The sequence below is a fragment of the Lagenorhynchus albirostris genome, chromosome 4, assembly GCF_949774975.1.
Source record: "Lagenorhynchus albirostris chromosome 4, mLagAlb1.1, whole genome shotgun sequence".
Lineage (NCBI taxonomy): Eukaryota > Metazoa > Chordata > Mammalia > Artiodactyla > Delphinidae > Lagenorhynchus > Lagenorhynchus albirostris.
In genome coordinates, this window is record NC_083098.1 from 62227489 (window position 1) to 62371667 (window position 144179).

General features: G+C 36.0%; 2 protein-coding genes and 2 pseudogenes across 5 annotated transcripts; 3 read left to right on the plus strand and 1 right to left on the minus strand.

Annotated features, from left to right (window-relative positions):
- Positions 1-12321: 12321 nt before the first annotated feature.
- LOC132519315 (UDP-glucuronosyltransferase 2C1-like) lies at positions 12322-49040 on the plus strand (annotated as a pseudogene).
- Positions 49041-53346: 4306 nt separating this feature from the next.
- LOC132519316 (UDP-glucuronosyltransferase 2B31-like) lies at positions 53347-70090 on the plus strand (annotated as a pseudogene).
- Positions 70091-79386: 9296 nt separating this feature from the next.
- Positions 79387-83239, plus strand: LOC132519078 (UDP-glucuronosyltransferase 2B4-like). The gene is given in 3 exon segments (XM_060147037.1): positions 79387-80116; positions 80739-80887; positions 83207-83239. Coding segments are annotated over 3 exon segments (912 nt in total).
- Positions 83240-98331: 15092 nt separating this feature from the next.
- On the minus strand, positions 98332-132991 carry YTHDC1 (YTH N6-methyladenosine RNA binding protein C1). Of its 4 annotated transcripts, none has more exons than XM_060148067.1 (17): positions 132615-132991; positions 122713-122814; positions 122017-122345; positions 121468-121897; positions 116849-116938; positions 116335-116388; positions 115671-115765; positions 114058-114166; positions 113859-113976; positions 107815-107899; positions 106662-106828; positions 104066-104148; positions 102784-102820; positions 102648-102687; positions 102482-102544; positions 100851-100985; positions 98332-99326 (listed from the first exon to the last, which is right to left on the minus strand). In XM_060148067.1, the coding sequence occupies exons 1-17, from the start codon at positions 132640-132642 to the stop codon at positions 99102-99104; spliced, it is 2190 nt and encodes a 729-aa protein (XP_060004050.1). In that variant the 5' UTR covers positions 132643-132991; the 3' UTR covers positions 98332-99101. The 4 variants fall into 4 exon arrangements, with proteins under 4 accessions (XP_060004050.1, XP_060004049.1, XP_060004052.1 ...); XM_060148066.1 differs by having other exon boundaries at positions 102648-102711; XM_060148069.1 differs by lacking the exon at positions 116335-116388.
- Positions 132992-144179: the final 11188 nt, after the last annotated feature.

Here is a 144179-nt window from a genome sequence, read left to right on the forward strand (position 1 = left end):
GGAAAATCTACCACATGATTGTTTACTGAAGTTATAAATTGTTCAGTGTGGCCATATTCTGAGGGCCAGGTGGTTGGCAGTAACAAAACTGAGCTCAATGATGTTAATTGTAATCAAATCCAAAAATAAGAGAGACTAGGTGATGGTACTCAATCATCAGAAGTCAGACAGTCACAATGATCCCAGTGAACAGTGAGGTTAGAGTGGCAGCCAAGCAGTCTTAACCCATGAAAAGCTATCAATATGGTGATAGAGATAAACAGGCCACCAAAAAGGGCATTGTCCTGTCTATACTACCAGAAGACTTTGAGGATCAGTATCAGAAGGATGAGGACCATCGCTTCACTCAAATCATAATCACTTATCAAGCTTTTAGACCTGAGAGTTTTTAGACCTGATCCATTGACTAATGAAGAGACTAAGTCCTTTAGAGGAAGAACGCTGTAGCATCACAGTAAGTGTACATGCTAATAATTTCCTCAATTCTTTCCCAAGAGGATGACAGCATCCTGGGACAGCTAATGATTTTTTCAGTCCCTCAAATATATAATTGGATAGAAATATTTTGTCAGTGGCACAAATGCAAACTGTATCCTTGACATGTGGGATAAAAGTTATAATAGTGGGAAAGGTCGGGTAGAAGCACTCTGTATTAGATTCCTAGGGCTGCTATAACAAATTACCACAAACTTGGTAGTTTATAACAACTGAAATTTATTCTTTCACAGTTATGGAAGCCAGAAGTCTGAAATCAAGGTGTTGTTATGCTCCATTACTTTTTGAGATTTCTTGAAAAATCCATTCCATGGCTCGCTACAAGATTCTGTTGGCTTCTGACAATGCATGTTGTTCCTTGGCTGTGGTTTCTCTCCAATTGCTGTCTCTCTCTTCACATCACCTTTTCCTTTGTGTGTCTATAAACCCTTTCCATCCTTCTTGCCATAAGAATATCTGTCATTGGATTTAGAGCCCATCCTAAATCCAGTATGAACTTATCTCGATATCTTTAACTTAATTACAGGCATACATCAGAGGTATAGCAGGTTGGATTCCAGACCACCACAGCAAAGCAAAGGTCACAGTGAAGTGAGTCACAAATTTATTTGTTTCTCAGTAGATGTAAAAGTTATGTCTGCACTGTAATGTAACCTATTAAGTGTGTAAAAAAATGTACCTTCCTTAATTAAAAAAGATTTTATTGCTAATCAATGTTAATCATCATCTGAACCTTCAATGTGTCATAATCTTTTTGCTGGTGGAGGTCTTACCTTTTTGATGACGGTTAATGAATCAGGCTGGTGGTTGCTTAAGACAAGGGTGGCTGTGGCACATCAATTGACTCTTTCTTTTGTTTCTCTGTAACATACAATGCTATTTGAAAACATTTTGTGCTCAATAGAACTTCATTTGAAATTGGAGTCAATCCTCTCAAACCTCGCTGCCCCTTTATCAACTAAGTTTATGCAATATTCTAAATCATTTGTTTTCATTTCAACAATCTTCATAGCATCTGCACCAGCACTACTTTCCATCTCAAGAAGTCACTTTCTTTACTAATCCATAAGAAGCAACTCCTCGCCCATTAGTTCTATCATGAGATTGCAGCAATTCAGTCACATCTTAAGTCTCCACTTCTTTTTTTTTTGGCTGCTTCGGGTCTTAGTGGTAGCACGTGGGCTTCTCTCTAGTTATGGAGGGTGGGTTTTCTTTTCTCTAGTTGTGGTGTGGGCTCCAGAGTGCATGGGCTCTGTAGTTTACAGCACACAGCTTCTCTCATTGAGGTGCACAAGCTCAGTAGTTGTGGCACGCAGACTTAATTGCCCCGTGCCATGTGGGATCTTTGTTCCCTGACCAGGAATTGAACCCATGTCCCCTGCATTGGAAGGCGGATTCTTTACCACTGGACCACCAGGGAAATCCCTAGGCTCCACTTCTTTCTTTTTTTTAAACATTAAAATAAATTATTTTATTTATTTATTATTTATTTCTAAATCTTAGGTTCTATTACTTTTTATTTATTTATTTTCACACACACACACACACACACACACACACTGTATTTTATTTTTACAAAAGATAGACTGACACCAAGCACTGTAAATGGATGACCACAACAAAAGCAACAATGATTGCAATTACCAAACACGAAACATACTCATACTATGTCATAATATTGATATTCAGTCCAGTAATCCTCCACTGTAACAGTTCCTTTACTTTGCAGTAAAAATTGATTTGTATATTTTTTGCCTAGGCTCCACTTCTGAGTCCTCTTGCTATTTTCACACGTGCAGTTCCTTCCTCCACTGAAGTCTTGAACTCCTTAAAAATCATCCATTAGAGCTGGAATCAATTTCTTTGAAACTTCTGTTAATGTTGATATTTTGATCTTTTCCCATAAATCACAAATGTTCTTAATGGTATCTAAAATGATGAGTGTTTTTCAGAAGGTTTTCAATTCACTTTGACCAGATCCATCAGAGAAATCACTATCCATGACAGCTATAGCCTAACAAAATGTATTTCTTAAATAATAAGACTTGAAAGTTTTAGTTAGTCCTTGATCCATGCGATGCATGATGGACATTGTGTTAGAAGGTATGAAAACAATATTAGTCTCCTTGTACATCTCCATGAGAGCTCTTGGATGATCAGGTGCCTTGTCAGTGAGCAGTAATATTTTGAAAGGTTCTTTTCTCTGACAGTAGGTCTCAGAGGTGGGCTGAAAATATTTAGCTGTAAATATACGTTGTAAAGAGATATGCTGTCATCGAGGCCTTGTTGTTCAATTTATAGAGCACAGGCAGAGTAGATTTATCATAATTCTTAAGGGCCTAGAATTTTCAAAATGGCAAATGAACTTTGGTTTCAACTTCAAATCACCAGCTGCTTGGCCCATAACAAGAGAGTCAGCCTGTTCTCTGAAAATTTGAAGCCAGATATTGATTTCTCCTCATTAGCTATGAATGTCCTAAATGACATTTTCTTTCAATATAAGGCTGTCTCATCTACATTGAAAATCTGCTGCCTGTAGCCACCTTCATGAATTATCTTAGCTAGATCTTCTGGATAACTTACTACAGCTTCTACATCAGCACCTGTTGCTTTACCTTGCACTTTTATGTTTTGAAGAGGGCTTCTTTCCTTAAACCTTATGATCCAAACTCTGCTAGTTCCAATTTTTCTTAGGCAGCTTCCTCACCTCTTGCAGCCTTCTTAGAATTGAAAAGAGTTAGGACCTTGCTCTGGTTTAGGCTTTGGTTTAAGGGAATGTTGTGGCTGGTTTAATCTTCTAACTAGACCATGAAATCTTTCTCCATTTCAGCAATAAGGCTGTTTCACTTTATCGTTTGTGTGTTCACCGGAGTAGCATTTTTAATTTCCTTCAAGAACATTTCCTTTGCAAAAAAAAAAAATCTTTGGTGCAAGAAGCCTAGATTTTGGTCTGTCTTAGCTTTCAATATGCCTTTCTCCTTAAGCTTTATTATTTTTACCTTTGATTTAAAGGAGAGATATTCAACTCTTTCAGTTGAAAACGCAGAGACCATTGCAGAGTTTTTAATGGCCTAATTTCAATACTGTTGTGTCTAAGGGAATAGGGAGATCTGAAGAGCAGGAGGGTGACAGGTGAATAGCCAGTTGATGGAGCAGTTAGAACACATGTATTTATTGATTAAGTTCATCATTTTGTATGGGTGAGGTTCTGTGGCACCCCCTAAAATTACAATAGTAATATCAAAGATCACTGATCACAGATCACCACAACAAATATAATAATAATGAAAAAGTTTGAAATATTACAGGAATTACCCAGATGTGACACAGAGGTACGTAGTGAGCAAATGCTGTTGAAAATATGGCATTGATTGACTTGATTGACTCATGGTTGCCACAAACATTCAATTGTTAAAAAGCTGATATTTGTGAAACACAATAAAGCAAAGAACAATAAAATGAGGTATGCCTGTATATTTCAAAGACTGCTTTCTCCATATAAGGTCAATTTTATAGATCCTGGGAGTTACAACTTGGACATACTTTGGGGTGTCCACTAGTCAACCCATTAAAGACTTGAAACAACTTACTCTCACCACCACTTGACCCCAAAAACACAAACAGAAGACAGGATCACACTTCTGTGTATGGTGAAAATTAAAGATATTAAAGAGTTAAAGAATGCAGGATGATGAGCTCCATCCTATCTGGGCCCCTCAAAACCAAAAGATCCTGGAAAATGGTAGTGGATCCTGCAAACTCATACAAGAATTCATTCTACTCTCACACTCTGTGTCTGATGTGATATCTCTGCTAAAGCATACATCTTCAGGTACATGGGATGAGGTCATTGCTCTAGTAACTGTGTTCTCTGCCATCCCTATCTGAAAGGAGATCAGATACAGTTCTCATTCACTTGGAAAAGACAATAGTATTCATGTATATACAATTTTGCCTGAAGACTATATAAAATAAACTTTCTTCTCTTCCCTCATAATATAGGCCAATGAGATATGAATTATCTGGATATCCTTCAGAAAATTGTACTAACCAGCTATGTTGACAACACTATGCAAATCAGAAAGATGAGCAAAAAGTGGTTAGTATGTTGGGCAACTGTGTAAGACACATGAGCTTTAGAAAGTGGGAGAAAAACCCTGTGAATATTCAAGTGTGATCTTCCACATCAGTAAAATTAATTGAGATCCAGTGATCAGGGATATTTAAGGTTATCATTTCCAAAAGAGGATAGATTTTGCATTTTGCCTTTTTTCTGCAAAGAAAAATAATAGATATTGTAGGCCTTTTCAGGAATTAGGGGAAGCATATTTTTCCATTCTTGACTCGTAGGCCAGATAACTCAAAAGACTATCAGTTATGAATGGACCCAGAGCAGGAAAGAATTCTGCAATAGGTCCAGCCTGTAATAGTCTGCAATATTAGGTAAACCTTATAGCATTAAATACATCAGCAGTGAGAGAAGACACTGTATGGAATCTCTGCCAAGCTTAATAGAAGAATCACAACACAGCAATATAAAGTCATCTGGACAGAAGAATTATGTGTTTTTGGAAAAACAACTCCTGACATGTTATGGGACCCTGTTAAATATGGAACACTCAACCATGGGACATCATGTTATTTCTCACCAGAGACCAACCATCATAGAATTGGCATTAAGCAATTAAGTAGGCAAAATTACCCAGCCGGGTCACATCAGACCGCTTTTATCATCATCCACCCCAGTTCTGGCTCCTAGAACAAATTAACAAAGTGACTATGGTGACAGAGAGTAAAGCTATGCATGGGCCCCAGTGTATGGGATCCTATTTACTGAGGCTCATGTAACTACTCCCTGAGTGTCAAAAGGATCATATCTGCTTGGAAGAGAATTAAACATTGAGTTCCTGATAGGGCATCATTGCTAGAGTAAACCAACTGGGCACTGAGGCCAATTTCCTAAATTGGATCCCTTTCACACTGGCTATTTACCCTGACAGAAATAGTTAGATAATACTGGAAATGATTTTATCTTATTATCTACATGGACTCTGCAAAAAGGTCACATTTCATTGACCCAGAATTTTAGCAATTTTATTGGTTCCTAAGACTGAGAGGTATAAAAGTGGTAAAAAAAATCAAGATATTTTAAGGCCACGGGTGAAAATTGACTTCAGCATCAACACAAACTGAGTACCTTAGTTTTTCAGTAGAAAACAGTGTAGAGCATTTTGAATTTCCAATTTATGGCAGTTCCTTTCCCAGATGTCAATTCTCCTCAAGTTCTCATTTCTTTTTCTTCACTCATTGATACCCCCAGTTTCTGCTATTGATTCTATTTTTGGCAATGTAATCTCAAAAGTGGCTATAGTCAGAAAGCTATAGTGATCTTAGGGTTCACCTCATTAGCTTCCCTTCTCTTAGTTGTCAAGTTTCTGTGATGCCTGTTCAATACCTGAAAATAGTTGTTACATATAATTTGTCCAGTTCTCTAGTTGTTTGTGGCAGAGGGTTAGTCTGGTTCCAGTTATACCATCATGGACAAAAATGGAGTCAATACCTTAACTGACTTAATTACTAAGAAATTTAAATGACTTGGAAAAATCTTTGAATAAACAAATTGAAGCAGAACCGGAGGAAGCTTTGCAACAAGAATGGAATTTTTGTAATGTAAAAATTTAGTGACTCACTGAACTCAAATCCAAGAGAAAGCCCACTCTCTTATTTTTCCAGACTTCCTAAGACTAAGAGAACAAAATAAACACTTTTAGTTTTTTCCTACTAAAGTACAAATGGTTAACATCCAAGCCAGGAAACATCTAATAACATTGAGAGAGTAATACTGATAATGGATGAATTCATTGGCTGTGGGTCAAAGTTATTTATCCCTTTTGTGGTTCATTACAAATATAATTCAGCAGAATCATTAATACAAGAAATTTTTAATGATATCCAAACAGTTATTGAGATATAATCAACATACAACATAGTATAAATTTGAGGTAACTTGAAATGCTTTTATATTAGAAATAATTACTGCCTTAGCATTAAATAACATCTTTGAGACACCACATAATTACCATTCTTTGCTTCTTTGCTTTTTTTGTGGTGAAAACATTGAAAATGTTTTCACTTAGCAACTTTCAAGTGTAATACAGTATTATTAACAATAATCACCATGCAGTACATTAGGTCCCCAGAACTCATTCGTCTTATAATTGTATGTTTGTGCACTTTTACCATCATCTCTCCCTTCACTTTAACCCCTACCTTCAAGAAACCACAATTCTATTCTCTGTTTCTATAAGTTTGGCTTCTTTAGATTCCACATATAAGTGATATCATACAGTATGTCTTTCTCTGTCAAACTTATTTCACTTAGCATTATGCCCACAATGTCCATCTATGCTGTGGCAGATGGAAAGATTTCCTTCTTTCTCATAGCTAACTAATCTTCTATTGTATACATATATCACATCAGTTTGCCCATTCATCTATTGATGGACACTTAGATTATTTCTATATCTTGGCTGTAGTTATTAATGCTAAAATGAACATGAGTGCAGATATCGCTGTAAGATCCTGTTTCCATTTCCATTGGATATGTACCCAGAAGGGGAATTGCTAAATATGTGTAGCTCTATTTTTTTTTTTCACAAAACCTCTATACTGTTTTCCATAGTAGCTGTACTAATTTACATTCCCCCAAATAGTACACTAGAGTTCTCTTTTGTCCATATGGTCACAAATACTTCTTGTGTCTTGTACTTGATAATAGCTATTCTAACAGATGTGAGGTGATAGATCATTGTGGCTTTGGTTTGCATTTCTGTGATGGTTAGAAATGTTGAGCACATCTTCACATACCTCTTGGTGATTTATAATATGTATTCTTTGGGAAAATTATTCAATGTGTCTACCCATTTTAAAACAGATTTTTTAAACTATTAAGTATAGAGTTCTTTATGTAGTTTGGATATTAATGCCTTATCAGATATATGATTTGCAAATATTTTCTCCCATTCTGTAGGTTGCCTTTTATTTTGTTTATTTTTATTCTTCCTGTGTAGAACTTATTAGTTTGATATAGTCCCACTTGTTTATTTTTGCTGTGGTTGCTGTGCTTCTGGTGTCAATCAAAAAAAATCAATGCCAAGACCAAAGTCAAAGAGCATTTCTCCTATCTATTCTTCTATGAATGCTTTCAGTTTTTGTTATGTTTAAGTCTCTATCAATTGCATGCTAAATTTTGTGAGTGATGTAGGATAGGGGTCCAGTTTAATTATTTGGCATGTGGTTATCCAGTTTTCTATCCCCATTTATAAAAGAAACTATCATTTCCCCATTTAGTGTTATTGGATCCCATATAAAATATGAGTTAACCTTATAGTCAAAGCTATTTTTGTTTTAAACTCTCAATTCTGTTCCATTGGTCTACATGCATACTTTATGCCAGTGTCATACTGTTTTGATTACTATAGCTTTGTAACATAATTTGAAGTCAGGAAGTGTGAGCCTTCTAGCTTTGTCCTTCTTTCTCAGGATTACTTTGGCAATTATATTGTGGCTCCATATAAATATTAGGATTGTGTTTCTTATTTTTGTGAAGATGCGTTGGAATTTTTACATCAATTGCGTTGAATACAGAAGGCTTTGGATAGTATGGATATTTTAACAATATTAATTCTACTAATCCATGAATATGGGAATCATTCCAACTTTCTGTGTCTTCTTCTGTTTATTTCAAATAAGTCTTATAATTTTTGGTGTACAGAACTTTCACATCCTAGGTAAATTTACTCCTAAACATTTATTCTTTTTGAGCTATTTTGGATGGAGTTGTTTTCTTTGTTCTTTTTTGAGATGTTCTGTTGTTAGTGTATATAAATACAACCCATTTCTGTACATTGACTTGTACTCTGCAAATACACTGAATTCACTGGTCACTTCTAAAAACTTTTTGGTAGTCTTTATAATTTCCTATATAAAAGATAATATCATCTGCAAAGAAATGCAATTTTACTTCTTTCTTTCCAATTTGGGTGCCTTTTATTTCCTTGTCTTGACTTCTAGTATAGTATTGAATAAAGCACTTGTGTTATTCCTGATGAAATCCCAGAGGAAAAGCTGTCACTTTCACTGTTATGTATGATGTTAGCTGTGGGTTTGCATAGATTGCCTTTATCATGTTGAGTCATGTTCTTTTTATTCCTAACTTGTTAAGCATTTTTATCATGAAAAGATGTTATATTTTTTTCAAAATTTTTGTGTCTATAATATGCTCATATGAGTTTTATTTTTCATTCTGTCAATATTGTGTATCATAATACTGATTTATGTATGTTGACCCATCCTTGAATCCCAGAGATAAATCTTATTTGATCACAGTGTATGGTCCCTTTTTTGTGCTGTTGAATTTGGTTTGCTAATGTCTTGTTGAAAAAAATTGACATCTATATTCATCAGAGATATTGGTCTGAGTTTTCTACCACTTCCGCTTTTGTTTGTATGGGAAAGTATCATTCCTTTATTTCTGAAGGACATCATTTTCACATAAAATATTTCAGGATCGTAGGTTTTTTTCTTTTGGAACTTTTAATATACCAACCAAATCTGTCCTGGTCTGCAAAGTTTCTGCTGAGAAATTTAATAATATCTCTATGGGGAGTTCCCTTGTATGAAGTGAGTTGTTTTTTTCTCTCTTGCTGGTTTGGTATTTTTCTCCCTTTGCTCTTTGTTCTTAACTATTGAGAATTTGATTATCATATGTCTTGGTTAAGTCTTCTCTTTGGTGATTCTGTGTGGGAACCTCTGAGTTTCATGTACCTGGAAGTCCATATTCCTCCCCCAGCTTGAGAAGTTTTAGCTATTATTTCTTAAATTAAGCTTTCTGCACCTTGTTCCCTCTCTTCTCCTGCTGAGAATCCAATAATGCAAGTATTGTTTAACTTTAAGGTGTCCCGTTCTTCACATAAGCCTCCAGCACTCTTTTTTAGTCTTTTTTCCTTTTTGTCTTCTGACTAGATAATTTCCAATGACTTGTCTTTGAGCTCACAGATTCTTTTTTCTGCTTCACTGAGTCTGCTCTTGAGGCTCTGTATTCATTTTTCATTCCATTCATTGCATTCTTTAGCTCCAGGATTTCTGGGGTATGTTGTTTGTTTCTTTTCATTGTTGTGTTATTTTTAGAAAAATATGGTCTATAATTTTTCCTGTTTCATTTTTGTTTCTTTTTATGATTTCTGTCTGTGTTGAATGTTTCATTTTGTTCATGTATTGTATTCTTGATTTCACTGAGCTGTATTTCATTGTCTGTGTTCTCTCACAGCTCTCTTAGCTTCCTTTAAAAATTATTTAAAATTCTTCTCAGGGAATTCACAGATCTGTATTTCTTTGTAATTTGTTGCTGGAAAGTTATTGTGTTCCTTTGGTGATGTCATGTTTCCTTAATTTTTTATGTTCCTTAAAGGCTTGTGTTGGTGTTTGCACATAAAGCATCAGTTACCTCACACAATCGTTACTGACTGGCTTTGGGACAGAAATGCTTTCACCTCTCAGTCTGACTAGAAAATCTGAGACTTTCTCAGACCTTTCTTATGGATATGTCTGTTCCACATTGCTTTTTCCCTCTTTAGGGGGATTTCTTCAGGTTGTATGCCTTCTTTTGATTCCACAATGGAAGCTGTGTGTTGAGGGTCTCCAATTTGTTTTCCCTAGTGTAGAGTCCTGAAATGTTCAAGTTTGTGAGTCTTATCCCAGTCCTACAGATATGGTTTCTGCACTTGCTTACTCTTATTCTCCATGGCAGTGTACAGCTGGAGACAGCTCTGTGGGTCAGGGAGAAGGAGAAGCAGAGTTTAGTAAAGGAGCACAAAGCACTGGGGGAGTCTGTGGCCCCACAGAGCAGTCTTCTGATGAGTTGTCCCAAGAAGATGGTGGGCAGGCTTCCTAATGGAGTCCAGAAATTGTTTAGAAGGAAGAACCACAGAGTGGTTACTAGCCTTGCTTTGATAAGTTCTAAGGCCTGGTGATGATCCCAGCCTCTCCTATCTCCTTAGCTTTGCAGATCACCTCAGTAATCTGGGAAAGGTGAGAAAGAAGTGGACATCCCTTATTGCTGGGGAAACGAAGTACTCATAAGATTTCACTTTCCACTGTAGGAAAAATTACAGTTCTCCTAAAGAAGAAGTTCTTACAAGGAACTTTCCTGGAACTGGTCCATAATGCCCTGTGGAAGGAATGACACAGGCAAAGTGAAATTGTTTTCTTACCCTCTTCAATGAATCTGTTCTTGGAATGATTTGCTCCAATGGTGGGATAAAACTTCTCCACCAGACTCCCAGAAACTTACGTTCATCCCTGGATGACTGCCAATATCAATATTCTGTGTGGATGACAGTAGAGATCTCCTTCTACAATCTTGATGCTGTCACTACAGGAAAGAAATTCTTATCATGGAAAGTTTAAAGGAAGCTGATATCAATGAAGGGGGAAAGTGAAACAACATAAGATTAGAAAACTAGGGTCTTGTGGGCCATTTCAAAGAGTATAGATTTTAATGTACATATAAGAGAAAGTTATTAAACCATTTTGCTCAAGTATGATATTTTCTGAAATAGATTTTTTTTGAAAATCAGAAAAGTTTCTCTATGGAGAGTAAGTTGCAGGTGTGCAGAAGTTGAAGAAGTGATATTGGAAGGGTACTTCAGTAAGTCCAGATTAGATATGAAACTGAATAGGGTTAGATTGATGATAGTGAAGACTGCAAATGAAAATAGATTGGCTTATCATTTGGAGGTAGAATTTAAAGTTATAGTAGGAAATTGAATAATTATGCAATTATATTTTTATTATTAGTCAATTATTCTTATGATAATGTTATTATCATCCTATATTCCTATTGATTAATAACTTGAGGAAAATCAACATTTTAAGCAAAAGGACTATAGATGAAGTTATGATCCTAAATATAATTGTTTCCATTTCTACATGGAGTAGTGGCTTCCAGTTGTGAAGATCCAAGCCAAAAAAAAAAAGGGAATTTTACACTATAAGAAGAATCTTAGAACAAGAAAGCAAAGAAAAGAGAAGTGGATACACTAGAAGGAAGCGTAAGATAATCAAGATTTCTTATTCATGATCTACCTTCTCCATTCTAAGTTATCTCTTCACAACATAACATTAATCTCACCTAGAAGCAGAACTTGACTCATATCCACAGTAATAGTAAAAAGATATTTTTCTTAAAGATAGCTGTGATATAGCCAAACTGGCACTTTATTTAGCATCAGAATATTTATATTAAATTCTCCTTGCCTTAACAGCTCTTAAACTCGACATATTTTATTTTTCTGGCAGGAAGTGTTTGTCTCTTTCCTATGTAGAATACCTAGCATAATTATCAGTAAGAGAAATACTAGAGAGACCACTCTTTTCAAACGGACATTCAAAGAAAACCAGAGAAAAATTCCAAAAAAATCTAGTTTTAATTGAGTATGCATCACATGATGATGGATTTTTTTAACATTACCAAGAATTTATTATGGATTTGTCTTTAACTTTAAGCCTCTTTATTTTGATATCATCCAAAAGAAGTTTGGAAATTCTCACTTGTTTTTTTTTTTTCCTTAATATATTATTGACTTCATCGACTTTTTTTTTTCCATCACAGCAGTTGCATTGCATTTTAATCATTTTCTTTTAAATTAATTAATTTATTTTTTAAGTGACATATGGTTGATTTATAAGTACACAATTCAAAGTTCAACCCAGCCTACTATAAAATAAAATAAAATGGATAAGATTTAGTTTGAGCAAGAGTTAATCATGAAGACTGTGAAAGGCTTCTGTGTCCTTTTCAGGCTGCATCTATGTCTCTTTGACTCTGGAAGGACTGGGAAAGTACTTGTATGGCCTGAGGATTTTAGTCACTGGATTAATTTAAAAGTTATTCTGGAAGAACTCCTCCTTCACACACATGAGATAACCATCCTGGTACCTCACAAAGCCTTCTGCTTGATCATACCAAGATTCCCTTCAATGTGGAGATCCTCCAACTTCCAGTAACTAAAGAAGCTTTCATGGAAGAATTTGATACTGGTCTCTATACAATTTCTTTTGAAGTGCCGAAACTTTCATGGTGGGACTTGCAAGAAAAACTAACAAAAATGATCAGCAGTTTATTAACATCAGACAAATGAGTATGTGAGAGTGCTATCACAAACAAGGAGTTACTCAACAGGCTACAGGCAGCTAAGTTTGATATCTGTATTGATGACCCTTTAAGCTTTTGTGGGGAATCAGTGGCTGAACTCCTCAATATCCCATTTATATATTATTTTTGGTTTTCTTATGGGAATGTCATTGAGAGATTGTGTGCTGAGCATCTTATACCTTCTTCATATGTTCCTGGCATCACATCAGTACTGACAGACAACGTGACTTTTATACAGAGGCTGAAGAATTGGTTTTTCTATACAATGAATGAAATGTTATATTCATATGATATATTTCTGGAATGGGATAAGTATTACAGCAAGGTTTTAGGTAAGAGAAATGTGCATGTAATGATTCTTATTTCATATGTAAAATGCAAATATTTATCTGACTGTATGAAAACTTACAAAAAAGTGTTTTTAAGAGAGAACCCAATCTCCTCTTGCTTAACTATATTGAATGAAAAAATAATTTTTTTTTCTTTTCTCTTTTTTTCTCTTTTTTTCCTTTTTTTCTCTTTTTTGTTTTGTTTTATATGATTGAGTACTGACAATATATCAAAGAAGGAATATTCTATATACCTATGCATAAATCCTGACTGATGCCCCTAGGTTTTTTTGAAGTAACTAGAAAACCCAAATCTGACACTGTGCTTAATTTCCATAACCTTGGACTACTCCCTTGTTTACTTCTGGTACACAGTCTGTTTTCTTTCTGATTAACGTACTGTTTCTCAGATTTTCTGTTTGCATTCTATCAGGGCTTGGTTAGTTGGTTGCAGAGCTTGGCATGTGGTGAGCATGAAACTAGAAAATAAATAAAGAAATATAGCTTCGTTTCATCTGCTCTTGTTTTCCAAAGGAGAAAAAAGGAAGATTTTTCCCTAAAGGACCATGTTTTTAAATTTTAACCTATTATTTTCTTGTTGCTGTTGTTCTATTTTAAATTGCATTAGAGGTCAACTAGTGAGCTTTTACTCTGAGCACAAAGTTTTTCTCTGTTTAAGCAAATCTGTTTACCCCCTTTGTTTTTCCTTTTGATTTTTTTTATTTGAAAAGCATTCATTTAATTGTGTCATGGATGATTTTTGCATAAGACATTATTTATCTTTGAGGAAGCCCTACCCTACTTACATTATTTAGATTTTTTGAGATATAATTAACATGTAACATTGCATTCATTTCAGGGATCTACAAAAATTAATCAATAGTCAGTCTACAAAAAACTGGAAAATTGTATTCGAGCCAACGTGAGGATTATAATCCAGGAGACAGTTTTTCATAAAGCTCTGAGGAATGTTCTCCCCTTTAGAAGTCAAAGCACAGTTGTACAAGTTTTTGAGACAAAGTGTTATACATCAAAGTAATATACTGACAGTTTACATAGGTCAAGAAGGTGAGTAGTGGGTCACTGTGATCCCTTAAGGGATTAAGGAAGGAATTTTATCTCCTAAGGAGCTACCTTGCTGGCACCAGGAGGAAATTGGGTTTTTTGTTGTTGTGGTGGTGGTGGTTGAGTAGGCACTCTTGTGTCTTCTAAGGGGACCTAGTTAATGTAGAATGCAGATACACTAAAGGGGGGGGTAGTGGCTCAAATGGAAGAGAAAATTTTATGTTAAATTTTTCTTGTCCTGCCTTAAAATCATTTCCTTTTATCACAGGTATACAACATAATGGTTTTATATTTGTACATATTGAACACCACAAGAACTTGTTAACACTCATCACTGAATGTAGTTTTTTTTATTTTGAGATGAGAACTTTTAAGATCTACTCTCTTAGAACATTTCACATATACAATACAGTATTATTAACTATAGTCACCATGCTGTACATCACAGCCACAGGACTGACTTATTTTATAACTGCAATTTCGTACCCTTTCACCACCTTCACCTACCTATTGTGCCCATCTTCCAGCCCCGGCATCTGGCAACCACCAGTCTGTTCTCTGGTTCTATGAGTTCATTTCCTTTTTTGTTTTGTTTTCTTTTTAGATTCCACATTTAAGTGATATCAAATAGGATTTGTCTTTCTCTGTCTGACCTAATTCACTTACCATGAAGTCCTCAAGTTCCATCTGTCGAGGCAAATGACAGGTTGTCCTTTTTTCTCATGACTTAATAATATTCCATGGTATATATAATCATATTTTCTTTATCCATTCACCCATTGAAAAACATGCAGATTGCTTCCATATTTTGGCTACTGTATAATGCTCCAAACTTGCAGTGAACATGGAGTGCCATAGTAGTTTTATTTTTAATTTTTTGAGGAACCTCCAAACTGTTTTCCATAGTTTTACACAAATTACATTCCCACCAACAGTGCACAAAGGCTCCCCTTTCTCCAGATCCTCCCCAGCATTTGTTATCTCTTGTCTTTTCATGATAGCCATGCTAATAGGTGTGAGGTGATATCTCACCGTGGTTTTAATTTGCATTTCCCTGATGATTAGCAATGGTGAGCACATTTTTATATATTTGCTACCTATTTGAATAGCTTCTTTGGAAAAATGTCTATTCAGGTCCTTTGCTCAATTTTTAATTGAATTATTATTTTTTTGTACTGAATTGTATGAATTCCTTAGAGATTTTGGATGGCAACCCTGTATCCAATATATGGTTTGAGAATAATGTCTCTTATTTCATAGGTCATATTCTCATTTTGTTGATCATTTCTTTTGCTGTGCATAGTCATTTTAGTTTGAAGTAGTCCCACTTATTTATTTTTAATTTTGTTTTTTATGCTTTTGTGTCATATTTTAAAAATCATTGTCAAGACCTCTGTCAAGAAAATTTTCTGTCATGTTTTCTTCTAGAAATTTTTTGGTTTCAGGTCTTACATTGACGTCTTTAATCTATTTCCAGCTAATTTTTGTGGAGTAAGATTGGAGTCTAGTTTCATTCCTTTGCACATGAATATCCATTTTTTTCAGCAAGAATTATTTAAAACTGTCATTTTCCATTGAGTTGTTTTGGTTCCTTTGTGAAATATTAGTTGATCAAATATGCATGGGTTTATTTCTGGGCTCTTGATTCTGTTCCATTGGTCCATGTGTCTGTTTTTATGCCTGTACCAAATTGTTTTGATTACTATTGCTTTATAATCTTGCTTGAAATCAGAAAGTGTGATGCCTGCAGATTGGTCTTTTTTCTCAGGATTTCTTTGGTTATTTGGGGTCTTTTTCAGTTTCATGTGAATTTTAAAATTGTTTTCTTTTTTACTGTTTTTGACAGAAATATCTCTAATAATGCATCATTACTAAAAAATTAGTTTATTCCTGAAAAATTAAAATTTTCCTTTATAGTTGTGATTGTTTTATAACTGCTTCCCTTTTCCTTTTATCGAGTATCTGTTCTAAATGGATACAGGATTTCTTTGGGGATTAATGATTTTCTAAAATTTAATAGTGGTGATTGTTTCACAACATTATAAATATACCAAAAACTATACTGTCATTTATTTAAAAGGAAGAATTGATTGTATTTAAAATATATCTCAACGAAACTTTTATGAAAGGGTATGAGAGTGAAACATTTCACAAAGAGAATAATATTATACTCATGGCTGACACCAATAAGGCAGTGAAATGGGATACACACTGAGTATGAAACTGGATTTTGAATACCTTTGGCATTACCAGAATCAAAACCTAAATTAATGAGATTTTCTTGTGATCTCATGCAGATAGATCTTCCTGGCAGTTCAAAATCGCTTACATTTTCTAATCAAACTTTAACACACTTAGAACATCAAGGAGATTATTCAAAAAGCCATGTGGTGAGAAACCAGATAGCAATGGTTTCCTCCTATTAGTGATATAGAGTACATATTTTGAAAGGACACCAAAATGCTGGGTAAGGTCCCTTACACCACAGTAATTGAATAGAATTCAGAAAGGAGGCTCTGGTTCAAAATTAAGAAAAATAATTTAATCAGAGTCACTAATTTTATTTCTTATTCTGTTAATATTCACTTGGTCACCACTTCATTTGAAAGGTACCCCTTTTGTAGTGTTTGTCAGCTAAATATGTCAAAATAACAACTAATACATCACCAGATTATTATGAAGTGCTATATCTTCACCAAAGAGGACAAGATCTTGTGAAACAGGAACTATAATTATGGATAGCAAAGGAGATAATCACTTTTAAATATTTATTAAAAGATTTCAGTCCTGATAGGATATAGTTAGTTGTGGTGGCAAACTCCCAATCACCAGAAAAAAAAAAAAAGATGGATCAATTACAAAAGCTGATTTTTAAAGATATCAAATTCTTTTGGAGCAATGAGGATGAGATAAATTGGAATTCCAGAAGAGGAGGAGACTCTACCATAGTAGGCTGGGATCACTGGCTGAATTCCTTGCTCATTGCTCAAAGCACGTGCTGATTCTGAGCATGGAGTAGGGCTCAGACTTAGCTCAAGCTGAAAGAGTCTGTTGACAGAGAAAGCAGCAGGCTTTTGACTTTGTTCCATACTTAAATCTGTGTCTGATTCTTCATAATCTCACTATTGTGTACTCTTGCAGGGAAAAGGCAATAGTTACATGGGACCAATACTGGTTCTTTAAAGATTTTTCTTAGAAAATTTGATGGTAAAACATTTCCCATCTCATATATCAGTTTGTTTTCCCTCTATCATTCTTTACTTTTATTCAGGAAAACCTACCACATTATGTGAGATTATGGGGAAAGCTGAAATGTGATTGATTCGAACTGACCGAGATTTTGAATTTCTTCACCCTTACTACCTAATTTTGAATTTGTTGGAGGACTGCACTGCAAGCCTGCAAAGCCCCTGCTAAAGGTAATTAAATGTACTTATTATTGCCTCTTTGAGTGTTTACCTCTTGGAATGATTTCTAGTTTATTATTTTTAGTATTTGATCTTCAATCTGAAAACTTGGACATAGGAATTAATGAGAATTATCCACTTGGAGTATTATAATACCATATTATTAATAACATTAGCATGGTAATCATTAATGATGTTCATCAAATATGCCAGATATTTGACAACAATAAAATCCCTAGCCCCTGAGTTTGGTGCAAATTGTTCAATACTCTCCAGGCAATGAGTATGAGCTGAAGTGTCATGTATCACTTCCAGGTCCAACACTTAACTGTCAGGTGCACTTACTCCAGAGTTCTCTTTTCTGTAATGTCAATGGGGTGTGCTCCAGAGTGGCTACTCTGTCAACCTGAGTCCTAGTTAAAGAATATATGTAACAGTTACAGCTCACTAGATGGACATATGGCATGGGAAAGAAATAAGCTGTTGTTTTAAGCCACTGAGATTTTGGAATTGCATGTTATTTAGCATAATCTTGTCTAAGACATGGACAATAGTGGGGAAATTATAATACTTTGATAAAAGATCTAATAGAAATGAGATGGCCCAGTAAAATTCTGGCAGAAATTCAGTAATGATGACCTGTTTGATTTGATAAGAGGAGAGAAATTAGACTGGAGACATGATCGGAGGATAGGTTATGAAAAAAACAAAGGGACAATGCTAAGTATTTTTCACTTCAAATTTAAGGTCGATGAGGATCAACATATAATTTGTAAGCAGTAATGTGATATAGCATCCCCTTTCATAAATTTTGACTATTGAATTGTTTGGAATGGAGCAAGATTTAAAGCAGGGAAATGGGCTGAGATACAGTTGCAATAGTTCCTGAAAGTCATTATAAAGATCCAAACTTCACTATGATAGCAATTTTGAATATAAATAGAGAGATTTAGGAAGTATTTACAAAGAAAGTCAATAGGATTTTCTGATAGGCTGAGGGTGGAGATTAAAAGAGAGAGTGCCAGAATTAATCCTTGGCTTTTGTTTCTTTGTATATGTCAGTCCTTTACTTATTTATTATTATTTTTTTTGGTATGGGCAATTTAGTAGTGAATATTGTCATTTACAAAGGTGAAGTAAATGGGAGCAGTTGTGAGGGAAAATGATCGTTTCATATATGGGTATGCTGAATAAGATACAATGCAGTGTCTAGCAAGCAGCTATAAAATACATTGTTTCAATCTCAGAGGACAGGTCTATGCAGTACTTGTGGGGTTTATTTTTAAACTAATTGACTATTTTTAGAGGCATTTATATTCACAGCAAAGCTGAGCACAAAATACAGAGGGTCCCCACCTATTTCTAGCCCCCTCCCATACACAGCTTCCCTCACCATCAATATTCCACATTCCTGCAGCACATTTGTTACACTTTATGAACCAACATCCACATGAATATCAACAAATGTCCATGGTTTACAGTAAGGTTTACTCTGTGTGTTGTACATTCCATCTTTTGATAAACGTATAATGACATGTTATCTACCCTTATACTCTCATACAGACTCTCCACTCTCCTAAAAATACTCTGTGCTCCACTTCTTCATCCTTCCCTGCCCCTAAATCTTTAGAAATAACTATTTTTACTTCCTCCATAGTTTTGCCTTTTCCATAAGAAGTGGTTTTAAATTAGGGATGTCAAGGAATAAGAAGACATGACTTTGTATTGGCTGTTTATTGTAAACATTACACCACCCAGAGTTAAAAAGCAGAAATTGGGGTGGAACAGGAGACTATAATCCAAATGTCTAAGGCTTGTGTGAACAGGTGTTGCACCTGTCAGCCTGACAGTTGGCATTAGAGAACATGAGTAGTTGACAGTACAGAGTAAAGACATAAAGATAAGGATATTTTTTAAAAGCAGAGAAAATGAAACAGTTGGAAATGTCAGTCAAAAGAAAGCAGGACACATATTAAGACCCTGTCTGGACCCTGTTTGATGTAGGTAGGGTAGAATGATTGAGCATACTTAAAGGATTATAGGGCAAGACCTGAGTTTCAGGTAAGGTCAGGAAATATATGGAATACTCATTGAAGAGGTTGAGAATTTGGGGGAATTTTTAAATCATGTAACAGAAATTTTTACTTTATCCTGTTATATGAATATATACATTAATATTTTGACAAGTTAAATGATATTGGATATCCATTCTACTTTGTTCTAAGCCATTGTTTCTGCTCAGAAAGTAATCACTTAAATATTCTGAGCCTTTTTTATTTTATTTCATAATTTTTGATAAAAGGTCTATGCCCTGTTGGGATAGTGTGAGACTTACTTATAAGTATATTTGCTATATTTAATAATTCAAAAATATTCAGAATTCTCCTATTGCCTTATTATTGACCCAGTAACACACATACATGTATATATAATGTGTGTTTGTGTGAATTTGTGCATTTATTTATTTTACCAGCTATATGTCACCAAGGATCTAACTGATTTCTTTTGTATGAACTTTAAGGATGTCCAGAAAGTGTAAGAGCTTTGAAGTATTTCCAATGGATCTTATTTCCCCTGTCTCCACCCATCAGAGAACACTAGGGCCCTGGGGACACTACAAAAGCACAATAACATCTCTGCAGTTCAATAATGACATGCTCTCACACTCATGAAAAAAAATGATTCCTAAGTTTATGACAGCTGTAAGGGGGTTCTTTAATATAGCAAGTATTTTCATAACATTTAATTGTTTGAATAATTCACATGATTAATTTTGGTATTAGAATATTTCCAGAAGATTTTCAATGGTATCCCTAACTATAAAAAGCAGATACTAGGGACCTCCCTCGTGGTCCAGTGGTAAAGAATCCGCCTTAATGGTGCAGGGGACGCGGGTTTAATCCTGGTCAGGGAACTAAGATCCCACATGCTGCAGGGCAACTAAACCTGTGCACCACAACTACTGACCTGCGCGCCTCAACTAGAGAGCCTGCCGTGCCGCAAACTACAGAGCCCACGCACTCTGGAGCCCACGTGCCACAACTAGAGAAAGAAAACCCGCACACCATGACTACAGAGAAGTCCGCATGCCCCAACGAAGAGCACGCGCACTGCAAGGAAAGATCCTGCATGCCTCAGTGAAGATCCCACGTGCTGCCACTAAGACCTAATGCAGCCAAAAATAAAATTAAATAAATAAATCTTTTAAAAAAAAAGCAGATACTAAAGTACACTGTATCTACGTTTACATACAAATATGAGTCGATGTGAATGTGCAAATTAACACATAAAGAGAGTGACAAGTAAAGTAATCGTGAGGTTTGAGGCTCTAATAGAAAGGAATATGATGGGAGAAAGTGTAAAGCTTGAACATTTCCACAAACAATAACCACATTTGTGTTCTGTTTCTGAGTTAGAGTATGTACAGTGACAGATGATATATAAGTGCGAGCCCTTTGTTAACTACATTTGTGCCTTAATCCTTATGCAGAGCTCTCTGGTAAATTAGCCTGGATCATTTGGTTAAACTCAAAGTGTACACAGCTGCTTCTACCCTTGAGCCAAAATCTTATCAATGTCAGGCAGCTATGTCAAATTAATCAGATCAATGTAAACATTAAAAGGAAAAAGCAGTATTGAAGACCCATCTTTGGAACAGGGTCTTTTCTTCTTAAATTTTTAGCCCCATCTACTGAAGAAGTAGAGGGAGAGTCACAGTTAATCATGTATGTGTGTTCTTATAACACTCAGCACAACAATCCTCTAAGGAATGTGACCCAACTAGGGATCTGCAGTAAGACTCAGACTTTCATCTTTTCCCTGTAAGGAAGATGTAGGAAAAGGTTGGAGAGAGGAGTGAAAAATTTCCCTCCAAATAAAAGTAATAAACTTATTTACCTCCTTCACACTAGTCACACTATTCATATTAACAATTCCAATTATAATAACATTTACAATTATAAACTCAAGTATTTACAAAAGTAATATATATCCATCCTATGTAAAACAACAATCTCATATGCTTTTATCACCAGCCTAATTCCAACAATAATATTTATCCACACAGGACAAGAACTACTTATCTCAAACTGACATTGAATCACAATCTAAACCTTAAAATTATCACTTCAAAATAGATTATTACTCAATAATGTTTGTGTCAGTAGCACTATTTGTCACATGATCTATTATAGAATTTTCAATATGATACATGTATTCAGATTCCATTACAACATGAAAAAGATGTCAATTTGATTTTGAATGCCAAAATGTAAGTTTGTGGAATTATGGAATTTGGGGTTTTCTTTTTTTAATTTCAGAGCCTCAGAATGTATTAATCATTCTCGCAATTCATTCCATATGATAATCAGCCCATAGCTGACATCTCTTTTGATTTATTTTCTTACATTTTTTTCTTTATCTTCTTTTTTTTCATTACCCCACAACCAGTAGGCACCCAGTCAAATGCATTTAATATTTATCATCTCACTTCAATTTACACAGATACTGTGGATCTTCAAACTATATATAGTATTGATTTGAGTTTTATAATTACATAAATTGTTTTATACTATAATTCACTTTTTCTTATTACTCTATGATTTTTTTCAAATATATCCAAGTTTCTATTTGTAAATCCATTTAATTTATTGTGAGAGTTGCAGAGTTTTGGTTTATGTATTTATCACATTTTATTTATTCCTCACAAAGGATAATTTAGGTGTCCCCATCTCCATCCTACAACGGAGAATATTAGGAGGAAAATTTGCAAAGCTAGGCATATATTTGAGATCTATATCCAATAGTGGGATTAAATTATAGTATCATGGGTTATTGGCATATTTAATTGTGTTGTACATTTAATTTCACTGAATATCTCTACAAATGTGTTGTTTCATCAGGAGTGCATAGGTGATCACTTCTTCCACATTTTATCTACACCTTGATACTATTCTATTTGTCAGTTTCAAAGAGGTAAAGTGATATTACATTGCTGAATTTTATTTGTATTCTCTGTAATAGCAAAGCTGAACATCTTTTCAGAAACTTATTATTCTTATTTTCCCTCTTTGAAAATCATATACTTAGTACATTATTTTGGATATTCTAACATTTTTGCAAGAAATACAAATTCTTTCCATAGCACAGAATATTTAGGTATTAATCCTTGATCTAGCCATTGCAAATATCTTCTCCTATGGCTTCATATATTTGTTAATATTACCTCTAATTTCCTTTTCTAAACGTAAACTGCCAAATTTGATGTAATCAAATCCATCCTTTAATACCTTATGATTTGTACTTTTCAAAGTCTCATTTAAAATATTTTTATCTTTTCTGAGGTTAAAGAGACATTCTCTTATATTTTATTTTTAAATGTATAATATTATAGTTTAACATGATATATTTAATGCATTCAGATTTTTCTATTAATACATGCTAGGAGGTAAACATTCACCTCCCTGTTTTGTCTGAATAATGAATGTATTGTTATACCACTACCTGATAAACAATCCACACAGTATGAATTTTTCTCACTGATTGTCCCAGTGAATTGTGATACCATTTTTAGCATAAACGGGACTATCACCTACTTATGCCTCTCTTTCTGTCCTAACTACATTATTCTATGGTTCACTTAGTCTGTTAGCAATTCAGTAGCCTTCATTTTGTATTCTGCATTATTATCTGATGAAGTAGTCTCCAGTATTTCCTTTGCTTTTTCAAAGTTCATTCATTATTGATGAAAATGTAATTTTTATATAAATTTTAAAATGTGCCAATTTATCAAGAAAAATGCCATAAATGAAAAGAAATTTAAAGAGATTGATAGCTTTACATATTAAGTCAATCCATGTAAAATATAGTGTGATGTTTAATTTTATGTGTCAACTTGCCTGGGCCAGGCACCCAGCTATTTAGCCAAACATCATTCTAGAAGTTTCTGTGAGGGTATTTTTGGATGACATTAACATTTAAATATGTGGACCTTGAGTAAACAAATTGCTCTCTATTATGTGGGTGAGCCTCACCCAATTAGTTGAAGACCTGAATAGAACAAAAGACTGAATGCTCCCAAGCAAAAAAGAATTCTGCCAGTAGACAGACTTCAGACTTGAACTAGAGCAATGGCTCTTCTCTGAGTCTCCAGACTCATGGCCTATTCTGCAGATTAAACTTTCCAAACTCCATAATCATGTGAGTCAATTCCTTAATATAAATCTCTTCCCTGTCTTTCCCTTTCAAGACTCATACATTTTTTTCCTTCTCTTATTTAGTTGACTTAGTTTTAGTTTTGTTAGTAGTTAAACATAGGATGAAAGGATCATTTTTACTTCAGCATGATTAAATATGATATTTTTATTTTTAATGGAAAGTCATATATTTCTATTATATTACTGTCAGCCTCAGAGTATTCATTATAGTTCTTTCTGCATGTCTTATCTAGTCAGGAATTTATGTGGCTACCTCATTTCTAAATGTGGTTATGGAAGCTTATACAAAGAGAAAATGTAACCAAAGTAAAAGAAAACTGAAATTTAGAAAACAGGATAAAGTAAATATACCAAACTTATGTCATTATACTGACTGCGATTCAGCAGAAAAATGAATGATAATCTTATTAGCATCCAAAACTAAATATAAAGTGAAGCACCAGAACTATTTAACTTAAAGCAGGAATCAAATGTTCTTCATTTGGAACATTGTGGAGAGGGTTTTGGAAGGCAATAGAGAGTACTGAATATAGTCATTGGCTTTACAATCAACAAGCTTAACTTAGAAATTTGGCTCTGCCAGCTACTGCTGTGTAGACTTGGACAATTTACTCAACCTTACTGAGACAGCTTTCTCATTTGCAAATGTATACATATCTCTTAGAATTCTCATATATCTATGTTAAAGGATACATGTAAAGAGCTCTGCACATGGCAGGAGATAACATGTAGTCAATAATTTGTAAACACACACACACACACACACACACACACCCCGCTCTATCATGTTGAAGGGAACATCCAATTTAAGTCATTTTTAATTTGTCTAATAACCAGTGATTTCAGGTCATATTTTGTATACTGAAATGGTTAACATATGAAAAACAGAAATGTTCTAATAATTCTGACACCTTGAGAAAAGTGTATGACTTATTCTTGATACTATCAACTTTCATATAACAAAGACTGTTTCCCTCACAGGAGTTAGAAGAGTTTGTGCAAAGCTCTGGAAAAAATGGAGTTGTGCATAGTTTTGGAAGTTTTAGCCACAGCAACCAGAGAAGAAAAAGAAATAAAAGGACTCCAAATTGGAAAAGAAGTAAAGCTGTCACTGTTTGCAGATGACATGATACTATACATAGAGAATCCTAAAGATGCTACCAGAAAACTACTAGAGCTAATCAATGAATTTGGTAAAGTAGCAGGATACAAAATTAATGCACAGAAATCTCTGGCATTCCTATACACTGATGAAAAATCTGAAAGTGAAATTAAGAAAACACTTCCATTTACTATTGCAACAAAAAGAATAAAATATCTAGGAATAAACCTACCTAAGGAGACAAAAGACCTGTATGCTGAAAATTATAAGACACTGATGAAAGAAATTAAAGATGATACAAATAGATGGAGAGACATACCATGTTCTTGGATTGGAAGAATCAACATTGTGAAAATGACTCTACTACCTAAAACAATCTACAGATTTAATGCAATCCCTATCAAGCTACCACTGGCATTTTTCAGAGAACTAGAACAAAAAATTTCACAATTTGTTTGAAAACACAAAAGACTCTGAACAGCCAAAGCAATCTTGAGAAAGAAAAACGGAGCTGGAGGAATCAGGCTACCTGGCTTCAGATTATACTACAAAGCTACAGTAATCAAGACAATATAGTACTGGCACAAAAACAGAAATATAGATCAATGGAACAGGATAGAAAGCCCAGAGATAAACCCACACACATATGGTCACCTTATCTTTGATAAAGGAGGCAAGAATATACAGGGGAGAAAAGACAGCCTCTTCAATAAGTGGTGCTGGGAAAACTGGACAGCTATATGTAAAAGAATGAAATTAGAACACTCCCTAACACAATGCACAAAAATAAACTCAAAATGGATTAAAGACCTAAATGTAAGGCCAGACACTATCAAACTCTTAGAGGAAAACATAGAACACTCTATGACATAAATCACAGCAAGTTCCTTTTTGACCCACCACCTAGAGAAGTGGAAATAAAAACAAAAATAAACAAATGGGACCGAATGAAACGTCAAAGCTTTTGCACAGCAAATAAACCATAAACAATATGAAAAGACAACCCTCAGAATGGGAGAAAATATTTGCAAATGAAGCAACTGACAAAGAATTAATCTCTGAAATTTACAAGCAGCACATGCAGCTCAATATCAAAAAAACAAACAACCCAATCCAAAAATGGGCAGAAGACTTAAATAGACATTTCTCCAAAAAAGACATACAGATGGCCAAGAAGCACATGAAAGAATGCTCAACATCACTAATCATTAGAGAAATGCAAATCAAAACTACAATGAGATATCATCTCACACCGGTCAGAATGGCCATCATCAAAAAATCTACAAAAACTAAATGCTGGAGAGGGTGTGGAGAAAAGGGAACCCTCTTGCACTGTTGGTGGGAATGTAAATTGATACAGCCACTATGGAGAACAGTATGGAGCTTCCTTAAAAAACTAAAAATAGAACTACCATACGATCCAGCAATCCCACTCCTGGGCATATACCCTGAGAAAACCATAATTCAAAAAGAGTAATGTACCAAAATGTTCATTGCAGCTCTATTTACAATAGCCAGGACATGGAAGCAACCTAAGTGTCCATCAACAGATGAATGGATAAAGAAGATGTGGCACATATACACAATGGAATATTATTCAGCCATAAAAAGAAACGAAATTGAGTTATTTGTAGTGAGGTGGATGGATCTAGATTCTGTCATACAGAGTGAAGTAAGTCAGAAAGAGAAAAACAAATACCGTATGCTAACACATACATACGGAATCAAAAAAAAAAAGGTCATGAAGAACGAGGGGCAAGATGGGAATAAAGACACTGACCTACTAGAGAATGGGCTTGAGGATATGGGGAGGGGGAAGGGTAAACTGGGACAAAGTGAGAGAGTAGTGTGAACATATATATACTACCAAACGTAAAATAGATAGCTAGTGGGAAGCAGCCGCATAGCACAGGGAGATCAGCTCGGTGCTTTGTGACCACCTAGATGTGTGGGATAGGGAAGGTGGGAGGGAGGCAGATGCAAAAGGGAAGAGATATGGGGACATATGTATATGTGTAACTGATTCACTTTGTTATAAAGCAGAAACTAACACACCATTGTAAAGCAATTATACTCCAATAAAGATGTTTAAAAAAAAAAAGTTGCAGTTGTAGTGTTTACTCTGGGGTCAATGATCAAAAACCTCACAGAAGAAAAGTCTAATGTGATTGCATCAGCCCTTGCCCAGATTCCTCAGAAGGTCAGATAATCTTATTTTTTCAGGGACAGCTATTTTAAATTCCATGAAGATCTCCTTAAAAGCATGCTTAAAAATGTCAGAAATTTTATTGGCAATGTTAGTGTCAATTTAACTGAACTGTAAAAAAAGAGGTACTAACCGTTAAAACAGGATATTTGATTGCTGTCTTGTTTTAAACCTGGCATTACTAACAGGAAAACATATTGCAAAATTTTCTTTAAATAATAAGCTAAAACAATCATTCACTACTGTCAAATTTTCAGTCGGCTTTGTATCTACATTTTAAGGCTTCCATGTAATCTAACCTTGTTTTGTTGTGCTTATTGTTTTTTTAATCTGAGGCATACACACAAATTGCAGCTACCATGATGGAGAATAAGGGAATAGATATTCAAAAATATAGCTTTGATTTACAGAATGCCTTGGGACTCTATTTCCTTTTAATTAATGGACGTGGACCAGGCCCTGTTTGAGCCCGGAACTGACAGCTTAGATTCCTGAAATACTCCTAAATAGTGATTCTTCTATTTAAACAGTTAAAAACTATAATAATACAGTAAAGGATTTATGCAGTTCACTCTATGATGTTCCTATAAATTACAATTATTTATTGATACCATTCTAGATTATAACTGAGTGATGTTGCTTTTAAACTGCCAGGGACACCCTTTTCTCCTTACCTTTAGTTAAAATAGAGAACTAAATGTAATTTTAAGTTACAAATCATCATAATAATTTTTGTATTCATAATGAAGTTACTTTAAAATTATTTTGTGTAAGTAGTACCCATTTAAATATTTAATCCAAAAAGCATTTTCATAAAATTATTGAAAATTATTGAGTTTTCAATTGCATTAAAATGCAATGCTTATGGGTGAAAGCAGAGTAGAATAGGAAGCACAAATTTTGTTTGTCTCTCTACCAAAAAAATAATTGTGCTAGCCAAAGCTGTAGGAAGTAACTATATTGGAACTCTGGGGCCTGTCTGAGCACTTACAACTCACAGGGGACAGCTTGACTAGGAACTGTGGTTAATTTAGTAAATTTCACCCCTTTAGACTAAAAGCAACTTCAAAGCCTCCATCACTCAACCCCATGTCAGGCAAAATGCCTATATTTCTGGTGTAAATTGGTGGAGCCACTGTGGGCAAAAAAGACCTTATTTTCCAGATATTGGGGTTCTGCATTCTGTTTGCTGATTACTGCCTCTGATCCTTGAGGTGTAGGCACAGAAGTTGGTGAGAGTTGTTTCAACCTTCATAAGCAGAAACAATATCCAGGAGTTTTAAAGGATCAGCACTATTTTTTTCTTTTTTTCCTTTTTTGTCCATTAGGGAGCAAGACATTGAATTAGGTCATTAAAAACAACCTCACATAGTGGAATTTGGAAAGCTATGTGCATGTCCAGGGAAAGATACTGGCTTATAAAAGAACTGAGAAGACCTAAAACTTTAAACTCAGGCTGGTTTCTGGTAAAGAGAAATACTTCAACAATCCGAAAAAAAAAAAAATTCAAACTCTAACAAAGGGTCAATTCTGATTTCTGGAGTTAGAGCATTATAAAAATCAAATGTACAGCTCTCAACAAATATCACAAGGCATAAGAAGATAGACAAAAATATGGCTCAATCATAGGAAAAAAATAAATTGAGAGAAACTATTCCTGAGGAAGTCTGGATTTTGTGGCTGCTAGAAAAAGCCTTTAAAACCACTGCCGTAAAGATGCACTAACAACTAAAGGGAGACAATGATAAAGAGAAAAAAATAATGTAGGAACAAAATGAAATATTGATAATGAAAAATAAATTACTAAAGAAAGGGCCAAAAAGAAATCCTGGAGATGAAAATTACAATAACTGAAATGAAAAGCTCACCTCAGGAGTTCAAAACCAGAAATGAACAGGCAAAATTATAAATAAACTTGAGGAAAGAATAATTGATATTTATCAAGTTGGGGGAACAGAAAGAAAAACAAATGAAGAAAAATGAACAAAGCTTAACAAACTTCTGGGACATCATCCAGTGAATGAGCATACACATTGTGGAAGCCCCAGAAAGAGAGAAATGGGCAGAAAGGATATTTAAAGAAATAATGGCCTAAAATAGCCCAATTTAATGAAATACATAAATCTACAAAACCAAGAAGTTTAGTGAACACCAAGTAGGATAAACTCAAAGAGACCTAAACTAGGACATATTATAACCAGGTTGTTAAAAGCCAAAGATAATGAGTGAATCTTGAAAGCAGCAAGAGAGAAGGAATTCATCACCTAAAAGGTATCTTGACTATGGTGACTAGCCAATATCTCATCAGAAACTTTGGAGGCCAAAAGGCAGTAGATTGATAAATTCAAAGTCCTCAAAGACAAATTGTTAACCAAGAATGCTATATCAGGCAAAATATCCTTCAAAAATGAAGTAGAAATTAAAATATTCCAAGAAAAACAAAAGCTGAGGGACATAATTAACAGTAGACTTTCCTTGTAAAAATGCAAATGGAGTCTTTCTAATTGAAATAAAATGCTGCTGGACAGTAGGTAAAACCATATGAAGAAATAAAGGTCAGCAGTAAGGTAAAATTGCAGTAAAGGCAATTTTAAAAAGCCAGTAGTGTTGTAACCCCAATTTTTAAAAAATTTTCTCAATGATTTAAAATAAAAATTCATAAAATGAAATTATTAATTTATGTAATTAGGAGCACAATGTATAAATATGTAATTTATCACATCAATAAAGAAAGAGATAGATGGGTCTATATAAGAGCACAGTTTTTTTCATGCTATTGAAGTTAACAAATAATTGGTCAAAGAATAAGTCACAAGAGTAATTGGAAAGAGATTGTTCAAGATGGCGGAGTAGAAGGATGTGTGCTCACTCCCTCTTGGAAGAGCACTGGAATCAAAACAAACAATCATCAACAGGAAGACACTGGAACTCACCAAAAAAGATACATGGAGAACAATTACACCACAGAAGTCCACCCACTGGAGTGAAGGTACTGATCCCCATGTCAGGCTTCCCAACCTGGGGGTCCAGCAGTGGGAGGAGAAATTCCCAGAGAATCAGACAGTAAAGTCTAGTGGGATTTTATTGCAGGACTTTGACAGGACTGGGGAAAACAGAGACTCCACTCTTGGAGGACACACACAAAGTACTGTGCACATCAGGACCCAGGGAGAAGGAGCAGTGACTCCACAGGAGACTGAAGCAGACCTAACTGCTAGTGTTGGAGGGTATTCTGCAGAGGTGGGAGGTGGCAGTGGTTCACCACAGGGACAAGGACACTGGCAGCAGAAGTTCTGGGAAGTACTCTTTGGCGTGAGCCTTGCCAGAGTCCACCATGAGCCCCACGAAAGAGCCTGTAGGATCCAGTCCTCAGACGCCTCAGGCCAAACAACTAACAGGGAGGGAACTCAGCCCCATGCATCAGGAGACAAATGGATTAAAGTTTTACTGAGCTCTGCTCTCCAGAGCAACACCCAGCTCTACCGACCACCAGTCCCTCCCATCAGGAAGCGTGCACAAACCACTTAGACAGCCTCATCCATCAGAAAGCAGACAGCAGAAGCAAGAAGACTACAGTCCTGTAGCCTGTAGAATGAAAACCACATTCACAGAAAGACAGACAAAATGAAAAGGCAGAAGACTATACACCAGATGAAGGAACAAAATAAAACCCCAGAAAAAAAAACTAAATGAAGGGGAGATAGGCAACCTTCCAGAAAAAGAATGCAGAATAATGATAGTGAAGATGATCCTGGACCTCGGAAAAAGAATGGAAGCAAATATCAAGATGATGCAAGAAATGTTTAACAAAAAATTAGAAGAATTAAAGAAGAAACAAACAGAGATGAACAAAGCAATAACTAAAATGAAAAATACACTAGAAGGAATCAATAGTAGAATAACTGAGGCAGAAGAACGGATAACTGACCTTGAAGACAGAATGGTAGAAATCATTGCCGTGGAACAGAATAAAGAAAAAAGAATGAAAATAAGTGAAGACAGCCTAAGAGACCTCTGGGACAATGTTAAATGCACCAACATTCACATTATAGGGGTTCCAGAAGGAGAAGAGAGAAAGAAAGCACCCAGGAAAATATTTGAAAAGTTTATAGTCAAAAACTTCCATAATTTGGGAAAGGAAATAGCCACCAAAGTCCAGGAAGCACAGAGAGTCCCAGACAGGATAAACCCAAGGAGAAACACAATGAGACACATAGTAATCAAATTGACAAAAATTATTAAAAGCAACAAGGGAAAAGTGACAAATACCATACAAGGGAACTCCCATAAGGTTAACAGCTGATTTCTCACCAGAAACTCAGCAAGCCAGAAGGGAGTGGTATGATATATTTAAAGCAATGAAAGGGAAGAACCTACAACCAAGATTACTCTACACAGCAAGGATCTCATTCATGTTCAATAGAAATATCAAAAGCTTTACAGACAAGCAAAAGCTAAGAGAATTCAGCACCACCAAACCAGCTCTACAACAAATGCTAAAGGAACTTCTCTAAGTGGGAAACAAAAGAGAAGAAAAGGACCTACAAAAACAAACCCAAAACAATTAAGAAAATAGTCATAGGAACATACCTATCGATAATTACCTTAAACGTGAATGGATTAAATGTTCCAACCAAAAGACACAGGCTCGCTGAATGGTTACAAAAACAAGACCCATATATATGCTGTCTACAAGAGACCCACTTCAGACCTAGGGACACACACAGACTGAAAGTGAGGGAATGGAAAAGATATTCCATGCAAATGGAAATCAAAAGAAAGCTGTAGTAGTAATTCTCACATCAGATAAAATAGATTTTAAAATAAAGAATGTTACAAGAGATAAGGAAGGGCACTACATAATGACCAAAGGATCAATCCAAGAAGAAGATATAGCAATTACAAATATATGTGCACCCAAAATAGGAGCACCTCAGTACATAAGGCAAATGCTAACAGCTATAAAAGAGGAAATCATCAGTAACACAATAATAGTGGGGGATTTTAACACCTCACTTAAACCAATGGACAGATCATCCAGACAGAAAATTAATAAGGAAACAAAAACTTTAAATGACACAAAAGACCAGATGGATTAAATTGATATTTATAAGACATTCCATCCAAAAACGGCATATTACACTTTCTTCTCAAATGCACACAGAACTTTCTCCAGGAAAGATGACATCTTAGGTGACAAATCAAGCCTCAGTAAATTTAAGAAAATTGAAATCATCAAGTATCTTTTCTGATCACAATGCAATGAGATTAGAGATAAATTACAGGGAAAAAATGTAAAAAAAAAACGCATGGTGGCTAAACAATATGTTACTAAATAACCAAGAGATTACTGAAGAAATCAAAGAGGAAATCAAAAAATACCTAGAGACAAATGACAACAAAAATACAATGATCCAAAACCTAAGGATGCAGCAAAAGCAGTTCTAAGAGGGAAGTTTATAGCAAAACAATCCTACCTCAAGAAACAAGAAAAATCTCAAACAATCTAACCTTACACCTAAAGGAACTAGAGAAAGAACAAACAAAACTCAAAGTTTGTAGAAGGAAAGAAATCATAAAGTTCAGATCAGAAATAAATGAAATAGAAACAAAGGAAACAATAGCAAAGATCAATAAAACTAAAAGCTGGTTCCTTGAGAAGATAAACAAAATTGATAAACCTTTAACCAGACTCACCAAGAAAGAGAGGGAGAGGACTCAAATCAATAAAATTAGAAATGAAAAAGGAGAAGTCACAATGGACACCACAGAAATACAAAGCATAATAAGAGACTACTACAAGGAACTCTATGTCAATAAAAGGGAAACCTTGGAAGAAACGGACAAATCCTTAGAAAGGTGTAAACTTCCAAGGCTGAACCAGGAAGAAATAGAAAATATGAACAGACCTATCACAAGTAATGAAATTGAAACTGTGAATAAAAATCTTCCAACAAACAAAAGTCCAGGACCAGATGTCTTCACAGGTGAATTCTATCAAATATTTAGAGAAGAGCTAACACCCATCCTTCTCAAGCTCTTCCAAACAACTGCAGAGGAAGGAACACTCCCAAACTCATTCTATGAGGCCACCATCACCCTGATACCAAAACCAGGCAAAGATCCTCCAAAAAAAAAAAAAAAGAAATTAAATACTAATATCATTGATAAATATAGATGCAAAAATCCTCAACAAAATACTAGAAAACAGAATCCCACAACACATTAAAAGGATCATACACTATGATCAAGTGGAAGTTATATGCAAGGATTCTTTAATATATGCAAATCAATCAATGTGATACACCATATTAACAAATTGAAGAATAAAAACCTTATGATCATCTCAATAGATGCAGAAAAAGCTTCTGACAAAATTCAACACCCATTTATGATAAAAACTCTCCAGAAAGTGGGCCTAGAGGGAACCTACCTCAACATAATAAAGGCCATATATGACAAACCCACAGCAAACAACATTCTCAATGGTGAAAAACTGAAAGTATTTCCTCTAAGATCAGGAACAAGACAAGGATGTCTACTCTAGCCACTTATTTTCAACATAGTTTTGGAAGTCCTAGCCATGTCAGTCAGAGAAGAAAAAGAAATAAAATGAATCCAAATTGGAAAAGAAGAAGTAAACTGTCACTGTTTGCAGATGACATGATAATATACATAGAAAATCCTAAAGATGCCACCAGAAAACTGCTAGAGCTAATCAATGAATTTGGTAAAGTAGCAGGATACAAAATTAATGCACAGAAATCTCTTGCATTCCTATACACTAACAATGAAAGATCAGAAAAAGAAATTATGGAAACAATCTCATTCACCATTGCAACAAAAAGAATAAAATACCTAGGAATAAATCTACCTAAGGAGGTAAAAGACTTGTACTCAGAAAACTATAAGACACTGTTGAAAGAAATCAAAGATAACAAAAAGAAATGGAGAGATATAGCATGTTATTGGATTGGAAGAATCAATATTGTGAAAATGACTATACTACCCAAAGCAATCTACAGAGTCAATGCAATCCCTAACACATTACCAATGGTATTTTTTTACAGAACTAGAACAAAAATCTGAAAATTTGTATGGAGACACAAAAGACCCTGAATAGCCAAAACAATCTTGAGGGAAAAACTGGAGCTGGAGGAATCAGACTCCCTGACTTCAGACTATACTACAAAGCTATAGTAATCAAGAGAGTATGTTCCTGGCACAAAAACAGAAATATAGATCAATGGAACAGGATAGAAAGCCCAGAGATAAACTCACGCACCTATGGTCAACTAATCTATGACAAAGGAGGCAAGGTTATACAATGTATATAAGATAGTCTCTTCAATAAGCAGTGCTGGGAAAACTGGACAGCTACTTGTAAAAGAATGAAATTAGAACACTCCCTAACACCATACACAAAAATAAACTCAAAATGGATTAAAGACCTAAATGTAAGACCAGACACTATAAAACTCTTAAAGGAAAACGTAGGAAGAATGTTCCTTGACATAAATCACAGCAAGATCTTTTTTGACACACCTCCTAGAGCAATGGAAATAAAAACAGAAATAAACAAATGAAACAATACATTTGGACCTAATGAAACTTGAAAGCTTTTGCACAGCGAAGGAAACTATGAACAAGATGAAAAGACAACACTCAGAATGGGAGAAAATATTTGCAAATGAATCAACAGACAAAGGATTAATCTCCAAAATACATAAACAGCTCATGTAGCTCAGTAACAAAAAAACCAAACAACCCAATCCAAAAATGGGCAGAAGACCTAAATAGACATTTCTCCAAAGAAGACATACAGATGGCCAAGAAGCACATGAAAAGCTGCTCAACATCACTAATTATTAGAGAAATACAAATCAAAACTACAATGAGGTATCACCTCACACCAGTTAGAATGGGCATCATCAGAAAATCTGCAAACAACAAATGCTGGAGAGGGTGTGGAGAAAAGGGGACCCTCTCGCACTGTTAGTGATGTAAATTGATACAGCCACTATGGAGAACAGTATGGAGGTTCCTTGAAAAACTAAAAAGAGAACTACCATATGACCCAGCAATCCCACTACTGGGCATATACCCAGAGAAAACCATAATTCAAAAAGACACATGCGGGCTTCCCTGGTGGTGCAGTGGTTGAGAGTCCGCCTGCCGATGCAGGGGACGCGGGTTTGTGTCCCGGTCCGGGAAGATCCCACATGCCGCGGAGCGGCTGGGCCCGTGAGCCATGGCTGCTGAGCCTGCACGTCCGGAGCCCGTGCTCCACAACGGGAGAGGCCACAACAGTGAGAGGCCCGCGTACTGCAAAAAAAAAAAGAAGACACATGCACTCCAAAGTTCATTGCAACACTATTTACAATAACCAGGTCATGGAAGCAACCTAAATGCCCACTGACAGATGAATGGATAAAGAAGATGTGGTACATATATACAGTGGAATATTACTCAGCCATAAAAAGGAATGAAATTGGGTCATATGTAGGTACATGGATGGACCTCGAGACTGTCATACAAAGTGAGGTAAGTCAGAAAGAGAAAAACAAATATCGTATATTAATGCATATATGTGGAAGCTAGAAAAATGGTAAAGATGATCCAGTTTGCAAGGCATAAATAGAGACACAGATGTAGAGAACAAATGTATGGACATGGGGGCAAGGGGTGGTAGGATGAATTGGGAGATTAGGATTGACATATATACACTAATATGTATAAAATAGATAACTAATAAGAACCTGCTGTATAAAATAAATAAATAAAATTCAAGAATAAAAAAAAAACCTTAAAAAAAATCAAGTGTACCATACTAATGTTAGATGCTAGTAATAGCAGAAATTGGATGTGGGGTTTATGGAAATTCTGCAATTTTTCTGTAAATGTAAAAGTATTGTAAAATATAAACTTTTAAAAAATCTGGAAAGAAAAGTAATTGGAAATTTTTTTTTGGCAGTACGCGGCCCTCTCACTGTTGTGGCCTCTCCCGTTGTGGAGCACAGGCTCCGGACATGCAGGCTCAGCAGCCATGGCTCATGGGCCCAGCCGCTCCGCGGCATGTGGGATCCTCCCGGACCAGGGCACGAACCTGTGTCCCCTGCATCGACAGGCGGACTCTCAACCACTGCGCCACCAGGGAAGCCCCCAGAAATTTTTTTTTTTTTGATGAATGAAAACACAACAGTCCAAATCAATAGATGTGGAGAAGCAGGACTCAGAGAGGAATTTATAGGTGCAAGTGCCTACATTAAATAAGAAGAAAGATCTAAAAATCAATATCCTAATATTATACTTTAAAGAACTATAAAAAGAAGGCAAACTAAACCAAAATATAGCAGAAGGAAAAAAAAATGGAGTTAGAGCAGAGATAAACAAAACAAACAAACAAACAAACAAAAAAACAGAGAAAATCAATAATACCTAAACCTGGTTCTTTGAAAAGGTCAGCAAAATTATCAAACTTTTAGCTAAACTGCCAAAGAGAAAAAGAAAAAAAGTAGATGCAAATAATTTTAAAATGAGAAATGAACCTAGGGAGATTACTAAAGGCTTTTCAAAAATAAAAAGTTTATAAGAGGATATGAAGAAGTTGTAGCCAAGATGGGAGAAGAAGAATACCCCAGCTTACCTCTTAGCACAGTGAGACAGATAGGGGGGATGAAGAAGTGGTATAGTCAAGACTCATAGCACCAAGGGAGCAAATTAGCAAAGACTGTCCCCAAGGAGTGCATAGTCCTAACTCCTGGTTAGGCTCCCCAGACCAGGGCTCCAGCACCAGGAAGCCATGCCCCCAAAACAATGGCCTTAAAGGCCAGTGGAGAGTACTTTCAGCAGAGCTAATGGCTCATAGTAATCAATCTACCACAACAAGAGGACACAGGCAGCCCAAATACAGGTACCCCTAGAGCATCTAAGTCTGGTGACCGGATGAGGGTGCACTGCTTGGATGGATAGGATGTCTAATACAAAAGGCCACTTTTACAAGATCAGGAAATGTAACCAACCTTCAGATACATAAAAATAAAAACTGCAAGTTGGGTGAAATAAGGCAACAGAGGAATATGTTGCAAATGAAGCAACAACATAAAACCCCAGAAAAAGAACTAAGTGAAGTGGACATAGGCAATCTACCCCACAGAGAGTTCAAGGTAATGATTGTAAAGATGTTCAGAAAAACTGGGGAGAAGATTAAATAAACAGAGTGAGAAGGTAGAAGTTTTTAGCAAAAAATTAGAAAATATAAATAAGAACAAAACAAAGATGAACAATACAATAACTGAAATGATAAATACACCAGAAAGAATCAACAGTAGATTAGATGATACAGAGACATCGATCAGCGAGCTGAAAGACAAAGTAGTGGAAATCATTGAAGTTGAACAGAAAAAAGAATAAAAAGAAAGAAGACAGTTTAAGAGACTTCTGTGACAACATCAAGCATATTAACATTTGCATTATAGGTCTCCCAGAGGGAGAAGAGAGGCAGAAAGGGGCAGAGAACATATTTGAAGACATAATAGCTATAATTCCCTAACTTGGGAAAGGAAACAGTCATCTAGTTGTAGGAAGCAGAGCCAATCCCACACAGGATCAACCCAAAGAAGACCACACCAAGACACATTGTAATTAAAATGGCAAAAATTAAGAGAAAATTTTAAAAGCAGCAAGGGAAAAGGAACAAGTTACTTACAAGGATACTCCCATAAGCCTATTGGCTAACTTTTCAGCAGAAACACTGCAGACCTGAAGGGAGTGGCACAATATATAATATTTAAAATGATGAAAGGGGAAAACCTACTACCAGGAATACTCTCACCAGCAAGGCTCTCATTCATGTTTGATGGAGAGATCAAAAGTTTTACAAGCAAGCAAAAGTTAAAGAGTTCAGCACCACCAAACCAGGTGTACAAGAAATGTTAAGGGGACTTTTCTAAGTGAGAGAGAAAAGGTCACAACTAGAAACAGGAAAATCACAAAAGGAAAAATTGGTAAAGGCAAATATATAGTAAAGTTAGTAAATCAGCCAGATATAAAGCTAGAAGGAAGGTTAGAACACAAAAGTAATACAATCATGTATACTCATAATAAGTAGTTAAGAGATACATGAAACTAAAAGGTTTAAAATATGATGTCAAAAATAGTAAGTGTGGTGAGGAAAGTAAAAATGCAAGGTTGTTAAATTGCACTTGAACTTAAGAGATCAGCAACTTAAAATAATCATGTATTTTCACATATATATGTATGTATTTTGCTAAATACAGTGTGGGGAATAAGACAATAACTATACAATAGTTTTACATGTTGTAACTAGACTTATCGTGATGATATTTTGAGAGGTATAGAAATACCAAATAGCTATATTGTGTAACAGGAACTAACATAGTGTTGTAGGTTAGTTATACTTCAAAACAGAAAAGAAAAAATAACCTCATGGAAAAATAGATCAGATTTGTGGTTACCAGAGGCAGGGGACTGGGGAAAGGACAATTGGAGGAAGGTGGTTAAAAGGTTCAAACTTCCAGTTATATGATAAATGAGTACTAGGAATGCAATATATATCATAAACACTGCTGTATGTTATATATGAAAATTGTTGAGAGTAAATCTTGAGGTCTCATGTGAAGAAATTTTTTTTCTATTTCTTTAATTTTGTACCTACATAAGATGATGGATATTCACTTATTCACTTATCACTTATTGTGATAATCACTTCATAATGTATGTAAAATTATAATGCTATACAACTTAAACTTAGTGCTGTATGTCAATTATATATCAACAAAACTGAAAGAAAAAAAAGAGGATATTATCAAAACTTGCACAACAAAAATTAGACAGCCTGGAATACGTGGATAAATACCTTGAAAAACTCAATTTACTTACACTGACTAAACAAGAAATAGAGTATTTCAACAGACCTATATCAAATTAAGAGACTGAAATAGTAATCAAAAACCTACCAAAAAGGAAAAGTCCTGGAGAGATAGCATCACTGGCAAATTCTATCAAACATTTATATAATTAAGTAATCCTTTTCAAATATTCCAAAAAAGTGAAAAGAAGGAAACATTATATAATGCTGTGAGGCTAGATTTACCTGATATGAAAGCCTGTGTATTGCCGAAACCTGCTTTCAGTTTCAAGGTTCGTTGGACTCACCAGCAAAATACCCACTCGTCTCACACAACTGAACAGATTTAATTAATTTCTTTAATAGAAGATGATTTAACTTAATTTCAATATACAATCATTAGAAGGGGATGAATAAAAGTATTAGAAAGACATAACAGAGTATACATCACCAGATTGGGCTGACATCTTCATCCAGATTCAAACAGCAGCTGGGAAATCCCGAGTAACAGCAATCTGGAGTCCCAGCTGGGAAGGGTCCCAGGCGGTGCGTCCACCTCAGGGGTGAAACTTCAAATTGTAGTTCTGGGGGCTTCCGTTTATAATTCCAGGCCACAAACTGATGTCATCAGTTTGCATGCCAAAATGCAGCTCTGGTTCAACTGTAACAATGCTGTTGATTTCACCATATGAGTCACAAGATTTTCTAGACCCCAGGGGACTGGCCAGGTACCCAGGGCTCAAGAAATTCCAAGACCCACTCCCTTTCTTATTGTACTTGCTGCTTGACTTGTTAGTAAGAATTGTTAGGTGTGCAAGCAGGCCTGCAGTCCAGGCAGGATCACAAGTCAGTCAGAGGCCTTCTTTTGCCTCTGAAGCCTAAATAAGACTACTTTACTAGTTTTCCCAACAGCCAGATAAAGACACCACAAAATAAAATTACAGACCATGATCATTTCTAAATATGGACATTAAAATACTCAAGAAAAGATTTGCAGATCAAATCCACTAGAATATTGAAAGGAGTATTCACCATAGTAAAATGATACTTATTCTATTTTTGCAAAGCTGGTTCAGCAAATGTAAATCAATCCATGTAATACAGCACATGAATATAATGAAGGGAAAAACAAACAAACAAATGATCATTTTAACTTACACAGAAAAGGAAGTTGAGAAAATCCAATATTCTTTTGATGAAAACTCTCAAGAAATTTAGGAATAGAGGGAGAAGTCCTCAATATGTTACAGGATACTTTTGAAAAACCCACAGCTTATGTCATACTCAGTGGTGTAAACTGAAAGCTTTCTTCCTAAGATCAGGAACAATACAAAGTTGTATTGTTTCACTGTTGCTATTTAACCTTATACCAGAAGTTCTAGCATAGGAATGACACAGGAAAAAGAAATAAAAATGCATCCACATTGGAATGAGAGAGGTAAAGCAATGTGTATTTGCAGATGACGTGATACTATACATAGAAAATCTCAAAGAATTCACAAAAAACTACTAAGGATAATAACCAAACTTAACTAAGGTGCATAATACAAGATTAACAGGCAAAAATCAGTTTTTTTCATACACACAGGGTCAGTGAACACTCTGAACATGAAATTTTTAAACTTCCACTTACTAGAGCAACAAAACAAATTAAATACTTAAGAATAAATCTAACCAAGGAGGTAAAACATTTGCATGATGAGAACCACAAAATATTATTATTATTATTATTATTACTGTGCTGCGTGGCATGCAGGATCTTAGTTCCCCAACCAGGGATTGAACCTATGCCTCCTGCAGTGGAAGCTCAGGGCCCTAACCACTGGACAGCCAGGGAATTCCCCACAAAACATTATTGCTGCAAGAAATTAAAGGATACCTAAATACGTGGAAACTCATCCTATGTATGTTCATGATAGGAATACTTAACATGGTTAAGATGTCAACACTATCCAAAACTATCTACAGATTTAATGCAATGCCTATCAAAACTCTAACAGCATTTTTGTAGAAATAAAAAATCCACTCCTCAACCTCACATGGAACTACAAGAACCACAAATAGACGAAACAATCCTGAAAAACAGCAAAGTTAAAGGACTCACACTTTCAAACACTGAAGTTAGAAATTTACTATGAACCTACAGTAAATTAACAGTGTAGTAATGGGAAAATGGCAGACATATAAACCAATGGAATAGAAGACAAAGTAGAAATTAACCCTCACACGTATGGGCAATTGATTTTCAACAAGGATGCAAGACGATTCAGTGGGGAAAGGACAATCTTCTGAACAAATAGTGCTTGTAAAATCTTGATATCCACATGCAAAGGAATAAAGTTGGACACTTACCTTAAAAAAATTAACTCAAAATGGATCAGAGACAAACTTTAGAAGTAAAAACATAATACTTTTACAAGAAAATCCTAAGGGAAAACTTCATCACATTGTATTTTGCTATGATTTCATAGGTATGACACCAAAAGCACAAACAATAAAAGTAAATAAATTGGACTTCATCAAATGCAGAACTTTGTGCATCAAAAGATACTATCAAGAAAGTGAAATACAATATACAGATTGGGAGACAATCTTTGCAAATCACGTATCTGATAAGGAACTAATGTGCACAATACATAAAGAACTCATAACTCATAACTCATAACTCAACAACAACAAAAAACCAATTGAAAAATGGGAAAGTACTTGAATAGATACTTCTCAAAATAAGATACACAAATGGTCAAAAAGTACATGCAAAGATGCTCAAAATCATTAATCATTAAGGAAATGCAAATCGAAGAACCACTTCACACATTAAGATGGCTATTATAAAAAGTAAATAAAAGGAAAATAGCAAGGGTTGGTGTGAATGTGGAGAAATAGGACCTCGTGCGTTACAATTCTGTTACCGAATGCAAGTTCGTATACCTGATGCAGTTAGTCCAGACAAACCAAAACATAGGAGTTTGGAGCAGAGAAAGGTTTACTGCAAGTCCACAAAGGAGGTGGGTGGCTTGTGCCCAGAAAGCCCTGAACTCTCCAAAGGGTTTCAACAAAGCACTTTTAAAGGCAAGGTAAGAGAGGTATGTGGTTAGTTGTTGCAAACTTCTTGGTGTAGGACAGTACTTTGTTCTTGCCACTCTCCAAGTAGGTCAGGTCATGATGTTCCTGTAAACCTCCAACAAGACAAATATTATTTTCTGTTCTGCAACTTTTATTCTATATTAATGGACTCTTAAAGGTCAGAGCCTTGAGAATAGGCTATCCTGTACATTTTAGGCTGTAGGCAACATTATTTTACAAAAGGTACAGAGCCAGCATGACCAACACAGGAAACAGAACAGAAAGGTTAAAGTAAAAGAAACAGATCTAATGTGAAATCAGATTTGTTCTTCTCTATTATACTCATAAGAATGCAAAATGATGTATCTGCTCTGAAAAACATTTTTCTTGTTCTTCACTAAGTTAAACATAGAGCTGTTATATGCCCCAGTAATTCTAATCCTGACTATTTATGAAGAGAAATTGAAATCAGGGACTCAAACAGATATTTGTACAACAATGGTCACAGCAACATTGTTCACAATACCAGAATGAATAGATAAAGAAAATGTGATATATACACAAAATGGAATATTATTCAGCCTTAAAAAGAAAGGAAATTCTGATATGTTAAAATATACATGAACCTTGAAGACATAATGCTAAGTGAAATAATGTTGTCAGAAGACAAATACTGTATGATTCCACTTATATCAGATACCTAGATTAGACAAATTCATGGAGACAGAAAGTAGAATAGAGGTACCAGGGGCTAGGGAGTGGGGGGAATAGGGAGTTATTGCTTAATGATACAGAGTTTATGTAGGGAAGATGAAAACATTTGGGGTATAGATAGTGCTTATCGTTACACACCACTGTGGATGTATTTAGTGCCACCAGATTCTATAATTACAATACTTTAAAATGATAGACATCATTATGTATATTTTACTATAATAAAAAAGGAAATACTTGATTCTAAGTTACTACCAAGTATATAACAAAGATCAAAGCACTAACAATTTCTTAGTGACGTAAATCACATTCCTTCCCTTTGCCTCTGAAAACTTTGTTTCAAAATCCACTTTACCAGAATGGCCTAGTAATACCAATATACACTTGTTTCAGATACAGATTGTCTTTTATCTTCATCTACAAGTTAGAATTAACCTGATGATGATAGCCTATCGACTAGGATTATTGCAAGCATTTGAAAACACTGTTGTGGTGTCAAAGGTTTAAAAACATTCATTACTTAATCACTTAGGACCTCAGTTTGCTTGTGTATTACCTGGAGTCATCAAACCTGATTAATTCTAAGTTAACTGCCTCCTTCTGATGGGATGTGATTCTAAAAGTTTTCTAATAGAGTAAATGCACTTGTCTTAGCAGGTTCTGTGGAGATACACAGGAAAAGAAACCAGAAACACTAGGAGCAAATACCCGGCTATATGGATGGATTCCACAGAATGATCTTGGGTAAGACCAAAGAGAAGCAAAATTAAATAATTTTGCTTAATTACGAATGAGGAATAATCTGAATGATTACTCAATAACAGATAAGTTGTATTCAAAATAAGAAAAAAAACTTAATTTCTTCTTCACATTTCTTCTGGAGCTTGTTAAAGAAAAACTTATTCATGACACTTGTTAAAGACTGTAAGGCACACTTTAGCCAAGACCACCATGATAAGTACAGTAACTACTGCAATGGACTTTTACAGTAAGACAGAGAGATTGGACTAAACTGCATGCAGAAAGAAAAGTGGGAAATTTATAACCAAAGTGCAGAGAGGGAGGTCAGTGGATGGAAAATCACTAGAAGAAACATCAGGGTCAAGGGAGGGCGCTGGCAAAACTAACCTAATCCGATTCTTGTTGACAGCAGGCCAGGGTGATCAGCCATCACTTGGGGGATGGTGAAAGAGGAAGCAGCAGTTCAAAAGGGTGATCAGGTATCAGTACTGGGAGAATCTAGCTAAACTGACTTTAGAAGGATGGTTGCTAAAATTGGGCAATGCAGAGATAAACAAAAAGCCCCCAAATCAGGGTCTACTTGAAAAGAGAGTTCAGAGGAGCCTGACTAGAGTTTGGTCAAATATGGAATTTTGTCAAGCACTAACATAAATATGGTATTTATAATTCTTCCGTTTATGATACAATCTCTCCCTCCTCAGAATCAGAGCCAAAGAAAGTACCTTTACATCAGGCTATCATTATCTTTTGTATAGAATATTGCAACACCCTCCTGGCTTTCTGTATCCATTATCTTCCTCGTCTCTTCACTTTTCCCACAGTAGCTATTTGAAAAACAAATCTGATAAGCCATTTCACCATCTACAATATTATAAATGGTTCAAATTACTTATAATCAATTCAAAACCCAATTTTTAAAACAGAGTACTACATGAACTTGCCCAGGTCGATCTTTCTAGCCTGTTATGCCAACACTCTCACATTGAAACCCTGCACATCTCAACTCCCTTTCCCTATTAAAGCAAGCGTTTGTTTTCTTAAAACCCTCCATTCCTTTTTATTAAAGTATTCTCACCCCAGCAACTGTCCAACATCAAGTGCTCTCCATCGGTTAACTCTGCACAAACTTTTCACAGGTGTGGAATGACTTAATTGCTGGAATTACTAATTGCTGCTTAGCCTGGAATAATTAATTGCTGCTTTCTTTAGAGCCTATAGGAATTTATATATGGCCTCATGGCACAGAATTATGCAGAAGATGCTACCTAATTGAATTAATGATTTATAAAGGTGTCATGATTTTCTGTATCTGAAACTCTTACTAATGATATATATTTTATTTTTAGGTCATCCCAAAGCCAGAGCTTTTATTACTCACTGTGGAACCAATGGGATCTATGAAGCTATTTACCACAGGGTCCCTATGGTGGTAATTCCCCTGTTTGGTGATCAGCATGATAATATTGCTCATATAAAAGCCAAAGGGGCAGCTGTTGAATTAAATTTGCACATAATTACGAGTTCCAATCTCCTTAACACTTTGAACACAGTTATTAACAACCCTTCCTGAGTATAGACTATATTCTTTTCTGAGAAGCCTCGGTATTTTAAAAGGAGTAAATTGTCTCATTCAGTTAAATTGATTACTTTTACATAATCACCAGGACATAACTAACATCAAATATGATTGTCTTACACTTCTCAAATTCTATGAAAGTATTTAGATTCACCTACTGTTACTGGGTAATAGATTACAACCTGAAAGAAATACTAAATTTATTTAAAGAAACTAAGCTGCTGTTAAAGAGACACAAATATTTTTATTAATAATACTTATTGTTTATCTCTTAAAAATGCAGATGTTAACACTATAAAGAATTTAGACAGTATTAAAAAAGCATAGAGAAATAAAAATGAAAAATCACTTAACTCTCCACATGCAGCTATAACCATCAGTATAGAAATATTACTTTAGGTATTTCCTCGTGCTAATTTATAACTAGAAAAAAAAGATAGAAATACTTTTATAAAAATAGGATCATTCTACTTGTTAATTAAAAACATCCTATATTGGTATATTTTAATTGAAAACAAGAGAAAGACAGTGAAGTAAAGAGTGTGAGACAGTGAGATCCAAATGGAGACATAGAAGACCCCAGCCTCCCTGTCCCCTGACAAAGATCGACAATTAGACACGACAGTACCCATAAACAAAAACATCTCTGGGAGAGCTCTAAAGTCCACTTAAGGAATTTTAGCAACACTGTGGAACTAAAAAATCCTGAGAATAATCACACAAAAACAGAATGAAGACAGCTTCATTTTACCCATATCATCCCATTTCCAAGCCAGCATTACTCAACACCAAGAGGGAACTTCCCAGCTAGAAAGAGTTTCTCAACAGGAAAGGGTGAGTCGAGTGACCAGGTTCTAAAGCCTTTTGGGGCCCAGAAATTGAAACACAAATCCTAAATTGTAGCTACTACAAAGCTACAGATCTTCTAAAAGTATGGTACTGGCATAAAAACAGACACATAGACCAATGGACAGGATTGAGTGTCCAAAAGTAAACCCTCACATATAAGGTAAAACAATATTTAACAAGAGAGCCAAGAATACTCAATAAGAAAACAGTTGTGTCTTCAATAAATGGTGCTGGGGAACCTAGATAATCTCATATAGGAGAATGAAATTGGACCCCTATCTTACCTCACTTACAAAGATTAACTAGAAATGGATTAAAAACTTAAACATAAGACCTGAAACCATACAACTCCTAGAAGAAAATATAGGGAAAAAAAAGCTCCTTGACAAGGGTCTTTGTAACAATATTTTGGATATGCCAACGACAGCACAAGGAACAAATACAAGAATCAACAAGTGGGCTACATCAAATTTAAAAGCTCCTGCACAGCAAAAGAAATGACCTACAAAATGAAAGAAAACGTACAAAATGGGAGAAAATATTTGCAAATTAGATATCTGATAAGGTTAAAATACAAAATATATAAAAACTCATATAACTCAAGTAAAGAAAAATTTAAAAATTAGTAGAGTTACTAAATAAACATTTTTCCAAAGAAGATGTACAAATGGCCAACAGATACATGAAAGGGGGGTTGACATCAGTAAGCATCAGAAAATGCAAATCAAAACCACAATGAAATATCACCTCATACCTATTAGAATGGCCATGAACGAAAGAAAAGGTATAACAAATGTTGGTGAGGAAGTGAAGAAGGGTGTTGGTAGGAATGTAAATTGCTGTAACCACTATGGAAAATAGGATGGCGCTTCCTCCAAAAATTTAAAATAGAACTACTACATCATTCAGCAATGCCACTTTGGGGTATACATCTAAAGGAAATTACAACGGAATATGGAAGAGATACCTGCATTTCTATGTTCATTGTAGCGTTATTCATAACAACTAAGATATAAAAACAACCTAATTATCCATCAATGGATAAATGGATAAAGAAGATGTGGTATATGTATGTAAAGAAATATTATTCAGCAAAGAGAAAGAAGGAAATCCTGCCAATTTGTGTAACATGGCATTGTTCTAAGTGAAATAAGTCAGGCAGAGAAAGTCAAATACTATATGATATCACTTATATGTGTAATCTAAAAAGTCAAATTCATAGAAACTGAAAGCAGGTTGGTGGTAACTAGAGTCTAGGGGTTTGGGAAGTGAAGAGATGTTGGTCAAAGGGTACAAACTTTTAGTTTGAAGTGAATAAGTTATAGGGATATTTGTACTGCATGGTGATTAGCTGTGATTATAAATAAATAAAAATATTCTCAACAGCAAGTGATTATATTTATCATTTTAGTGTATTTCAAATAAATCAAATATATTCTTGGAAAAAAATAAGCTATATTAAAATTAAAAGAATTGCCACGGTTGGAGAGATTTTTTTAATATTAGATAAATTCTTACTAAAATTTTCCTATAATTCTATGTACAAATATTTACATTAGAGTTTAGAATAATTACTTTTTAAATATTTCCAATTTTGGTCAATATAGAATGACTTTTCACTATGAAGTCACTTTTAAACTTCCCATTCATGTCACCTAAACATCACATCTTAATTTTTGTTTGCTGTATTATCATTATAACATGTACAAAACTTACAATGTACACATTTTGTCCACGACCAAAATTTCGAATAACATTTAGCCTTAGTTTTGTATTTATATGGATTTAATGATGCACTTTCTTTTTATTGCAGTCTCTCTATTCCTGGAGGATTTTCTTTTCATTAATTTTTTATCTGACAGATATTTTGTTTTTGGGTCTTAGAGGGTTTCTTGTTGCTATTTCCTTGTTTCCTTGAGATATATTCAGAAGTATTTATTCCTTAAATTCTTGGTATTAAGAAAGGTCTTTTTTTTTTAAACCAAAGAGCAACAAGGATTTGATGTTTTTCTGATTTACCGTTCCCTTCCTCAGAACTTTCTACATGCTCTTCCACTATCTTCTACAATTTAATGTTCTATATTCTCCATCAATGATGACTGCACTTCAGTGTGGGAGAATAACCTTCCTCCTTCAACTCTTTCACAGATACAAGGAAATCCTTTTTCTAAATCAGCCATTCAAAACCTTAAACCAAACCTTGGTCTGGTCTTTGTTCCATGATAGAAGTTAGAAGGGTTAGTGTTCTAGCTATTGCCATTGTTCTATCTCAACACTGGCACTTGCATCCCTCTGTAGATTGAAGCAAAGAGTCCAGCATCTACTCACTTTCAGGCCCACTTCTTGCCCAGACGGTCACATGAAACTTATTGGTTTCATCTGGAATGTCAGGGCCATGAAAATCACAGACTGAAACCATTTCCTGTTACTATTGAAGACTAGCTCCTTGCTAACACTGACACTCCAGACAGAACCTGGGGAAGGGCAGAGTGGTGGGGGGAAGGGTTCCTTTTTCATAAACTTTCCCCTCATTGCTGCTTCTTGTCACTATCATGTTCCCAATACTACACTCATCAAATGAAACCAAATTCTGTATTCTCAACCTACATATTCTACATTCCTATTTCTGAACTTTCAAAATGCTATTTCCAGTTAGAAATTCTTTTCTCCCCTGCCTCCAATCATTACTGAGACTATGAAACATCCAACAAATTCCAGCTGATAGGCCACTATATCTAGAAATATCTCAAGAGGAAACAAACTTTCATATGCATTCTGACTCTTGGTGATATCATTTATGACACAACTTATTATATAATTATGTAATATACTTTTAATAATATATAACAGTTTTAGGTATATCATGTCCTTAACAAATTTTTCAAGTTGCTATCTGTATATTCAATTTTAGCTATAAAGGGAATGCTATAAAGTTAGCAAGAATTCACCATGATCAGCCTATGAAGCCTCTGGAATGAGCAGTTCTTCTGGATTGAGTTTATCATGTGCCATAAAGGAGTCAAACACCTTTGGCCAGCCATCCACAACCACACCTAGTACCAGTACAATTCTTTTTATGTGATTGGGTTCCTCCTAGCATGCGTGGCAACTTTTATATTCCTGATCACTAAATGTTGCCTGTTTTGTTGCTGGAAGTTTGGTAAAACTGCGAAGAAGAAAAAGAGAGAGTAGTTTTTTTTTAACAGTTCGGCTGGAAACTTTGGTAGGATCCATCTGAATTAACCCAGCCACTGATTAGAATAGATTCCTCTCCTACTTCCCCAGGTTCTTGTCCATTCCTCAGCTTATCAAGTCACAGATCAAAGACTCACCCTAAAAATATGCCACATGATTCAGAATTAAGGTTTAAATTAATCTGTTCTTTAAAAGACAATATAAACAATTAAACACATGGAAGTTATTACCATTAAAGCCTCAGTGTTTTGTTTCTTTCTTTCAGTTCAACCAAATGAGATGCTGTTTGAGACCTTAGGAACATAATGATTAATTCTATTTTCAGTACTGCTCATGTTGAATATTTCCTAAATAACATCGTTTTGGGTCCAGTGTATGAGAATTATTGCGTATTATCTAAAGGAACTAGACAAGAAGTAATGTAAAATATTACTCTAGCCAGAGCTGCCCTTCTGGTCAGGAAGATCAGGAAACTGTCAGGGTTTCTAATCTGCTGTAAAGCAGATTTTACACCATCAATTTCCTTTCACATGACACGTCAGACTTTGTCCCTCTTGGAATACAAAACACTATTTTTGGTCTTTGATTTGAAGATTTCCCTTCATTTGGATATTAATAATGATAGTACTTCATTTGTATTGTAACACTTCGTGGCTTCAGAGAACTAGCTGATTATCATATGTTAGTATGGTTGATGATATGATGGAGCAGAAGTAAATGATTGGAATTTCATTCCTACCCTTTTAAATTAATTTAAAAGTTTATTTAATTCTTTCCTACATTAATTTTACTTACAATGTACATATTTGAAAAGAAGAAGCAAATTACTTAAGAGCTACTCTGCAAATACTTTGGGAAGAAAATGTATTTCTCAGAAATGCTATTTTCTATGGGTATGATTTCTCCATCAGAAACTCAAGAGTTTGCCCATTTCTTCCTTTTCCTTTGTCCCATCACTTCCCCTGGTCCTCTCATGAACTGTACTGGGACAGCTATAATAAGCACAAGTACCTAGGCTTCTTATTAACTAGCATCAGTCAGAAATCTGCAGTAAACATGAAGACACAAGTTCAATTTTAATAAAAATAAAGAATATATTTTCCTTTCTTTTCTAAAAAGTCTATCTTCCATTATGTTTGCCAGTGTTTTGCCCTTGAGGTCAAAATATTATTTAACTGTGATGGCATTACATAGTAGTAACCAAGTTCATTAAATGATTTACCACAGAGTTTGAAATTTATAACTCAAGTTTAAGAGGCCTAAAATTATAGCTCTATCTTAGAATAGTTATAAATCATTTGGGCAATTATCTTCTTTGTTACAGGAATAGTGGCACAAATAAGAACAAGATAAAGATAAATTTATTCTTAGGTGTGGAATTAACTATAAAGAGATATACAAAAAAAGATATTTTCTCAATTTTATGAGGTTTTGAGATAATTAACTAATTATAATGCTTTAAGGTACATATTTTGAAAAATGTAAACACAATGCTACCTTGTTTACAATCTAATTAATGTAATCGAAGCAATAATTTACCATAGTGCTAAATCATTTATTCTGGCAATAAGATAATGTTATTTCCTAAAATGCTCTATAAAATCATAGTTTAATCTTTGGTTATTTTATACCAATGTCAAGATATCCCTTCACTTTTTTCATTATTATCAAATGATGTAACATAAAGGAGTTTAAGTAAACTCAAGATTTGGATACCTTGTTAGCAATTTCTGAGTTTATTCAAAAGAACTACCCTGGCAAATAAACAAATATATTCTATCTGTAGAGACCAAAGTTTTTCTTAAACACAAATATTTACCTATTTAAATCATCTATACATTACTATATTAAATATATTAACAATCTGGTAATAATTTTAGGTGTGTAGAAGCTAAACCTTTGTAACATATCATATTTTTTTCTAGTTTAAGTTTTAATAAAAACATATTTTTCAGGAGTTTGATGACCTCTGGCTTTTCCAGTCAGTTAAAATAACATGTCTTAAAATACTTTATTTTTAAACTATTTACTATTCATATGTGACTATATTATAGAATCCTGCTCAATTTTCTTCTGTATCATGACCATTGAAAACACTAATAGTTAGATGCAAGTATTTTGTACATTACATGCATACATATGTGAATACAAAGTCACTTTCTATACATCACAAAAAAGTCATTTATATTTTATGTTTTGATTTTCAAACTTGCTTGTTTTTTACAATGAAGGATTTGTTTCTCTTATGTTCTACATGTTTTACCAAAAATAATGATTCACCTGTATCTTAGATTTAACATACTCCCTAATTTAGGAGAATATTAACTGTATTTTAAACAGTAATACATTTGGGACTTAGAAGCGTCTGCTGCCTATAAAATAGAGAACCATAAGTTCTGCAATGAACATTGAAACCCTACCAACCTGCTTCTCAATTTCATTTCCTCCCCAGGTTGTTTGCTTCTGAATTCCATTCCAATTCTACCAAAGTTCTAGATTCTGGCTCTAAACTTAGCCAAAGAGGCTGAGATCCTAATCTCTCATTGTCAGTTCCTGCCATTCATTTCCCTCAGAGACAACCTTTAATACACTCAGATGAAATCTTCTATGATGTCAGCAATCCATATGACACCATGAAATGAAGGCGCCTTTCACGCTTAAAGGAATTGTCAGATGATAAAATTATGATCTTTTCATGAAGGGAAGCCACCCCACTATCCTGGAGATCCTTTGCCCTCATGAACATGCCTCAGTTTAGACCTTGTCTCCTTTCCAGGACTCCTAGACATAAAGTCTCATCATGCAGATTATGATAGGGGAGATCCTAAAACTCATGGAGAGTTTGCAATAAACTAGATCTTTCTTCCTTTGTTGAGATAAAACTGCTATTTCATCGATAATTACTAAGAACTGAGTGAAGATTCACTGTCCAGGTGTCATGATGGTATCATCTTACCTGTGTGAGAGGTATAAGAAATCACTGCTGGTACTATTACTCCTGCACCATCCCTTTGCAGTTAACAGCCATCTTCCATTCCAGTCTTCACAAAACCCGATGCAATACCTCTGGAGAATCCTAACATGAGAAATGTGAATTTATCCATTACTTTCATATGTTTACAAGGCAAGATGATGAGGATATTGTTCCCAAATTAGTTGCTACACTTAAAAGCTTATATCACTCACAGAATGAATGTTTACTTAGAATCTGTATCCAAATCCTTTTCAAAGGAGATTCTCCTCTCATTTCAGGTCAATAGATTATTGATAGCATAAAAACAAATCTATCCCATGACATGCATCTTTCCCCTCCTACTTCTAATTTGATGGGAATTCCTGGTAAGATCATTTTAAAATATAACTTACCTGGGCTACAAAGGCAGGATACAAAACAAAGTTCAGAAGAAGGTACTTAGAGGATAAATACTTTCTAAGAGTAAGTATTGGGAAGTACTGAAGAAGTGAGAGAAATATAAGGAATGTTGCAAATGTTCAGAAAAGGAAATGATCATAATTCAGAGATAATATTCTTCTTTTTTTTTTTTTTTTTTTTTGCGGTACGCGGGCCTCTCACTGTTGTGGCCTCTCCCGTTGCGGAGCACAGGCTGCGGATGCGCAGGCTCAGCGGCCATGGCTCACGGGCCCAGCCGCTCCGCGGCATGTGGGATCTTCCCGGACCGGGGCACGAACCCGTGTCCCCTACATTGGCAGGCGGACTCTCAACCACTGCGCCACCAGGGAAGCCCAGAGATAATATTCTTAAATAAAGGAAAGTAACCAAAGTTGATACTCAAAGGATACCCATGTTTGGATAAAAAGGATAAAAGGGAAGGAATAACTATAGCCAAAAGAACAACAGCAAGCTAAATGAAATGGGGCTAATAAAACAGGTGTGAAAATATGGAGAAAGAAATGTTTGGAAATGCTCAAATAAATCAGAATATCCTTGTGTTGACACATGCTGCTTTCGTATCTGGAAACTCCCTACATACAAGGTAATTTTTTCTTAGCCTAGAGCCAGTAGCATTTACAATGATACTGGGATTTATTTTTCACACATAGAGGCACAAGACCATCTACGCTTTTCTTTATCTATTTGCTTTCCAAAGCCTCTGAACTGGAGATTAGCTTGCAGAGAAATTATGAAGGCGTGCTCTTGGAAACAAAATCTTTACCTCATAGTCATTGTGACCTTGCTATGTGCCAGTTATATTTTAACTACTTAATTACTCCATACTGGATATAAGTGAGAGCTACCTCTGCAGTAAAGAAAGTTTATGAAGAAGGTTTGGATTTTATCAAGATGTCTAAGACATGGGTTTCTCTTCTTGTCCTTTCCTTTTATTTCAGCTGTGCATCTTGTGGAAAGGTGCTGCTGTGGCCAATGGAATATAATCACTGCATCAATTTAAAGACAATATGGGATGAACTTGCTCAGAGGGACCATGAAGTTACTGTGCTAGTATCTTCACCATCCTTGTGGGTCCCAATAAGCCATCTACCCTTAAATTTGAGGTTCACTCTACATCCTTCACTAAGAATGAGCTTGATTTGCTTTTTACAGAATGGATCAAGATATGGCCATACGAGTTACCAAAGAGTACATTATGGGCATATGATTCAAAGATGCAAAAAACATATTATGAATATTCTGATACTGTTCAAAAGCTCTGTGAGGATGCAGTTTTGAACAAAAAACTTGTGAAAAAACTGCAGGAATACAGATTTGATGTTGTTTTTGGACATGCCATTTCTCCTTGTGCCGAGCTGCTGTCTGAACTACTTAACCTACCTTTGGTCTACAGTCTTTGACTTACCACTGACAATACAAATGAAAAACTCTGCGGAGGGCTCATATTACCTCCTTCCTATGTACCTGTTATCATATCAGAACTTAGTGACAAAAGGACATTTATGGAGATGGTAACAAATATGTTGTATTAGCTATATTTTGACTTTGCATTTGAGACTTTTAACAAGAAGTAGTGGGATAAATTTTACAGTGAAGTATTAGGTAAGTCTGGTTTATTTAGTACGTTTTCCCTCTAGTAGATGGAAAGAAACCTTACTTCCTTTGTGTGGGTTAGAGTGCATATGTGTGTGTATATATATATATATATACACACATATAATTTAAAATAAAAAATAACTTGTATTTTCTTAGCTTTAGTGTCAAAATGGAAATAGAACGCTTCTCAGTCAAAATTTATCAACTATTCAAGAAAGCATGCAAAGTAATCTAGAACTGTGTGACACTGGAGATATCCCTCCATTTGACAATAATATTCCAATATGTGAATATTCTTGGGACTTGTTTATTTAGAAAGCTACATACTCACTGTGTTTTCGATAAACCATACTGTCTGTTAATTATTGTTGTAAAATCAACCATCGTAAAACTTAGCATTTAAAAGAGCAAACGTGAGAGAGCCTCCGGGAAGACGGCGGAAGAGTAAGACGCGGAGATCACCTTCCTCCCCACAGATACACCAGAAATACATCTACACTTGGAACAACTCCTACAGAACACCTACTGAACGCTGGCAGAAGAACTCAGACCTCCCAAAAGGCAAGAACCGCCCCCCCCCCCCCGCAACGTACCTGGGTAGGACAAATGAAAAAAGAATAAACAGAGACAAAAGAATAGGGACGGGACCTGCACCAGGGGGAGGGAGCCGTGAAGGAGGAAAGGATTCCACACACTAGGAAGCCCCTTCGTGGGAGGAGACTGCGGGTGGTAGAGGGGGAAAGCTTCGCAGCCGTGGAGGAGAGCGCAGCAACAGGGGTGCAGAGAGGAAAGCGGAGAGATTCCCGCACAGAGGATCGGTACCGACCGGCACTCACCAGCCCGGGAGACTTGTCTGCTCACTCGCCGGGGCGGGCGGGGCTGGGAGTTGAGGCTCGGGCTTCAGTCGGATCTCCGGGAGAGGACTGGGGTTGGCGGCGTGAACACAGCCTGCAGGTGGTTAGTGCGCCATGGCTAGCCGGGAGGGAGTCCAGGGAAAAGTCTGGACCTGCCGAAGAGGCAAGAGACTTTTTCTTCCCTCTTTGTTTCCTTGTGCGCGAGGAGAGGGGATTAAGAGCGCTGCTTAAACGAGCTCTAGAGACTGGCGCGAGCCGCGGCTAAAGCGCGTACCCCAGAGACAGTCATGAGACACTAAGGCTGCTGCTGCCGCCACCAAGAAGCCTGTGTGCGAGCACAGGTCTCTATCCACACCCCCCTTCCGGGGAGCCTGTGCAGCCAGCCACTGCCAGGGTCCCGGGATCCAGGGACAACTTCCCCGGGAGAATGCACGGCGCGCCTCAGGCTGGTGCAACGTCACGCCGGCCTCTGCCGGCGCAGGCCCGCCCCGCACTCCATGCCCCTCCCTCCCCCCCGGCCTGAGTGAGCCAGAGCCCCGGAATCAGCGGCTCCTTTAACCCCGTCCTGTCTGAGCGAAGAACAGACGCCTTCCTGCGACCTACATGCAGAAGCGGGGCCAAGTCCAAAGCTGAGCCCCTGGGAGCTGTGAGAACAAAGAAAAGAAAGGGAAATCTCTCCCAGCAGCCTCAGAAGCAGCGGACTAAAGCTCCACAATCAACTTGATGTACTCTGCATCTGTGGAATACATGAATAGACAATGAATCATTCCAAATTGAGGAGGTGGACTTTGACAGCAAGATTTATGATTTTTTCCCCTTTTCCTCTTTTTGTGAGTATGTATGTGTATACTTCTGTGTGAGATTTTGTCTGTATACCTTTGCTTCCACCATTTGTCCTAGGGTTCTATCTGTCCGTGTTTTTTTTTTTTTTCTTTTTTTTTTGTTAATTTTTTTTCTTTTTTTCTTAATTATTTTTTTATTTTAATAACTTTATTATATTTTCTTACTTTATTTTATTTTACTTTTATTTTACTTATCTTTATTTTATCTACTTTACTTTTATTTTACTTTATCTTCTTTCTTTTTATGCTTCCTTCCCCCTTCCTTCCTTCTTTCCTCCCTCCCTCCCTCGTTCCCTCCCTCCCTTCTTTCTTTCTTTCTTTCTTTCTTTCTCTCTACTTCTACTAATTCTTTCTTTCTACTTTTTCTCCTTTTTATTCTGAGCGATGTGGATGAAAGGCTCTTGGTGCTGCAGCCAGGAGTCAGTGCTGTGCCTCTGAGGTGCGAGAGCCAATTTCAGGACATTGATCCACAAGAGACCTCCCAGCTCCACATAATATAAAATGGCGAAAATCTCCCACAGATCTCCATCTCAACACCAGCACCCAGCTTCACTCAATGACCAGCAAGCTACAGTGCTGAACATCCTATGCCAAACAAATAACAAGACAGGAACAAAACCCCACCCATTAGCAGAGAGGCTGCCTAAAATCATAATAAGTCCACAGACACCCCAAAACACACCACCAGATGTGGACCTGCCCACCAGAAAGACAAGATCCAGCCTCATCTACCAAAACACAGGCACTAGTACCCTCCACCAGGAAGCCTATACAACCCACTAAACCAACCTTAACCACTGGGAACAGACACCAAAAACAACAGGAACTATGAACCTGCAGCCTGCAAAAAGGAGACCCCAAACACAGTAAGATAAGCAAAATGAGAAGACAGAAAAACACATAGCAGATGAAGGAGCAAGATGAAAACCCACCAGACCTAACAAATGAAGAGGAAATAGGCAGTCTACCTGAAAAAGAATTCAGAATAATGATAGTAAAGATGATCCAAAATCTTGGAAATAGAATAGACAAAATGCAAGAAACATTTAACAAGGACCTAGAAGAATTAAAGATGAAACAAACAACGATGAACAACACAATAAATGAAATGAAAAATACTCTAGATGGGATCAATAGCAGAATAACTGAGGAAAAAGAACAGATAAGTGACCTGGAAGATAAAATAGTGGAAATAATTACTGCAGAGCAGAATAAAGAAAAAAGAATGGAAAGAACTGAGGACAGTCTCAGAGACCTCTGGGACAACATTAAACACACCAACATTCGAATTACAGGAGTTCCAGAAGAAGAAGAGGAAAAGAAAGGACTGAGAAAATATTTGAAGAGATTATAGTTGAAAACTTCCCTAATATGGGAAAGGAAATAGTTAATCAAGTCCAGGAAGCACAGAGAGTCCCATACAGGATAAATCCAAGGAGAAGTATGCCAAGACACATATGAATCAAACTATCAAAAATTAAATACAAAGAAAACATATTAAAAGCAGCAAGGGAAAAACAACAAATAACACACAAGGGAATCCCCATAAGGTTAACAGCTGATCTTTCAGGAGAAACTCTGCAAGCCAGAAGGGACTGGCAGGACATACTTAAGTGATGAAGGAGAAAAACCTGCAACCAAGATTACTCTACCCAGCAAGGATCTCATTCAGATTTGATGGAGAAATTAAAACCTTTACAGACAAGCAAAAGCTGAGAGAGATCAGCACCACCAAACCGTCTTTACAACAACTGCTACAGGAACTCCTCTAGGCAAAAAACACAAGAGAAGGAAAAGACCTACAATAACGAACCCCAAACAATTAAGAAAATGGGAATAGGAACATACATATTGATAATTATCTTTAAATGGACTAAATGCTCCCACCAAAAGACACAGATTGGCTGAATGGATACACAAACAAGACCCATATATATGCTGTCTACAAGAGACCAACTTCAGACCTAGAAACACATATAGACTGAAAGTAAGGGGATGGAAAAAGATATTTCATGCAAATAGAAACCAAAAGAAAGCTGGAGTAGCAATTCTCATATCAGACAAAATAGACTTTAAAATAAAGAATATTAGAAGAGACAAAGAAGGACACTACATAATGATCAAGGGATTGATCCAAGAAGAAGATATAACAATTGTAAATATTTATGCACCCAACATAGGAGCACCTCAATACATAAGGCAAATACTAACAGCCATAAAAGGGGAAATCGACAGTAACACATACATAGTAGGGGAATTTAACACCCCACTTTCACCCATGGACAGATCATCCAAAATGAAAATAAATAAGGAAACACAAGCTTTAAATGATATATTAAACAAGATGGACTTAATTGATATTTATAGGACATTCCATCCAAAACCAACAGAATACACATTTTTCTCAAGTGCTCATGGAACATTCTCCAGGATAGATCATATCTTGGGTCACAAATCAAGCCTTGGTAAATTTAAGAAAATTGAAATTGTATCAAGTATCTTTTCCGACCACAATGCTATGAGAACTATATATCAATTACAGGAAAAGATCTGTAAAAAATACAAACACATGGAGGCTAAACAATACACTACATAATAACGAAGTGATCACTGAAGAAATCAAAGATGAAATTAAAAAATATCTAGAAACAAATGACAATGGAGACACGATGACCCAAAATCTATGGGATGCAGCAAAAGCAGTTCTAAGAGGGAAGTTTATAGCAATACAACATACCTTAAAATACAGGAAACATCTCAAATAAACAACCTAACCTTGCACCTAAAGCAATTAGAGAAAGAAGAACAAAAAATACCCAAAGTTAGCAGAAGGAAAGAAGTCATAAACATCAGATCAGAAATAAATGAAAAAGAAATGAAGGAAACCATAGCAAAGATCAATAAAATTAAAAGCTGGTTCTTTGAGAAGATAAACAAAATTGATAAACCATTAGCCAGACTCATCAAGAAAAAAAGGGAGAAGACTCAAATCAATAGAATAGAAATGAAAAAAGAGAAGTAAAAACTGACACTGCAGAAATACAAAAGATCATGAGAGATTACTACAAGCAACTATATGCCAATAAAATGGACAATCTGGAAGAAATGGACAAATTCTTGGAAATGTACAACCTGCCAAGACTGAACCAGGAAGAAATAGAAAATATGAACAGACCAATCACAAGCACTGAAATTGAAACTGTGATTAAAAATCTTCCAACAAACAAAAGCCCAGGACCAGATGACTTCACAGGCGAATTATATCAAACATTTAGAGAAGAGCTAACACCCATCCTTCTCAAACTCTTCCAAAATGTAGCAGAGGGAGGAACACTCCGAAATTCATTCTACGAGGCCACCATCACCCTGATACCAAAACCAGACAAGGATGTCACAAAGAAAGAAAACTACAGGCCAATATCACTGATGAACATAGATGCAAAAATCCTCAACAAAATACTAGCAAACAGAATCCAACAGCACATTAAAAGGATCATACACTATGATCAAGTGGGGTTTATTCCAGGAATGCAAGGATTCTTTAATATACGCAAATCAATCAATGTGATAAACCATATTAACAAATTGAAGGAGAAAAACCATATGATCATCTCAATAGATGCAGAGAAAGTTTTTGACAAAATTCAACACTGATTTATGATAAAAACCCTGCAGAAAGTACGCATACAGGGAACTTTCCTCAACATAATAAAGGCCATATATGACAAACCCACAGCCAACATCGTCCTCAATGGTGAAAATCTGAAAACATTTCCACTAAGATCAGGAACAAGACAAGGTTGCCCACTCTCACCACTATTATGCAACATAGTTTTGGAAGTTTTAGCCACAGCAATCAGAGAACAAAAGGAAATAAAAGGAATCCAAATCAGAAAAGAAGAAGTAAAGCTGTCACTGTTTGCAGATGACATGATACTATACATAGAGAACCCTAAAGATGCTACCAGAAAACTACTAGAGCTAATCAATGAATTTGGTAAAGTAGCAGGATACAAAATTAATGCACAGAAATCTCTTGCATTCCTATACACTAATGATGAAAAATCTGAAAGTGAAATCAAGAAAACACTCCCATTTACCACTGCAACAAAAAGAATAAAATATCTAGGAATAAACCTACCTAAGGAGACAAAAGACTTGTATGCAGAAAATTATAAGATACTGATGAAATAAATTAAAGATGATACAAATAGATGGAGAGATATACCATGTTCTTGGATTGAAAGAATCAACATTGTGAAAATGAGTCTACTACCCAAAGCAATCTGCAGATTCAATGCAATCACTATCAAACTACCACTGGTATTTTTCACAGAACTAGAACAAAAAATTTCACAATTTGTATGGAAACACAAAAGACTCCGAATAGCCAAAACAATCTTGAGAACAAAAAACGGAGCTAGAGGAATCAGGCTCCCTGACTTCAGACTATACTACAAAGCTACAGTAATCAAGACAGTATTGTACTGGCACAAAAACAGAAAGATAGATCAATGGAACAGGATAGAAAGCCCAGGGATAAACCCACGCACATATGGTCACCTTATCTTTGATAAAGGAGGCAGGAATGTATAGTGGAGAAAGGACAGCCTCTTCAATAAGTGGTGCTGGGAAAACTGGACAGGTACATGTAAAAGTATGAGATTAGATGACTCTCTAACACCATACACAAAAAGAAGCTCAAAATGGATTAAAGACCTAAATGTAAGGCCATAAACTATCAAACTCTTAGAGGAAAACATAGGCAGAACCCTCTATGACATAAATCACAGCAAGATCCTTTTTGACCCACCTCCTAGAGAGATGGAAATAAAAACAAAAGTAAACAAGTGGGACCTAATGAAACTTCAAAGCTTTTGCACAGCAAATAAACCATAAACAAGACCAAAAGACAACCCTCAGAATGGGAGAAAATATTTGCAAATGAAGCAACTGACAAAGGATTAATCTCCAAAATTTATAAGCAGCTCATGCAGCTCAATAGCAAATAAACAAACAACCCAATCCAAAAATGGGCAGAATACCTAAATAGACATTTCTCCAAAGAAGATATACAGACTGCCAACAAACACATGAAAGAATACTCAACATAATTAATCATTAGAGAAATGCAAATCAAAACTACAATGAGGTATCATCTCACACCAGTCAGAATGGCCATCATCAAAAAATCTAGAAACAATAAATGCTGGAGTGGGTGTGGAGAAAAGGGAACCCTCTTGCACTGTTGGTGGTAATGTAAATTGATATAGCCACTGTGGAGAACAGTATGGAGGTTCCTTAGAAAACTACAAATAGATCTACCATATGACCCAGCACTCCCACTACTGGGCATATACCCTGAGAAAACCATAATTCAAAAAGAGTCATGTACCAAAATGTTCATTGCAGCTCTATTTACAATAGCCCGGAGATGGAAACAACCTAAGTGTCCATCATCGGATGAATGGATAAAGAAGATGTGGCACATATATACAATGGAATATTACTCAGCCTTAAAAAGAAATGAAACTGAGCTTTTTGTAATGAGGTGGATAGACCTAGAGTCTGTCATACAGAGTGAAGTAAGTCAGAAAGAGAAAGACAAATACCGTATGCTAACACATATATATGGAATTTAAGAAAAAAAAATGTCATGAAGAACCTAGGGGTAAGACAGGAATGAAGACACAGACCTACTAGAGAATGGACTTGAGGATATGGGGAGGGGGAAGGGTGAGCTGCGACAATGCGAGAGAGAGGCATGGACATATATACACTACCAAAGGTAAGGTAGATAGCTAGTGGGAAGCAGCCGCATAGCACAGGGAGATCAGCTCGGTGCTTTGTGACCGCCTGGAGGGGTGGGATAGGGAAGGTGGGAGGGAGGGAGACGCAAGAGGGAAGAGATACGGGAACATATGTATATGTATAACTGATTCACTTTGTTATAAAGCAGAAACTAACACACCATTGTAAAGCAATTATAATCCAATAAAGATATAATAAAAAATAAAATAAAAGAGCAAACATATCATTTGCTCATGATCCTATGAATCAGCAACTTGGGCTGGGCTCAGGGAAATGTTTCTTCTTTGAGGCTTGTCTGGGCTTACTCATTAGCCTACGGTTAGTTATCAGCTTGGCTGCGGTGGATCAGTCCAAGAAAGTGTCACTCTCATGGCTGGGATTTGGCAGATTGGCAGGATACTATGATTGTCTCTTCCATGTGACCTGTCCAACAGAAAAGCTTGTAATTTTTCACATGACAGAAGAATTCTAGAATAGTTTGTATGAAAGTTTTAGGCCTAGATTTGGAAGTCACACAGTATCACTTCTGCCACCTTCTATTGGTAAAACAAGTCACAACGCAAGCCCAAATTCAAAAGGTGAAGAAGTAGCCTCCACCTCTCAATAGGAGGAGTTTCAAAGACTACGTAGCCATTTATAATATATAATAGTAAGAAACTTCATTAAATATATTTAAAAATCAAGTGAAAGTCAGTCATGATTAAATATAATTTTAAACCTGGGTGCAGTAAAAAAAATCTACTTCATGTACAAGAAAGTATGACACTTTGTGTAAACTTTATGTTTACTTGTCTTTAAAATTAAACATTTCTAGGGTTTCCCTGGTGGCGCAGCGTTTTAGAGACCGCCTGCCGATGCAGGGGACAGCAGTTCGTGCCCCGGTCCGGGAAGATCCCACATGCCGTGGAGCGGCTAGGCCCGTGAGCCATGGCCCGCTGAGCCTGCGCGTCCGGAGCCTGTGCTCTGCAACGGGAGTGGCCACAACAGTGAGAGGCCCACGTACCGCAAAGAAAAAAAAAAAAATTAAACATTTTATGAACTCATACCTGAGGTTCCTTTCAGCTTTCAGCTTCAAAGTCTCTGATATCTCTCTTCTAGATTCAGTTCTTCTATTATTTTAATATCTCTAACATCTTCATCATCTAATATATCTATTAAGAAGGAAAATTACTTAGTGTGGATGAGTTGTCACTGGGAATTATCTAGTATTACTCCTTCCCTCTCAATGGATTAAAAGTCATTTGCTAAGCAAACCTAAAACACTGGGGATTTATATTAGAATTATCAATGTCTGCTTTCTGATTCTACAACACTACAGTTTGAAAAATGAAGCAAAAGGCAAAGTTCCAGAATATTTTTCATATCTGGATGATTTCTAATCTTGATTCTGTGAGTACATTCATTCAACTATAAATATTTATTGAGCTTCTTCTTGTTTGAGGGGGGGTGAAGTAGAGAAGGAAATTAGTAAATATTTATTGAGAATTTACTCTTCTCCAGGAAATCTTCTACATCCTTTACATTTATTAACTCATGAAAGACACATATAGAAATCCTGTTCATAAGCACTATTATTCTCGTCATTTTATAAATATGGAAACTTAAGTAAGATAACCTACTCAGGTTCTCTTGGGGAAGAAGTGATGGAGATGGGATTAAAACACAGCAGTCTGGCCCCTGAACCTAAGCACTTGTATATTGCATTAACTGAAAGAAAAGCATGAGACTGTAATTTCAAAACTCCATGTACGATTTGGAGAAACATTGTGCTAAGCACCAAGTGTTCTGCAATATAGAAGACCAAGAAGATTAGTTTTTCTTGATGTTGGTGGTCTTTATAACAAACACTCTCCATAGTCAGCATATACCGCTGAACTAACCAAACTTATTTTTGCCAGGAGAGATGCTCCCTCACCACCATTTACTCATAGATACATATAAAGCATCTTTGTGTTTGGGAAGTATTGTAAAAATTTTGGAAACCTAAGAAAAGTATCCCTTCCAAATTGATCTTAACCATCCTTGACAGAAATTCATAATTACTCTCATTGCCTAAGAATATTTAAAAGGGTAATTTACAATTACAAAGGAAATAAATATCCGAGTTATATAAACATTAAACTTTGATTACATATATAGTATATGAGGTTATAGGACGTAGTGGCTTGGAGAATAGAGCCAAGGTCAAAGTCTCAGGAACAAATTCTGCTAAAAATTAATCAAGAATCACAGATCATAGAAAATAAGCTCTTAGATGAGATTCCATTGCCAGGGCATGCAAGGCAATGTGAAGGAAAACAGAGCATCAAATGCCAAACAATCAAAGTAGAAAGCTGGTTGGTGAATGAAGTGGGAGGATGAGTAGGCCTATCTGAAATAAAAGACTAAACAAATAACCCAAAGACCAAAGTTTCTAAGATAAAAATTAATCAGGAATCATAAGTCATAGAAAATAAGCTCTTAAATGAGATACCATAATAAGCACATGCACAGCAATGGGAAGGAAAACATGGCACCAAATAACAATCAAAGTAGAATGCTGGGCTGTGAATGGGGCGGGTGCATTGGTCTGTGAGAATATGACTAAGCAAATAATCCAAAGCCACGAAAAAGCTTAGAGAAATTGTAGGTAAATAAGGGGACAGAGGTGAAAGCGATTGACACAAATAGACTTTTACAACCAAGGCAGTTTTCCAGTCTGACTTTCCAGAAGTTTTTTGTCATTCCTTGAAAAAGAAGCCATCACAGCATTGCTGATTTATTCTAGGAATAGAAACTAACAAAGGAGATCCTTTGACCAAGTTATAAACACTAAAGGAATATTTTTCAGCTTTGGGCAGCTGAGTCTCCTTTATCACTCATTCCCACTTGTTCATAATATTTATTTTTATCTTTTCCAGTATTTATAATTTTTCTGGAGACGAAAGAGACAAGTTTAGATATGGGAAAACACTTCACAGTCTGAATCATGTGATACTTCCTTAGCCTCCTATCCTTTCTAGGCAGTTATCAAGCAGCCTTCCCTTTATATTAGATTGTAGTAATTGATACAGTCAGAATGTTTCGAATTTCCTAGAACAGAAAAAATAAATGACATAGAGATGGAAGTGAAAGACATCATTTCATTTGGTGCACCTCATTCATCATGCCCTTTCTTGATCACAGATGGTCCAAGAATTTAGTCCCACAATAAGCTTTCTTCTTTAAAACATACAAGAAAGTGTGAGACTTTAAGTTATGCAAGGGAAGGCTATTCATTCTTAGTGATATATGCATCATTAGGGAAGCTTCTTAAACCACTGAGGTTTCTCTTCTTGCCTTTCTCTATACCCCTAGAGGAAATTCAATATCCTATGAGTAACCTGTTTATTCTCTGGTGGCTAGCTAAGTGACACTGGAGACCAGATTGAAACAAGTGTGAACAGTGCAAATTCATCATGCTGCAGGTCCTTGTTTAATGTGGAAAGTCATTAATAATCTTTAGAAAACAATCTCTATGAAGGTGAGATCAAGTTGGTGAAATAGGAACTTACCTCCTCCCATGGACACACCAAAATACAACTATTCAGAAAGCAACTATCTTTGAGAACAACTTGAAGACTAGCATAAAAGATTTCCCACAACTAAAGATATAAAGAAGGAGCCACAACTAGACAAGTAGGAGGAGCAGAGATGCAGTCTAACCAGGATCCACACCCTGGGGTTGGCCACCCACAAACAGGAAGAATATCACAACCACAGAGGTTCTCCTCCAGGAGAAAGGGGTCTGAGCCCCCACTTCAGGCTCCCCATTTTGGTAAGATAGGCCCCCAGAATGTCTGGCTTTGCAAACCAGACGGGCTTACATTCAAGAGAACAGGAGACCCTGTAAACAGAGATTCTGTTCTCAAAGTCTGCACACAAAATCTCACACAGTCTGAGTCCCAGTGAAGAGGCAGTAGTTAAAAAGGCACCTGGGTGAGACCCACTTGCTGATCTTGGCGAGTCTCCTGGAGAGGCATTGTGCAGCTGGGACTCCACCTAGGGATGGAGACTCTGGTGGCAGCCATTTTGGGGATCTTGTTCTACCATGCTAACACTGGCAAACACAATTTTGGAAGCCTCTCTCTAACCTATTAGCACCAGGGGCTTGCCTGCCAGTAGGTCCATGGCAGTCACACGATGCTGGGTCATCCTTGGAAGATGGGGATGCTCAGTTAGTTAAAAAAAAAGAAAAGTTTAAAATGTTAGAGCATTAAGTAAAAAATGCACAAATATCATCAATGTGATACAAGCCCAATGCTATGCAGGAAAATGACCATTTAGAATGTAATATTCATCACATACTTAAATAATTACAGAGAGATATTGACTTAGAATTAAAATCTGTTAGTTAACTTGAACATGTAATACATGAAACAAGAATTAATCTTTAACAATTATTTGAACCTGTTTTCAAAGGTGCAGAAGGGAGAAGTTATTGTAAGCTATGTAAGTCTCTCACTTAACATGTATTTTTTTCCTTCTCTTTTTTCTGTATATATGTTTGTTTAAATTATAAAACACTGGCATTATTTGTTCATCTTGACCAACACAGACTTGAAGCTTTATTGCTATATCTTCTAAGAAAAAATGGATACAAATTTACATATATTCCTTTTCCTATTTTCTTTTTCAGGAAGACTCACTACATTGTGTGAATTGATGGGGAAAACTGATATTTGACTGATAAGAAGCTATTGGGACTTTGAATTTCTCCACCCACTCTTACCAAATTTTGAATTTGTTGGAAGACTCCACAGCAAACCTGCTAAACCACTGCCAAAGGTAAACTGGTGTCTTGAATAGTTTTCTATTCCCAGTCCAAATACTGTCTTATGGAAAAGAAACGGACAATATATAAAATTTCTTCACACCATGTCCTCACCTATTATGTGTTTCAGGTTTTATTATCACTGAAGATTCTGAGCTACATAACAGTCATGAAAAGTAAGAGAGAAATGCAAGATTGTGTGGATATAGCCACTATAAAAAAGTCTTCCAACACATAAGAAATTATATTTTTTTCAACAAATGTGTATTCTTTGTCTGCTAGAAACCAGATTCTACACTCCGAAATGAAGAAGGAGGGGTGAATGAGATAGACACAGTTGTAGTCCTTAGGGATATTATAGACTGGACAGCCAGAAAAACTATAAATGTTAAATAGTTATTTACAATCAAGTACAAATCACAAAATGCATAAGACTGAGGTAATGTGGGAGCTTATCTCTTGTATTTTATTAAAATAAATTGCAATGAGGTATTTAAAAGAATTAAATTCTGATAATGTGATATTAAAAGTGGAAATATGTGAGAGTATTCAAAGGTTATGGAATCTGGTGCTTTAATATATGGTACTATGGTAGCTAGGAAATATACAAAAGCCAAATCCTGCCGGTAGTGCCTTTCCTATAAAATATGGATGCACAAGAAAAAAAGAAGAAAAATGAGGGAGGGGGTTTACTTACCTACCTCATTGGAGTGGTGTGAGAATAAAATGGTCTAATACAGTAATTCTTCATTATATACAGATTCTGTATTTTCAAATTTTCCTACTCACTAAAATTTATTTGTAACCCCAGAATCAATATTTGTAGTATTTCATGGTCATTCATAGCTATATACAGAGCAGCAAAAAAGTTACTCACTGGACGTGCATGTTCCCAGTTAAGCATTGAACAAGGCAATCCTCTGCCTTTTTGTTGCAGCTCTCATACTGTAAATAAGTGTCCTTTTCAGGTCTAATTAATACCACATTTTTGCATTTGAGTGCTTTTTGTTGGTGATGTCGCTGTTTGGAATGGCCCCCAAGGAGAGTGCTGACATGTTTTCTATTGTTCCGGAAAAGAAGTAAGAAGGCTGTGATGTGCCTTAGGAAGAAAATATGTTTGCCAGATAATCTTCATTCCATTCCATGAGTTATAGCACTGTTGGCTATGAGTTCAGTGTTGATGAATCAACAATATATGTTAAACAAGGTGTTTTAAAACAGAAACACACATAAAACCAGCTTATGTGTTGAGCAGTTGACAAAAATGTTGTGACAAGAAACTTGGGTGAAACCAGGAGCAATGATTCATTACTCACAAATGACATGTTTGTGGCAACTTTATAGAACATAGTTACTAAGAATAAAAAGAATCGACTGGATACATAAAGCCCATACACAGTGCCAAGGACATAGTTCTTGATAAATATTAGCTATTGTGACAAATTTCTTAGTGCCCCTTTTGACAAAAGGAATTTGTCTCAGAAACCAAAGTAAGAAGAAGAAAATGTTAAAATTGTATTTGAAGCTTTAAGCAGTCTCACTAGTATCTAGACTGGAGGGATTCCTTCTGATATATGCACTTGTGTATGTGTCATACTGGCAAACTCATGATATTTTTTCCCCCAAAATTTGTTCTCATCATATTTGAGATCAAAGAACTTCACAGCACAAAATAGAACAGAAATTATTGTATCCTGATAATACAATTCATGGAAATAAGCCTCTCTCAGGAATTGGTTGTGGTGGTGCATTAAAAATCATCCAGTAACGCATAAAGATATAGCTCTATTTCAATCATGTAAATTGCCTGACCTCACTAGCTAGGCTTAGAAACAAATAGAGTAAAGTAGATATCAGAGAGGAAGTGCCTAGTTTAGTATTAACCTGCACAATAGGCTACAAATTTTAAAATGTAAATGAAAGTCTTCCATAACGTTATGTCATGAGCCCCAATTAGTTCATAGATAGCCTGATCAGATGTTTTACCCAATAAATCACACTCTCATGGAGTAAAATCCACCCAAAATAAACAATTTACAGGCAAAATCTGTCACATTCATTATAAGTCATAGCATTAATTCCCTTAAAATATCTGGGCCATGATCAGAAGTAAAATTAAATTTATACTCAAAATTTAAACATCCCATATAAAAATAATGATAATATTTGATATTGTAATTTCATTAGGTTTTGAATGAAAATAGAGAGAAATAAACTACAGGAAGTTTGAAAAGCTATTTCCTTAAGAGAGATGAAATTAATATAGCATGCCCAGTGTTATCAGAGCATGAGGTAGAAAGAAAAAGGAAATAATATTTTAAGATAAGGAAAATTGCTTTCATCAGTCTTTTTCTCTTTCAGTCAATTAATGTAATATCACCAGAAGTTTAATAGATCAGAATCTTAACTGAGGATTAAATTTAGGGAACCCGTCAATATTGGGAATTTGAAACACCAATAAATAAATAATAAATTGTGATTAATAAATTCAGAGTCATTTATTTATATATAGATGATTTAACAAGAGCACTTTCATTCTTTTACCAAAGCAATTATATGTAACCTCATAATCAGGTTATATTATCATATGTAGCCTTTATAATCAGGAAAGCCTGTACACCAAAAAAGACATCCTGAAAACTGCCAAGAAGAAAAGTAGACCAATTCAGTAACAAATACACTGGACATAAAATGACATAAAATCTCAAGAAGCCGAGCTACAGACAGATTCTCTGTTAGGAATTCAGGTCCTTTTAAATATTTGTCTTCTGTCAACTCCTCCAAACAAAACCAAAAAAAATCCAAACAAACAAAAAAAACCTTGTTGATCAAGCAAGGCTAGGTTTATTTGACTTATTATAGGAAACAAGAACAGCACTTTGACAGAGTTTTATTACTTTTCAGCAGAGGAAAGTCAGGGGAAGATAATTCTAAGGTGTTGGGGCCTGGTTGGCGATATCGAGGAAGAATTTGTAAAGTGAGGAACAGTTTGGGACTGGGCAAAGTTCAAGGCATAACTTTGAATTGCTGGACACAGTGAGGTCAGGTCTTGAATTTTGTCTGGGTGAGCAAGCCACGTGTTTTAATAAGCACACTATTTTACTTGGTCACAATCCTGTCATCCTGGGACAAATTACTAAGTCATTGTTGCTGGAACATAGCATTATTTAACACATAACTAGAAAAAAAATTCCTGGTCCTGCTATTGTTTGAGACATGGAATAAAAATTACACTGTTTTCAAAACTCACTTAAGAAAATAAACCTGTGCTGTCACAACGTAAAATGTTCTTCACTGGAAACTTTCACTTTACTGCTGTCTCTTGTTGATAAGTAATAAATAAATCACCATACTTGCCTAGTAGTCAATGATTATACATTGATTAAAGAAAATAGATTTCATATTACACATCTCTTTCCAAGGGGGTTTAAGGTTTGGCATGTTAGAAGATGAGGCATTCTAACAATACTTCTCTCTTTAGAAATATACATATTCATTTCCTTCAAACAAACTAAAACAAGAATAAATGAAACAAACAAACAAACTCTCTCTTTCTCTCTTTGCTGATGCCCCTTTGTAGTATAGCAAATTATTTCTTTTCAGGAAATCGAAAAGTTGTCCAAAGCTCTGGAGAAGATGGCATTGTATTACTTAGTTTGGGCTCAATGGTCCAAAACCTTCCAGAAGGAAAGGCTAACATGATTGCATTGGCCCCTGTCCAGATTCCACAGAAGGTATGATACATTGCCTTTGTGCTGAACAACTACTTAAATGACTCTCTTTAATGTCTATGGAGTGGGTCCATTAAAATAGTTTTTGCAAGGGGGAGAGGATTTCATAACACAATTAGATCAAAATGAACTGGTATATCTGTTTTTCTTTTGAAATCAAAGTTTTAAATGGTGCAAGGGGGACTCATGTGCTTAAATATTCCAATTCAAGTTTTACTTTGTTCTCAGAGACACTTCTGTATTAGAGGTTATGTGTGAGGTTTCAGTGCTATTAAGTTAATAGTAAGAACACAAGAATGTCCAAATCTAACCCCACAAATGATGATTTTTCCCAGAGGAGTTCCTGGGGGACTGTGGAAGTTCTGAGCAGCAGAGAGACATTGTGTTACAGTTCAGTTAGTACTCAATATTCAATATTCAAAATAGAATTTTGAAAAAGGCTGAGTTGAAGCATAAAGATTCAAATCCTTCTTCCTGTTCCTGCTCTCTCTTTTCCCAAGATGAAAAAAGCATATATCTTTTTTCTTTCTTTCTTTCTTTTTAAAACATCTTTATTGGAGTATAATCACTTTACAATGGTGTGTTAGTTTCTGCTTTATAACAAAGTGAATCAGTTATACATATGCATATGTCCCCATATCTCTTCCTTCTTGCATCTCCCTCCCTCCCACCCTCCCTATCCCACACCTCTAGGTGGTCACAAAGCACTGAGCTGATCTCCCTGTGCTATGCGGCTGCTCCCCACTAGCTATCTACCTTACATTTGGTAGTGTATATATGTCCATGCCACTCTCTTGCTTTGTCCCAGCTTACCCTTCCCCCTCCCCGTATCCTCAAGTCCATTCTCTAGTAGGTCTGTGTCTTAAAACCAGTCGTTGAGTAAAAGACCAAGAGAGACCCCTGGGAGCCACGCTTTGTTTCCTGTTAAAGCAGAAAAGGGTGACAGTAAGAGGCATAGGTTCTGAATTTAAGGTCTCTTAGTCCTGCCCATTAACAACTTGGCCTAATCAACATACGGTTCTGACCAATTGGATTAACAGCTACTTTCTCAGAGGTGGGGAGGAAGAGGAGAGGCAAAAACTGGAAAGCATCGGAGTAGTCAGGGTTAGCACAGAGAAAATTACAGAAGTGCTCCCTGGTAAATCCTATAGTTATTTTTATGACAGTATAAATCCATCTGAGCTCTCTCACTAGTGGTGAACTACTTTCCACCTTCAGGCATGATCTAAACTGCCCCAAAACAACCCAAACAATTTTTATCTTCTACAGCCTGGAATCAGGCTGACTGCCTTGACAAGTAATAGACAGCCACCTACCTTAAAAAAAAAAAAATTGCCCCAGAAACCTAGGATTCCTTGGGATTTCATCCCATTGAGAAGTGAGAATTTCAATATCCATGAATTCTTTGGGCTGGATATAGCATATTCGATACCTTCTAAATTAGTGTTTTCCATTGTATAAAATGCAGTTAGATCTCCTGAAAGCATAAACTGCTACTTTGCCTATTTTATCATATAATGGTCAGTGAAAATTAATGTGGCATTGTCTTTTTTTAAATTTTATCACTTGTATTATTCTTCAGTTCCTAGTTTTGTATAAAAACGTGTAAAACTGTGCATGGATAACTCCACTCTTAGAAACTAGAAACTTTGAGGGAAAAAAACTGAGATAATATCTTGAAAAATTCATACTTAAAAGATTATAGGAGATTGGTTCAAGATGGCAGAGTAGAAGGACATGCTCTCATCTCCTCTTATGAGAGCACCAGAATCACAACTTACTGATGAACAATCATCGACTGGAAGACACTGGAACTCACCAAAAATGATACCTGACATCCAAAGACAAAGGAGAAGCCACAATGAGATGGTAGGAGGGGTGCAGTCTCAATAAAATCAAATCCCATAACTGCTGGGTAGGTGACTTACACTGGAGAACTCTTATACCACAGAAGTCCACCCACTGGAATGTAGGTTCTGAGCCCCACATCAGGCTTCCCAACCTGGGGGTCCAGCCACAGAAGGAGGAATTCCTAGATAATCAGACTTTGAAGGCTAGTGGTATTTGATTGCAGGACTTTGACAGAACTGGGGGAAACAGACTCCACTCGTGGAGGGCACACACAAAGTACTGTGCACATTGGGAAACAGGGGAAGGAGCAGTGACCCAATAGGAGACTGAACTAGAGCTACCTGCTAGTGTTGGAGGGTGTCCTGCAGAGGCGGCGAGTGACAGTGTCTCACTGTGAGGACAAGGACACTGGCAGCAGAAGTTCTGGGAAGTACTGCTTGGTGTGAGTTCTCCCAGAGCCCACCATTAGCCTCACCAAAGAGCCTGGGTAGGCTTCATTTTTGTGTCACCTCATGGCAAACAATGAACAGGGAGGGAACCCAGCCCCACCCATCAGCAGACAAGTGGATTAAAGTTTTATTGAGCTCTGCCCAACAGAGCAACAGCCAGCTCTACCCACCACCAGTCCCTCCCATCAGGAAATTTGCACAAGCCTCTTAGATAGCCTCATCCACCAGAGGGCAGACAGCAGAAGCAAGAAGAACTACAATCCTGCAGCCTGTGGAATAAAAACCACATTCACAGAAAGATAGACAAGATGAAAAGGAAGAGGGCTATGTACCAGATGAAGGAACAAGATAAAACCCCAGAAAAACAATTAAATGAAGTGGAGATAAGCAACCTTCCAAAGAAAGAATTCAGAATAATGATAGTGAAGATGATCCAGGACCTCTGGAAAGGAATGGAGGCAAAGATAGAGAAGATGCAAGAAATGTTTATCAAAGACATAGAAGAATAAAAGAACAAACAAACAGAGATGAATAATACAATAACTGAAATGAAAACTACACTAGAAGGAATCAATAGCAGAATAAGTTAGGCAAAAGAACAGATAAGTGACCTGGAAGACAGAATAGTGGAATTCACTGCTGCAGAACAAAAAAAAAAGAAGAAATAGAAAATATGAACAGACCAATCACTAGTAATGAAATTGAAACTGTGATTAAAAATCTTCCAACAAACAAAAGTCCAGGACTAGATGTCTTCACAGGTGAATTCTATCAAACATTTAGAGAAGAGCTAACACCCATCCTTCTCAAACTCTTCCAAAAAATTGCAGAGGAAGGAACACTCCCAAACTCATTCAATAAGCCACCATCACCCTGATACCAAAAACACACAAAGATACTACAAAAAAAAGAAAATTACAGATCAATAACACTGATGAATATAGATGTAAAAATCCTCAACAAAATACTAGCAAACAGAATCCAACAACATATTAAAAGGATCATACACCATGATCAAGTGGGATTTAGTTCAGGGATGCAAGGATTCTTCATGATACACAAATCAATCAATGTGATACACCATATTAACAAATTGAAGAATAAAAACCATATAATCATCTCAATAGATGCAGAAAAAGCTTTTGACAAAATTCAACACCTATTTATGATAAAAACTCTCCAGAAAGTGGGAATAGAGGGAAGCTACATCAACATAATAAAGGCCATATATGACAAACCCACAGCAAACATCATTCTCAATGGTGAAAAACTGAAAGCATTTCCACTAAGATCAGGAACAAGACAAGGATGTCCACTCTCACCACTATTATTCAACATAGTTTTGCAAGTCCTAGCCACAGCAATCAGAGGAAAAAAAAAATAAAAGGAATACAAATCATAAAAGAAGAAGTAAAACTGTCACTCTTTGCAGATGAAATGATACTATACATAGAGAAACCTAAAAATGCCACCAGAAAACTACTAGAGCTAATCAATGAATTTGGTAAAGTTGCAGGATACAAAATTAATGCACAGAAATCTCTTGCATTCCTATACACTAATGATGAAAAATTTGAAAGAGAAATTAAGGAAACACTCCCATTTACCACTGCAACAAAAAGAATAAAATACCTAGGAATAAACCTACCTAGGGATACAAAAGACCTATATGCAGAGAACTATAAGACACTGATGAAAGAAATTAAAGATGATACCAACAGATGGAGAGATATACCATGTTCTTGGACTGGAAGAATCAACATTATTAAAATGACTATACTACCCAAAGCAGTATATAGATTCAATGCAATCCCTACCAAATTACCAATGACATTTTTTATGGAACTAGAACAAAAAATCTTAAAATTTGTATGGAGACACAAAAGACCCTGAATAGCCAAAGCGGTTTTGAGGGGAAAAAAACGGAGGTGGAGGAATCAGACTCCCTGACTTCACACTATACTACAAAGCTACAGTAATCAAGACAATATGGTACTGGCACAAAAATATAGATATATGAAATATAGATCAATGGTACAGGATAAAAAACCCAGAGATAAACCCACGCACTTGTGGTCAACTACTCTATGACAAAGGAAGCAAGGATATACAAGGATATACAATAAGTGGTGCTGGGAAAACTGGACAGCTACATGTAAAAGAATGAAATTAGAACACTCCCTAACACCATTCACAAAAATAACTCCTAAATGGATTAGAGACCTAAGTGTAAAACTGGACACTATAAAACTATAAAACTTTGCTGGGCAGTAGTTGAGACACAGATGTAGAGAACAAATATATGGACACCAAGGCGGGAAAGCCGCGGGGGGTGGGGTGAGGATGGTGGTGAGATGAATTGGGTGATTGGGATTGACATGTATACACTGATGTGTATAAAATTGATGACTAATAAGAACCTGCTGTATAAAAAATAAATAAAATAAAATTCAAAAATTAAAAACAAAACAACTAATACTAAACTTCCTTTGGGTTATTTGTATGGAAATATGTTAATATAAATGTTTCAGACATTACATGAAATTCCTAAAAATCTTATATATTCTGGTATAATGTTAGCAGTCATAATTCTAGTTATTATTTTAAAATGTATATCTCAGAAATAACTAAATTTCCTTGTCAATTGCATTATTATGAACTTTCATCAAATCTTTAACTGTGGTCATTGTTAAGTCTTTTGTCATTTACAGACAGTTCTGGGTGTACTCTGATGCTTTTGCAAAAATGTTCCTATAAAAGTGTTTCATCTTCTAGGAATTCATGGAAAAGACTCTGACAAGCACAGGTTTCTGGTAACTGACTATACTGCTGAACTGAATGAATAAGCATTTTCTGAACTCTAATGGAAAACTGATGAATTCATAAAAGTGCTAACAAAAGATCAAGATAAAAAAATTAATTACATGGGACTGAGTGAACTGATGAGGATGATTATAATTTTTGTGACTTGCTGTTTGAATAAAAAAAAAAAAAGAACTGTTAATGATGAAAACTTACTATGCCATGGCTTAGTATGACCTGACTTGGAAATTTAGTTTCAGAGGCTTTTGTGAATATACCAAGGAAAGAGGACCTAGATGTATCTTATTCCCACAGACCGCCAATAAATATTTGCTTAAATATTTGCTTTCAGACGTGATTAATAAACCATGTAACTACGAAAGAAAAAAAAAATAGGTGTAGGGTTTCCCTGGTGGCACAGTGGTTGAGAGTTCGCCTGCCGATGCAGGGGACACGGGTTCATGCCCCGGTCTGGGAAGATCCCATATGCCACGGAGCGGCAGGGCCCATGAGCCATGGCCGCTGAGCCTGCGTGTCCGGAGCCCGTGCTCCGCAACGGGAGAGGCCACAACAATGAGAGGCCCGCGTACCAAAAAAAAACAAAACAAACAAAAAAAAGGTGTATAGTGGTACCTCATGGTTTTAATTTGCATTTCCCTAATGACTAATAATGTTAAGCATCTTTTCTTGTGCCTTATTTACCACCATATATCTTCCTTACTGATGTATTTGTTCAACTCCTCTGCCTGATTTACAAATGATATTTTTGTTTTCTAATCGCGTTCTAAGAGTTATTTACGTATTCTTGATACAAGTCCTTTATCACACATATGATTTGCAAATACTTTCTCTAAGTCTGTGGCTTGTCTTTCATTCTTTTAAAAGTGTCTTTCAAAGAGAAGTTTTAACTTTGATAAAGTCCAGTTGATCAGTTTTGCCTTTTCTGGACCATGCTTTTGGTGTCATATTTAAGAAATTTTTGCCCAACTCAAGGCCATGAAAGTTTTCTCCTAGGAGTTTTATAGTTGTAGATTTTTTTTTTTTTTTTTTTTTTTTTTAGCGGTACTGGGTCTCTCAATGCCACAGCCCCTCCCGCTGTGGAGCACAGGCTCCGGACGCACAGGACCAGCGGCCATGGCCCATGGGCCCAGCCGCTCTGAGGCATGTGGGATCCTCCCGGACCAGCGCACGAACCCGCATCCCCTGCATCGGCAGGTGGACTCTCAACCACTGTGCCACCAGGGAAGCCCTAGTTGTAGATTTTGCATTTGATTTTATGATCCATTTTAAGTTAATTTTTGTCTATGGTACAAGGTATGGTTTGAAGTTCTTGTTTTGGTTTATTTTTTTGGTTTTTTTTTTGGCACATGCCTATCCTTTTATGCCAGCACCACTTGTTGAAAGGCTATCCTTTCTCCACTAAATTGTCTTTACACCTTTGTCAAAAATCATTTTTCCATATATGTGTGCCGTATGTGTGTGGGTTAGTTTCTGGACTTGCTATTCTATTCCGCTGATCTATTTGTCTGTCTTTGCACCAGTACCATACTCTCTTGACTACATAGCTTTACAATAACTCCTGAAATCAGGTAATGTTAGTCCTTCAACTTTGTTTTCCTTTTTAAAGTTTGATATACAACTTTGGCTATTCTAGGTCCTTTTCCTTTCCATATGAATTTAAAAATCAGATCATCAATGTCTATCAAAAAAAAAAATCTTGCTGAACTTTAAAAACAAAACAAAACAAAAAAGCCTGCAAGGGACTTCCCTGGTGGCGCAGTGGTTATGAATCCACCTGCCAATACAGGGGACATGGGTTTGAGCTCTGGTCCAGGAAGACCCCACGTGCCGTGGAGCAACAAGCCCGTGCATGACAACTACTGAGCCTGCACACCACAACTCCTGAGGCCACGCACTTAGAGCCTGTGCTCTGCAACAGGAGAAGCCACCACAGTGAAAAGCCCGTGCACCACAATGAAGAATAGACCCCACTGACTGCAACTAGAGAGAGTCCACACACAGCAACAAAGATCCAACACAGACAAAAATAAATTTAAAAAAAAACCCTGCAAACTTGAAGATAGATCAATAAGATAATACACCTCAAAGAACAGAGAGAAAAAAGAATGAAGATAAATGAACTGAGGGGTTGAGAATTGTGGGACATAATTAAGCACAGTAACATACACAAAATGGGAGTGTCAGAGAAAAAGGAGCGGAGCAAAATATTTTTAAAAATAATGCCTGAGAACATCCCAAATATGATGAAAAGCATTAACCTATGTATCCCAATTGTTCAACCAAGTCCAAGTACGATAAACATAGGAGAGCCATACACAGACTTAATGAAATGTTGAAAGCTAAAGACAGAAAATCTTGAAGCACTAAAAGAAAAGTAATTTATCCATACAAGGGAACTCCAATAAGACATCACTTATATCTCATTAGAAACAATGGAAGCTCTATGGCAGTGGGATGACATATTCAAAGCGCTGAAAGACAAAACTGTCAACCAAAAGTTCTATATCAAACAAAACTATCTTTCAAAAATGAGGGCAAAATACAGATATTTCTCTCCCTCCACTCCCCCCCAAAAAATTCATTGCTTGGAAATCTGCCTTATAGGAAAAACTAAAAGAAAGTCTTCAAACTGAAGGAAGTAAACCCAGATTGCAATTTTTAATCACCATGATAAAACAGAAAGAACTGGTGAGATAAGTATTTATATGACAGTATAAATGCATATGTCTTCTTTCTTCTCTTAATAAATATAAAAAGCAAGCATGTAAAACATGTATATAGTTGTAGTCCTAGGCATTTGACATATAGTTAATATATTGGGGGGGGGTGACTGGGATGCAGCAGTGTTACAGGCCCTGAGATGACAGGGTTCTACAATGGCTTAGGTCCAAGGGTCCAGGGTCCTGTAGCTGCACAGCCTGGAAATGGTGGGCCAAGATTCCAATTCTGGCCCTAGTGGAAGTCACAGAGCAGCAGCAGCGTGTGCCCAGCAATGGCCTGTTAAAGTCGCAAGTCAGGACCCATGGGCTGGGGTGCAGAGCCCCAGCAGTGTGGCCGTGGTAATTGTGGATCAGAACTCTGACCCAGGGTGAGGTACAAAGTAGCAGCATTTTAGCCCCAGCAATGATAGGTTAAAGCCATGACTTAGGCTCCAGGAATGGTGGGTAGCTCAGCAGCTCAGCCTAGGTAATGACCAGTCAAAGCCACAACTAGGAATACACAGTGAAGTCTAAGCAATAGCAGCATTGCCCCAGTTATGGCAAGACAAAGTACTGACTTAATACCTGAGGGCAGGGCACAGAGCAGGAGCTCCAGTCTCATAGATAGTCAGGCATTGTGACAACTCAACCAGGGAAAGCAAAGTACCAGAGTGATCGGGCCCCAAGTGTCAGATCTCACCACAGCAACATTTCCAGCCTCAGGAAAGACACAGAAGCAGGGACTCTGGGCAGCTCTGTGTCTGCTGTAATCAGTGTTGGTGAAGACTGTGGAAGTCCTCAGTAGCAAATACTGCAAACCTCTATGATGGTGAAGCTTGCTGGGATTCTCCTGCTCTTCTTCTCCCCATAGGGTGAAATCCATTTGAAGGAATTTCTGTGGGTGCCAAGCTGCTCTGAACTGGAGGATGAGGTGATGGAGGTAAAATGTTTCCCAAGCTTTTTCACAGGGCCATCCTCAGTTTTTACAATCTGCAGGGTTTCTGCTGCTTCTTCATTGTAGTCCAGAGCTTTCCCAAAGTAATTTACATTGGTTTGTAGTTGCTCATTTATTTTTTTTTTTTGTTGCTTTTATGGGGGATACAAGTGTTGGAACCTCCTAACCCTCCATCCTGTTGATGTTACATTATCTCTAATTCTGTGTCAAGGGGACTGCAGACACAAGAGCCTCTCACTTGTCACTGTTGTTACACTATTTTTCTCTCTTACATAATAACTGATTTGTGTGTGCAAGGTCATCGACTTTTAGATGGGTGATAGCACTGATGAAATAATATTAAACACCAGTATAAACATGAAGTGTTCTACACTTTGCCCTTTCACTTGATTTCCACAGCTATGACTATTCATATAATGTAGTTATTTGAGGCACAGGAGTTATAATTTAACATCCTGATTGATTTCTCCTTGGATATAAGCATGAGCAATGGCAAAAGGATAACGTAATTTTTGAAAAGTACTGCATATGAACAAGATGTCTGTGAAATGGCTCTCACTTCTGCTGCTACTACAGCTGACTTGCCAGTTTAGCTCTGGAAGTTGTGGAAAGGTGCTGGCACCGCCAATGAACTACAGTCATTGGATGAATATGAAGACAATCCTGGATGAACTTGTCATGATGGGTCATAAGGTGACTGTTCTGACAACTTCAGCTTCCATTCTTATTGATCCCAACAAACCATCTGCTATTAAGTTTGGGACTTTCCCTATGTCTTTAACTAAAGATAATTTGAAGCATAACATCAAGCATTTGGTAGAGAAATGGACATATCTGGCAAAAAATTCGTTGTGGACATATTTTTCATCATTGAGAAGTTTATTTTGGGAACTTTCTGATATGCTTATGAATATCTGTAAAGATGTTGTTTCGAACAAGAAGCTGATGACAAAACTACATGAATCAAGGTTTGATGCTGTTCTTGCAGATGCTGTTGGACCCTGTGGTGAGCTGCTGGCTGAGGTACTTAAAGTACCTTTAGTATACAGTCTCCGCTCCTCTCCTGGCTATTCAGCTGAAAAGTATAGTGGAAGACTTCCATTACCACCATCCTATGTACCTGCTACATTTTCAGAATTAAGTGATCACGTGACATTCACGGAGAGGGTCAAAAATATGATATATGCACTTTATTTTGACTTTTGGTTCCAGACATTTAATGAGAATAAATGGAATCAGTTTTATGGCGAAGTACTAGGTAAGTCATATTTTCAGTTGGTAGCATGAAGTCCTAACTTTCCTAGTGCCTTGGAAGGTGAGTTTGTATAAAGTAACAGAATTTTGTCTCTTATAAGTGAAACAAGGAAATGAAAATATAAAATGATTTCATAAGTATTATCAAAATATTAAATTATAGGGTAAGGTATAACCCTGTTTCCCATTACTCATACAGATTCTCCTCCAGGAAGTCATAAAACACAAACTGAAGCACTTAGGACTTCTCCAAGCAATTATATATCTATATTACTAAACTTCTTTTTTTAACTTAAAAAAAATCACTAGAAACCTCATAAAATGCCTTGATAAATGAAGACAGGTAGATTGAAGAGTTACACACATATTTGTAGCACAAGTATCTAGGTAGCATTTGGAAATTGTTTCTACTTGTGTAGCTCGATTTCTGTATTATATGATATGATATGATACAATATCAATATGGTGTACACTATACACATACATATATATTTGCTTAATTAGAGAACACTTTCAAACATCTTTGGCTATATCATTCCAAGCTCCTTTCCAAAAACTACCTACTATATTCACATGGCAATACTCTCATTTGATCTAACTCTTGTTGTTTTAGTTTATCCTTCCAGGAAGACCGACTACATTATTAAAGACAATGGGGAAAGCTGAAATGTGGCTCATTTGAACATACTGGGATTTTGAATTTCCTCTCCCACTGCTACCAAATTTTGAATTTGTTGGAGGCCTCCACTGCAAACCAGCCAAACCCCTGCCTAAGGTTACCTATTCCTATTTATTGTTTTGTTTACATTGAATTTTCAATAGGAATAATCCTGTGTTCTTTATTTAGAATATTTAATTACAGTGAGAGAGATGTGCGATGCTAGATAAAGTGACTTGCCAATTAGAAACTCATATATTTCTATACCAACGCAAGTATCAGAATTTCATTATCAATACAGAATAAAGTGGAAGACTTTGAGAATATGTCAGTAAAATTATTACTTTCATTATTCAATACATAATAAATCATCAGACTTCATTAAAAGAATTATTATAAAAAATTAAAAGAATAATTATAAAATGACTAGCATATTCCAGAAATAAGTGCTAATATGCAGAGAAATGGTGTAGACGCAGTTTCTGCCATCTGACACTCTACCTGGAAAGATAGAATACCAGCAAGTAGTAAAAACTTTGTGAAATTTTTATAAGGAAAGACCACAACACTAAGGAAACATCCAGCAGGAATCACAGATATTATCCCTGAGGCATTGATAATTAAGACAAGAGCTGAAAGATGTTCAGGATAGGGCAGGGGTAGAAGAAGGCACAAAAGAAAAGCAGGTAGAGTAGTAATGACAGTTTCCAAGAAGTCTAAGTTTAGCCTAAAAAGGAAGAGTTTGAGTAAAGAGGCAGATGATGCTGGAGAGGTAAGTTGGAGACAGATAATTATAAGGAGTTTGAAACATCTAGTAGGAGCATTAGGGAGAAAATTAAAAGGGTAAAGAAAGGGAGAGAGATGTTCACATAAAAAAAAACACACACAGGATGTAGTCACTGGGTTGGATTGTAGAGGGGCAAGAGTGAAAAGGGACACCATTTAGCTGGTTGTTACAAGATACAGGCAACAATGATGGAAAACTAGAATACAATGTTCATAGAGTTATGTCCGCCTTAACTCTTATAATAATAGTACAAACCTCATATTGTTGTGGGGAAAAAATCTGTTAGTATGTATGAAACACCCAAAATGTCTCTGGAACATACTTAGTGATCCAGAAAAAATATTACCTATTGTCTTTATTGTTATTTTGTTGCTATTCCATACTGTCAATAACCCAATGTGTACCAGTCACTTGGATCTAATTTCTAAATTACTAGAAACTGGTTTTCCAATATATCAAGATTATATAATCTAGCAAAGTCCTAAAGAGTAGATATCCCAAGGAGTTGTTTAAAGGTAAATTTTAAGTTTTTAAATGAAAAATAAAGGGAATTAAAATTTTAATACATGTAATAAAATTTAAGTTAAATAAAATATAATTTAATACATTTAAGTTAAAGTTGTTTTATTTTAAGAATTTTTTAAGGTTTGGCTATCTGACCAGCAAGATAAAATGATAAAATTCTTTTCTAAGGATTGAGATTCTTCACTGGCACACTAGCCAAAAAGAACACCATTCTTGAACAATATAAATGTATGACCTAACAATTTGTGGAGCCAAATTCAGCATTTCCTAGCTGTCACATCAGCACTTAAACCATTCCTCATTTGAAATCCCAGGGTTTTACAACTTGCAGAATAAAAGAGATAATTTAGTTTATTAGGATAGGTGTTTTCTGCCTATACCAATCCTATAGAAAACCTCAGTAAAGCTCCCTTAGGGATGTACATCTCAACATCATAGCTGCCTAACAGAATGAGCACAGGGAAAATATACACGGCATATATAAGAACCATAAACTCTGCACATACACTAAACAGCAAATAATTTGTACAACTTGAATCTGAAAACTTCCTGTAGTTTAAAAATACAAAGAATTCTCTTCAGTTTATAGGATGCTATTCCTTATGAAGGAAAGCAAAAATCGAATCTATTTTAAATTGATATGATCTCTTTTAAATTGACTTAAGGGCTTCCCTAGTGGCACAGTGGTTAAGAATCTGCCTGCCAATGCAGGGGACATGGGTTCAAGCCCTGGTCTGGGAAGATCCCAGATGCCACGGAGCAGCTAAGCCCGTGCGCCACAACTACTGAGTCCGTGCTCTAGAGCCTGTGAGCCACAAGTACTGAAGCCCGCATGCCCAGAGCCCATGCTCTACAACAAGAGAAGCCACCACAATGAGAAGCCCACGCACTGCAAAGAGTAGCCCCCACTCACCACAACTAGAGAAAGCCCGTGCACAGCAAGGAAGAACCAATGCAGCCAAAAATAAATAAAAGACGTGGTACATATATACAATGGAATATTACTCAGCCATAAAAAAGAACAAAATAATGCCATTTGCACCAACAAAGTCTGAGATAAGGTTAGTGAAAGTTCTATGCTATCTAACCCTAGTTTTTGAAAGATTTCCCTGTTCTCATTGCAGGAAAGTGATAGCGTTAGTAAGAAGGGAGGTTAAGAGGAGAGGAATAAGGACAAAGAAAAGATGAATAGTAGGATAATGATAATAATTAGTAATAGTAGCTGTTGCTATTAAGTTGCAAAATAAGATTTAAATCCGTCAATGATTGTGAAGATTTCATTATATAAAGAAACTATTCCTTCAAGCTACTAACTTTTCCATTCACTATTAGGTTCTCAGAAAATTTCTGTAATTTTTAAAGAATTAAGACATTTGGCAAAATGCTTCAAGAATCTTAAAAATGCTATAGCCTTTGACTTCATAGTATACTCCTAAGAAACCATACAGAGAAAATTAATCAAGGTGTGCAAAAACAATATTTTGGGCAGTAATTCATAAAAGCCAACACTGGAAGTAATGTAAATATTCAAAATTAAGCAATAATTAAATAAATTATCATGTGCACATCACACCATTACAATCGTTTTCTCAAAGAATTTTTTATTACACTAAATCAACTATAGTATGAGGTTTAGTTGGAAAATAACAGCTATAATAAGATCACAGTTTTCTTGTAGGATAAAAAAATATAAATTAGAATTACAATTTTCAAAATATATATCACAATGTATATTTAGTTATAGGAGTAATTAAGATTAGAATGAAAGCACGAATTTTAGCATAATGCCATCAAAGTCCATCCATGTTGTCAAAAAATGGCAGGATGTCCTTCTTTCTCATAGATGAATAACATTCAGTTCTGTGTGTGTGTGTGTGCATGTGTGTGTGTGTATTATGTATATCACATCTTTATTATGTTGAAGTATGTTCCTTCTACACCCAATATGTTGAGGGTTTTTATCAGGAAAGGATGTTGTATCTTGCCAAATGTTATTCTACATTTATTGAGATGATCAAGTTATTTTAAATTTCATTCTATTAATGCAATGTATTACACTTACTGATTTGGGTACTTTGAACCATCCTTGCATCCCAGGGATAAATCCCATTTGGTCATGGTATATAATCCTTTTGATATGTTCTTGAATTTGACTTGCTGATATTTGGATGAGAATTTTTGCATTTATATTCATCCTGGATAATGGCTTATATTGAAGGTAATACTGGCTTGTAGAATGAGTTTGGAAGTGTTCCCTCTTTCCTCTTTAATTTTTTTGGAAGAGTTTTTGAAGAACTGGCATTAATTATTCTTTAAATATTTCATAGAATTTGTCAGTGAAGACTTCTGGTCCTGGGGTTTTCTGTTGAGAGGTTTTTGAAACTGATTCAATACCTTTACTTATTATGACTGTCCAGATTTTCTAATTCTTCCTGATTCAGTCTTGATAGATTGCATGTTCCTAGGAATTTATTCATTCTTCTTGGTAATGTAATTTTTTGGCCTATAATTCTACACAGTAGTCTCTTACGAGCGTATGTATTTCTGTAGCATCAGTTATAATGTCTCCACTTTCATTTCTAATTTTATTTATGTCTTCTTCCTTCCTTAGTTAATCTAGCTAAAGATTGTCATTTTGTTTATTTTTTTAAAAGACAGAGAAAGACAAATACTAGATGATATCCATTTTATGTGGAATATAAAAAAGTCAAACTTGTAAAAACAGAGAGTAATATGGTGGTTACCAGGAGCTGAGGGGCAGGAGAATAGGAGAGATGTCTTTTAAGGGTACAGATCTGCATCTCATAGAAAAATAAGTCCTAGAGATCTAAGGTATAGTACAGTGAATATGGACAACCATATTATATTATAATCATCAAACTTGCTAAGAGACTACATCTTAATTATTCCAAACACAAGAAGAAATAATTATGTGACATGATAGAGGTGTGAACTATCATGAAAAATGGCTATCCTATTATAATATATTGAATATAAATGTATCAAATCAATACATTATACAACTTAAATTACATAATGTTTTATGTCAAATATATTTCATCTTCAAAATGTACATATCTCTATTTAAAAACACCTTATTGGTAATAAATACTAATCATCTTGAGCCTTCAGTGAGTCATAATCTTTTTGCAATAGTAACATCAACGATCACTGATCAGAGGAAGATCAAATGGTGGTGGAGCAAGATGATGTGGAGCTCACCTCCCCACACAAACACATCAAAAATACATCTACAGGTGGAACAATTCTCATGGAAAACTAACTGGAAAGTGGCAGAACTCCTACAAACCAAGGCTGTAAGTAAGATACACACATAATTGAGTAGGACAAGAAAAAAAGCACCGGTCTGGGACCAATACCCCTGGGAGGGTACTAAGAGGAAAAGAGAGATTGCACAGATGGACACTCACCCTGGGAAGTGAGTGGGTCAAGTCACAGACTGGGCATCCCAGTTATAGGGTCCTACAGGAAGAAGACAAGTTCCCTTGGCTGCTTGGAGAACTGCTGGGACAGATAGAAAGTCTGGAGAAGGCTGGGCTCCACTCGTGTGGAATGCAAGGGTGCTGGCTTGCCAACAGACAGGGCGGAGAGAGGTCAGCCCTAGTGGTTGCTGCCTCACTGGGCTCCCCAGTCCAAGCCAAGCAAACACTCCTACCTCACCCACTCCACACCACAGCTTGGCCCTGGATCTAGGGAGATTTCCCACCAACTGGGAAAAGATTCAATCTTGGGATGCAGAGGTGACCTGGGGCCTGGGGTGTTTACAGGTGGGATGGTGGAGGCCATTGTTGGTGCTTACTAAGACAGCACCCCATAAGAAGCCCAGACTTCTGATGGCAGCACAGCTGCTTGAACTCCTGTGACCACAAGTATGCAATCCCAGATGAGCAAATGCTCCAGTCCTGCCCACTTGATGCCACAACCTAGCACTAGATCTGGAGTGACCACAACAGGGGAAGAGATGTGAATGTGAGCTGTGTCTGAGGTAGCCACAGATGCCTACACAACCAGTGCATCAGACCACTGTAAGCACAGGAGCCCCACTTGCTTCAGTACTCCCCTGCTTTGGGGAAAAGACCCCAGTGCAGGGAGGAGGAAAAACACACACTTAAATGGAACACACAACCAGCTCCAGACAGATTCTCAACCTTCTGCTCCAGCACCTTGGGAGCAGACTCCACCTGTGAAAGGGTAGAGATGGCCACTGAGCAGAGTGGAAGTTCCACCTCACACCCTGCACAGGCTCAGGCTTCTCCATCACCAGCCACAACCCCTACACCAAGGTGATAGCTACCAGCACACCCTAAGGAAATGTGTGACTGGAATCCACATCAAACACAGCCCTCCCACCAAAGGCACACAAGGTCTACATAAGGATGCTTCCACATAAGAACACCACTTCAGGACCACAAAAGGTAACTGTTTCACCTATATTCACAGAGACAGAGCAAGTAAAATGAAAAGGCAGAGAACTACTCTCAATTGAAAGAGCAAGACAAAAACCCTGAAAAAAAATAATGAAACAGAGATAATCAGTCTACCAGACAATGAATTCAAACGGTTGATAATAAAAATGCTAATTGAATTAGGAAAGAGAATTCATCTAAGCACAGATCATTTTAACAGGGAACTAGAAAATATAAAGAAGACACAAACAAAAATAGATAATTCAATATCTGAGATAAAAAGCACTCTAGAAGCAATGAATAGAATACTGAATGACACAGAAGAATGCATAAGTAATCTAGAAAATAGAATGAAAATCACCCAATCAGAACAAAAGACAAATAAATAAAAATAAAGTAACATATGAGATCTTTGGGATAGCATAAAACATGCAACATTTGCATTTTAGGGGTTCCAGAAGATGAAAGAGAGAGAAGTTATCGAGATGTATTTGAAGAAACTATGGCTGAAAAATTCCCAAATCTAAAGAAGGAAACAGACATCCAGGTATAGAAAACACAGAGGATCTGAAACAACATGAACTCAGACAGACCCAGAATAAGACATATCATAATTAATGACAAGAGTTAAAAATAAAGAGAGAATTCTAAAGGCAGCAAGAGAAAGACAAAGAGTCATATACAAAAGGATCACTATAAGGCTATTATCTGATTTCTCTGCAGAAACTTTCAGGCCAGAATGGGGGCAGTATGATCTATTCAAATTCCTGAAAGGGAAAAATTTGCAACCTAGGATACTCTACCCAGCAAGACTGTCATTTAAAATAGGAGAGATAAAGAACTTCTCAGACAAGCAATAACTAAAAAAATTTGGCAATAATAAACCTACCCAAAAAGAAATGTTGATGGGTCTTCTCTAAATGAAAAAGAAGTAAGAACCTATAGGAAAGGGATAATCACAGTAGAAACAGCCAATATAAAGTAAGGATTGAAGATCACTTTTTTTCCTGAAGAGCACTTAAATAAGCCAGTACATAGATTAAAAGACAAAAAAATATTGCAAAAGCAACTATAACTACCATAAACAGTAAAGGGATAAGCATGAAGATGTAAAATATAATATCAAAAACACAAAATATGAGGGAGAGGAATAAAAAATTAATCTCTTAGAATGTGTTTAAACTTAAATGACTATTAGTTTAAAGAAAGTAGATATAATTATGGGTTAACATATATGAACCCCATGATAACCACAAATCAAAAATGTATAATAGATACACAAAAATCAAAAAGATGGATCCCAAGCATACTATGAAATAAAATCATCAAACCACAACAGAAAAACAAAAAGAAGAAATGAACAGAAAAAAACTACAAAAACAACTGGAAAACAGTTTTAGAATGGCAATAAGTCATTAATAACTATCAAAAATTCCTTTACATGTTAATGGACTAAATGCTCCAACCAAAAGACATAGGGCAGCTGACTGGATAAAAAAGAACAAGAGGGCTTCCCTGGTGGCGCAGTGGTTGAGAGTCCGCCTGCTGATGCAGGGGACATAGGTTCATGCCCCGGTCTGGGAAGATCCCACATGCCGCAGAGTGGCTGGGCCCATGAGCCATGGCCGCTGAGCCTGCGCGTCCGGAGCCTATGCTCTGCAACGGAAGAGGCCACAACAGTGAGAGGCCCGTGCCGCCAAAAAAAAAAAAAAGAACAAGAGCCTTCAGTATGGTGCCTTACCAGAGACTCACTTCAGGGCAAAAGACATACAGACTGAAAGTGAGGAGGTAGGAAAAGATATTTCATGTAAATGAAAACAACAAGAAAGCAGAGGTAGCAATACTCATATCAGACAAAATAAACTTTGAAAGGCCATAATGAAAGACAAAGAAGGGCATTATAGAATAATATAGGGAAAACAAAAAGAGGATATTACACTTGTTAACTATACACACCCAATACAGGAGCACCTAAATATATATAGCAAATACTAACAGACACAAAGGGAGGACTTGACAATAGTACTATAATAGCAGGAGACTTTAAAACCCCTCTGACATCAATGGGCCAATCATCCAGACAAATATCAATAAAGCAACAGTGGTCTTAAATGGCACAATAGACCAGTCGAATTTACTTGGTATCTACAGGACATTACTTCTAAAAAAAATAAGAAATACACATTCTTTTCCAGTGCACATGGAATATAGATCACATACTAGGTCGCAAAACAAGCATCAACAAACTTATGAGGATAGAAACTATACCAAGCATTTTTCTGATCACAGTAGCATGAAACTGGAAATCAGCTAAAGAAAGAAAATTGGGAAAAGAACAAACATATGGAGACCAAACCGCATGTTACTACCAAAAATGTGGGTCAACAATGAAATCAAAGAGGAAAAAGGAAAACACCTCAAGACAAATAAAAATGGAAACACAGCTTTCCAAAATCTAGGGGTTGCAACAAAAAGCAGTTCTAAGAGGGAAGTTCATAGTGATGCAGGCCTTCCTCAAGAAATAAGAAAAATCTCAAACAACCTAATCTATCAACTAAAGGAATTAGAAGAACAAAGAAAGCTGAAAGTTGGCAGAAGGAAGGAAGTAATAATCATCAGAGAGGAAACAAATGAAATAGACATCAAAAAACAATAGAAAAATCAAACCAAGAACTGGTTTTTTGAAAAGTTAAACAAAATTGATTAATCTTTAGCCAAGCCCACCAAGAAGAAAGAGAGGACCCGAAAAAACAAAAGAAGAAATAAAAGAGGAGGAATAACAACCAATTCCACAGAAATTCAAAAAATCATAAAAGAATACTATGAACAATTATATGCCAACAAATTGGACAACCTAGAAGAAATGGACAAGTTTCTAGGAGCATATAGCCTGCCAAGACTGATTCAAAAAGAAACAGACAATTTGAACAGACCGATAACTAGAAGTGAAATTGAATTTGAAATTTAAAAAGACTTCCAGGAAACAAAAGTCCAGGACCAGATGGCTTCACTGGGGAATTCTACCAAACATATAAAAAAGAATTTATACCTATCCTTCTCAAACTATTTCAAAAAAGTGAAGAGAAGGCAACACTCCCAAATTCATTCTACAAGACCACAATTACCCTGATACCAAAACCAGTCAAACATAAAAAAAGAAAATTATAGGTGGATATCATTAATGAATATAGATGCAAAAATCCTTAAAAAAATATTAGCTAATGAAAAATATTAGCAAACTGAATCCAACAATACATAAAAAGAATCACACACCATGATCAAGTTGGATTCATTTCAGGGTCACAAGGATGATTCAACATATGTAAATCAATCAATGTGATATACCACATTAACAAAAGGAAAGATAAAAATCACATGAATATCTCAATAGATGCACAAAAAGCAACTGATAAAATTCATCATCCATTCATGACAAAAACTTTCATCAAAGTGGGTATAGAGGGAACATATTTCAACATAATAAAGGCCATTTATGACAAACTCACAACAAACATATTACTCAACAGTGATAAGCTGAAAACCTTATCTCTTAAATTCAGGTACAAGACAAGGATGCCACTCTCAATGCCTCTATTTAACATAGTTTTTGAAGTGCTAACCACAGCAATCAGATACAAAAAGTAAATAAAAAGTATCCAAATTGGAAGGGAAGAGGTAAAACTGTCACTATTTGCAGATGACATGATAGCCTATATAGAGAACACTAAAGTCTCCACACAAAAACTATTAGAACTAATAAATAATTTCAGCAAGGATGCAGGATACAAGATCAATACAAAGAAATCTGTTGCATTTCTATAAAATAATAATGAAATGTCAGAAGAAAGTAAGATAAAAATCCTGTTTAAAATCACATAAAAATAATAAAATACCTAGGAATAGACTTAATCAAGGAGGTGAAAGACCTACAGGCTGAAAACTATAAAACATTGATGAAAGAAATTGAAGATGATTCAAAGAAATGGAACGATATCCTGTGCTCTTGTGTTGGAAGAATTAGTATTATTAAAACTGCCTTAGTACCCAAAGCTATCTACAGATTTAGTGCAGTCCTGATCAAAATACCCAGGACATTTTTCACAGAACTAGAACAAATAATACTAAAATTTATATGGAACACCAAAAGACCCCAAATTGCCACAGCAGTCCTGAGGATAAAGAACAAAGCTGGACGTATAATTCTTCCAGACTTCAGAATACATATATGACAAAGCTACAGTAATGAAAACAGTGTGGTATTGGCACAAAAACAGACACATAGATCAATGGAACAGAATACAGAGCCTGGAAATAATCCCACACACCTATGGTCAATCTCTGAGAAAGTCAGCAAGAATATGTAACAGAGAAAAGAGTCTCTTCAACAGGTGGTGCTGGGAAAACTGGACAGCCACATTAAAAACAATGAGATTAGACCATTCCTGTACAACATTATACAAAAATGAACTCAAAATGGTTTAAAGGTTTAAATATAAGACCTGAAACTATAAAACTCCTAGAAGGGAACATAGGCAGAACACTCTTTGACATAAATCACAGCAATATTTTCTTAGATCAGTCTCCTAAGGCAAAAGAAATAAAAGCAGCAATAAACAAATGACCTAATTAACATAAAACCTTTTGCACAGGAAAGGAAACCATCGGCAGAACAAAAATACAATCTGCAGAATGGGAGAAAATATTTGTAAATTACCTAACAAGCGGTTAATATCCAAAATACACAAACAGCTCATACAATTCATTATCAAAGAAAACAAATAACACAAAGAATGGGCACAAGTCTCAAATAGACATTTTTTCCAAAGAAGATGTACAGATGGCTAACAGGCATTCAAAAATATACTCAACATTGCTAACTATTAGAGAAATGCAAATCAAAACTACAGTGAGGTATCATCTCACACCTGCCAGAATGGCTAGCATCAAAATAGTCTATGAATAACAAATGTTGGAGAGGATGTGGAGAAAAGGGAACACTTGTACATTGTTGGTGGGAATGTAAATTGGTGCAGCCACTATGGAAAACAGTATGGAGGTTCCTCAAAACAATAAAAATATGATCCAGCAATTCCTCTCCTGGGTATATACCTGAAAAAAATAAGAACAGGCTTCCCTGGTGGCGCAGTGGTTGAGAGTCCGCCTGCCGATGCAGGGGACACGGGTTCGTGCCCCGGTCCGGGAGGATCCCACATGCCACGGAGCGGCTGGGCCCGTGAGCCATGGCTGCTGAGCCTGCGCATCTGGAGCCTGTGCTCCTCAACGGGAGAGGCCACAACAGTGAGAGGCCCACGTACCACAAAAAAACAAAACAAAACAAAAAACAGTGAGACTATAAGCAACCTTGTTTTATTGCACTACCCTTTAATGTGCTTTACTGATACTGCATTTTTTTTTTTACAAATTGAAGGTTTGTGGCAACCTTGCATTGCTAGATGATGGTTAACATTTTTTTTGCCAGATGATGGTTATCATTTTTTAGCAATAAAGTGTTTTTTAACAAAGGTACATAGTTTTTTTAGACGTATTGCTATTACACACCTAATAGACTATAATATAGTGTAAACATAACTTAAATGCACCGGGAAACCAAAAATTTCATGTGACTAGTTTTACTGAGATATTTGCTTTATTACAGTGGTCTGGAATTGAACCTGCAATTATCTCCATAGTATGCCTACACATCAAACTAAAAAGCCTCTGCACAACAAAGGGAATCATCAACAAAATGAAAAGGCAGCCTACAGAATGGGAGAAAATATTTGCAAATCATATATATAAGGTGTTAATATCCAAAATATATTAAAAAACTCATACAACTCAATAGCAAAAAAACAAAACCCCAAAAAAATCCAATTAAAAAATGGTAGAAGTTCTGAATAGCTATTTTCCAAAGAAGAGAAACAGATGGCCAACAGGTTCATGAAAAAGTGCTCATGATCACTAATCATCAGGAAAATACAAATCAAAATATCACCTCACACCTGTTAGATTGGCTATTATCAAAATGACAAGAAATAACAAGTGTTGGTGAGGATATGAAGAAAAGGGAACCCTCCTGTACTGTTGCTGAGATTGCAAACTGGTGCAACCACTATGCAGAACAGTGTGTAGGCTCCTCAAAAAACTAAAAAATAGAACTACCATACAATCCAGCAATTTCACTCCTGGGTACTTACCCAAAGAAAACAAAAGCACTAATTCAAGAAGATATATGCACGTCCATGTTCATTGCAAATTTACAATAGCCAAGATGCAGACATAACCTGAGTGTCCATTGATGTCTGAATAAAGAAAGTGTGGCATACACACTATGGAATATTATTCAGCCATAAGAAAAGAATGAAATCTTGCTATTTCTGACAACACAGATGGACCTTGAGGGCATTATGCCAAGTGAAACCAGTCAAAGACAAATACTGTACAATTTCACTTAAATGTGGATGGAATCTAAAAGAAAAATCTTTAAAGTAAAAATTTTATACAGAAAATAGGTTGGTGGTTACCAAAGGTGGCAGGTGGTGGAGGTGGGCAAAATGGCTGAAAGGGGTAAAAAAGGTACAAACATCCCATTACAAAATAAGCAAGTCATGGAGATGTAATTTTAACAGCATGGTGACTATAGCTAACATCATATTGCATATGCGAAAACTGTTGAGAGTAAATATTAAAAGTCCTCATCACAAGAAAAAAACTTACACGTGGTGATGGATGTTAACTAAATTTACTGTGGTGATAATTTCACAATACATAAATACCAAATCATGTACACCTCAAACTAATATAATGTTACATTTCAATTATGCTTCAATTAAACAACAAATTTAAATGAATTTAAAATTTTTAAATGTTTTAAAAAAATTTTGATATTTTTTTCCTTCATTCCTAATCAACATCATATCTCGACTCTTTTGCCAGATTGCACCAGGAAACACATTCCCAAACAGAGGAGAAATAAGCTCTTCCTTCCTCCTCTCAGAAGATTGTGGGCTACTGAGTTAAAAACAATGTGGCTCAAAGCCTGACTTTATTGCATACTAGCAATAAAGTCTGAAGCGCCTACTGGAGAGAGATGATGTAAAGATTAAATGTAACATCATTAAATTTCTCCCTTCCCTTTTCTCCCTTTACCAGATTTTTACTATAAACTCCAATGTGCTCTGAGCACCTTTTCCCCACATCAGCACTTGGGTCGGATGAGTTCAAGTGCAAAGCATAACCCTGTGTCACTTTTTCTTGAGCTGAAATGTAACTTGTTTTATCAAGATGTTTGTCCATATTGATCCTGCACCCTCACTCACCCTCTGTTTTACTCAGATCTATGACCTCTTCCCAATGATTTTTCCTTATTTCTGTAAATCCTTGACTGTACTTACAGCATCTTTGGTTCAAGGCCCAGTGAAGTAGAAAAGTTCCTCAAAGATTACAGAAATCTCTACCCTATTCTATGATGCAAGACAGAACGGGTTGTCCTATTGTTTGTTGGATTTATCCTTAAACCAGTTCCCTGAAGCTGGCAAAATAGTTAAAACATTTCCACACTTCACATTCACATAATTTAGTCCCATGAGATGAAAAAGTATCTATTTCAGTGACTTTCTCCAAAGAGCAGGCAAACCTTTCACAGAAATTCTCAGAAAAACTCCCATGGCATTTCATTGGCCTAAGTATGGTAAACTGCCTAATTTTAAGCCAAGTCCTGGCAAAAGGAATGCCATGCCCTGATTCATGAGTTCCTAAAGGAATGGGATAACCCTGGCCAATCAAGTTCACTCTCTGAGGATGGGGCCAACTAATTCTGAATCACATGGGTTCTTGCAGGGTGGGATACTTTGGTGATAATTGAAGAACTGTTAGGATGGACAAAACAATGAATGGAGGCTATAAAAGAAATCAGTAACATTCACTGTGACTATTATTTAGAATTTATTAGAGTCAATGGATCTGTTCTCAAATTCTCTCTCAAGCTCTATGACCTCACTGCAGTGATGAAAAACAGCTGCTATAGTACAGATAATGTACATTTCTAAAGAGGTCTGCTTACAAAGTAAGCAGTTCTTGTACAAGTTTTTCTACAACAGAATATGATTTTGAAACAAGAAATGACACAAATGGAGATTTCTTATCCAAAAGGAAGTTTATATATAGTAAATATTTTATGTGCATTGTTTTGAAAACAAAAATTTAAAAATTGAGTATTTTGAGCTTAAAATTAATCCCAATAATATTCTATCTCCATAGACTTCAGTTAAAAACTCTCAGAAGGGGCTTCCCTGGTAGCGCAGTGGTTGAGAGTCCGCCTGCCGATGCAGTGGACGCGGGTTCGTGCCCCGGTCTGGGAAGATCCTACATGCCGCGGAGCAGCTGGGCCCGTGAGACGTGGCCGCTGAGCCTGCGCATCCGGAGCCTGTGCTCCGCAACGGGAGAGGCCACAACAGTGAGAGGCCCGTGTACCGCAAAAAAAACACAAAAAACCCCTCAGGAGTTAAGAGGAAAAATACGATTACCCCCATAGTAAAAGAAATACCTTTAATCTAAATAGTATGTTCCCATAAAAAACACATTTCCTAATTTTCTATCAAAATTCTCATCCACTTCTGAAAACCACTACAGATGAAGTGGGTAGTAGGAATTTTTGCACTCTTATAAGCCAGTTGTTTGCCCATTGATTATTTCCAACCAAAAGTACTGAACTCACATTCCAAAATCATTGAGTCCTTTGAAAACTATTTGAGGCTAACTGCAGCCTCCTGTCTTTTGCCACGTAATTAAAAAAAAAGTTCCTTTGCGTGAGTTCAGTGGACGCCAAGATCTGGAACAGTTTTCTGACCTGTTATACCCTGAATATCATTTGTAGGAATGAATAGTCTTTCAGGTGTCACAGAAAAATTTAGGACATAGAGAAGAAACTGAAAGGGAAACACAAAGACTTAAGAGCATGAAAAGGAGAAAAAACTTAGATGACCCATAATACAGAGGATAGAATACTATGAATTGTTTAAGTTCTAAGATACCTATTCCTACTACAAGGAACTTGAAGTCTAAAGGTTTGGATGAATAGTGTCACATGTGCCTCAATTTTTAATATGTACATCAAATTACATTTGGAATGTTTTCTATCCAAATCAAACAAAATTTTAAAAGTTGAGATAAAATGACCCATGTGTGAACAGTCACTCTTACCTTGCAGTCAGGGAACTCTAGCATAGTCAGTGAAATGCTGCAAAAACTCGTATTTCCTTATTATTACATACATCGATGCCTTAAGATCATAATTTTAGTGATAGCACAAAGCAGGATCTATGTCTTTCAGGTGAGTGACCAAGGCATTCTACAGCAGGGTGAAAAGAGACATCCAGGAACAGAAGGAAGCTATGCCTATGATGACAAAATATTCTGAGTGAAAAATCAGACATAGAGATATTAGTTCTATGAGAGAACATGCATTTAACAGCTATCTACTTGTCCATGTCATTTGGGAACTGTCGCTCCTGATGTAATTCCAGTGGCACTGACATAATAGCCCCAGCTTCTCTTGCCTCCAGTGCTGGCTAGTCAAAGAACACCATTTCCCTGGACACACACATTGGATCAGACCTGGCTCCATGAAACCAGCATGGCTATTCAGAGTTCTTTTGTGGAACTGATATGGAAACTTGTTGGAAAAATGGTCTCTCGCCTTCTGACACTGAGAACTATATGGATAATAGAAGCCTGGAGATGGTAATGGCCATTTTTGGAATACTTAAGACTATGCCTGAGAATAAAGTCATTATAGAGGAAAGCAAAGCCAAAAGACAAGTGACATACCTGAATTACATTTCCCTCCCTTGAATTTTTCTCCACCTAATAAAAACCCTGAATTTCTAAACTCTGAATAGGGAATTCCCTGGTGTCCAGTGGTTAAGATTTGGTGCTTTCACTGCGGTGGCCGGGTTCAATCCCTGGTCAGGGAACTAAGATCCCATGCTGCCAAAACAAACAAACAAACAAGAAGACAAAAAGAAAACCACTCTGAATAACAATTTTGTTTGACTTGAACATGCTGCTGATGTATAGATTTTTACAGTCAATATTGTAGAATACATGGAAGAAACTATGCTTCTCACAATAAGGAAGGCTGTCATAAATGTCTTCAAATAGCTAATCAAAATTTCCATTTTACACTTCTATTATTTTGATTTCTTTGCATAGGAAAAAAAATTATCATTCAATCTTTCACACCACGTTCCTCTGTCAGTTTTTTCATTCAAAAAAATCATGAGAAGAAAAACCAGTTATTGTGAGGAGTAAATCAGCTAACATTAAGTATACAGAATACATGATAACATAGTAAGAAATCAGTAAATGTTAGCTTTTTAGAATAGATTAACTGGATACTAAGCATCTTAACACCTAAAATACAAAGCACACGTTAACATGTGATTGGACACTTCTTTTAATAAGGAAGCTTGAAATGTTTAATATCCTTAGTAGAACCCAGCACCATCATTTAAAATATTTATTTTTCTATTTTTTCCAAATGATGAGATGGCTTCTTCAAAAACACCAAACTGGCTGAAATATATGGGTGGAATCTTGGCTCCATCAATTACCACCTTTATAATCTTGAGCAAATTATTAACCTCTTTGGGCCTATCTCTCCATGTATAAAAATACAGAGTGAGATGCTATATGAAGATGAAGTCAGTACGTGAAAGCACAAAGTGACTTTAAATACAAAGTGCTCAACATGATGTATATTTTATTATTACTATGATTATTTCAGAAAGATGACTTTAATATTACCTACTTATCTCATAAAGTAACATTTTTGGTGATTCCTCTACATTTTAGAAATTCTTCAGAGTTTAAGAACTTGAAAAGAAAACCTTAGATATCAACTTGTAAAACATACTGATGAATACAAACAAAATGTCAGTGAAATGACTTACCATGTATTACCAACTGGTTTAATCAAAGGCAATGCTGAATCTAGAACCCAGGTTTCGTAATACAGTTAAATGTTCTTTCTTCTCTACCACACTGCACAGACTTAAATCCTTATGCTTTATTTTTGAAATAGGTAAATATACCTACTAATTGTAACTGAATGGAAAAATATTCTAAATACCAGTGAGCATATGAAAGCAGTAAACTGATAGTTTTAAGTATCCTTCAACAGTGAAGTTCCTGTGTTCTTGGGACTAATATAGAGTAAATATAAAACTGTAATCATGATCTGGTACAGAACACAATTATGACAATGTATGAAAACAAAAAAATGTGGTCAAATATCCCAAATATTTAAATATTCAACATAACAAAGGCCAAAACTATAGGTATAACTCAAAATAAAGTACAAAAAAAACTCTCATAAACTGTATTTTATACAGCTTGTTATTACTGAGAGGGATTGATGATTAACTTGATTAACTTAAAATAAGTAACTATAAGAGGGCTAAATTTTAAAAGTGTATTCTAAAAGTAAAATAGAAAATACCTAAAGTAGCTAACTTATCAAAGTTACACACAAACCAACACAAAACCTGAAAAAACAATCCTATAATCAGAGGAGATCCAAAAATGTTATCAGATGAATACTTAACCAAAATACTAACGAAACTCCACTGTGTACCATTAGTTCTTATATTAGAAATATAAGTAAGCTTTTAATATAATTGATGTAAGTTAATCATTTCTGATAAAATATGCAAAAAGAGACAAATGGGGTTCCCACAATTCCTGAACACAAAGCATTCTTTTATGTCCACTAATATATAAGGAAACAAACTTGCATACAGACAAGAAAGAAATACAAGACGTAAGTGTCAATCTTTACCAATTTATTTTATACAAAACAGTAGCAATGTAGAATATGGGAATTATCTTCCGCTGCCACACACGCAAGTTGTGAACATTCCAAGCCAATGTATACAGTTTGGAGGGGAAGGCTAAACAATAGCATCAACCATGCTACTGAACATAGGAATTTTTTATCTAAAAAGACTAAAAATTAGATAGCAATGTCTTCTTAATATTGCTGTCATCATTGAAGACGGAAGAAACATAAAAAGTGACTTTTTTTAAGGTTTAAAAAAAGGAAAAACCAAGAGGCTGCTACAACACTGCCATACAGTCAAACCATCATATTTCAATATTTGCATACTTGATAGCAGCATTATTTTTACTGAACCGTGTGCACCTACATTTAGAAATACATCAAAGCAAAATATTGTGGCAGTCATCCATCAAGATTCAAAAGAAAGAAAACAAAAAATAACTCTAGGATGAACATACTATATGTAGGTGAACATTTATGGAGACTGAATCAATATCTACATTCTTGGACTGTTCCATTCTGCCCCAATAAAAGTCTCAACTCAAATTGTCAACTGTGCATTTTTTGGAGGATTTCAGTTTTTCCAGTTCTTATTATACTGCATGCTTGGAACAAAGAGGGTCATAATAAATCCTTCTACACAATGAACTTTAAGTAGACAGTTGAAAATAAATTTACTACTTGTAAACACACACAAAAAGAAAAATACAAGATTCTTTTTATTTTTAAACAATCAGTGCTTCCAAAAGCACATTATCTTCTATATCGACCTCTCTCCCCTCGGTCTCTGTCCCGATCACATAATCGCTCTCTTTCTCTTTCTCTATCACGTCCTCTATCTCGTTCTCTGTCTCTTCTGTTATCTCTAGGGCGGTCTCGCTCTCGCTCCCGATCTCTTTCACGAGGTCTACTTCTCCGACCACTGACAACAGCTTGTGTTCGACGAAGGAAATCATCCACCCTCATATCATAATCATGCTAGAAAAGGTAAGAAATGGGTAAGGTATGTCAAAAATCAAATGGAATTTATGTGTCCCTTCATTGTAGAGAAAGAATCTAAAGAAATGCCCTATTAATTCACAGAATGTAATTCTGACATTGTTTAGAGAAAGGATTTTGATGTCTTACTAATTAGACACCTACAACAGAGGATTATTCAAATCTCATTAAAAAATCACTTCATGCAGTTTTCTATTTAACTTTGATGATTTCTCCATCCAATCCCTTTAGTTAGATTTATGCCAAAATAATCACCTGATGACCATCAACCACATGATCAATAAATACATCAATACATGCTGTCAACTACGCTAAATGTCATCAATGTTTTTCTGCAACAGGTGAGCTCTACTTATTTTTCCTCCTGAGTCTACAAACTAAACCAAACCAACTCTGCCCTCTAAAGGTGAAATTAAGAATTCTTCCATTCCTGATTTTTTTCAGACTGAATCATTGTTAATGACAATTTGTGGAATTTGACAGAATTTTAAGAAAATATGTACTGCATTAAGATTGTAGTCTATTCCACACAGAGCTAATAATACACAAAAGGTTGAGGAAGACAACGAAGGGTAACATAAGCAACTGAGGTGCAAGGTTGTTACCGTGGATATTTCTAAACTTGACCCCTGCTCTAGATTTCTACTCTTAGTTCTCAGTTCTTTACTTACTGAAATTGGTCTCTTCAAAAGTCAGCTTAAATATATAGAATATAAGGTTCAAAAACAATTTCACACTACCTTTCCCATATAATAAATATGTGAATATTACCTAAGTATGAAATATATACATATATAGTAACAAAAAAGCTACAACAGAAATAGAACTTGTTTAAAAGTACATTTTGATAAAGCAATCTCAGAAAAACTTCTTTTGAAAATATGATCATTTACAAAAGGCATTTTTAAAAACACAATCCAGCTAGTCAACTAAGATTTCATCATACATATAGGCTGTATATGTCTTCTTCTGTGACTGAAAAAAAAAAAACACTATTAAATTAATGTCTATTAGTCAATTAGTATTCTCAAATTGTTTAACCGAACATTAAAGATCCTAGTATGACTTTATTTTGAAGGATTAGTATCTTTATGAGGATAAGGAAATAAATGACAGATGAAAGTATCTCAAAGATAGGCTAGGAAACTCCTGCTCTGACTGGTCCTCTCAGATATGCATGCTCTTCGTCATGTGGGAAGATAAAAGGATGTTTATGTGGCCCAGCACAGAGTCATCGTGTGTGTGTGTGTGTATAACATTTAATAAACTAAGCCCAACTACTATACTGAAGACCCAGAAATCTCAAACTCAAATATAGTCTGCTTAAATAATCAAAGAAACTAGCCATTTTTAATAAAAACAAGTTGTGAATTACTTCAAAAACAGCCTTCAATAAGAATGTGAAACCGTCTACCACTCAACATAATCTGGTATCCCTCACATTCAAATTATCTACAGAATTCTAAGTAGTTCCCTCATACTTCTGCCTTCTCATTCACTTACTACTCGTTTATCTCTGTATCTTGCTTCATGTGGTACTGGGTGATGTCCTGAGTAGGGGGGATGAGCTTGAGGAGGTGGAGCATGGTGCTGATAGTAAGGATGGTGTGGAGGTTGTTCCATTCCAGGATAAGGAGTCTAAAAAAAGAAAACCACTTCCATAAGCATCTACCAAACATCCTTGTAAACAAACCATTCTTAGAATTCCCCTATCCAAACCACCCATCCCAAACAAATAATTTACTCTGTACAAGCCGTTTACTTTGATGGCATTAGGATTCGTCAAAATACCCTCTTTATTTGCTTGTTGAAAATGTGTGTAATAAACTCTCTAATTACATATCTTCCAAAATTTAACATTTATACATACCATTTACATACTAATAAAAACAGCGAGCCCTCACTACATAGTGATTACTATGGATCAGGCACTGTCCTAAGCACTTTACATGGCTCATTTAATTCTCACAGCAACCCTACAGATAGGTACTATTACGTAATCCTAGTTTACAAAAGGGAAACTGAGGCACCAAATGGTTAAGTAACCTGCTTAAGATCACACTGCTAGTAAAGGGGTGGAAGTTAGACACAACATCAGGCATTCTGGCTCTAGAATCAGTCATCTTAACCACTATGTACAAATGTATTCTTAAAAAAAAAAAAAAACTCAGGGGCTAATGAACTTTTAAATGCCATTATAAAATAATGGAAAATCAAAGGTACTTCTCCCCCTAATTAGTGCCAAGATAATATTATTAAATATTTTCTTTAATTTCATAGAATCTAAAGGAAAGTAACCTCATAATTCATCTATCTGTACAGAGTAACTAAGTGAAACAAAAGTCAGATGGAAATGCCACATTACAGGCAGCATTTAAGATAAAAAAGCTAAGAAACAATCAGAACTACTTAAACTTCCAAGTTTTTTTATTTTTTAGGGATTAATGCTTCAGCTATCCTCAATACCTTAAGATATATTCTAAGAAGAATATCCAGTTTTCTTAAAAGTTTAGGAATAGGGTTTAATTAACCTTATTTAATATAGAGAATTTACTGAATATTAGGGTCAGGCACTATGCTAAACTTAACTTGTATTTTGTATATTTAGCTTCTTGACAATCCTGAGGTTGACATTAAATGATATTAATAACTATTCCATTAAATTTTAAGCCATAAAAGGATAGACATAATGCCCAATTTATTCACCAACATATACCCAGAGCAAGCACAGTGCCTGCAAAGAGTAGGTTCTAAATATTAGTTTGATGAGCCAAAGAATGAATGGATGCTTATCGAGTTTTACAGATAAGGAAAGCTATAAGAAAAAAATATATTATGAAACTTGTCCAAGGTCAGAGTTGAGAAGGGAAGGTATCTGAACCCCGAAGAGTTTGCACTACTAGCCACTACAATAATAGATCATAATACTCATCAATTAAGCCGGTACTATTAATATAAATCAAATCATTCATTAGCCTTTAGTTTTAAAAACAGCATGCAAGTATATATCACCAAAGATACGTATTTTAAGTCTCCTAATGGGTAACTGTAACAATCACATTCCAAGTAAGCACTCAAAATGTATGGAACTGCAAATGAAGTTAAATAACTTGCAAAAACAGAATAATACAAACCATTCCTTGCCAAGGTGGTGGTGGTCCCATGTTATGAAATTCCCTCACATAATCATTGTAGGACTAAAATGAAAGATGATAATGTTAATAAATAAATAAAATGCCCAGAAGTTATAAATCATATACAGATTTTATGTACATTAAATTTAAAAAGTGAGATGCTTACCCCATTTAAAAACACATCTCGGCGAACTCCTGAAAACCGTCTGTTGGGAATAAGATTTGTGAAACTAAATTCAGGTAATTCATAAACCAGTTCCAAGAATGTAATTCAAAACTAAGCAAGAGTGAACCCAACTTACCTATCTACTTCCTGGTATCGTGGATCCTTTAAATACCCTGTTTAAACATCAAGCATTTTAGTATATCAAATATATGTTTTTTATTATGGCATTATAATTAAACCTTCCTTACCACTCAATTCAATTCTTCCCATGTAATAATAGTGATGCTATTATTGTATTATTCCACTTTCAGATTTTCTTCTCAGATTACATGATAAAAGTAACTAAATAACTTACTGATTATCACAGAATTATAAACTGCTAGAGAGATTTTCATATGGATCTTCTAAATTCACACCCCACTTCTTGCTAGACAGAAATTTCTTCATGCTGCACCGTAAGGAAGGTAAGGGCAGAGGAATTATCTTGAAGACACCGTAATAGGGCTTCCTTAAAACAAATGTTTACCTCTACCTTGAGTATACACAAGTCTTGCTAAGTCAACCATAGTTTTAAAAAATGCAAACGTACAGGGAGAAAAGCAAAATTAACAAAAGTTGCAAAAATGAAGATATATACATTTTATCAATAAGTGAAAGAACCATGGTAATAAGAGAAATATTCTCCCTCCTTTTCATAAGTACTCAGTAAATTAAAAATGTAAAAAAATCTGAGTGGCCAAGTTACTGGGGAAAAATTTAATTTTACTCTCTGGAATATCCCATTTTGGAGAAGAATGAGGCTTATCAAGCCACTTGCCACATACAGTGCTGTAATGCTAACACCAACTTCCAAACTGCCTAATTTTTATACGTGTATCACTGACTGTTTTAAATATCTTCTCTTAAATACACTTTGCCTTTTTCAATTCCAGTAAGGGAAAGACTAACTGAAAAGCTGCTTTTAGATTAAACCAAGCATTCCCCATTCCTCTCTAAAAAAATGATGTCAAAGGTATTTTTATTTAGAAAAATACAGCATTATTTCCGTTTCCATTTAAAGCTGTTTACACATGAAATACTAAGTATCAAAGGGAATAAAAAGCTTAATACAGTGTAAGATCACTGCTTTCCCTAACTACATTTAATCTTAAAAGCACAAGTGCAGTTTCCATTTGTGCAATAATGATAAATTAGTAATTTCAGATAATTAACAGATTATGATAATGAGTCACACTAGAATAAACAACCTTAACAAAGAAGAGGAATTACTATGTGATTAATAATTTCCTAAGGTTTAAGTAGTCGCATCCTAAAGTTTTCTCACTTTTAAAACTATAGGGTCATGATAGAAGTTTGTGTTGTTGTTGTTGTTTTTAATAATTTCAAGTCAAATATCTGCAGGATTATAAAATATTAACCTGGTCTCTGATGAAACTCAGGGGCATAGTCAATCCTTGGTTTCTTTCTGCTGTTATGAATATCATAATCTTCTGGTCGACGCCTACACAAATTAGACACATTAGAAATTAAACCAAAAACTGCTGGGAGAACAAACAGCAAAGCAAGTGTTTCTGACAGAAATAAGCACACAAAAAAGCTCATTATTTCCTTTAAAATAACACCCTCATTTTTGGTGAGCAAATACCTTAAAATTCCTAAATTCTAATTCCTCAAAGTAATTACTATACACCAATCCTTAGATGTATCGCTGGAATAGATAGTCTCTGTAATCCTCATGCTATGACGAGGCACTGGCAAAGAGTAACCTGCTCAAAATACGTACATCACATTTTAGTAATCTAAACAAAAGTAAATGAGCTGCCCTCAAACTAATATAAATATCCAGTTTAACAAAACACTTTCCCAAATAAAGTCTCCATTCAGGTAAAAGAAAGGGGGAAAAAAAACTATCATCATTACACAACAGGTAATTCTAAAATCTATATATTTAAACGTATTAATGTCATTTTAGGCTAAGTCTAAAGAAAATTAAGAATTTCTTAAATATTTTTCTTCTGCTTTGCACAAAATTACACTTTTCACATGATCATACAGAAAATTTGATAATTAAACGTGACTTTACAGAAAAGTTTTGAAAACCTTAATACTTTGAAAAACCAATTTCTAAAGTTAATAACATTTAGGAATTATGGGAATGTTTTCCAGAGACAATGCCTTAAAATAAAACTGGCACGTAATGGGGCAGAGTTTTAACAGAGTTCATAAAACGAGTTCAAAGTGTATTCTTTAGAAGGTGACAACTTTACTATCTGCAGAGGGCTGCTCTTCACTATCTTCCATAAATCTCAATGGTTAATGTAAATACATCATTAAATACACTTCATTTTACTTAGCATTTAATAAAGAGCTACACAAAAGAAGAACAAAAATCCAAGTTTTTAAGGTAATAATAAATACACCTTTTTACCCTTAATGTAAAAAACTCCATAATAACCTGGTATCACTAGTTTTCCAGCTATTTCTCTGCATATTAACTGTTTTCATTAACTTTTGCAACACAAGTTCACTCAAACTACAAAGCTGCAACAAACCCAAGCCCCCCAACAGAATAAAAACAGTTGCATCTACAATAAATAAGACTAAGAAAATTAAAAGCTGGTTTAAAAAAATAAACATACCGCTTTCTTGTAGTTTGGGGAGTGCATTTACGACCGGTATAAAACATGATAGTAACAGTTCATAAAGTAGTCCAACTACTGACTTTAAGCTGTAAGCCACATACAAATATGGAGGCCCTGGCAGGCTTGAGAGAAGGTGTAGTGTAAGTATAGTTTACAGTCCATTGCAAAACTGAGGTAAAAACTTCACTTGTATGTACTGTATTGCACTGGAAACCTCTTAGCTTAAAACTTCAAAAGACATCTTGGTGCTCAGTCCTTTTAGGCCAAAAATAAGGGGGCTCTGCCAGGTTTCCTCCTACCTACTTGACAGTGTTCTTCTTAAGCTCAAAGAAATGGGGACTCTTGTTGGATTATCTGTACCTACCACAGGATGTTTCCACCAAAAGGAAACTTAACCAAAGGTTTCATCCCATCAACCACACATCCAACAGTCTTTAGCAGAATATTTTAGATTTAGCTGTATGCAAATCTATACAGGGGAAGGTGTTGGGTAGAAGGGCATATATCAGTCCTTTGCAAAGACTTCTCCAATTCTGTAACAAGTTAAACCCCCTTTTCCTGGAAAATGCTGTTTAGTTCATAAGTAGTGATCAATAACCATGGCGATCCTCTAAAAAACACTTTAAGTCCACAGGTACTGCCAGCATCTGGAAAAGCTGTAAACAGACACAGCAACAGCCCTTCTTTTTGGTTTGTTGCCGGGTCTCCCAGGGCCACTTGATCCCCTTTGGAAAGAACCTATTGTTTTCAGAAGCTCAGCAAGATGTGTGAATTCACTGGGTACAAGTTAGACAATATTTGACAATGGGGTTAACACATCACGATGGTAAAATCTGAAACAGTCCCAATAATGCTCCTCTTGAATATCAAAATAACTTAAAATATTTTATCCTCTAAATGAGGCGTCATCTTCTGAAAAAATATTAGTGATCCTTTATAAAAGTCCCATATCTGATAAGGCTTATCCAGAGACACACCTGAAAGAAAAGGCTTTTTACAAAATATTAACAATTTTTGCAAATAAAGACTTCCTCCTCTTCCTCCTTTCTAGCCTGTTCTTAGCAACAAAGGCCTACCTCATTTCAATGGTATACATTGTATTATCAGATTATTATCTAATCTAAACTGGTTATCACTCTTTAGCAGATAATTTTTTCTGCATAAGGAAAGATCCCCATTTTCCTCTTGAAAAATGACTGAGACCAAGATGACCATGTGAAATCCTCAATGAAGCCACAAACTAGTCCATGCAGCTTGATTTGAGGATTTTCTCTTTCTTCTTTACCGCAGGACAAACTTTTGACGAATCACATTCCTCCATCATGTTATTCTGATACATGTGCCTATTATCAGTCCAAAGAACGTTTCTAACCTTCCCACATCCCGGACTGGTTCTCGACGGGATGGACGTCCTCTTGACCGGGGCTGAGAATGCATTCTTCTCTTGTGACGCATTTTATGAATGACCTGATACAAGTCAATACTTTCATCAGGGGGAAATAGAAGACAAAGCTGGGTTCCACATTCAAGTTCAATTTCCTAGAATAGGAAAGTAGTAATTTACAAGATGAAAAAAAAGGAGAAACTTTCAATAGACTTGTATTTTCCTGATGTACAAGAACAAAAACAGATTGACTTGGAGGCTTCCTTCCCAAGGCTGATGATCGTATGAGATTCCGATAAATTTCCTTGAAAGGTTTCTAAAAAACCTTTTAAAAGTGTTTCACGTATTTATATAAGGGGAAAAATTAAAAGTGTAGAATCTCCAACGTTAACTATACAAAAAGTCTGTGACAATCTCCCTCTGCAACAAAGGAATATTTCTTTGTGCAAAACACAGAAGTATCAGGACAAAGTCATCCATCTCAATACAGTGGAGGAAAAACGTGTTAGTGTGTCAACAATTTTCATAATAATAAATTGCTAAATGCACTTAAATACATTATATTAACTAGAAAAACAGACTAATCTACAGACTTTTTAAAATTAAGTTTTATTTTCAATTACCAATATTTTCACTTAGGAGCAATGAAAACCTGGTTCAAAATTACATGTAGAAACCGTAAGGTTCACAGGTTTGGGTTTAAGTCACGGCACACTTTTAATTTCATTTGCAGATTTGAAAACCTGACTACACATACTTATCTCCTTTTCATAAAGCTTCCTTCTACTCAGAAAACTTCAGCAAAGACATTAAATGGCATTTCTAAAATATATTATACAAAGTTCAGAATCTGTCAAACAGTAATAACATAATGAAAAAGCATGTAAAAATCATGCCAATTCTCTTTGAAAACTTTTCCTTCAATTGTATTAATGAAGTACCATATAAAGCTACCTTTCAACATTAACGGAAGTCAGATTAATCAATCAAAATCACAGTAATCACAAACTCCAAATAAGAATATTTTCCCTTAATCTTTCCCACAAATTCAATCAAAAATGGTTTTAGAATATCCTTCAATAAAGATCTCTAAAAGGGTTGATTAAATATGTTTTTTAAAGAATCAATTAAAACAACAAACCTGTCCATCACGTCCGATCTTTACTGGCTTATGTTCATTCCAAGGATTGGTGAGATGAGCCGACTTAGTGAAGGGTAATTCACGCCTAAATACAAAGTAATATTACATTACTTTGCAGAATCCTTATACTACTTTAGTAGTGAATTCCTATGTTAATCATGATTTAAATATGACTAAAATTTAAGACTGATAGAGCTTATTCCCCAGAAAGGGAGCCCCCTTCAGAGACACACTCTTTCCACATTCTCAGGTGTTCTCAAAATTTAAAAAAGCTAAACAATACGCTTAAGAAACCAAGACAGCTTGGGGTTTAATCCCAGCTATCGCTCAGCTTCTCTGAGCCTGAGTTTCTTCATCTTATAAACAAGGATATCACCACCTTCTTCATACTTGTTTTAAGCAGTCTACATATGAAATAACATATCAAATGTTTAGCATATTTCTTGCTTCTGTGTACTAAAAATCTTGTGTTTTTTTTTTAATAAATTTATTTTTTTTTTTGGCTGCGTTGGGTCTTTGTTGCTGCACGCGGGCTTTTCTCTAGTTGTGGTGAGTGGGGGCTACTGTTCGTTGCCATGAGCGGGCTTCTCAATGCGGTGGCCTCTCTCATTGTGGAGCACAGGCTCCAGGAATGTGGGCTTCAGTAGTTGTAGCGCACAGGCTTAGTTGCTCTGCGGCATGTGGAATCTTCCCGGTCCAGGGCTCAAACCCGTGTCCCCTGCATCGGCAGGCGGATTCTCAACCACTACGCAACCAGGGAAGCCCCTAAAAATCTTGTATTTTTTAATAACTGATCACAAAGAGATGAAGCTTAACCAGGCAGTTAATACCAAATGAAAATACATGCCCCCTATCCTTGGTTCAGGGCTGCTTTCCCAGATTCAAATGTCCTCCCTCCTTTTGATAAGGCAATACTCCCCACCACACATGGAATGGCTCTTGACAACACAAATGTTTTTATTCATAAATTCCTATATTTGCATGTATTAATTATGCCCTTCACTTACACTACAGTGCTATACCTAAATAATTTAAACAAACTCTGGCTCTAAGCTGAGCCATAGGGCAAAATGGTCTCACCAAGTTAAAAAAAGATACCCTGTATTTTTATAGTTCTTTATCAACCCAGCACAACACTGAACACAAACATGACACATAAGTACTTGTCAAAAAAAATAATCGAAAATTAACATCATTCAATAAGGTTTCATCTATTTGTGCATAAAGTAATACCAAATTAAATAAATGCTTTAATTAAAGATTATATATATATACATATATACAATATAAATGAAACTACTCAAAAGACATACAAAGATGAATAAAATAAAGAGCCTGCATTCCTAACCTTTCTTCCACAGCTTTTATCAGAGAGTAAACAAGCACACACAATTATTTTGTAAAAGAATGGGTACCATAAATAGAGTACAGAAGTTTTATTTTTAATGTGCATGGTCATATGTATTTTGGAAAGAAAGAAAAAACAATCAGAAAATGCTTCCTGGAAAAGGTGGCATATGGGATAAGCCTGAAAGAAAAGTGACTCAGGAAAAGCCGTATGTAGAGAGGTAAGGCAGGGTTACATTTGAAGCAATGAAAAGGACCTGAGCAAAGACATAATGGAGAAGAAAAAATACAAGCAAATAACCTGGTCCAGTGGACCAGCTATATAACCATTTATTCTAACCTTATGTGAATTTTCTTAAAGATGAATATTAAACTCCCAAATTTTACACAACTATTTTTAAACCTCAGAAAATATTTCGACATTTACAGGAAAAGAGAAGTATATCTAAAATTAAAGTATCAAGGTGGCATGATCTGTGGTGGTGGTGATGTGAATGTATGGGAGAAATGGGCAGAGTGTACAGAAATGCCTACTAGGTACTACTACTGGATTCCTCACCTTAAAGACATCTTACCTCACACATCGAGAGTGGTTCAATAGTGTATATACATACATAAAAATATGTGTGTATGTATCTACATACACGCGCGCACACACACACACACACACACACACACACACACACACACACACACACACACACACACACACACACACACACACACACACACACACACCCTTTACAGGGAAGGCAGGGGGAAAGAGACTATCATTAAGCTAGAATAAGTCCATATCAAAAGCCTAGAATATCCAGATGCAGATCTATAGTTAAAACTGTACTTTAATAGCTTCTCAGATTTTTCCTCTCAGTTGCCAGTTAAAAAAAGGTTATGGAAAGGAATAAATAACCTACAACTACGAAAGTGCAGGACGGTTACAAATTATTATTGTACAGAGTTACCACTGTTATTTAAACATTAGCAATGGAATACCCTAGGTCCAAAAAAAAGGCATATGTTGAGCAGTTTGAGTCACTTAGGGTTAAAATTCTTTGGTAGCACTGGTTCTAACTAGATTCTAGAGACCTCTGCCCACTGTTTCGACAAATTAATCCCAGACTGAAAAGCACAGAGAACTATGAGGCCTTAGGAAAAACAGGGCTCAGATTAAGACTAAGAGAAACTGCACATCTGTGGTCATCACAATTATAGAGCAGGCATCCTAAAAATCAGCTTTTGAGCAGACATGTAATGAAAAAGCCTAGAGATGACTGTCTTTACTGTGAGTACCCTAGGTAACATGGCAGTGATTCTCTGACTTAAGGAGCTTAGAAAATGGGGCATATTTAACAAAAGAACATGAAACTGTACAGAGGCTCTTACGTACTGACAGCTGTTTTGGTCATTAAAACTAAAAGGATCGAGAAACCATGAAAGAAAAGAGAAATGGGTTATCTGGAATGGACAAGAAAGGGGTGAGGTTAAAATACAATATAGTCAGTAGATTTAATTCTGGTTGAATGACATTCTATAGATTTTAGCCTTACTTTGATCTAACTCCCAGCAGCAACTTAAGTCACTTTTTAATGCCTCCTTTCCTATCTGCTACCATGCACCATCTAGTTTTAAACTCCGGTGTGCCTACAGGTTTGAGGTGCATGTAACGATTCTGCATTTTAATAATCAGATACTACTGATGCAGGTGATCCAGGGACCACACCTCAAAAAACTTAAGGCTAGTTATTATTAAATCCAAAAGGTGCTTAAATAAAACTCTAATAACTATCGTATCTGAAAAGAAAATATATTAATAGCAGTTACTATTACTGATAGCAAAGGCTTCAGGGTTTGTATAACACTGAAGGTCAAATGTAATTCTCATTTCACACAGAAAACTAAGAGTTCAAGTGACTTACTCAAAGAAATGTCAATGTAATAAGAACACGTGCCCCCTCAGAACTCTGAAGTATTTTAATATTACTCTTTAACGCACTTATGAGTATTTAAAAATAAAGTTAGTTTTTTTTTTAATTAAGAATATTCTTTTCCAGGTAAACCAAAAACTTAACAGTAATAAAAAACATTACTACACAAAATTTTACACAAAATCTTAGCAGAATGGACTATTTGGGTTTGTACCTATCTTCTGATGCTAGCTATATATATTTCAAATGAGTTAGTAAAAGAGCCAGTAAGTCAATGAAGAAGAAAATTAAGACGATAATCTGTGAATAAATTAAACTCATCTTCTAAAATTAAGAAACAAATTTCCTTATCAATAATCTGAAAATGAAGGTTCACAAAACAAGCAACATTCAAAATAAAATTTGCTACCACCAATCTAAAACTGGGTAATTATTTTTCTCCTAAAAAAGCATCACCTCCAAATATTTTCCAGTGACACCAATAATGTTTCTAGTCATTAAACCATAGACTTAACAAATCTCTCCTTTGGCCTTTACAGTTATCCATCCAAAAAATTAAGTAAAAATGTCTATCTCTGCTAAGAAATAATTGGCACCTTGTCTTCCCTATAAACTGCCACCAGATTTTTAAATTTTATAATTTTGACTATGATTTAACTTTAGAAATTAAGAACTATAAATCTATATTTTAAAACCCTGGGCACAGTGGAGTATGGGAATATCATCTATAGTCTCACCACCCTAACAATGCATTCCAACATTATAATTATGTATCCTTTCATTTGTTGTATCTTTCCATGTTATCTCATGGACAATTATTTTTGTGTATTACATTTAAGTGACAAACCATAATTTACTTAACCAATTTCCTATGAGAGAATTTAGATTGCTTCTAATTTTTCCCTATAGAAAGTAATGACAGGGGGCTTCCCTAGTGGCGCAGTGGTTGAGAGTCCCCCTGCCAATGCAGGGCACATGGGTTCGAACCCTGGTCTGGGAAGATCCCACAAGCCGCAGAGAAACTGAGCCCATGTGCCACAACTACTAAGCCTGTGCTCTAGAGCCTGCAAGCCACAACTACTGAGCCCAAGTGCCACATCTATTGAAGTCTGCGCGCCTAGAGGCCGCGCTCCACGACAAGAGAAACCACCGCAATGAAGAGCCCGCGCACCGCAACAAAGAGTAACCCCTGCTAGCCGCAACTAGAGAAAGCCCGCCTGCAGCAACGAAGACACAACACAGCCAAATGTAAAAATAAATTTATTAAAAAAAAGTAATTACTGGATGAATAATGGTGATATATTTATATGCGCATATAGCTTTTTGCTACTCTATTAAACATCAACTTAATACACTATCTCTACTGTATCACTGCCCATTTTCATAGTTCCTCACTGTCCCACAGCAAAGGTTTAACTCCTTAGGCTGGCCCACATTACTACCCATCTTTGCCTTTTGTTCTTCTCTTTAATGACTATCTGCTTTATTAAAAAGGTGGTTCCCTATCCCATCCACACACCCCACTCACACCCCCCACCCCATGGTTTCTGATTTCATGTCTCTTCTTTGTGCTACTTGGCCTTCTGAATATGAACAGCATTTTTCTTTCTTATCCAATTCCTCTATCCTCATCAAAAATCCACCTAAGCCGACTTAATGATACAAAAAAATCCATATGGTCCCTTTCAGGTAATTCTTATTTAGCTAAAGTTAATTTTACAGGTAGTAGATTTGTGTATGCCATATAAAGTTCACTTAAATAATTAGCTTTTCATATTGTTGAAATAGCTTTCTAAGCCCAAGATGGAGCCACTCCTGTCCAAGTGCTAGGCCAGCAAACTGAAACTTAGATAACTTTCATGTCCCTGTGAATGCTCCACTTGACCAGAAATGCAATATATCCAGTCAGTCAATCCCCAAACGCCAAGCCAACTCTGGGCTTCCACATCCCAAAGAAGGTTGACTGTGTGGCCCCATCTAATCAGATATTTTCTTGTCTGTTTCTTATTCTTTATTATTTATCCTATAAAAGCTTTCTGCCTTCTGCCCCATTTTGCAGTTCTCGACAAGAGACTATCCATTTGCTGAAGTGTTAAGTCTCTCTGTATCATCTAAATTGACTTCTTTAATCATTTTTTAAAACAATGTACAATCATTCAGTAAGGACAAAAAAAGTGGTACATAACTCAGATTTCAAAGTAAGTCTACTTTTCTAACAAACATTTAAATCTTAACTACTGCAGTTTCAAAAGGTCACAATGCCAACTAACATGATTTGCTAACTTCCTTAAACACTACTTGTTCACAACTAAATTAGTCACCTCCAAAATGTTATATTAGCCAAGTCAAAGGGTGACTATTTTCCCACTCCACAGTAATAAAATGGCATGTTAAATCACTAAACATAAACATGTGCTAATAACATAAGCAACTGTCTGATTTGTAAATTTACTGCCATAATACTAATGCAGAGAACAAATGAAATACATAAAACTCTTGACTAAATAAATCTTTGCCCTATGCATTCTACATTACATTATAAAGGTGGTGAACAATACAATCTAAGCATATTAATGTTACTTTTACTTTTAACATTGTTAAATAAACTCTATAGATCCCAATCAGCCTAGGAATGACACCAAAATAAGGGGGAAAATAATTAGAATAATAAATTAAAACTAAATAACTGTGGAGTTTTAACATTATTCTCAACTGGTAGCCCATTCAAAACAAGAGCAACTTTAATTATCTACACTGAAGTATGTAATTTACCTGCAAATCCAGTCAATTTTAAAGACGCCTCCCAGCATTTTAGCATTCATTCCTGCTGGAAGCACCCAATGTATAGGAGATCCTCCATGGTGTGATTCTGAAGAAAGTCTTGCAAATCCTAGGGGAATAAATCACAACATAATATATAGATGCAAATATAATTAATGTTTTTATATATCCAAATTATTTTTACTCTTACCTTGAAATTTTCCACTCTCTCTCACAGAAAATATTAAGATAACACTCCTTGCAGATCTGAATGCAGCATTTAATTTCTTCTCATTTACTGGCAGTGTAGACCATACACCCTATATAAATGATGTAAAGATCAAAGATTGAAATTAATGTAAATCTTTGATGTTTCCAATTACATTTGCAGAAGACCAAGGTTACCAATAAGCTATAATGAATAAATGTCCTATTTATTCATAGGACATTTATGAATAATGTATGTCAAAATAATGGAATAATCTATTAAAAACTTGGGAAAAATATGGAGAAAATTACCAACCTTAACAAAATCATTAAAACAACTAGTAAACACATGGGGACAGGGGGCAATCAAATCATATGGGCTAGAATTTTAGATAATAAAAACAATCACCTACAATTTAAAATCAGAACCATTTACTGTGGTAAAAACATTTTGTTTGAAGGTGAATCACAATGTGTACATTTTTTTCTTTAAAAACTGTGACTAACCAAATAATTAAAAATGATCATGTTAATAAATCCATAAGTGAAGAATTTCTGTCAAGTTTCTAGCATTTCTCTCTTCTTTCTATTTAAGTTCAAATTTTCATGTATCAATAGTTTGACTGAAGAGACCTGTGTTTTATGTTGAGCTGGAACATAGTTATTATTTCCAAAGCATTTTAAACAATTCTTTGATCATGAAAGATTAAGAGGCAGGAATGGTAATGTAAACCAGAACCTCTAATTCAGTTTAATCTGCTGATACATACTAGACCTCATTCTCACTAGGTGCTTAACTACTTCTGCCTAAATCCACTCCAGCTAAAGAACAGAATAAACTTCCACTATTTAGTGTATTATTCCTTCCATCTGTAAAATTTAGTGGGTAACCCTCAACTTAAGTTAGAAATATAGGATTATTAATATTGACAGAAATACAGTTTAAAAAATGCGTAATTTTAACTTTCTCAAAGTCAGTAGAAACTCTCTTAAGACAAAAATACAAAAATATTAGAATAGTTGGTATAAAAAGTAGATGCATTTTTGTAACAAAAACATTTTTTAAAAAATTAACCTTATGACATCCTATAGCAACTGGGCATATCCCTTTTGTAAAGCCCAGGGTGGGGCTTTAAACTAAAACTAACTCTTCCCTTTTCTTCTAAATCCAAGTGATCTTACTTCTAAAAGTAAAAGAAACTCTCCGGAAGAGAATTCAAGAAAATCTCAAGGTGTAAAACAAGCAGCAATATAAAACAAAACTGGTTAACTAAAAAAACTTTATAAAATTTATTAGTATAATAAACTAGCAATTGAGTATAGAAACACAAAAATCCAAAGAAACACGGCTTTTTCAGTACAACGTATAATTATATATTCTTCAAATACCGAATATTTTTACTTCTAAACTCATCTTCAAAAGATTTAAAAGAAAACTCAAATTACTACTAGGTTGCCTAACCAGTCAAAAAAGCAGACCCTACATGGCAACTGGACTCTGGATCTCTAAAGCTTTAATGAAAATTACAGTATGTCATGTACTCAAGTGATACTCAAGTCCACCTTCACATTTAAATTTTCAAGATTAGGATATTTCAACAGAACTGATGCTAATACCTTAGCTTTGGCAAGGGACACATTCTCATGGTTGTTACTCTTTATGAGAAAAAATCTCGCATCCTGTAGGACATATTTGAGTTTACTGGTTTGATCTGAAAAAAAGAAATCCAAATTGATTAAACAGAGGCCATTATCACACAGAGGGATATAAGTTGTACTAACTGAAATCAGCCCTCCAAAACCCAGCTAAACTTTTTAAATTCATAATCACCCATTCAACCTAGAAAGCTAAGCCACAACACATAATAAAGCAAAGCTAAGAAAGACACCAGCATTTTGCAAGAAGGCAAACCTAATATAGTAATGTTCTAATATATCAGATCCATATTTTTAAGTGTGAAAATGGCTATAAATTTTATAGATCTTTATCACATTAATCATTTAAAATTTACTAATAGACCATTATGCTACTAAAATATATATACCATCCACTCTGTCCAAAAACTGTTAAGATGTCCTAAAATGTCCGCTACTGTTCTAAAAGATACCCAGTAAGAAGTGAACATGGAGCTCTGTGTAAGACTAAATTATTTTTTTTCCCTTAATGTAATATATCAGAACATTACTACATTAAAACCAACTATTAATGGAGAACCAATAAGGCAAAATAATGACTTTTAAGGAAGCATGCAATGAAAACAATTTCAAATTTAAATGATACCTTTTCGGACAGCACGAACGGAAGATGATAATTTCTCATGCTTCTTTTCTGAACCTGTATTTAGCCAAAGTACATTTGTTCAGATTGAGCTTTAATAGAGATAAGACAAAATTTCTACAGTCTTGTCACATAAAGTTCTCATTCAAGACAAATTATTCTTCCTGGCGCACCCACACACACAAAAAAAAATACTTCTCAATGTGTACGAGTGTTTTGCTTTTTGGGTTGTTTGGATGTTTTTAAAAATATTTGAACAGTTTCTCACTCAGAAAACTAGTCACTGAATCATCATCTTCCAAGAAAAAAAAAAGTGAAATTCCACTTAAGCAGTAACAGAACAGGATTAAAATAATAAGAAAAAGCTTAGTTTCCTCTAGATTTATTACACTGAACATGCCAGAAATCAATACTAATGAATATTAACAAGTTCACGCTAAACTACAGCCTCCACACACTTTTTACAGCAGATTACATTAGAATCAGTCAGATATGATCACAAATAAAATGAGAATACCTGCATATGACTCTGATGCAGAGCTTCCACTTCTATCAAAAACAATAGGAGATATGCCTCTAGCTCTCTTCCTTTCCTTCTTTTTCTCATCTAAAAAAGAATTCAGACAAGATTCTTAAAAACATTACAATATAGGTACCGTTAGTCAAACAAGAATGTATCACCATGCATCTGGATTTTGCATAATCCCTAAGTATTATTCATTACTAATCCTTCCTGACCCCCTCAATTTCCTAAGATGTTCCAATTCAGACACTGTTCAAATACTAAGGACATTTTGTTATTTCTCCCACCAACTTTAATCAAATAAAAAGACACAGCTATAATTAAGAACTACTTATCCTATATATAAAAGGTCTTAAAGTTTTAAAAGAGAAAAAAATTCTGCAAAGCAAACACAACTTTTCTTTCAATTAAATTTACAGTGTTCCCTTCTATGAACCAAGTACCACTGTTTTAAGTCCTCTTTTTAAAAAGTATACTATCATTCTTCATCACAATTCCAACTCTGATTCTATCTTAGATGTCTGATGAACCCCAGAACCCAAAGCCTTTCAATTTTTTTTTTTTAAATTACACTATAGTAAATTAGCGACTCCCTTCTGGTTGCCACTGCTTGCTTTTGTATCTTCAATTCCATTCTTCCTGACCACTTCCTTCCTGAATTACTGCTTATTTTCAAATTCAATTTAAAATTTATCTCTAAAATCTCAGCGATAGTCTATGTATTTCTATTAAAAAGCTGGGAATCTTCAGTAGACAGAAGAGGTTTTTTTGCATTACCTATAAGAACCATTTCAGGCTTAATTTGGAAGCATATAAATGAGGGCCTAAAATGGAATTAGACTCTCCTGTCTCTGTTGGTATTTTAATTACACCACTATAAGCACCTTTACTTTTCAGCTAGAAGGAATATGATGGGAGAAAATGCATATACTTATTTTTATAAAAGTTAACAGAATGTTGAAAAATAATAATCAATGATCTTTCACAAACTCCTATTTTAAAAGCTTTAAATAAATTATTTCCCTTAATCCTCATAACAAACTCATGAGATACATAATACCCATTATTCTCATTTACAGAAAAGGAAACCTCAACTTAGTGGTGTGGTTAGGCAACTTGGCTAGGGTCCCACAGTTCCTGAGTGGCAGAACCTAGTTTCTAACTTGAAAGTACAAGCCATGAGCAAGAGAATAGAAAAGATATTTTACTTCTATTCTTGAAAGGGGATTCTAGGTTTAAACTAGTTTAAGATGGAAAACTCCAAGGAGTTTTAAAAAATGCTTTTAGTTTAAGCATTTTTCCCTTTGTAATTTACTACTAATTCCTTCTGCAAATAGATGTTAACAAGAAGCTTGTAAATGATGCTGATTTTCCTAACTTAAGGCAAAAAGGAAAGGCAAAGCAGTACATATTGGCACAACTTCAAAGCCAGGCCCATTTAAAGCTAGCAACTTGGGAACATAATGAAATTTATATAACTAGCTATAGAGAAAAGCATTTATTTACAGGTTTGTTGGCCTTGAATGATACCTGACCTTTAAGTTTTAAAATCCTCTCCCTCAGGGTAAACTATAAGACTTCAAGAGAATAGACTGAAGCCTTTTAGTATAAAATGACTGAGAATCTCGTCCAAACAGATAACAGGAGTTTTTGTCATATCCCAAATCTCTTTCTCATCTATGTCTGTTTTGTTCACTGACTACACATTCTTATATAGTGTTTGGCACACAGAAGGAACTGAATTCACTGAATCAATGAGTATGACATGTACATGAAAGAGATTAGAAAAATAACTTTAAAAAAAATTTTTTTAATTATTTCTTTCAAAAATTCTAGCATGTTTCTTTTATTCTTTTCCTCTTTGAATAGTCAGGGATCTAAGCATTATAAATTGATGACAAAGGTAATATATCTCTTGCTGCTGTTTAAAAATAATACTTTACGGTTCTAAGTACTAAAAGAATCTCTCACCAAGATGATGCAGGGACTTCCCTGGTGGTGGAGTGGTTAATAATCCACCTGCCAGTGCAGGGGACACAGGTTCAAGCCCTGGTCCGGGAAGATCCCACATGCCGCAGAGCAACTAAGCCCATGCGCCACAACCACTGAGGCTGCGCTCTAGAACCCGTGCACCACCGAGCTCACTTGCCTAGAGCCCGTGCCCCACAAAAGGAGAAGCCACCACAACGAGAAGCCCATGCACTGCAATGAAGAGCAGTCCCTGCTCGCAGCAACTAGAGAAAGCCCGCGCACAGCAATGAAGACCCAACACAGCCAAAAATAAATAAATAAATTTATTTTTTTAAAAAAAGATGCAGGAAATATAATAGAAGCAGAAGTAAGATCTCACCCAACAATTTTTATGTAATGTTAAATATAGCATACCATGAAAAATCTCCAAGAATTTATTATCTTTTTTGTATAAATAACCTTCACTGCTCTTAAGTTTATGATCTCCTCTCCCGACTATTATTCTCAGGTCAAAAAAACAATTGAGGGCTTCCCTGGTGGCGCAGTGGTTGAGAGTCCGCCTGCCAATGCAGGGAACAGGTTCGTGCCCTGGTCCGGGAAGATCCCACATGGCACGGAGGGGCTGGGCCCGTAAGCCATGGCCGCTAAGCCTGCACGTCCGGAGCCTGCGCTCCGCAACAGGAGAGGCCACAATAGTGAGAGGCCCGCATACCGCAAAAAAAAAAAGAAAGTCATCTAACAAATAAACCTTTAACAACCACCAAGTGTGTCACTTTTATAAGGAAATTACTAAAATTTTGAGAAAAATAAGGTAAAATAAACTTGAATCTAGAAAATTCAAGACACAAAAACTAAACTGTGATCCCTTGTATTTAAAAATCTTTAAAAACATTTTTTACCTCTGGTGGAGTTCCAGATCCACCCCGTTTTTCTCTCACACATTATTATAAAGAGAAACCACTCCAAAATAAAAATAATAATGTCCTGCATACTAAATACAGTCTTTAAAAAATGTTCCACATAAGAGCTCTTCCAAAGAAAAGCCACAAATTTTCCTTTAATATGGAAAGTAAGAGTTCCAGGCAGGTATCTCTTTTATAACAGTAAGTCTCTTAACAGTTTTAATATCCAGGTTTTATAAAACTATTGGCTACCATTCAATCTGAAATGTCTAATCCACAAAAAACATAAAGTATGAATAAGTATCTTGTTAAGTATCAGCATCTAGGAATTTATTAAAAATTACATTATTTCAGGCCCTACGTATTTATATGTCTCCCTCGTTTGACTTAAACAGGATAAACGTTCAAGTCTAAGAAATATTGTTCTTAACAGGGACACCAAAAAGAAGATTCCTATAATAAAATGTTCCCTACTTTTACAGGTTTGACACATTCTCCACAATAAATGAACATTCATTCATATTGCCAATGCAATTTTTGTTCGCTATCCATTATCATAAATTACAAAACGTATATCCCATCAGTTTGCAAAAAGTATGATGGGATAGTAGAATTAAAGATTCCACAAGTTTTTTTTTTATATCAAACCCTACTCATCTATTCAGTTTAACTCTTTAGCCCCCTGTCAAAACCTATCTAAACTCCCAAACCTAGAACTCTAGTGAGCAAAAGGCTAGAAGCACTTCAGCTGCCAATTAGAAAATACCTGGTCATTTGCTCTTATCATTTACACTATATCAAAAATATGATTTACTAACAATGTACTACACTAAAATGATAAAATTCTATAATAATGACATTTAACTATCATATATATCAAAAGAATAGAATTTTTCTTGTATTCCAATATTTAGTACATTTGGCCTATGTAGGAGATCTGGCTGCATCTTTACATAAGACAGCCATGAGTATAATCATCACAGAGTGACCAGCGGTCTCTAAGTACCCTGGCCTCTCATTGCTCTACCCTCTGAACTTCCCCCCAAAAGAGGGCTCCCTCAGTCTAATGACTGCAACTACCTACCATTCTCATATTCAAGTCTCATGGGTCAGATAAAGTGGCAGGGCATGTAGCATTGAAGGAATGACCCAAGATGCCTCTTACCCAGTCTCTCCACAATAATTTTATACTCTTATTTTCCATCTGGTACCTTTACACCCAGCCCTCTGGAGACCCTGCCCGTCAGTCAACCCACAGGTACAAAAATGAAAGAAAAGTTTGTGCTCCCAAGAGAAAAAGAAACTTATTTTGGTTTCTGTTGCCACATGATGGAAATCTAGAGGCATTTAACATGAAAATATTTTAATACCTAGCAGACAGGTTCCATATGAATATACCTCAAGTACATCAGTGTTTAAATAAGCTGTTGTTGACTAGTATGGAAATCTAAGAATTTATAACATTAAAACCTCAAATACATTTCCTTATAGAGAAACAATCAGACTAGTGTATTTATAATACAATCAATTTGTAGCTGGGAAATGCCTTTACTAAGATATGTAAATCTTATTCAAGTGCATTTATAATACTCAAAAGCACACTATTAAAAAAAAAAATCACAGGACAGTCTTACTAACATCCCCCCCATTGCCTCAAAAATTTTATAATTCAATTTAAACATGTTCAAGAAAAAAAATTTAAAAAAAAAAGGACAAATCTTTACATATAAAAATTAGTACCTGATCCATCTGTTCCTGAACCAGATCTGACAGACCCATCCGTGAAGGAAACAGATTCAGAATCGGAGTCGCTAGCCTCACTCCGGGTGTCATAATCATTTCCCTCTTCCTTCTGGTCTCTCTCATCCTGTTCATATTCTTCTTCTTCCTCCTCCTCCTCTTCCTCCTCCTCCTCCTCCTCTTCTTCTTCCTCCTCTTCCTCCTCTCCATCATCATCCACCTCTTCATCTTCCTCTGCATCTTCTTCTACTTCTTCATCTTCCTCCACATCTTCCACCCCTTCCTCCTCATTCTCAGTGTTGTTGCCTTGCTCATCAGAAGAACCACTGCTGCCAGTCTCATGGTCAGAGCCATATTCTTCAGAGTTCACTTCCTCCTTGGAAGACTGGCTGGATCTGCTTGCACGTCTATCCACTTCAAGCCCAATTCTCTGATGTTTAAAGAAAAAGGGAATCAGCAGTCATATAACAGACAAGGTCAGAGTGAATAAATAGTTCTAGCCTCAAAAAGAACTGCTTTCTGTATTATATCTGCAATAATATTTACTACCTCAGAACCATCTGGTGTAGGGGATTTGACCCTCCTTTCAGGATCCCTTTTCCGCAGACATGTTTTCTCAGATTGACTCTTATAAGATTCTCTGGAGGCACTGCTTGACAAACGAATCTTCCGATCAGCTTCTAGACGTTTGTTTCTTTCAGATCTTTGATATTCCTCATTTTTATACTCTGTGACTGACTTTCCTTTTGTACTAACCATTCTTTTGTTATTGCTAACTGATGAGCTCAGTGGCTTAGAAATCAATTGTCTTGAATGAACAGAAGGCTTTTGTCGCTTTGTGTCAGTAGATTCCATTCGGTCACTTTTTCTTTTTGAACCTTAAAAATACAATGAAAAAAATATATATAAGAATTTGGGTATTAGACTTATTTCACCAAAGTTTAACAGGTAAATATATAAGAGAATAAAAGCCTCACTTCTTTAAAATGTTTTCTGAAATACCTTTACTCCAAAGTCAATCATAAAGAAAACACAGCTTTCAAACACTGGAATAAATACATGAGACATTTCACACGTTTGGAAAAAAACATATTACTCTCATTTACATGGAATTGGGTACCACTGCTTCTCATGATTGTGCTTTTGGTGCTAAGTGCCTCAAGGAATAAGTACAAAAGCAAAGACTCTTTCTTAAGAAACTGATCTCTACTTTGCTATTTTAACAAAAATAGAAATCTTACATACCCTTTTTCTCATTTTTATCTTGTTCACTCTCTGGATTATAGAGTTCATCGTCCTGTTCTGGTACTTCAGTCAAAATATCATCTAGAACATTAAGTTCTCCATCTGGAAGAAAAAGATTAAAAAGTAACAGGGAAAAATCATTAACATTAAGCATTTATTTCTGAGTACTTACTGTGTTGAGGCTACGGAAGTATGAAAACATAACCTTCAAGGAGCTTTTATTTCAGGATCAAGACACAAGAATAATTCCTATAAAACGATATAAAGTAAAGGATATGATGCACAGCTCTGGTCTACAAAGTCAGGAGTATATATAATCCATAAGGTATGAAAGGATATACTGGGGTACAAAAAGAAAAAGTGAGACCTTCTGTATTTGTAGCTCATCCTTTAATGTCTAATGTTTGTACCTGCTTTAAAATGTGCACAATAATAAAAATACATGTGTATAATATTTAAATAAACATACATTTATCAAAGATTGTGTACTCCGGGCAGAATACTTATTACCATTGTACAGTCGAGAAATCTGGCACACTCCAGCTTAACCAAGCAATCAAGATTAACATCACTAGCAGTGGGTCAAATCAACAACATGGAACCCCTGGAATGATGCACTATGAATAGAAAAATTCTGTGATATTCCTATGCAAAACCTAAACCTATACATGAGTAAACAAACATCAAACCAACCTAAATTTAGAGGCATCCAAAAATGTCACAGTTCATTCATGAAATACAAACACTAAGGAAATACTTCAGATTAAAGGAGACTAAAAGATACAATAACTGACACAGCACATTATCTGAGACAACTGAAAAACTAGTGAAATCTAAACAAGATCTGTAGATTACAAGTATCAATGTCAATTTCCTGATTTTGATAGTACTACAGTTAAGTAAAAGAGAATTCTACTTTTTAGGAAATACATACTTAACTATTTAGGGGCAAAGAAGCATCATGTCTACAACTGACAAAAGAGGGAGAAAGAATGAGTCAGAAAGACAAATGTGGTAAAAATGTTAACATTTGTGGAACGTGGCTGAAAAGCAAAAGAATTCTTTGTACTATCCTTACAGCTATCCTGTTTGTCTGAAATAATGTCCAAGTAAGTTAAAAGAAGAAAATTACTGACGGGGTACACAATCAAAAACATTTGAGGCTGCTGGCATGGACTATAAAAGTATAACTTGTTCAGACAAGGAAACTTGACTGTAATTGATACAGTCAATGATCGTGAAAATTTAGAACTCAGGTTTATTACCCCATCACCTTCCCTACCCCCAACCCAGTCCAACTGGATAAAATAAGTCTTAGAAATACATGCAACTATGTATTTACTACTTTAAACTGATTTTTTTTTTCAAATAAGGAACTAAAGCTAATGGTAAATGTTTTGACACTAAATATCCTGGCATCAAAAAATATCTTCCAAATCTACGGTGACGTAAAGAGAGGTATAAAATCATAAAAACTGATGAGATAGGACAATTGTATCACAGCTCCAGCCAAAAAGGAAAGCCCACTAAAATTATAGCAAGGATTATTAACCTGAGGTCTATGAACAGGTTAGATGGAGTTCAAATATCCCCCAAGAGGGACAGAAATCAGTGACTCAAGAGAACTAAAACAGATAATGTAGGCATAATAAGAAGGAAAGCAAGGTTACACAGGATATGGAAAAGGTAACAATGTATCTTCCTCTGTGCTTGGAGTCACTGCTGCTACTTAATAACACTGACACATACACACTACTATATATAAAATAGATAACTAATAAGGACCTACTGTATAGCACAGGGAACTCTACTCAACTCTCTGTAATGGCCTATATGGGAAAAGAATCTAAAAAAGAGTGGATATATGTATTTGTATAACAGATTCACTCTGCTGTACACCTGAAACTAACACAACATTGTAAATCAATTACACCCCAATAAAAATTAAAAAAAAAAACACTGAAAATTACCTATGCTTGGAATAGCATCGTAACTGATTTCTTTGGTAAGAATGCTTTTCTGTACTTTACCATTTTTCTAAAATGAATATATACTATACAGACTGTTATCATTTTTATTTACTTATTTTCTTAAATGGTACTGAAAATCAAGATATGCCAACCAAAAAGGCTTCTCTCATCCTCTGGGTTCATGTTTTCACTGAGGAAATTCCCTGAAGACCTGAATGGTGGCAAACACAATTTTTGGACGTTATATTGTAAATAAAAAATAAAAACATACAATTTGATTTTTTAAAACCCAAGTTTTTCAGATATTCAATTATTCTTAGGTCAAAGCTCTCTAGTCAGTAAAAAGTGGGTCCAACAGATCTTGAAAAATAAGATATCTGTAGAAGCAAAAGAAAAAACATACAACTAGGACAGCAAAATAGGCAATTAAGTAAATACAGTGCTACACAAATCTTTTCATGAAATACTAGTTCTTGATTAGAAATATCCACTTCAAAAGCTTGAACATTCACATGAACTTTTATACATGCTAAATCCAGACATGCTAAACACAGAATGAAATAACTGTGCAGGTTAATTAATCAATTTAAATTTCAGACATGCCTAAATCATGGTTTCCCTATAAAAAGGGTATTACTGTCTTAAAAAGCTTTAACAAATAATTTTATTAGTCAAATTCAAAGATTGGTTGCAGTTTTAGAAAGCATCTACAAAATTTTAAAATATTAATCAATACTTGCTTTTCTAACATTTTATCACTTTCACACATATCATACATGACACACACAAGGTATGTTTTAGATCCAATACTCTGCAGATAAAGAAACAGAAGCTCAGAAATTCAAGTTGAGCAAATTCACACGTCTAGAGTTCAGGCTTTCTAAATTTACGGTTAAATCAGATGGGGGACATTAAAATCATCTTTTTTTTTTTTAACATCTTTATTGAGGTATAATTGCTTTCTTTACATTTTGTGTTAGTTGCTACTGTATAACAAAGTGAATAAGCTATATATATACATATATCCCCGTATCTCTTCCCTCTTGCGTCTCCCTCCCACACTCCCTATCCCACCCCTCTAGGTGGTCACAAAGCAGGAGCTGATCTCCCTGTGCTATGCGGCTGCTTCCCCCCAGCTATCTATTTTACATTTGGTAGTGTATATATGTCAATGTCAATGTATATATGTCAACTCTCTCACTTTGTCTCAGCTTACCCCTTTCCCCTCCCTGTATCCTCAAGTCCATCTCTATGTCTGCGTCTTTATTCCTGTCTTGCCCCTAGGTTCATCAGAACCCTTTTTTTTCTTTAGATTCCATATATATATATATGTGTTAGCATACAGTATTTATTTTTCTCTTTCTGACTTACTTCACTCTGTATGATAGACTTTAGGTCCATCCACCTCACTACAAATAACTCAGTTTTGTTTCTTTTTATGGCTGAGTAATATTCCATTGTATATATGTGCCACATCTTCTTTATCCATTCATCTGTCGATGGACACTTAGGTTGCTTCCATGTCCTGGCTATTATAAAATAAGCATCTTCAAACAAAATATAAGAAAACAAAACTACAAAGTCTGAAAGGTCATGTGCACTAGTAGATCAATTCCAAATTAGTGCACCAGAAAGCTCCATATTACCAACATTATAGCACCTTAAATTTACTTTAAGATCAACCATAACATCCTCACTTGATGGTCTACAAATTTTTATCCATATTATAGTCTATGACATCAAAAACCTAACTGTGGGGAAAAAAAAAAACCTAACTGTGGTTTTATCACAGTATCAGCCAACTAATAAGACCTGCAGGACAAATTCAGCCCATGGCCTATTTTTGACTGGCAAGATATAAATGGTTTCTTCATTTTTAAGGTTGTGTTTTAAAAAAAAGGAAAGAATATATGACGAAGACCTTATGTGGCCCACAAAGCCTAAAATATTATTTTCTATCTGACCCCGATATAAAAGATCACATTTTAATTTACTTCTCTCCACCACTGAAATCGCTTATATATTTGCTGAAATATGATACATAGGAGTAAGAGATTTGTATTTGGAAGCAAGAAAATCCAGGTCATCATTTAAGAGCTAGGTATCTTTAGGAAAGTCCCAGTCTCAGCTCCAGTTTCTTCACCTCTGAAAAGAGGCATTTAGAATAAAAAGATCAGTGTTTGGGGAAGGGAAGGGGGTGGACAGGGCAGTTATTTGATGCTTCTGAACCTTTTGTTAATGACTAGGGTACATGATACACAAAATCTGGTCCAGCACATAAAATAAAATCCTCTTTCCTCAATAAGACAAATGCATAAATGTTCCTACTATCTACTGCTGTAAGTTTAACATGCTACCCCAAAAACTTGGTGACTTAAAACAATACAGTAATTTACTATTATTGCTTATGGTTCTGAGGCTTAACTAGGGTCTCTCACGTGGCTGCAGTTAAGGGTTAGCTAGAATCATCTGAAGGCTTGCTTATTCACATACCTTGGCTGGGAAGTCTCAGAACAGCTGGGGTTCCTAGGGCACTCCTTTCTATGGTCACTCTCCCCCATGACAGCTTCAGCGTAGGCCGACCTCTTTCATGGTGGTTTAGAGCTTTCATGGTGGTTTAGGCAGAAGCTCAGCAACAGTGCCATAGTATTTTATTCAGAGACAATCACAAAAGTCTACTCAGGTTCAAAGAGAGGAGCTATGGACTCCACCTATTGTTGGTTGAAATGTTAAATACTTGATAGATGTTTTCAAAACTACCACCACCTGCTTAGTTTTGCTTAAACTTAGGGGTTTTAATTATAAATATAAGGAGTACTCTTAAAAACCAAAATCTGGTTTAAAAAGGTGAGAGAGTTCATAGTATTGGGTTATAAAGCTAACAAGCTGCTTCCTCTGACCACTTCATTCATTGGCTAGAGAAAGGAGTTTGTATATATTTTAATTCATGTTTTCAATTTAAAATGAATTAGTTATAAAGAAAGATTATTTTAGTAGTCTCAGAAGCTACTACTATTAAAGACTATCTATCACTGGCATATCCTTTTTAGAAAGAAATAACTATGTCTTTAAGAGATAAAGTAACATCCACCGGTTCTCTAGGGTGACTCTCTTTAAACTACTTTAATGTTTTAAATCACTCACTTTATCCTGAAATTTAGCATTATTATTCTGTATAGTGATATGTACATATACAATTTCTTCACAGTAGTTTGACAGCAGCACCTTAAGAATATTAGCAATAAAATGAACAAAGGCTAGCAAATGCCAGGTTAAGAATTCTATATAAAAAATAACTCAAATGCAGTATTTCTACAGTTAAAGCACTTCATTTTTTTTGAGAAGTCTATATAAAGAACTATACAGTCTTTTTAAAAAAATCCTTTTAAAACCCTGAAAATTGTGTTTTAGATGCCACAACAAAATGAATTTTTCCACAATATGTCAGTGCAACAAATTAACTCAAATGAAACACAAATAAACAGTATTTCCATTTACAGCTAAAGTTCAAATCCATTCAAAGTTATACACTAACAGCCTGTAGGATGAATCTAGCTCTTGGATGCTTTGTTTTTGAAAGTGCCAAGGATTTAATATAAAAATCCAGACCCTACATTTAAAAAAAAAGACTATTTGATCACTAGGGGCCCAGACTCCCATCTGAAAAAAACCAGATGGAGCAGTCCTGACAGTCTTCTGTTAAGACACAGAGAAGGTAACTTATGTCATAGTTTTGCATGAGACAATCTGGGTTTATGCCCCATACATCAGTGTATTTACTAATATTGCCTGAACATATACCATGCTTACTCCTTTACTGTCTATAACCTAACACTCACCATTACCTACAGTACTAAGTAAGTACTTTATCTGCCTGACCCTAGAATGCATATAAACCCACAACTCCTGAACAACACTGATGTTAAATAACTGCAAAAAAATTTAAGGTTCAAGACACTGAGGCACAGGGACACCAAACTTCAGTTTTAGTATATATGATACTTTGTGGAAGAGTAGGAATGCTAAAGGGGACAAGCCTATTCAACTCAAGTGGATTAACTGCCTTGACCGAATACAAGTGCTATGTCGGATCTTACAAATTTTCGAGAGGATTCCCAAATTCAGATTTTTATTTGAAATTGTCTTTTAAATGCTGCCTCAATTAAAAACAAAACAAGGCAGGCTACTGCTAGCTTGATTCCTCTATGGAAATGCAATAATCTGTGAACGTTTTGCATTCACAATATATGATGTTTTTATACGGACTTCATTATCATCACTTGTTAAGCAAGCATAATCTTAGTTATCACAAACTATCGATATTATTAACAAACTGAGTTTTGGGAAAGAGGTACAGATCCATGGGTATAGGAAGCAAAACAAGGAAACAAAAAATATCCCAAATGAAGCCCAAAGAATTAAAGTACTGTGACTTAAATCTCAGTTCTGAATCCAAATTTAATGCTGTTTCCACTCTACCAGAATCACACCTCAACCTTGAAATTCCTGGCCCACGAAGGCCACAAACCTTAACTCCAGGGATATCAGTGTAGAAAATTAACCTTTATCTGAGACGCAGTTCATTTTTTTGACCCAGGAAGCTTCTGGGTTAGGAGATACAAAGTACTATTTATTTCAGGATCCAGCATCAGACTAAGACCTGAAATATTTAAAGAAAAAAAAAAAAAAAAACTGGGTACTTAAATATACTACTTATTTTGTTTTCCAATACAGGGCACCATAATACATTACAGTTTTTATTTTAATTCACTTAATGTAGTTTTAGTCGGGTTTGGCAACGTAGCAAGATTTCCTGGAGCCTCCCCTTCTGTTGTGTTGTACATTAGACCAGTCTCTCAGTTACTTTTTTGTCACTCAAAACCGTCATTCTTCAAGAAGTGTAGAGACTTGGATTTCCTATACCATCCAAATTTCCTGTCTTCCAAAACGCATACAATTGAAGTCTAAGGAGGGCATTTGTAATTTTTTTCTCCTACTTCTATTATGGGTAAAACAAATATATCGGAATATCAAATACATACTCTATGCTTTACAAAGCCCTAACTAAAGTGGACCAAGTCAATCTAACCCTAAGGACTTACTATAGTGAGGGCTACAGTGTGTATACACATATATGTGTGTATATATAACCATGCATACATATTTATATGTATTTGCCTGCATGAGTGTGTGTACGTATATAATTTAAACTGGGAAACTCTTAACTTTGGACATCAATAGCAAATATCACATAACTAGTCATAACTAGTCAGTCATTAATGAAGTCCAACCTTGAGCTAATGATTTACAATCTTCTACATCATTTATTCGAGGCACTGAGACATAATTACTGTACACCAGGAACCTGGTAAACAAGACATACTCCTGGCCTTCATGGAGCTTCCAGTCTGGTAATGCAGAAAACATGTTACTTTCAAAAGTGATTATCCACATTTTAGATACATTAAACTTGTATAACTGTTCTTCAAAGAGAAATTTTTAAGAGCTTAAGAAATAAAATATAAACCAGGTGTTTATAATGGAAAACATAGAAAAATGGCAATTAACACTAGTTAATACCACCAACATTCCAACATCTTCCACATCTACTTTTTGGACAATCACCACAGGAATCAGGAAGCTGGCAAATTCTCCAGTTATAGGCTTCACTTTCTAGGTATGGGTATTACAGAAGCATTTATAGAAGGTAATGTCTGCTTATTACACAGCTAATGTGCAAAGCCCAATAATCCAAGGACTTTATAACTGAAAGTGTTGTAACTGCTCTGTGATTTATAGCAAATTTCTGCAACTTAAACTCATTTCTTATCAAGATCTTACACCACTTACGGAATCTTTCAAGAAAGGACTTAAGGTTTGTGACATGTCTAAGATTTGTGACAGGGTTTACCTTTACAATTTCCTAGTGTTTCATTGTCATCCTACTGATGACAATAAGTACTTAGCTTCCCATTTTTCCCTGTTCAACATGAAAAGAAAGAGTCAAGCATTAATTCTAATTCTGGCTATTATTCTAGCTGTTTGACAAAGATCAAGAAAGTGAGACACCCTAGGCCTCAGTTTCCATACATGCAAAGTGGGTTATTCTAGAAATCTGCTCATTCCAAAATTAAATAAGCAATTCCAGTAGGTATGTATCTGCTAGCTTTCCCAGTAAACTAGAGACAATCTTAAAACTATAAGTACTTACATCATAAATTCTGAAATGAAGCTGAATTATGAAAATTAATTTTTTAAAAACTACACAAATGGGAGGCCTTTCAGAAGCTGGACAATTTATCCTGAATATTGCTAATAGGTGGCATTACTACTTCCCAATAATAGTTACAAAGTTTATGCATTTAGACGTTTTCATCACTAAATCCGTTTCTGAAACAAAATTTATAAAACATCACCTACTTTTTTCCTCCGTGTACAATATTGTGTCTACTCCATAAATGACTTACAACTATGTTCACCTTAACAGACACTGAACTCTTGAGAAGTACTGAGCTTTTACTCATTTTTTATCTAGTTCATCTCACCCACCACAACCACCACCCACTCCCATACACACAGATCATAGATTACACTCTGAAACAATCAAATGTTGACTGAATTAATTCTTCCTGATTAAAATCATCTACTTAATACTACTTTACTACTAATTAAAAGCAGTTTCTTTTATTCACTAACACCATGTAATCCTATGATCACATTCCTTCTGGACTTCTCAAAAGGAAGGGAGAGGCTTTTTAGGATTCGTTTAAGGAAGGAAAATTGAACTACTAAAACCTAATCACCGAGCTGCTTTGAGATAGGAGCCATATCTTAAACATATTCCCACCCACTCCGTTGCCCAAGCCTGTCCCTATTATTGAACAGTTCACTGATTCATGAAAACTCTTTCAAGAAGAAAAATGAGAGGTCACAAGTCTAATGGAACTTGACTCTACAGCCCACTTAACAAATACTCCCTCCCCCAAATCAATTAGCCACACAAAAGAGTAGATCCCTAAAATACAGGACAGCAGCTGGCCAGATTTTTATCAACCATAACCTTGCCAAATCTATCATGGTAATCTTAGGGTTGTAAAAAACCTTAACGTACCATCCAATCTAGACCACTCTCCAGACTTGTACTGATTCAGGATTTACATTAACATTTCCAGGGCTTGGAAGGTCGGTATTTAAAAAGACATGACATTTCATTCTGGCAACATCAGTTCTTCCCATATTTAAAGTAACTGTAGCCCTCCGACTCTCTACAAACTGTATCCATTTGTTCCTGGTTGTACCCTCTAGGAACTACGCACAACGTGTGTCTATCACAATAGTGGCCAGGATTTTTCCTGCCTGGCCTAAATCACATAATCATCTTTTCAAACATCACGTTTTCCAAAATAAGTATCTGAGGAACCAAACAGGCCATTCTTGCCACTTTGCCTATTTAACAGAACAGCCATAAGTTACTCGTAGACATTTCGCGAAATTATCTACCTATATCACTTCTTAAATATGCTTACTTAGTAGATTACCAGCTTTAAGGGTATTAAGGGTTTTCGAAATTCAGCCTAACAGAAAAGGCTGTTTTGAAGATACGCATTACATCCGCATACCACTACCAGGAAATAAACCTAAGGGCCTGCAACTCAGAACAGGCCTTCTCTCTGCCGCGCCCAGGACACATAAACGTTAAGTGAAGAAGGGAATTAGGATTAAAGAAAAATCCAAGGCTAGATGAAGTGTTAGGTTATGTGGAGACCGAGGACGAAAGGGCAGGCCTTGTCTTTTCCAATGAGTCCAAGCGTCTCGATGGAGAGACCGGCTCCGCGCGGAGGAAGCTAACCTCCCCTACCCACAACGACGACCACGGCTCCGTCGACCCACTCCCGAGCCCCACCTCCGCCCATCACCTTTCTCCGCACTAACCTTTCTCCTCTCGGCTGTCGGCCGCCATTGCTCCCCTCTTGTTTCCGCTGCTGCCGCCGCAGCCGCCACCGCCGCTTCGACGCGACTCGCGCGGGCGCCGCAGCCGCGGCAGCAGAACCACAGGCGCGTCCGTCAGTCCGTCCGCTGGGCTTGCGCGCTTCGCACGTTAGCCTCTACCACTCACCCTTCCCGACCCACCCTTTCTCCCCACTTCTTCCCTTTCTCCCTTTTCCCCTTTCCTCCTTTCACTCCTGCCTCCCCCACCCCAGGCCCAGCCTTCCCGTTGGGGCTTAGGAACGGGAGGCGGTAACGGGGAGGGAAGGGAAACAGATGGCGACAGCGGGCGGCGCTAAAATGGAGCCTGCTTCCTGCGTGAAACAATCCCCCTCCCAAAATGCCCTGCGCTGTTTACGCTTCGTTCCTCCCTGGGAACGTCACAGTGCGGAGAGGGCGGGGTGGCAGGTCAGGCAAGAACGTGACGTAACGTCAGCACGTTGCCCCGCCCCCCGCAGCCCGGAAGTCCCTGGAATGAGTTCTATTTCTAGCGATAAAAGTCTCCCAAGTTTACGGGGAGCCAGCTGCGCTGGGTATTCCCAGGTGGCTCAGGTTTCTCACCTGAAGCGCCTATTAACGGAGCTTCCAGCCTCAAAGCAAAGATGCTTTCTGTCGCTCCGCGGGACACCTGATTCAGTTCTGGAAATTGGAGACTTATTTAGGACAAGTCTGGGCCAGTCCCTTTGCAGCCACCACTTTCTACTCTAGGTACCGGATGTACTTTCTTGTTTGGTGCTACAGGCTTACCCAAAGGCAGCACAGGACACAACCAGCTCACTTGTCACAAAAGCCTACTAGTTTCGTTTTTAACTGAGGAAGGGAATTATATTGTATTTTAAAATAGCTTTGTAATTCACATAAATTTGATTGAAACATTTATCGAGGTCCTGGGGTACACAGTTGATTTAAACAGACTATTGAGAAATTAAAACTACAGAAGTGACGAAAAATTATTTTACATGATATGGTAAGATCTGCGAGGAAACTTGCTTAAAGTTCATTGTCCAACGAATGAAAATGTAATTTTGCTTCACTGCTCCATAACTGAGTTTACAAGAGAAAAAAAATTTGAAGAACAGAAAAACAAGAAAAGTAACAGTGTTATAGACATAAAAACAAACTACAAACTTATGGCAAGTTTAGAGAAGGACAGATCTATGGTGTCTTGGTCTTTGATTGCCCTTTTAACGTAGAGACCAAACTGAAGGCAGTGGGAAGATTTTAAGTAGTGGGAAAACACGAATAGAGATTCGTTTGGAGCTATCTGGAGGGCTTGAAGGGAGAAGAGAGAAGGAAATCAATTCAGTAAATATAAATCCAGCTTTGTATCAGATGCTTAGGAATCAAGCATGAATAGGACAGTATTTCTGCCTTTCAGGAATTTTCAGTATGTATAAGGAAGAGACAAGTTAACAGGAAGTTACTGTGTAAAAATAATAGCTAAAAATTGTGTGTTCTTACTGTCTGGCAGGAACCGTTCTGAGCACTTGACCTACACAATCTGATTTCATCTTCTGAAAACACAATTAGATTAGTATATTACTAGCTCTATTTTACATAAAAAGAAAGTGAAGTAATATGAAATTAAAGTGCCCAAAGTTATGAGTAGTAGTAACATGACTCAAATTAAGGCAATTTGGATCCAGCCACCACCTAACATTGCCTTATGTGGAGTAAGCTCAGAATGTTATTGGAACTTCTAGGGGCATGTCACTCAGACTGCTGGAGGGTACAGAATAGAGTAAAGGAAAGCTTTCTGGAGAAGGGAAAATAAAGCCTAGCTGAGATCTAAAAGCCTCCTAACCTAGGTAAAGGGGAGAAAAGACAAGGGTGGTGGGCAGAAAAATGGTTTTCATGTTAAAAAAAAGGTCCTAGGTGGCAAAATTACCCATGGTTCAATTCAGGTTGATATTCAATGGTTATGTAAGAAGAAGCTGAATCAAGAAAAGCATTATATATGTTCCACTCATTTATTATTTCAGTCAACTAGTATTTATTAAATTCCTATCCTGCCCCAAATGTTGTAATAGGCTCCAGAGTTAAAAAATATACATGGTATAGAATCTGGTTTCTCTTTTCAAAGAGTTCAAGTTTATGTTCTAGTGAGGGAGACAAAGCAAAAGTAAACAAATTAAAAGTCATGACAAATTCTATGGAAGAAACAAGAGGTTAATATGGCAAAGGGTGTGGTAGGGGGGGAATGGGTGGAGGCTTTTTATATAGAAAAACTAGTAAAGTCCTCTCTGAGGAGGTGAAGTTGAGACTGATACCCAGTAAGAGGTGGAGATAAGGGTCTTCCAGGCAGAGGACAGCACACCCAAAGGCTCTGAGGGAGAAAGAGGCCTTGGTGTGGTCAAGGGTCTAAGGAGAACACCAATGAGCTGCCACCCAGATAATGAGTGAGAGAGCAAGTGGCTGAGATAATGTTTGAGGGACAGGCCACATCTTATGAGAGTAAGGGCCTAATCAGGACCCAACCCTAAACAAAAGCAGTATAAGGTCTACAGAGAAACAGAATTTCAAAGGTGAGCCCACTGGAGCGTGAGGAAGGAAAACACCTTTGGCTTTCCAAAGAGCCACACCTGTAAAATGTGAAAATAAGCCAACACAAGTTCAAGATGATCAGCACTCCTCAGAGGAAGACAACAAAATATAAAATCTCTGAAACATATATTTCACAATATTTAATATCACATCAGGCTAGGGCCAGGTTATATAGCACAGGTTGCAAACTGGTGCCTGCTGACCTAAGACTTTCCTTGAACCATCAGTGTTTATGTGCTTTTATTGAAGCTTAATGCCTTTAATCAGGGCATGCACTTTCCAATAAGATTTCCTCCACCACCCTTCTCAATTGCCCTACCTTTGACCAATATTACTGATTGAAGTATGTATCAATGAAGTGTGTGGATTCAGAAAAAAGAAAAAAAAAATTGATAGCTGTGTTCTGTCGCCCCGGGAAGGTAATGTAGGGTGGAGAGTAAAGGAGACTCAGTCCAGACTCTTAGAGAATGTCAATGAAGAGAATATGCAATATGAACCTAGAACATCTTCTCATATTAGAAAGTAGTAATCAGAGAATGCCAGAGACCTATCAAACTATGGAGCATTTTGAGCAACTGTAAAGATAAAATTGCATTGGACTGAAACATATCAAATATGTTTAAATCCTTGAATTCATAATAGTTCAGAAAAATTCATCATTCCCCTTTGGGTGATGCTAGGGAACCAGTTCATTATTTTGAAAACTGGTAAAGAGAAATCATCATTTATCCGTCTTTCCAATTAGAACTGTATCTCAGGGTTACCAAACAAATAGTTGATGAAGGGAAGTTTCTCTTTAGGGAAGTATTCCAGCTACTATGTGGCCAGGGCAAAGCAATGATAGAAGTAGGACATCACCATTTTATAACCGTTATGAAATAAACAGATCAAGACAATGGTTATTAATGGCTGCTAATTTGTATAACAGAAAGACAATCAGATGTTATGTGCCTCCTGCTGGAAGTACCTAATTCTGTCTATGAAGCAGTCTTGCCAAAAAACTAAACCTGGATCTCATCAAGACTTTTGTCAGTGGTTCTCTAGCGGGGGGGGGGGGGGGGATTCTGCCCCCAGGGGACATTTGGCAGTATTTGGAGAACTATGTGGTTGCCACAACAGAGAGCGTGCTGCTAGAATATAATGAATGGAGGCCAGGGATGGTTTTAAACATCCTGTAAGGCACAGGAAAGCCTCCCACTTTAACAAAGAACTATCTGACCCAAATGCCAACAGTGCTTGTGCTGAGAAATCGAGCTCTGGGACACACACAAAGCACAGGTGACTGTCTTAAGCTATCCCCCACAAATACTATTAGCAAAATCCAGACAGTAGGAAACTACAGAACAAACAAGCAGATGTCTTCAAAAATAAATTGCAATGAAGAAGGAAAGAAATAGAGAGGAGTAAGTAATCTATACACTAAAATAAACTTACAAGAAATATAAAAAATGTAAACCAATTGTAGTACGTGGATGTTATGGGTTGAATTGTGTTCCCCCAAATAATATGTTGAAGACATAACCTGCAGTACCTCAGATTGCAACCTTATTTGGATATAGGCTTGTTTCATATGTAACTAATTAAGATACGGGTATACTGGAGTAGGGTGGGCCCTTAATCCAATGACTGGTGTCCTTATAAGAGAGGAAAAGAGACACAGAGACAGAAGTACACATGGAAAATTTGGCCATGTGACGAATGGAGGCAGAGGTTGGAATGACGCAGCTAAAGAATCCCAAGGGTTACAGGCAAAAACCAGAAACTAAGAGAAGCAAATAAAGACTCTCCCCTGCATATTTCTGAGGGAGTATGGCCCTAGTGACATCTTGATTTCAGACTTCTAGCCTCCAGAACTGTGAGACAATAAATTTCTGTTGTTTTAAGCCACCCAGTTTCTGGTACTTTGTTACAGCAGCCCAGGAAACTAATGCCATGGATCTTATTTAGATACTGATTTGAATACGTGAATACACTTGCGTATACACACACACACACACACACACACACACACACACACACACACACACACACATACAGAGTCATACACATATCAGCAAACTTAATATTGAGTGAATGATAATTTTGAAAGAATTGCTATTAATATTTTTAGTTTAATAAGTTAAGTTTAAAAAATAGTTCTCGGGGCTTCCCTGCGTGGTGTAGTGGTTGAGAATCCGCCTGCTAATGCAGGGGACACGGGTTTGAGCCCTGATCTAGGAAGATCCCACATGCTGCGGAGCAACTAGGCCCGTGAGCCACAGCTACTGAGCCTGCACGTCTGGAGTCTGTGCTCTGCAACAAGAGAGGCCGCGATAGTGAGAGGCCCGCGCACCGCGATGAAGAGTGGCCCCACTTGCCACAACTAGAGAAAGCCCTCGCACAGAAACGAAGACCCAACACAGCAAAAATAAATTAATGAATTAATAAACTCCTACTCCCAACATCTTCTTTAAAAAAATAATAAATAAAAATAAAAAATAGTTCTCATAATTTCATGATATATACTAAAATATCTGTAGATGAAATGACATGTTATCTGAGATTTATTTCAAAATAAACTTGTACAGGGCAAGGGGATTTGGGTGGCATCATACAAGTCAGCTCATGAGCTGCAGATATGTATACATTCATAGAAAAACGTATTCTCTTTACCTTTTTAAAAAAATATTTTAGATTTTCTTTAATAATTTTAAAGAAAGGCAGAGCAAGAGAAACCAACGAAGAAAGTTAAGGCGATATCAAAATGCCATTTTCCCTAATCCATATTTATCCTATCAGAACTAAGAAGTAATTGAAAGTAATCTTTAATGTAATTAGAATTCTACATTTAAATATTTGCTATTAAAATAAGGTTATGTGATCAATGACAACAAGGACCTACTGTATGGCACAGGGAACTCTGCTCAATACTCTGTAATAACCTAAATGGGAAAAGAATTTTAAAAAGAATAGATACATGTATGTGTATAGCTGAGTCATTTTGCTTTACACCTGAAACTAACACAACATTGTTAATCAACTATACAATGTAAAATAAAAATTTTAAAAATAAAAAAATAAGTTTATGTGAGAACAAGGGTACAACTGTTTAAAAAATGCAGTTTTCATTTCAGTCATGTTAATAAAAAGGAAAAGTTATAGGGGTTATAAAGGACTGAACTCTAGCTTTGTTGAACATTCAACTATTGTGTACTTATTAAAAGCACAGATTTTGCAGTCATAATAAGCTGGTACAAATTCTGGCTCTGCCATTCACTAGCATGCGATCTAGGAGAAATTAACCTCTAATCTTTAGTGTCTTTATGAATGAAAACTTAGAAATCATTTTCAGAGTTGCTATAATGTTTAAAATGGTTAGAAAAGGGCAGTTAAATGTTCAATAAGCTGGAACTACTGTTATTTTTATCATTTCTGTAGTTCAGGGATGATGGATTGTTTTATCAATTGTTGTTGGTGAACTTAATCAGAAAATGTAGCACCAAATGACTCTAAATAGATTTTTGGCTTAGCTGTCTATGTATACATATGATTTCCTGAGTAAAGATCAGTAAACTAAAAACATACAGCCAAAACTTCTCTTCAGATCTCAGGGATCATCAAAATATTATTTAAAAAATACAATACAGCTTCTAAAGTGGGAAGTTCCTTTTAAACTGATGGTAATGAATTGTGAATTGAAATTAACAGAATTTAGATAGCAGTAAAGTGCCCAGAGCTATACATATGGAGAGAAGAACCATGATAGGATTGATTACCAGATTTCAGTTACTATTGGGTTAATATCAGAACAGAGATACTAGGGGACAAGCAAAGCTAGAGGAGGAGCAGTGGGAGGGAACTTTGGAAATCTAGCCCTTCTGGGGTAGAAATCTCATTCATACCTCCTAATACCCCAGGTAGCCACCTGAGACACCAGAAAGGCCACACCATAAGAATAAGGACTTTAGCCTAAAGTAAAGTCTAATCATGACCTACTCAGACAAAGACTAAAACCAAGGCCCAGGAAGACCCACAGGGGAAACAAAATGTGGAAGTTGCATCTTGCATATTAGAAAGGATTTAAAAACTTGGATTGTTCCTATAAAGCATAAACATACAATCTACACAAGTTCAAGGTGATTAGCCTTTATATGACTGCAGCCTTAATCTGACCTCAACTTCATGAGCCAGAACTGCCCAGCTGAGTGGTTCTGAAATACCCGACCCACAGAAATGGCAAAAGATAATAAAGGTTATTTTTAAGCCACTAAACTTGGGAGTGTGCTGTTTCATAGCACTAGATAAGTAATACACAATGTCATATGTAAAAATCAATTATATTTCTAAATATAGCAAGAAACAATTGGAAAATGAAATTTAAAAACATTTACAATAGCATTAAAAAACATAAAATACTTAGCAATACTGAAAACTATAAAAGTGTTACAGAAAGAAGACCTAAATAAATGAAAAAATACTCATCATGCATTGAAGGACTCAATATTGATGTCACTTCTCCCTAAATTGATCTATAGATTCAAAGCAATCTCAATCAAAATCCCAATGGATTTTCACAAAAGAAATTGACAAGGTGAATTTAAATTTGTAGGGAAATGAAAAGGACCTAGAATAGTCAAAACAACTTTGGAAAACAACAATTTTGGAGCATCAGCATTACCTGATTTCAAGACTTATCATAAAGCCATAGTAATCAAGACAGTGTGGTACTTATTAAAGTAAGACAGGGGCTTCCCTGGTGGCACAGTGGTTGAGAGTCCACCTGCCGATGCAGGGGACACGGGTTCGTGCCCCGGCTGTGGAGCGGCTGGGCCCGTTAGATATGGCCGCTGAGGCTGCGCGTCCGGAGCCTGTGCTCTGCAACGGGAGAGGCCACAACAGTGAGAGGCCCGGGTACTGCAAAAAATAAATAAATAAATAAAGTAAGACAGATAGATCAATAAATCAATAAAGTATGATATAATCATACCTAGGCATGGAATACAGAATTAAATGTAGAGATAATTTGTTATATTCAAATACAGTTACATAATACAGCATTAAAAATGAACAAGAGCTACATGTACCAACATGGTTAGATTTCAAACACATAATGTTAAGTGAAAAAGGAACTTTCAGATTGCTATGGTAATATTGTTTAAATGTTAAAAACACACACACAAAAATACTATGTATTCTTTTATAGAAATAGATATATGTATGAAAAATACAAAATTATAGACCAGAAGTAATCTTCAAAACAGTGTTTATTTCTAGGAAGGGAGGAAGGAATAGAACTCAGAAGGGGTACAAAGAGGATTAAAAGCTCATCAGATATGCTTTATTTATTTAAAGACAAGAAAGACCTGAAATACATGGCAAAGCAATAACATTAGTGAGCACATGAGGATTACATTACTGTCATCAGTGTCTGAAATATTTCATTTAAAAAAATTACACATGGAATGTCAGGCAAATTTTTAAATGGAACGTGTTGCATTATGCAATTGTGTTTAAAATAGTTGCTCAAAGCTGTAGAGAAACTGAGCCTCCTTTGTCTCTTGGCCTTCTCCACTAGAGTCCTTGTTTCTGTTCATTCTAGCTTGATGCAGACCTGACAGCATTTCCTATTCCTAACCAAGTATGTGTAGGTGAGAGGGAGAGCACAAGATAGGACTCATATCCTTTACTGAAATGGTTATCTGGATCTCCAGATGCATAAAGCCTAGCTTGCCTTCACAGCCCAGCCCCTCTTCTATTGCCTGCCTGAGTGCCTCTGTAAGCTGCTATGTGAGCTAATGTGCTAGGGCCTGATTTGCTGCTCCTGACACTATATTTTCCCATCTTCACCCATGCCTTGTAAGGATGAGGTGTTTTTATAAAATAGCACATCAAGAAGTTTAACATAATAACGGAATACATTATTAAGAGAGATACAAACTTTCAGCTTTAAGGTGACTAAATTCTAGGATCTAACGTACAGCATGGTGACTATAGTTAACAGTACTGTATTGTATACATGCTTGCCATTGCTTAGAGAGTAGATCTTAAGTGTTCTCACCACACCAAAGGAAAATAAAAAGGTAATTATAACTATGTGAAGTGACGGATGTGTATATTAACTTGATTGTGGGAATCATTTCACAAAGTACATGTACTTTGTACATGTACAAATACAAATACTTTGTATTTCTAAAGTACATTTTAGATCTTAAACATATACAATTTTTACTTGTCAATGATACCTCAATAGAGCTGGGAAAAAAATAAAGTAGAAAAAAAAAGGAGAGGAGTTGTTTGTACTGTAGCTGCTCCACTCTGAAAAAAACATTCGTGAAGGACCTAGGCCTCTTAAGGGCAAGTGGGTCTCTCTAGGCTTTTTCTCTAGGAGAAAAAGAGGCCAAAGTGCTCAAAATCCTGAGGAGGAGAGCAGAAGGCTAGAAAAGAGAGTCTGAAGGAAAGCCTTAGAGAAGGGAACTTCCTGAACCCACTTGAAATAGGTTTATAAAGACTTAAAGATACACCGATAGGAATCATTTAAAATATTTAAATATGTATTCTGCACCACCTTCTGGAATCTGACTGAATTCATGTTTGGCTCCTAGTAAGGACTTGGTCCTTTCTGGTATTGGACTTGCCTGAAGCTCTTCCAGAACTTCCCAAACATGAGGAAAGGTTACATTAAATATACCACAGTAAACATTGCTGAACTATTGAGTATAATGCAGCAGAGTCCTTGATATAGCACTGAACTGCTGCCTGCACAATTTAGTATATTATGTAGTCTTAAAATAACTAACATTTGACTAGCACATTTACTGAGAACTTCTCTTTCACATATCTTATCCCATTTAAACTTCACAACCAGCTTCTGAGTTAGATTCAATAAACATTTATCCTAACAGCAATTATAGTTTTAATTTAAAAAATCAATAAAAATAGGCCTGTTTCAATATTACAGGGTATTTTTAAATTTGGAAATGTATTAATCTTTTGATTTGAAACCAGGTACCTGAAACTGTTCTTCTACACTAAGATGTTAATGTCAAGTTTTCATTTAGTTTTTAAGTGTACCACAGTAGGCAGCCTTGCATTCTTTAACAGAAATTCTATTGGTTTAAGCCTTTTAATAGGAAATAAATTTTCAAAATATAAGTACTTCCAAAAAAGAATATAATTTTGCTCAGCTTTTTAAAAAAGTATCTAATCCTGGGATATTTAAAGAATTCTGGAATTTCAAAGTTGTTCTGCTTCCTTTTTAACAACGTTGATAGCTGACATTTACTGAGTACTCACTATATGGAGTCTACTCTGAACTCTGCCTGTATTTTACTTCCCTTAATCCATGTAACACCCCCATGAGACCTTATTGTTATATTTATTTTACTGAGGATGTAAATTTCTTTTGAGTAAACACTTAAGCTTTCAGGGTTTTCCTTCTTTTCCTCTTCTCTTTTCTTGGTAGCATCTTGGCACAGGGGTGTGCTGGATCTCTCTGGCTGCCCTGATCCATTTTTCATACACTGTATCCTGCTCTGTACCTTAGAAAGCTGATCCATAGAGACTGGCCAATTGGCTCCCTTCCTTGGTTTTGTTTGAGTGCAGTCAACGGAAGGCACAAACAGAAGACCTAAGAGTAGAGTAAGAGTTGAAACATTTATTTTCGTGACTACATCCATGCAGGGTTACCAGAGGTTGGCTCTGTCCTTTTATCCATGGCCCCAGTTCCTAGCAGTCAACACTATCTGTACAGTTATCCTAACTGGGCTCTAGTAACTCCAACCTTCATTTGCTCATCCTGGCTTAGGGTACTACTCTGGACTGAACTGTGTCTCCCCAGGACCCTTATGTTGAAGCCCAAACTCCCAATGTGACTGTATTTGGAGATAAATCCTGTAGAACCCACGGACAGCCCCTGAATACCAAGACAGAATTGTTCCAGTGTCACTCTTAGTCTTCTGCTCTTTTGGGGGGGACTGTAATGGGAATCCAGGCTAACAGACCTGGAGCAAGTTGAGGAGGATTCTGGGAGCTCTACAAAATCAGTAGCAAGTGCTGTGAAAGACACAAGCCAAAAAGGTAAAGGGAACCTAAGGCACTGAGTACCTCTCTGACCTGCTTAGGGCTAGCCCAGTGAAGAAGAAAAACTTAGAAACTCATGTTTACAGAGTTAAATCTGTCAAGCAGGAAGAACCCAGGGTTGGAAACCAGCTCAGTCCTTCAGGTCTGAGAAGTCCAATGCGCCTGACGGTGCTCTACTTTCTGGTTCTTTAAAGAATGCTGTTTTTGTTCCATTCTCCCTGTTTGAATGGGTACAAACTTAGTTCTCCTCAGCAGCTGGAAGACATTCCTCCTACGCTTTTCCCTTCTTGGCCAAAGAAAGTACCCACAAGACAGTAGCACCTGGTTTCTCAGGTGCTGAGGACAGTCAGATCACTGCTTGGACTCTGCTTTGAGTAGGGGTGGTAAATATCCTGCCTGAGTGGCTTTCCCTTTCCTTCTCCCCTCCTGTTCCCATGGTGAACTGCTCTGGTTATCACAGAGTTTTATTGAACCCAGCTGCAGCTGCCTGGCCATCTGGATGCTGTCTGCTGCATAGCCATATGATACACTGGAGGGCGGAGGCTGTTCACCTCCCCTGCTCTACAGGATGTTGTGGAAATCAGGGAAGAGAAGGTGGTGAGCCGACCCTTATTTCTCTCTCCACTCCCTCTCTTCTATAATACATTCCCCATCTGTGTCTCTTCTGTTTAAAAGGAGAGGAAGCAGCATTAACGGATGGAGGAGACTATGTGTTACTTATCCACTTCTGAATAAATATTTGTTACTCCTAAAAAAAAGGGGGAAAAGGATATACAGTGTTGGGAAAACTGGATATACACATACAAAAGAATGAAACTGGATCCCTATCTCACATAATACACAAAAATCAACTCAAAATAGTTTGAAGTCTTGAACATAAGACCTGAACCATAAAGCTCCTAGCAGAAA

Excerpts from the sequence above, each read along its gene's own strand:
- YTHDC1 (XM_060148066.1), bottom strand. The coding sequence starts at position 132,642 with ATGGCGGCCGACAGCCGAGAGGAGAAAG. Across the intron at positions 122,815-132,614 it reads CGACAGCCGAGAGGAGAAAG|ATGGAGAACTTAATGTTCTA; the intron begins GTTAGTGCGGAG and ends TTTTTCTTCCAG. Across the intron at positions 102,545-102,647 it reads GAGATGTGTTTTTAAATGGG|TCCTACAATGATTATGTGAG; the intron begins GTAAGCATCTCA and ends CTTTCATTTTAG.